Here is a 144,179-nt window from a genome sequence, read left to right as displayed (position 1 = left end):
AATTCTCACACGCCACTAAGTCGGGCATGGAAGGATATCAACAAGATCAAAGGGAAAAATGCTGCAGAGATCTCGTACCCTAATCCTCTGCACAGAGCAAATGAGCTTATTGGTGCTTGGGCCACGACTTCCAGCTTTGACAGTCTTCCTCTACCCTCACAGAATGAATTAAATGATAGATATACTGATAGGGCAAGGCTCCTTGACTTCATGCTTCATCAAGAGGATGACTGTGACATGCTTTTACTGAATACGAACTAGATTCTGCTCTACATAAAGGCAAAGCTACATCACCCGGGGAGGATGGAGTTACTGACGGCATACTGCATATGCTTCTGTTAGTTCCAGGGAATACCTTTCTTCAATTGTATAATATGAGCTATGTAACTGGGGAGCTTCCTAAGTCATGGACCAACAGTGTTATTATTCCCATTCCTAAACCTCACCAGCCGAGTGCTTTTCGCCCAATCTCCCTCACTAGTTGTCTCTATAAGTGTCTTGAGAGGATGGTTCTCAACCGTCTCCTTTACAAAATTATTAATATGTTGTCTCCCCAGATATATGGCTTTACGCATGGAAAGAGTGTACGTCACTGTATTACCACATTCCTCACCCTGCATACTGATAGGTCATACACCACTTTCCTAGATCTTAAGTCAGCCTTTGACATTGCTAACCCACACGTCATTCTGAGAGAACTTGCTAAAATAAATGTTGGAGGATGGCTTCTACGGTGGATAAGAGGCTATCTATCCAACAGGAAGTCATCTGTACTGTTCCATGGGCATAGGAGTGTAACGAGATTTTTTGAACTTGGCACTCCACAGGGAGGTGTCCTCAGTCCTACTCTGTTCAATGTGTTAATCAGTGCACTTTTAAACTTTGTAACTAGAAGGTCCAGCGAACACATCATTAGCTATGTGGATGATATACTGATCCACACCAATGGGTATACCAACACCCAAAATGTTCTGAACTCTGTATTGTCCACATGTCAGGAACTATGCTTAGTCATCTCAGTAGAGAAAACAAAGATCCTGAACCGACACCCACCCAGACGGGGTGGGGCCGATCGCAAAATGCAGTTGGATGATGGCTCTCTGCTCGACTAGTTACTAGATACAAATACCTTGGTCTTGAGGTTCTACTGTACCGCAATGTTTAGCCAGACTGGGTCGCCAATGTAGAGAGAGGCTCCGTGCTCTCAAGGCTGTGGCAGGCAAACACAACTGTACTGTACAGTGTTATATATTTATTTCAATTTGAACAATTTTTAACATTAAAGAATACCTGGTTGATGGGGTTCTGGGAGTTCTTCTACTCCCCAAGCCCGGCCCGAGGCCAGGCTTGACTTGTGAGAGTTTGGTCCACTAGGCTGTTGCTTGGAGCGGCCCGCAGGCCCACATACCCACCACAGCCCGGTTGGTCCGGCACTCCTTGGAGGAATAAATCTAGTTTCCTCTTGAAAATGTCCCCGGTTGTTCCGGCAATATTTCTTATGCTTGCTGGGAGGACGTTGAACAACCGCGGACCTCTGATGTTTATACAGTGTTCTCTGATTGTGCCTATGGCACCTCTGCTCTTCACTGGTTCTATTCTACATTTTCTTCCATATCGTTCACTCCAGTACGTTGTTATTTTACTGTGTAGATTTGGTACTTGGCCCTCCAGTATCTTCCAGGTGTATATTATTTGATATCTCTCTCGTCTTCTTTCTAGTGAGTACATTTGGAGGGCTTTGAGACGATCCCAATAATTTAGGTGCTTTATTGCGTCTATGCGTGCCGTATATGTTCTCTGTATTCCCTCTATTTCAGCAATCTCTCCTGCTCTGAAGGGGGAAGTGAGTACTGAGCAGTACTCAAGACGGGACAACACAAGTGACTTGAAGAGTACAACCATTGTGATGGGATCCCTGGATTTGAAAGTTCTCGTAATCTATCCTATCATTTTTCTGGCTGTCGCAATATTTGCTTGGTTATGCTCCTTAAACGTTAGGTCGTCAGACATTATTTTTCCCAAATCCTTTACATGCTGTTTTCCTACTATGGGTACATTTGATTGTGTTTTGTACTCTGTATTATGTTTAAGGTCCTCATTTTTACCGTACCTGAGTACCTGGAATTTATCACTGTTAAACATCATGTTATTTTCTGATGCCCAGTCGAAAACTTTATTAATATCAGCTTGAAGTTTTTCAATATCCTCAGCCGAGGTAATTTTCATACTGATTTTTGTGTCAAATCCTTTAATTAAATCCTTTAAAAAGGATAAATCCTTTAATTGGTTGAAATTGGTTTTAACATTCGAAATCTAATTTGTTGATGTTAAATAATATAATATGTTGATGTTGATAATATAAGGTTCAAATTTATTAAGATACATACTTTAAAAACTATTTCTATTTGATACCAACAGTATCACGTTAAGAGAAGCGTCTCGCCTTGCTAACCCAAGTATAAAATATATAAAGAAACGGTGCAACTGTACTGGTATCTGCAGTACAAATTTATGTCCCTATTTAAAAAAAAAAAATAAACTGAACCAATCACTGCCACTCCTCACACCAATGCAACAATAAGGAGAGTGATAACAGTGCTTCACATTCGACAATGTTAAATTATTTAACAAATGACGAGATAATGAACATTGGAACAAATGTACAGCTCTCTGACCTTCATATAAAATCTGCATGTGACCTCATCAAACAAACTGTGCCAAGCCTAGAAGGCCTTCATGATCCAGCGTGGTAGCGGGACCTCTCCTGGCCAGTTACAATTGGTGAATTTATTCAAATTATCCAAGTTGATGGTTGTCACTGGGCCACCGTTTCCAACATTGGAGTAACTGGACAAATTAACATATACGACACCAGGCATAAATTACCATCCAAATCTACTGAAGTTATCTTGTATGCTCTTGCTAATTGCCAGGATAAGCTGATATGCAATATAATGAATGTCAGCAGACACAAGGACTCAAGTATGAGTGGGGTATATGCTGTGGCGATTGCTGCATCACTTGCAAGTGGTGTAGATCCGGTGAACCTCGTATGATATGCAGAATGAGACAACATCTTCAAGAGAACTTTAAAGGAAAGTGTCTCATCTCATTCCCTGCAGCTCTGACACTGAGAAGAACACGAATCATCCGGTCATGCTCGATGGAAGTGTACTGCATTTGCAGAAAGCCAAATGATTTGAAGCTGATGGTATGCTGTGACCGTTGCAATATTTGGCACCATGGATCATGTGTAGGTGTTACAGAATGTAATGATGATTCGTGGATTTGTTTCTTGTGCGCTAGCAAGTTGTAAATTATAATTTAAAATACTTAATTAATACATTATTATTATTATTATTATTATTATTATTATTATTATTATTATAACCTTACCAAATGCTTTGCTGAATCAAATAATGTTATTACTTTCAATGTGTTACAATAGCATAATTAAGTGCTGCAACTATCAGGTCTTTTATATAGTCGGTATTTGTTATATTCTGTACTCTTTTAATGTTATTTAAATTTCAAATAGAAATAGTTTTTAAAGTATGTATCTTAATAAATTTGAACCTTATATTATTTAACATCAACAAATTAGATTTCGAATATTAAAACCAATTTCAACCAATTAAAGGATTTATCCTTTAATGTTAAAAATTGTTCAAACTGAAATAAATATATAACACTGTACGGTACAGTTGTGTTTAATTATGTTTTGCGATTCCTTTGGAAAAGGTATTTGTGCACCAAGTACTACTAGGTCAGTATGAGATATGCTGAATGTTGTCAATATACCATCTGAATACGCCTCACTTTGCGTTAATCATTGAACGTCCTAATGATTAAGGTCCCCAAAAGGACTTAATCAGACCTCAGTGGATATTTTTACTCTCCCTCTCTCTCTCTCTCTCAGAGCATCCCTTTATGTGTTGTATGTGGGTGCTGAAGTTCAGTCTCTTGTCTATGTACCCAAGCAAACCCAAGCAAACTACTGTGGAAATGTGCAGGACAAACATATCAATTGTGACACTAGCTCTCCACATATAGCATTTGCTTAATTTAGAAACTATACTTGTGGTCGATCTCGAACACATGTTGTTGATGTGACGATGTGTTATGAATTTTGTGGCTAGCTCCTCAAGATTGTAACTTGCTTAGATAAATAAATTGTGTGTTCAGTCCCTGAACCCATTATGTGATAAATTAACTAAACTAAAAACTATAGTATGGCGACGAAACCTGAACTGCATAATGTAAATAGGGATTAACAAGAAAAAGATATAGGTGAAGAATAACACCAGGTAACTGTAAAGCTGCCGCCCAGTTGGGTGGGTGTGGAGCACATGACTGTAAAGCTGCCGCCCAGTTGGGTGGGTGTGGAGCACATGACTGTAAAGCTGCCGCCCAGTTGGGTGGGTGTGGAGCACATGACTGTAAAGCTGCCGCCCAGTTGGGTGGGTGTGGAGCACATGACTGTAAAGCTGCCGCCCAGTTGGGTGGGTGTGGAGCTAGACTAGTAACTGTGCGACTCCTCATAGATGTAAAGTGCCTTGTATAGTGACTGTTGTGAGCCTCTTGTTGAATCACTTGTGACACAAAAAATTACTGATGTGTGTATTTGTGTGGGTGATTAAATATGTATGTGTATTTATATATGTATACGTATGTATATGTACATGTATGCATAAGTATGTGTGTACATTAATAATTTTGTAACTAGCGTCAAAAGATTGTTATTTGCTTAGCTAAACGAACTAGAGGGTTCAGTTCCTGAACCGATTATATGCCTCTGTAATCCTTTACACCACCGCCCACAGGATGGGTATTATGGGGTGCATAATAAAGAAAGAAAATGAATGGACCGAACCCCACAATTCATTTAGCTAAGCAAGATACAATCTTAATGAGCTAGTTACAAAATTCACTATAAGTCGTCAAATCATAAATGGGTTCGAGATCGACCACATGTAGTGCATTATATAATTTATCAGTATTGTGCAGCCTGTGATCCCCGCCTGGCTGGATACTGATACCTAGGTAATTTTCATGTGTCCGGACACCGGCGATAAGGTGGTATTATTTATTTAACTTAAGAGATATATATTTTTAAATGTTGTCACATTAACGACTACATCTTCCTTTCTTCTGACATAGATTTTTAAGATTAATTAAAATATATGGAAACTAATTATACAATTTATTGGCTGGTGTGCAGGGCTTCACACTCTCAGAGCAAGCCATCAAGCAACTATCAAAACGCATATATCTTCGTTTTCACTTCAGTTATATTTATGACAAAGGATTTTAAATGTATCCTATATTTCTACCTTTCTGATGACATAAATACTTCGTTAATTACAATATCTAGATCAAACTAATATTGATTTTCAAAAGGTTGTATATTTTCCATCAATGTGTAAGTTTGTTACAAATGGAGAGCCAAGAAACCTTCTTTAAAATATGAATATCTTTCCTCACCTAATAAGACCTAATCTCTGAATAAAACGCAAAAAAAAAAACTTGATTGTAACCTATCCACCCCTGCCCATTGGATGGGGGAGAGGGGGTTATGTGTAGGATAAACATATCAATTGTGACACTAGCCCTCCATATAAATCAGTTGCTTAAATTATAAACTGTACTTGTGGTCGGTCTCGAGCCCATTGTTGATGTGACAATGTGTATTGACTTTTGTAACTAGCTTATCAAGATTATAACTTGCTTGGCTATATGAATTGTGGGGCTCATTCCCTGAGCCCATTATGTGCCTCTGTAACACTCCACTATCGTCCATAGGATGGGTATGGAGTGCATAATAAATGAACTAAACTAAGCTCTGCCTTTTTGATAACATATACAATTATTAGCTTTATTTGTGAATCTCAATTAATTAAACAATATATCACAGAGCCTGTAGGGTTTGGTGAGATGAGCGAAGAGACATGGGAGATTTTACATAAGTACAGTACATGGTAGTTTAAGTAGCGAACGCATGTCAACGAATAACGAGTATATATAACAAAACCATTGTCCTATGAAGTCGATTTAACTTCCAAACATATATTTTTTAATTAATGTTAAATGTTTTCTGGCTAGTTATGTTAGATTTTATTAAAAATACGTATTCTACTTGTTAACATTATAATTTAAATTTGTGATAATTTGAGCAGAGAAGTGCGACAACTGGATATGCCAACAAACACTATCCAAACAACGATATATCTTGGATAAGTCGCTCCACAACATTGCTGCTTGGACCATCGACTTCCTTTGATGCTACTTATTTCATAATGAAATTATATTAGTTTGGAGTAAATATATGTTTTCTCATGTTCTGCATTCAGCACCCACATTATAGTGAGTAAATATACCATATTACTTCATTACTTAAATAATGCTAGGAGGGTTTGAGTAGCTTTGGGTATTTAGTGCACAGAATCTCCAATAGATGGGGCGAGAGTCACCCCATCTCTCTCACCCGAGAGAGAGTCAAAACTTAATTTAAAATTGATATATCTTTGTTCTCGAACATGATATATTTCATTTGGTGCAATTATAATAATGTTCATATATCGGTCTTTCTGGAGGCATATAAGATTTTAGGCTTTATTAGCGTATCTTTGTTAATTATACAATATATCGGCAAGTGCGTAGGCGTCTGCCCTCCATGCCCGACAAGCTACTGAGCGCTACTATAAAAACATATGTATCTTCACTTGAGCTATAAATATGTCTATTGTAATGTATTTAAAATGAAGCTCTTATTTCTATCTTGCTTAAGACTTATAAAACATTTGTGTTTATTAACGAATTTACGTGAAATAAACATTGATCTGAGAGAGAGTTGCTCTGTCGTTCAGTCTGCACGGGGTGGGAGCTCCGTAATTTTTAAAATACAATAATCTTCATTAGAAATTTAAATATGTCTATAGTAAAGTGTTTAAAGTGAAGCTTATATGTCTGTCTTTCTTGAGACATATAAAACATATATGTTTACTAACGAATTCACGTGAAATAAACATTGTTCTGAGAGAGAGTTGCTCGGTCGATCGATCTGTCCGGGGTCGGAGCTCGGCTATTATAAAAGTACACGTATCTTCGGTTTAAATTTAAATATGCCCATGGTAAGGTATTTAGAATGAAGCTTATATTTCTATCTTTCTTGTGACATATAAAACTTTTACGTTTATTAAGGAATCTGCGTGAAATAGGCATGGTTCTGAGATGAATGCTGCAGTTTTCGAACTCGACGCGCGGCAATGGACGCCATATACACATCCAGTGGGTGTTATTGGACACCCATACCCATTTTATGGGTGGTTGGAGCCCCATACCCATTCTATGGGTGGTTGGAGCCCCATACCCATTCTATGGGTGGTTGGAGCCCCATACCCATCCTGTGGGTTGTAGTGGACGCCATACTCATCCTGTGGGTGGTATTGGACCCCATACCCTTCCTGTGGGTGGATGTGATCCCCATACTCATCCTCTGGGTGGATGTGACCCTCATACCCATCCTGTAGGTGGTATTGCACCCCTTACTCACCTAACAGGTGGTAGTGGACAATATACCGATCCTGTAGTTGGTATAGTAGACACAATACTATCCTGTTTAGAGTAGTTTACCCCATAGACATTCCAATGAACCATCGTTTTCTGTTAGCGTTCCTACAAAACATCCTTTAAAGATTTGTAAAGCACCAACTATGGTATATAATATTGATTGGTGAAGGACTGTTATTCTATGTAATAATTTTTAGTGCTTATTATAATTTACTAAGAACAACTAATATTTCTCAAAACAAAACTACGAACCTTCAATAGGAAGTAGCTGATCTATAATATTCTAAGAGCATGGACAATAGTAGGTAAATTTCACAACCCATGTGGGACCTGAAAAGTACAATTTTCCTTATAATTGAACCAATCACGACTATTCTGCTATCTAGGTTGACGGACGGGTACTGTGAGACGCAAGTTGGTGCTGGACCTGTAGCTCCAGCCCCCCCCCCCTCTACTGGCAGGGGGTTGGTGCTGGACCTGTAGCTTCAGCCCCCTCTACTGGCAGGAGGTTGGTGCTAGACCTGTAGCTTCAGCCCCCCTCTACTGGCAGGGAGTTGGTGCTGGACCTGTAGCTCCAGCCCCGTTCTACTGGCAGGAAGTTGGTGCTGGACCAGTAGCTCCAGCCCCCCTCTAATGACAGGGGGTTGGTGCTGGATCAGTAGCTCCAGCGCCCTCCCTCTACTGGCAGGGGGTTGGTGCTGGACCTGTAGCTCCAGCCCCGTTCTACTGGCAGGAAGTTGGTGCTGGGCCTGTAGCTCCAGCCCCTCTACTGGCAGGGGGTTCTTTCAGGACCAGTCGCTCCAGCCTCCGTCTACTGGAAGGGCGTTGGTGCTGGGCCTGTAGCTCCAGCCCCCCCACTACTGGCATGGGGGGGTTGGTGCTGGACCTGTATCTCCAGCCCCCCCTCTACTGGCAGGGGGTTGGTGCTGGACCTATAGCTCCTGCCCCCGTCTACTGTCAAGGGGTTGGTGCTGGACCTGTAGCTCCAACCATCCCCTCTACTGGCAGGGGTTTGGTGCTGGACCTGTAGCTCCAGCCCCCCCTCTATTGGAAGGGGGTTGGTGCTGGACCTGTATCTCCAACCCCCCCTCTACTGGAAGGGGGTTGGTGCTGGACCTGTATCTCCAGCCACCCCCCCTCTACTGGCAGGTTATTGGTGCTGGACCTGTAGCTCCAGCCCCCCCTCTACTGGCAGGGGGTTGGTGCTGGACCTGTAGCTCCAGCCCCCCCCCCCTCTGCTGACAGGAGATTGGTGCTAGACCTATACCTCCAACCCCCTCTACTGGCAGGGAGTTGGTACTGGACCTGTAGCTCCAGCCCCCCTCTTCTGGCAGGGGGTTGGTGCTGGACCTGTAGCTCCAGCCCCCCCCCCCCCCTCTACTGGCAGGGGGTTGGTGTTGGACCTGTAGCTCTAGCCCCCCCTCTACTGCCAGGGGGTTGGTGCTGGACCCGTAGCTCCAGCCCCATCTACTGGCAGGGATTTGGTGCTGAAGCTCCAGCCCCCTCTACTGGCAGGGGGTTGGTGTTGGACCTGTAGGTCCAGTCTCCTTCTACTGGCAGGGGGGTTGGTGCTGGCCCTGTAGCTCCAGCCCCCCTCTACTGGCAGAGGGTTGGTGCTGGACCTATAGCTCCAGCCCCCTCTACTGGCAGGGGGTTGGTGCTGGACCTGTATGTCCAGCCCCCCACTACTGGCAGGAGGTTGGTGCTGGACCTGTAACTCAAGCCCCCCCTCTACTGGCAGGGGGTTGGTGCTGGACCTGTAGCTTCAGCCCCACTCTACTGGCAAGGAGTTGGTGCTGGACCTGTAGCTACAGCCCCCATCGACTGGCAAGGGGTTTGTGATGGACCTGTAGCTCCATCCACCCTCTACTGGCAGGGGGTTGGTGCTGGACCTGTAGCTTCAGCCCCCCTCCAATGGCAGGGGATTTGTGCTGGACCTGTAGCTACATCCACCCTCCACTGGCAGGGGGTTGATGCTGGACCTGTAGTTCCATCCCCTCTACAGGCATGGGGTTGGTGATGGACCTGTAGCTCCAGCCCCCTCTTCTGGCAGGAGTTGGTGCTGGACCTGTAGCTCCGTCTCCCTCAACTGGCAGGGGGTTGGTGCTGGACCTGTAGCTCCACCCCCTCTACTGGCAGGAGTTTGGTGCTGTAGCTCCAGCCCCCCCCAATGGCAGGGGGTTGGTGCTGGACCTGTAGCTTCAGCGCCTCCCCCCCCCCCTACTAGCAAGATGTTGGTGTTGGATATGTAGCTCCAGCCCTCTTCTACTGGCAGGGGGTTGGTGCTGGAACTGTAGCTCCAACCCCCCTCTACAGGGATGTGGGTTGGTGCTGGACCTGTAGCTCCCCCCCCCCCCACTCTACTGGCAGGGGGTTGGTGCTTTACCTGTAGCTCCAACCCCCCTCTACTGGCAAGGAATTGGTGCTGGACCTGTAGCTCCAGCCCCCTCTACTGGCAGGGGGTTGGTGCTGGACTTATAGGTCCAGCCCCCCCTCTACTGGCAGAGGGTTGCTGCTGGACCTGTAGCTCCAGCACCCTCTACTGGCAGGGGGTTGGTTCTGGACCTGTAGCTCCAGCCCCCCCTCTACTGGCAGGGGGGTTGGTGCTGGACCAGTAGCTTCAGCCCCCCTCTACTGGCAAGGATTTGGTGCTGGACCTATAGCTCCATCAATCCTCTAATGCCAAGGGGTTTGTGATGGACCTGTAGCTCCATCCACCCTCTACTGGCAGGGGGTTGATGCTGGACCTGTAGCTCCAGCCCCCCCCCCCTCCACTGGCATGGGGTTGGTGCTGGACCTGTAGCTCCAGCCCCCCCTCTACTGGCAGGGGGTTGGTGCTGGACCTGTAGCTCCAGCCTCCCCTCCACTGGCAGGGGGTTTGTGCTGAACCTGTAGCTCCAGCCCCCCTTCTACTGGCAGGGGGTTGGTGGTGGACCAGTAGCTCCAGCCCCCCCCCCCCTCTACCGTCAGTGGGGTTGGTGCTGGACCTGTAGCTCCAGGCCTCCCCCCTACAGGCAGGAGGTTGGTGCTGGACCTATAGCTCCATCCCTCCTCTAATGCCAATGGGTTTGTGATGGACCTGTAGCTCCAGCCTCCCCTCCACTGGCAGGGGGTTGGTACCTGGTTGATACCTGGTTGATGGGGTTCTGGGAGTTCTTCTACTCCCCAAGCCCGGCCCGAGGCCAGGCTCGACTTGTGAGAGTCTGGTCCACCAGGCTGTTGCTTGGAGCGGCCCGCAGGGCCACATACCCACCACAGCCCGGCTGACCTGGAATTTCTCTTAAAAAAAAACATCCAGTTTTCTCTTGAAGATGTCCACGGTTGTTCAGGCAATATTTATTATAGTCGCTGGGAGGACGTTGAACAACCGCTGACCTCTGATGTTTATACAGTGCTCTCTGATTGTGCCTATGGCACCTCTGTTCTTCACTGGTTCAATCTTGCATTTTCTTCCATGTCGTTCACTCCAGTACGTTGTTATTTTATTGTGTAGATTTGGGACCTGTCCCTCCAGTATTTTCCATGTGTATATTATTTGGTGTCTCTCTCGTCTCCTTTCTAGAGAGTACATTTGGAGAGCTTTGAGACGATCCCAATAATTTAGGTGTTTTATCTCGTCTATGCGTGCTGTATGTTTTTTGTATTCCCTCTATTTCAGCAATCTCTCCTGCTCTGAAGGGGGAAGTGAATACTGAGCAGTACTCGAGACGGGACAACACAAGTGACTTGAAGAGTACAACCATTGTGATGGGATCCCTGGATTTGAAAGTTCTCGTAATCCATCCGATCATTTTTCTGGCTGACGCGATATTTGCTTGGTTATGCTCCCTAAACGTCAGATCGTCGGACATCATTATTCCCAAATCCTTGACATGCTGTTTTTCTACTATGGGAAGATTCGATTGTGTTTTGTACCCTGTATTATGTTTCAGATCCTCATTTTTGCCGTACCTGAGTACCTGAAATTTATCACTGTTAAACATCATGTTATTTTCTGCTGCCCAATTGAAAACTTTGTTGACATCTGCTTGTAGTTTTTCAATGTCTTCATCAGAGGTAATTTTCATGCTGATTTTTGTGTCATCTGCAAAGGACGATACGAAGCTGTGACGTGTATTTTTGTCTATATCAGATATGAGAATAAGGAACAGTAGCGGTGCAAGGACCTTGAGGTACAGAGCTTTTAACATCGCTTGGACTCGATTTACTGCTACTCTTTGTGTTCTGTTCGACAGGAAATTGAGTATCCAGCGTCCTACTTTTCCAGTTATTCCCATTGACCTCATTTTGTGAGCTATCACCCCATGGTCACATTTGTCGAACGCCTTTGCAAAGTCTGTGTATACAACATCTGCATTTTGCTTTTCTTCTAGGGCTTCTGTGATTTTGTCATAGTGGTTGAGTAACTGTGACAGACAGGATCTTCCCGCTCTAAATCCATGTTGTCCTGGATTGTGCAATTCATTGTTTTCCATAAAACTAGAAATTTGATTCTTAATCACTCTTTCAAACACTTTTATTATGTGTGATGTTAGTGCAACTGGCCTATAATTTTTTGCCAAGGCTTTACTCCCCCCCTTGCGCAACGGAGCTATATCTGCAGATTTAAGTGCTGTTGGTATCTCCCCTGTATCCAGGCTCTTTCTCCATATTACGCTGGGTGCTCTCACTACTGGTACTTTACATTTCTTTATGAATATCGAATTCCATGAGTCAGGCCCAGGAGCTGAGTGCATAGGCATATTGTCAATTTCTCTTTCAAAGTCTTTCGAGTTTGTGGTAATATTCGTTATATTATTTGCAGCTTGAATGTCATTCATAAAGAAGCTGTCTGGGTCATCAACTTTCATGTTGTTTATTGGTGTGCTAAACATAGCCTCATACTGGCTTCTTAGAATTTCGCTAATCTCTTTGTTGTCCTCTGTGTACGTACCTTCATTTGTAATTAACGTTCCAATACTGGTCGAGGTTTTTGATTTTGATTTTGCGTATGTGAAAAAATATTTCGGATTTTTCCTTATCTCTTGTATAGCTTTCTGTTCCAATTCCATTTCCTCAGGCTCATATGATCACTTCAACGTTTGTTCTATTTCTTTGATCTCCCTGCTTAGGCTTGTTTTCCTTGCTTGTGATAGTTGTGTCTGCCGAAGCATTTCCGTTATTTTTCTCCTTCTCCTGTACAGTCGTCTGCGTTCTCTTTCTAGAGTGGTCCTCTTTCTGCCCCTCCTCACAGGTACGTGCTTCAAGCAGACCTTGTAAGCTTCAGCTGTCAGTTGAGCTATTTCCTGTGTGGAAGTTTTGTCGCTTAAGACCGTCTCCCATTGAATGGTTGCAAGGTCTACATTTATTTTTTCCCAGTCAATCCTCTTATTGTTGAAATTGAATTGATTGAATATTCCTTCTCGCTTGTTGGGTCTCTTAGATCTACTACCGTTATTTAGGCTAGTTCACACTTCAATGAGCTTATGGTCTGAGTATGAAGTATCTGAGATTGTGATATCCCTGATTAGTTCATCATTGTTTGTGAATAACAAGTCTAGTGTGTTTTCGTTCCTAGTTGGTTCTGTAATCTGTTGATTGAGCGAGAATTTGTCACAGAATCTCAAAAGTTCTCTGACCTGTGGTTGGTTACTTCCCGGGTCATTCCCTGCTATGATATTTGTGTTTGCCATTCTCCATCTTAGACTCGGTAAATTGAAATCTCCGAGGAAGATAATATCTGGAGCTGGGTTTGCTAGGTTATCAAGTATGTTCTCTATCTATTGGTGCTGGACCTGTAGCTCCAGCCCCCCCCCCCCACCACTGGCAGGGGGTTGGTGCTGGACCTGTAGCTCCAGCCCCCTCCTCTACTAGCAGGGGGTTGGTGCTGGACCTGTAGCTCCAGCCCTCACCCTCTACTGGCAGGGTGTTAGTGCTGGACCTGTAGCTCCAGCCCCCCCCCACCACTGGCAGGAGGTTGGTGCTGGACATGTAGCCCCATCTCCCCTCTATTGGCAGGGGGGGTTGGTGCTGGACCAGTAGCTCCAGCCTTCCTTTACTGGCAGGGAGTTGGTGCTGGACCTGTAGCTCCAGCCCCCCCTCTACTGGCAGGTGGTTGGTGCTCGACCTGTAGCTTCAGCCCCCCTCTACTGGCAGAGGGTTGGTGCTGTGTAATGGGGGGTGGGGGAAATAGCTCTCTCTTGTCCATTATTCCACCCCCCAGTTAACTAACAAGGCCGGGGGAAACAGCTCTCTCTAGTCCGTTATCCAGTCCTCAGTTAGCTAACTATTCTAGAGCACTCCCAGAGTTCCTACGGCAGCCTCTCTCATTCAACACCTTGTAACCTAGGTATTTGACTACCTAGGTGCTAAGACTACCAGGCGCCGCAACTTGACCCGAAACTCTAGAGAGAACTCTAGAATACATTTCTCTGCCACCAACGTATAAGAGAAAACGAAAGGAAAGAAATGAATAGTGAAGTAATTAGTGAGGGTTTGGGGTGAGAGGCAGAGAGGTGGGAGGAGCGAGGAGGGTCATTAGTTGAAAGTGAGAGTTTAGAGAGGGGTGGAGGGAGAGGTGTAGATAGGTAGAAGTAGAAGATAGATAGTAGAAGTAGAAGAGTAGATAGTAGAAGAAGAAATAAGAAATAGTCAAAGGAGAAATGCTGCCACCATCCATTCTAGACCATTACATACAAGACAAGGAATGGAACTTGTCTGTATCACAAAATTCTCAAAAGATGTTATCAAGTCATTATTAGTATGGTCCCATCTTTATCATGTACTCATTAAATCATGAAACCAGTAATCACAGAGGCTTTCTCACCTCAACTCAAAACTCTAGGGAACAGAGACAATTTAAATAATAAATTCAGAATTATATTTCATATGAGGTATCATACACTAAGCAATGTTCAAGATATATATATGTAAAGTGAGTCATCCTCCAAGAATCTGAGAACACTACAACTGACTGCCCCTGTTCATCACACAACACTTGTAAAACACGACCAAGGTGATTAATGTTCAACTCACCAAGTGTCTGCCTATAGCTGGATAGAGGGGGGGGGTCTGTAGTTGACAGAGACTGTCTCGCCCTGCCGGCCGATAGCCTCCCTGATAGGGCAGTCTTCTCTGCTCTGCTGACTGCCGTTCTGTCTGTCTTGTTAATGCTCTCGAATCGATAGCTCTCCGAGTATATATTGGAGAACCTAGTAACTAACTCCGCCCACAAGTAGATAGCCTGAGGCACTCTACCAAGCCACTCCGTAAACTTCGGCATTTTTGAAGGCTACCAGGCTCCAATTATAAGATTAGTAGAAGTAAGGTGAAATTCGCATGATCTGACCTCAGGTCACTTGGGGTCATTAACTCTTGGAGGTGTGAAACTCCGGCCAACAACTTGGCACCTTCTCAAATCCCTGTCTGTGACTCATGTACTCTAGGTATGTATTAAATACAACTAAACCAAACACTTTTACAGTGTTACAGCTGGACCTGAAGCTCCAGCCCCCCCCCCCACCCCCTCTACTGGCAGGGGGTTGGTGCTGGACCTGTAGCTCCAGCCCCCCCTCTACTAGCAGGGGGTTGGTGCTGGACCTGTAGCTCCAGCCCCCCTCTACTGGCAGGGGGTTGGTGGTGGACCTGAAGCTCCAGCCCCCCCCCCCCCTCAACTGGCAGGGGGTTGGTGCTGAACCTGTAGCTCCAGCCCCCTTCTACTGGCAGGGGGTTGGTCCTGTAGCTCCAGCCCCCTCTACTAACAGGGGGATTTTACTGTACCTGTAGCTCCAGCCCCCATCTACTGGCAAGGGATTGGTGCTGGACCTGTAACTCCAGCCCCCCCCCCCTACTGGCAGGAGGTTGGTGCTGGACCTGTAGCTCCAGCCCCCCCCCCTACTGGCAGGAGGTTTGTGATGGACCTGTAGCTCCAGCCCCCCCCCCCCCCCACTACTGACAAAAAGGTTGGTGCTGGACCTGTAGCTCCAGCCCCATCTACTGGCAGGGGGTTGGTGCTGGACCTGTGGCTCCAGCCTCCCTCTACTGGCAGGGGGTTGGTGCTGGACCTGCACTTCCAGCCCTCCCTCTACTGCCAGGGGTTGGTGTTGGACCTGTAGCTTCAGCCCCCCTCTACTGGCAGGAGTTGGTGCTGGACATGTAGCTCCGTCTCCCTCGACTGGCAGGGGGTTGGTGCTGGACCTGTAGCTCCACCCCCCTCTACTGGCAGGGGTTTGGTGCTGTAGCTTCAGCCCCCTCTACTGGCAGGGGGTTGGTGCTGGACCTGTAGCTCCAACGCCCCCCCCCCCTACTAGCAAGAGGTTGGTGCTGGACCTGTAGCTCCAGCCCTCTTTTACTGGCAAAGAGTTGGTGCTGGACCTGTAGCTACTCCCCCCTCCTCTCTACTGGCAGCGGGTTGGTGCTGGACCTGTAGCTCCAACCCCCCTCAACTGGCAAAGAGTTGGTGCTGGACCTGTAGCTCCATCCCTCCTCTAATGCCAAGGGGTTGGTGCTGGATGTGTAGGTCCAGGCCCCCCTCTACTGGCAGGGGGTTGGTGATGGACTTGTAGCTACAGCCCCTCCTCTACTGGCAGGGGTTGGTGCTGGACCAGTAGCTCCAGCCCTTCTATACTGGCAGGGGGTTGGTGCTGGACCAGTAACTCCAGCCCCCTTCTACTGGCAGGGGGTTGGTGCTGGACCTGTAGCTCCAGCCCACCCTCTACTGACAGAGGGTTGGTGCTGGACCTGTAGCTCCAGCCCTCTTCTACTGGCAGGGGGTTGGTGCTGGACCTGTATGTCCAACCCCCCTCTACTGGCAGGGGGTTGGTGCTGGACCTGTAGCTCCAGCCCGCCTCTACTGGCAGGGGGTTGGTGCTGGACCTGTAGCTCCAGTCTCCCTCTACTGGCAGGGGGTTGGTGTTGGACCTGTAGCTCCAGCCCCCCTCTACTGGCAGGGGGTTGGTGCTGGACCTGTAGCTCCAGTCTCCCTCTACTGGCAGGGGGTTGGTGTTGGACCTGTAGCTCCAGCCTCCCTCTACTGGCAGGGGGTTGGTGCTGGACCTGTAGCTCCAGCCCCCCTCTACTGCCAGGGGGGTTGGTGCTGGACCTGTAGCTCCAGCCCGCCTCTACTGGCAGGGGGTTGGTGCTGGACCTGTAGCTCCAGTCTCCCTCTACTGGCAGGGGGTTGGTGTTGGACCTGTAGCTCCAGCCCCCCTCTACTGGCAGCGGGTTGGTGCTGGACCTGTAGCTCCAGCCCTCTTCTATTGGCAGGGGGTTGGTGCTGGACCTGTAGCTCCAACCCCCCCCCCTCTACTGGCAGGGGGGGTTGGTGCTAGACCTGTAGCTTCAGCTTCCCTCTACTGGCAGGGGTTTGGTGCTGTAGCTTCAGCCCCCTCTACTGGCAGGGGGTTGGTGCTGGACCTGTAGCTCCAACGCCCCCCCCCCTACTAGCAAGAGGTTGGTGCTGGACCTGTAGCTCCAGCCCTCTTTTACTGGCAAAGAGTTGGTGCTGGACCTGTAGCTCCAGCCCTCTTTTACTGGGAAAGAGTTAGTGCTGGACCTGTAGCTACTCCCCACTCCTCTCTACTGGCAGCGGGTTGGTGCTGGACCTGTAGCTCCAACCCCCCTCAACTGGCAAAGAGTTGGTGCTGGACCTGTAGCTCCATCCCTCCTCTAATGCCAAGGGGTTGGTGCTGGACGTGTAGGTCCAGGCCCCCCTCTACTGGCAGGGGGTTCGTGATGGACTTGTAGCTACAGCCTACAACCTACAGCCTAGAGGGGGGTTGGAGCTACAGAACCTCTGGAGCTGAACCTCCCCTCTACTGGCAAGGGGTTAGTGCTGGACCTGTGCCTTCAACCCCCCTCTACTGGCAGGGGGTTGGTTCTGGACCTGTAGCTCTAGCCCCCCCTCTACTGGCAGGGGGTTGGTGCTGGACCTGTAGCTCCAGCCTCACTCTACTGGCAGGGGGAGGGTTGGTGCTGGACCTATTACCTTGAGGTTACCTTGAGGTGCTTCCGGGGCTTAGCGTCCCCGCGACCCGGTCGTCGACCAGGCCTCCTGGTTGCCGGACTGATCAACCAGGCTGTTGGACGCGGCTGCTCGCAGCCTGACGTACGAGTCACAGCCTGGTTGATCAGGTATCCTTTGGAGGTGCTTATCCAGTTCTCTCTTGAACACTGTGAGGGGTCGGCCAGTTATGCCCCTTATGTGTAGTGGAAGCGTGTTGAACAGTCTCGGACCTCTGATGTTGATAGAGTTCTCTCTCAGAGTACTAGTTGCACCTCTGTTTTTCAACGGGGGTATTCTGCACATCCTGCCATGTCTTCTGGTCTCATGTGATGTTATTTCTGTGTGCAGGTTTGGGACCAGCCCCTCTAATATTTTCCACGTGTAAATTATTATGTACCTCTCCCGCCTGCGCTCAAGGGAGTACAGTTTTAGGCTCTTTAGTAGGTCCCAATAGTTTAGATGTTTTACTGAGTGGATTCTAGCAGTAAAGGATCTCTGCACGCTCTCCAGTTCAGTAATTTCTCCAGCTTTGAAAGGTGCTGTCATTGTGCAGTAGTACTCCACTCTAGAGAGCACAAGCGTTTTGAAAAGTATCATCATCGGTATAGCATCTCTAGTGTGAAAAGTTCTTGTTATCCAACCTGTCATTTTTCTTGCAGTTGTGACGGCTACTTTATTGTGTTCTTTATAGGTAAGGTCTTCCGACATGAGTACACCCAGATCCTTTACATTGCCTTTTCGTTCTATGTTATGATTTGCCTGAGTTTTGTACGTGGTTTCCGTTTTTATATTTTCATTTTTTCCATAGCGCATGAGCTGGAACTTATCTTCGTTAAACACCATATTATTTTCTGTAGCCCATAGAAAGACCTGATCTACATTTGACTGGAGGTTCGCCGTGTCCTCTATGTTGCCTACTCTCATGAAGATCCTAGTGTCATCTGCAAAGGATGATACAGTGCTATAGGTTGTGTTCTTGTCTATGTCCGAAATGAGGATGAGAAAAAGTACTGGAGCAAGCACAGTACCCTGGGGGACTGAGCTCTTCACGGTTGATGGGCTGGATTTTATTTTGTTGACTATTACACATTGGGTTCTGTTGGTCAGGAAATTGTAGATCCATCTGCCTATTTTTCCGGTAATTCCTTTTGAACGCATTTTATGTGCAATAACACCATGGTCACATTTATCAAAAGCTTTTGCGAAATCTGTGTAAATTACATCTGCGTTATGTTTGTCTTCCATAGCATCTAATGCCATATCATAGTGGTCCGGCAACTGCGACAGGCAAGAGCGCCCTGTTCTGAAACCATGTTGTCCGGGGTTATGGAGTTGCTGTGATTCCATGTATTTTGTGATTTTGTGATAGCTACAGCCCCCCCTCTACTGGCAGGGGGTTGGTCCTGGACCTGTAGCTTCAGCGCCCCCTCTCCTGACAGGGGATTGGTGTTGGACCTGTAGCCCCAGCCCCCCCCCCTCTTCTGGCAGGGGGGATGGTGCTGGACCTGTAGTTCCAGCCCCCCTCAAGCGCCAGGAATTTGGTGCTAGACCTGTAGTTCCAGCCCCCACCCCCCCTCTAACGGCAGGGGGTTGGTTCTGGACCTGTAGCTCCAGCCCCCCTTTACTGGCTGGGGGGTTGGTGCTGGACCTGTAGTTCCAGTCCCCTCTCCTGGAATTCGGGATTGGTGCTGGACCTGTAACTCAAGTCCCTTTCTACTGGCAGGGGGGTTGGTGCTGGACCTATAGCTCCAGCCCCCCCCCCCCTCTACTGGCAGGGGATGGTGCTGGATCTGTAGCCCCAGCCCCTTTCTACTGGCAGAGGTTTGGTGCTGGACCTGTAGCTCCAACCTCCCCTCTACTGGCAAGGGGTTGGTGCTGGACCTGTGCCTTCAACCCCCCTCTACTGGCAGGGGGTTGGTTCTGGACCTGTAGCTCCAGCCCACCTCTACTGGCAGGGGGCTGGTGCTGGACCTAAAGCTCCAGCCCCTCTCTACTGGCAGGGGGTTGGTTCTGAATCTGTAGCTTTAGCCCACCTCTACTGCATGTCAAGGATTTGGGAATAATGATGTCCGACGATGTAACGTTTAGGGAGCATAACCAAGCAAATATCGCATCAGCCAGAAAAATGATCGGATGGATTACGAGAACTTTCAAATCCAGGGATCCCATCACAATGGTTGTACTCTTCAAGTCACTTGTGTTGTTCCGTCTCGAGTACTGTTCAGTACTCAGTCCCCCCCCTTTAGAGCAGGAGAGATTGCTGAAATAGAGGGAATACTGAGAACATATACGGCACGCATAGACGAGATAAAACACCTAAATTATTGGGATCGTCTCAAAGCTCTCCTAATGTATTCTCTTGAAAGGAGACGAGAGAGATACCAAATAATGTACACATTGAAAATACTGAAGGGTCAGGTCCAAAATGTACACAGTAAAATAACAACGTACTGGAGTGAACGATATGGAAGAAAATGCAAGATTGAACCAGTGAAGAGCAGGGGTGCCATAGGCACAATCAGAGAGCACTGTATAAACATCAGAGGTCAGCGCTTGTTCAACGTCCTCCCAGCGACTATAATAAATATTGCCGGAACAACTGTGGACATCATCAAGAGAAAACTGGACGGTTTTCTAAGAGAAGTTCCGGATCAGCCGGGCTGTGGTGGGTATGTGGCCCTGCGGGCCGCTCCAAGCAACAGCCTGGTGGACCAGACTCTCACAAGTCGAGCCTGGCCTCGGGCCGGGCTTGGGGAGTAGAAGAACTCCCAGAACCCCATCAACCAGGTACTGGCAGGGGTTGGTGCTGGACCTGTAGCTCCAGCCTCACTCTACTGGCAGGGGGGTTGGTGCTGGACCTGTAGCTCCAGCCTCACTCTACTGGCAGGGGGGTTGGTGCTGGACCTGTAGCTCCAACCCCCCCTCTACTGGCAGGGGGGGTTGGTGCTGGACCTGTAGCTTCAGCCCCCCTCTACTGGCAAGGAGTTGGTGCTGGACCTATAGCTCCATCCCTCCTCTAATGCCAAGGTGTTTGTGATGGACCTGTAGCTCCATCCACCCTCTACTGGCAGGGGGTTGATGTTGGACCTGTAGCTCCGTCTCCCTCAACTGGCAGGGGCTTGGTGCTGGACCTGTAGCTCCAGCCGCCCTCTACTAGCAGGAGTTGGTGCTGTACCTGTAGCTTCAGCCCCCCTCTACTGGCAGCAGGTTGGTGCTGGACCTGTAGTTCCAGCCTCCCTCTACTGCTAGGACGTTGGTGCTGGAACTGTAGCTCCAGCCCACCTCTACTGGCAGGGGGTTGGTGCTGGACCTGTAGCTCCAGCCCCCCTCTACTGGCAAGGAGTTGGTGCTGGACCTATAGCTCCATCCCTCCTCTAATGCCAAGGGGTTTGTGATGGACCTGTAGCTCCATCCACCCTCTACTGGCAGGGGGTTGGTGTTGGACCTGTAGCTCCGTCTCCCTCATTTGGCAGGGTGTTGGTGCTGGACCTGTAGCTCCAGCCGCCCTCTACTAGCAGGAGTTGGTGCTGTACCTGTAGCTTCAGCCCCCCTCTACTGGCAGCAGGTTGGTGCTGGACCTGTAGTTCCAGCCTCCCTCTACTGCCAGGACGTTGGTGCTGGACCTGTAGCTCCAGCCCACCTCTACTGGCAGGGGGTTGGTGCTGGACCTGTAGCTCCAGCCCCCCTCTACTGGCAGGGGGTTGGTGTTGGACCTGTAGCTCCAGCCCTTCTATACTGGCAGGGGGTTGGTGCTGGACCTGTAGCTCCAGCCCATCTCTACTGGCAGGGGGGTTGGTGCTGGACCTGTAGCTCCAGCACCCCTCTACTGGCAGGGGGTTGGTGCTGAACCTGTAGCTCCAGCCCCTCTCTACTGGCCGGGAAGGGGGGGGTTGGTGCTGGACCTGTAGCTCCAGCTCTCCTTCTACTGGCAGGGGGTTGGTCCTGTAGCTCCAGCCCCCTCTACTAACAGGGGGATTTTACTGTACCTGTAGCTCCAGCCCCCATCTACTGGCAAGGGATTGGTGCTGGACCTGTAACTCCAGCCCCCCCCCCCTACTGGCAGGAGGTTGGTGCTGGACCTGTAGCTCCAGCCCCCCCCCCCCCTACTGGCAGGAGGTTTGTGATGGACCTGTAGCTCCAGCCCCCCCCCCCCCACTACTGACAAAAAGGTTGGTGCTGGACCTGTAGCTCCAGCCCCATCTACTGGCAGGGGGTTGGTGCTGGACCTGTGGCTCCAGCCTCCCTCTACTGGCAGGGGGTTGGTGCTGGACCTGCACTTCCAGCCCTCCCTCTACTGCCAGGGGTTGGTGTTGGACCTGTAGCTTCAGCCCCCCTCTACTGGCAGGAGTTGGTGCTGGACATGTAGCTCCGTCTCCCTCGACTGGCAGGGGGTTGGTGCTGGACCTGTAGCTCCACCCCCTCTACTGGCAGGGGTTTGGTGCTGTAGCTTCAGCCCCCTCTACTGGCAGGGGGTTGGTGCTGGACCTGTAGCTCCAACGCCCCCCCCTACTAGCAAGAGGTTGGTGCTGGACCTGTAGCTCCAGCCCTCTTTTACTGGCAAAGAGTTGGTGCTGGACCTGTAGCTACTCCCCCCTCCTCTCTACTGGCAGCGGGTTGGTGCTGGACCTGTAGCTCCAACCCCCCTCAACTGGCAAAGAGTTGGTGCTGGACCTGTAGCTCCATCCCTCCTCTAATGCCAAGGGGTTGGTGCTGGATGTGTAGGTCCAGGCCCCCCTCTACTGGCAGGGGGTTGGTGATGGACTTGTAGCTACAGCCCCTCCTCTACTGGCAGGGGTTGGTGCTGGACCAGTAGCTCCAGCCCTTCTATACTGGCAGGGGGTTGGTGCTGGAACAGTAACTCCAGCCCCCTTCTACTGGCAGGGGGTTGGTGCTGGACCTGTAGCTCCAGCCCACCCTCTACTGACAGAGGGTTGGTGCTGGACCTGTAGCTCCAGCCCTCTTCTACTGGCAGGGGGTTGGTGCTGGACCTGTATGTCCAACCCCCCTCTACTGGCAGGGGGTTGGTGCTGGACCTGTAGCTCCAGCCCGCCTCTACTGGCAGGGGGTTGGTGCTGGACCTGTAGCTCCAGTCTCCCTCTACTGGCAGGGGGTTGGTGTTGGACCTGTAGCTCCAGCCCCCCTCTACTGGCAGGGGGTTGGTGCTGGACCTGTAGCTCCAGTCTCCCTCTACTGGCAGGGGGTTGGTGTTGGACCTGTAGCTCCAGCCTCCCTCTACTGGCAGGGGGTTGGTGCTGGACCTGTAGCTCCAGCCCCCCTCTACTGCCAGGGGGGTTGGTGCTGGACCTGTAGCTCCAGCCCGCCTCTACTGGCAGGGGGTTGGTGCTGGACCTGTAGCTCCAGTCTCCCTCTACTGGCAGGGGGTTGGTGTTGGACCTGTAGCTCCAGCCCCCCTCTACTGGCAGCGGGTTGGTGCTGGACCTGTAGCTCCAGCCCTCTTCTATTGGCAGGGGGTTGGTGCTGGACCTGTAGCTCCAACCCCCCCCTCTACTGGCAGGGGGGGTTGGTGCTAGACCTGTAGCTTCAGCTTCCCTCTACTGGCAGGGGTTTGGTGCTGTAGCTTCAGCCCCCTCTACTGGCAGGGGGTTGGTGCTGGACCTGTAGCTCCAACGCCCCCCCCCCCTACTAGCAAGAGGTTGGTGCTGGACCTTTAGCTCCAGCCCTCTTTTACTGGCAAAGAGTTGGTGCTGGACCTGTAGCTCCAGCCCTCTTTTACTGGGAAAGAGTTAGTGCTGGACCTGTAGCTACTCCCCACTCCTCTCTACTGGCAGCGGGTTGGTGCTGGACCTGTAGCTCCAACCCCCCTCAACTGGCAAAGAGTTGGTGCTGGACCTGTAGCTCCATCCCTCCTCTAATGCCAAGGGGTTGGTGCTGGACGTGTAGGTCCAGGCCCCCCTCTACTGGCAGGGGGTTGGTGATGGACTTGTAGCTACAGCCCCCCCTCTACTGGCAGGGGTTGGTGCTGGACCAGTAGCTCCAGCCCTTCTATACTGGCAGGGGGTTGGTGCTGGACCAGTAACTCCAGCCCCCTTCTACTGGCAAGGGGTTGGTGCTGGACCTGTAGCTCCAGCCCACCCTCTACTGACAGAGGGTTAGTGCTGGACCTGTAGCTCCAGCCCTCTTCTACTGGCAGGGGGTTGGTGCTGGACCAGTATGTCCAACCCCCCTCTACTGGCAGGGGGTTGGTGCTGGACCTGTAGCTCCAGCCCGCCTCTACTGGCAGGGGGTTGGTGCTGGACCTGTAGCTCCAGTCTCCCTCTACTGGCAGGGGGTTGGTGTTGGACCTGTAGCTCCAGCCCCCCTCTACTGGCAGGGGGTTGGTGCTGGACCTGTAGCTCCAGTCTCCCTCTACTGGCAGGGGGTTGGTGTTGGACAATTAGCTCCAGCCTCCCTCTACTGGCAGGGGGTTGGTGCTGGACCTGTAGCTAAAGCCCACCTCTACTGCCAGGGGGGTTGGTGCTGGACCTGTAGCTCCAGCCCGCCTCTACTGGCAGGGGGTTGGTGCTGGACCTGTAGCTCCAGTCTCCCTCTACTGACAGGGGGTTGGTGTTGGACCTGTAGCTCCAGCCCCCCTCTACTGGCAGCGGGTTGGTGCTGGACCTGTAGCTCCAGCCCTCTTCTATTGGCAGGGGGTTGGTGCTGGACCTGTAGCTCCAACCCCCCCTCTACTGGCAGGGGGGGTTGGTGCTGGACCTGTAGCTTCAGCTTCCCTCTACTGGCAAGGAGTTGGTGCTGGACCTATAGCTCCATCCCTCCTCTAATGCCAAGGGGTTTGTGATGGACCTGTAGCTCCATCCACCCTCTACTGGCAGGGGGTTGGTGTTGGACCTGTAGCTCCGTCTCCCTCATCTGGCAGGGGGTTAGTGCTGGACCTGTAGCTCCAGCCGCCCTCTACTAGCAGGAGTTGGTGCTGTACCTGTAGCTTCAGCCCCCCTCTACTGGCAGCAGGTTGGTGCTGGACCTGTAGTTCCAGCCTCCCTCTACTGCCAGGACGTTGGTGCTGGACCTGTAGCTCCAGCCCACCTCTACTGGCAGGGGGTTGGTGCTGAACCTGTAGCTCCAGCCCCTCTCTACTGGCCGGGGGCGGGGGGGAGGGGGTTGGTGCTGGACCTGTAGCTCCAGCTCTCCTTCTACTGGCAGGGGGTTGGTGCTGGACCTGTAGCTCCAGCCCCCTCTACTGGCAGGGGGTTGGTGCTGGACTTGTAGCTTCAGCCTCCCCTCTACTGGCTGGGGGTTGGTGCTGAACCTGTAGCTCCAGCCCCCCCCTCTACTGGCAGGGGATTGGTCCTGGACCTGTAGCTCCAGCCCCCCCTCTACTGGCAGGGAGTTGGTGCTGGACCTGTAGCTCCAACCCCCCCCCTCTCCTGGCAGGGGGTTGGTGCTGGACCTTTAGCTCCAGCCCCCCCCTCTACTGGCAGGGGATTGGTCCTGGACCTGTAGCTCCAGCCCCCTCTACTGGCATGGGGGTTGGTGCTGGACCTGTAGCTCCAGCCCCCCCCCCCTCTACTGGCAGGGGGATGTGCTGGACCTGTAGCTCCAGCCCCCTTCTACTGGCAGGAAGTTGGTGCTGGTCCTGTAGCTCCAGCCCCCCCCCCCTGTAATGACAGGGGGTTGGTTCTGGACCTGAAGCTCCAGCCCACCTCTACTGGCAGGGGGCTGGTGCTGGACCTAAAGCTCCAGCCCCCCCCCCCTCTACTGGCAGGGGGGGATGGTGCTGGATCTGTAGCCCCAGCCCCTTTCTACTGGCAGAGGTTTGGTGCTGGACCTGTAGCTCCAACCTCCCCTCTACTGGCAAGGGGTTAGTGCTGGACCTGTGCCTTCAATTAACCCCCCTCTACTGGCAGGGGGTTGGTTCTGGACCTGTAGCTCTAGCCCCCCCTCTACTGGCAGGGGGTTGGTGCTGGACCTGTAGCTCCAGCCTCACTCTACTGGCAGGGGGAGGGTTGGTGCTGGACCTATTACCTTGAGGTTACCTTGAGGTGCTTCCGGGGCTTAGCGTCCCCGCGACCCGGTCGTCGACCAGGCCTCCTGGTTGCCGGACTGATCAACCAGGCTGTTGGACGCGGCTGCTCGCAGCCTGACGTACGAGTCACAGCCTGGTTGATCAGGTATCCTTTGGAGGTGCTTATCCAGTTCTCTCTTGAACACTGTGAGGGGTCGGCCAGTTATGCCCCTTATGTGTAGTGGAAGTGTGTTGAACAGTCTCGGACCTCTGATGTTGATAGAGTTCTCTCTCAGAGTACTAGTTGCACCTCTGTTTTTCAACGGGGGTATTCTGCACATCCTGCCATGTCTTCTGGTCTCATGTGATGTTATTTCTGTGTGCAGGTTTGGGACCAGCCCCTCTAATATTTTCCACGTGTAAATTATTATGTACCTCTCCCGCCTGCGCTCAAGGGAGTACAGTTTTAGGCTCTTTAGTAGGTCCCAATAGTTTAGATGTTTTACTGAGTGGATTCTAGCAGTAAAGGATCTCTGCACGCTCTCCAGTTCAGTAATTTCTCCAGCTTTGAAAGGTGCTGTCATTGTGCAGTAGTACTCCACTCTAGAGAGCACAAGCGTTTTGAAAAGTATCATCATCGGTATAGCATCTCTAGTGTGAAAAGTTCTTGTTATCCAACCTGTCATTTTTCTTGCAGTTGTGACGGCTACTTTATTGTGTTCTTTATAGGTAAGGTCTTCCGACATGAGTACACCCAGATCCTTTACATTGCCTTTTCGTTCTATGTTATGATTTGCCTGAGTTTTGTACGTGGTTTCCGTTTTTATATTTTCATTTTTTCCATAGCGCATGAGCTGGAACTTATCTTCGTTAAACACCATATTATTTTCTGTAGCCCATAGAAAGACCTGATCTACATCTGACTGGAGGTTCGCCGTGTCCTCTATGTTGCCTACTCTCATGAAGATCCTAGTGTCATCTGCAAAGGATGATACAGTGCTATAGGTTGTGTTCTTGTCTATGTCCGAAATGAGGATGAGAAAAAGTACTGGAGCAAGCACAGTACCCTGGGGGACTGAGCTCTTCACGGTTGATGGGCTGGATTTTATTTTGTTGACTATTACACATTGGGTTCTGTTGGTCAGGAAATTGTAGATCCATCTGCCTATTTTTCCGGTAATTCCTTTTGAACGCATTTTATGTGCAATAACACCATGGTCACATTTATCAAAAGCTTTTGCGAAATCTGTGTAAATTACATCTGCGTTATGTTTGTCTTCCATAGCATCTAATGCCATATCATAGTGGTCCGGCAACTGCGACAGGCAAGAGCGCCCTGTTCTGAAACCATGTTGTCCGGGGTTATGGAGTTGCTGTGATTCCATGTATTTTGTGATTTTGTGATAGCTACAGCCCCCCTCTACTGGCAGGGGGTTGGTCCTGGACCTGTAGCTTCAGCGCCCCCTCTCCTGACAGGGGATTGGTGTTGGACCTGTAGCCCCAGCCCCCCCCCCCTCTTCTGGCAGGGGGGATGGTGCTGGACCTGTAGTTCCAGCCCCCCTCAAGTGCCAGGAATTTGGTGCTAGACCTGTAGTTCCAGCCCCCACCCCCCCCTCTAACGGCAGGGGGTTGGTTCTGGACCTGTAGCTCCAGCCCCCCTTTACTGGCTGGGGGGTTGGTGCTGGACCTGTAGTTCCAGTCCCCTCTCCTGGAATTCGGGATTGGTGCTGGACCTGTAACTCAAGTCCCTTTCTACTGGCAGGGGGGTTGGTGCTGGACCTATAGCTCCAGCCCCCCCCCCCCCCTCTACTGGCAGGGGATGGTGCTGGATCTGTAGCCCCAGCCCCTTTCTACTGGCAGAGGTTTGGTGCTGGACCTGTAGCTCCAACCTCCCCTCTACTGGCAAGGGGTTGGTGCTGGACCTGTGCCTTCAACCCCCCTCTACTGGCAGGGGGTTGGTTCTGGACCTGTAGCTCCAGCCCACCTCTACTGGCAGGGGGCTGGTGCTGGACCTAAAGCTCCAGCCCCTCTCTACTGGCAGGGGGTTGGTTCTGAATCTGTAGCTTTAGCCCACCTCTACTGCATGTCAAGGATTTGGGAATAATGATGTCCGACGATGTAACGTTTAGGGAGCATAACCAAGCAAATATCGCATCAGCCAGAAAAATGATCGGATGGATTACGAGAACTTTCAAATCCAGGGATCCCATCACAATGGTTGTACTCTTCAAGTCACTTGTGTTGTTCCGTCTCGAGTACTGTTCAGTACTCAGTCCCCCCCCCTTTAGAGCAGGAGAGATTGCTGAAATAGAGGGAATACTGAGAACATATACGGCACGCATAGACGAGATAAAACACCTAAATTATTGGGATCGTCTCAAAGCTCTCCTAATGTACTCTCTTGAAAGGAAACGAGAGAGATACCAAATAATGTACACATTGAAAATACTGAAGGGTCAGGTCCAAAATGTACACAGTAAAATAACAACGTACTGGAGTGAACGATACGGAAGAAAATGCAAGATTGAACCAGTGAAGAGCAGGGGTGCCATAGGCACAATCAGAGAGCACTGTATAAACATCAGAGGTCAGCGCTTGTTCAACGTCCTCCCAGCGACTATAATAAATATTGCCGGAACAACTGTGGACATCATCAAGAGAAAACTGGACGGTTTTCTAAGAGAAGTTCCGGATCAGCCGGGCTGTGGTGGGTATGTGGCCCTGCGGGCCGCTCCAAGCAACAGCCTGGTGGACCAGACTCTCACAAGTCGAGCCTGGCCTCGGGCCGGGCTTGGGGAGTAGAAAAACTCCCAGAACCCCATCAACCAGGTACTGGCAGGGGTTGGTGCTGGACCTGTAGCTCCAGCCTCACTCTACTGGCAGGGGGGTTGGTGCTGGACCTGTAGCTCCAGCCTCACTCTACTGGCAGGGGGGTTGGTGCTGGACCTGTAGCTCCAACCCCCCCTCTACTGGCAGGGGGGGTTGGTGCTGGACCTGTAGCTTCAGCCCCCCTCTACTGGCAAGGAGTTGGTGCTGGACCTATAGCTCCATCCCTCCTCTAATGCCAAGGTGTTTGTGATGGACCTGTAGCTCCATCCACCCTCTACTGGCAGGGGGTTGATGTTGGACCTGTAGCTCCGTCTCCCTCAACTGGCAGGGGCTTGGTGCTGGACCTGTAGCTCCAGCCGCCCTCTACTAGCAGGAGTTGGTGCTGTACCTGTAGCTTCAGCCCCCCTCTACTGGCAGCAGGTTGGTGCTGGACCTGTAGTTCCAGCCTCCCTCTACTGCCAGGACGTTGGTGCTGGAACTGTAGCTCCAGCCCACCTCTACTGGCAGGGGGTTGGTGCTGGACCTGTAGCTCCAGCCCCCCTCTACTGGCAAGGAGTTGGTGCTGGACCTATAGCTCCATCCCTCCTCTAATGCCAAGGGGTTTGTGATGGACCTGTAGCTCCATCCACCCTCTACTGGCAGGGGGTTGGTGTTGGACCTGTAGCTCCGTCTCCCTCATTTGGCAGGGTGTTGGTGCTGGACCTGTAGCTCCAGCCGCCCTCTACTAGCAGGAGTTGGTGCTGTACCTGTAGCTTCAGCCCCCCCTCTACTGGCAGCAGGTTGGTGCTGGACCTGTAGTTCCAGCCTCCCTCTACTGCCAGGACGTTGGTGCTGGACCTGTAGCTCCAGCCCACCTCTACTGGCAGGGGGTTGGTGCTGGACCTGTAGCTCCAGCCCCCCTCTACTGGCAGGGGGTTGGTGTTGGACCTGTAGCTCCAGCCCTTCTATACTGGCAGGGGGTTGGTGCTGGACCTGTAGCTCCAGCCCATCTCTACTGGCAGGGGGGTTGGTGCTGGACCTGTAGCTCCAGCACCCCTCTACTGGCAGGGGGTTGGTGCTGAACCTGTAGCTCCAGCCCCTCTCTACTGGCCGGGAAGGGGGGGGTTGGTGCTGGACCTGTAGCTCCAGCTCTCCTTCTACTGGCAGGGGGTTGGTGCTGGACCTGTAGCTCCAGCCCCCTCTACTGGCAGGGGGTTGGTGCTGGACTTGTAGCTTCAGCCTCCCCTCTACTGGCTGGGGGTTGGTGCTGAACCTGTAGCTCCAGCCCCCCCTCTACTGGCAGGGGATTGGTCCTGGACCTGTAGCTCCAGCCCCCCCTCTACTGGCAGGGGGTTGGTGCTGAACCTGTAGCTCCAACCCCCCCTCTCCTGGCAGGGGGTTGGTGCTGGACCTTTAGCTCCAGCCCCCCCTCTACTGACATGGGGGTTGGTGCTGGACCTGTAGCTCCAGCCCCCCCCCCTCCTCTACTGGCAGGGGGATGTGCTGGACCTGTAGCTCCAGCCCCCTTCTACTGGCAGGAAGTTGGTGCTGGACCTGTAGCTCCAGCCCCCCCCCCCCCTGTAATGACAGGGGGTTGGTTCTGGACCTGAAGCTCCAGCCCATCTATACTGGCAGGGGGCTGGTGCTGGACCTAAAGCTCCAGCCCCCCCCCCCCCTCTACTGGCAGGGGGGGATGGTGCTGGATCTGTAGCCCCAGCCCCTTTCTACTGGCAGAGGTTTGGTGCTGGACCTGTAGCTCCAACCTCCCCTCTACTGGCAAGGGGTTGGTGCTGGACCTGTGCCTTCAACCCCCCTCTACTGGCAGGGGGTTGGTTCTGGACCTGTAGCTCCAGCCTCACTCTACTGGCAGGGGGAGGGTTGGTGCTGGACCTGTTACCTTGAGGTTACCTTGAGGTGCTTCCGGGGCTTAGCGTCCCCGCGGCCCGGTCGTCGACCAGGCCTCCTGGTTGCCGGACTGATCAACCAGGCTGTTGGATGCGGCTGCTCGCAGCCTGACGTACGAGTCACAGCCTGGATGATCAGGTATCCTTTGGAGGTGCTTATCCAGTTCTCTCTTGAACACTGTGAGGGGTCGGCCTGTTATGCCCCTTATGTGTAGTGGAAGCGTGTTGAACAGTCTCGGACCTCTGATGTTGATAGAGTTCTCTCTCAGAGTACTAGTTGCACCTCTGTTTTTCAACGGGGGTATTCTGCACATCCTGCCATGTCTTCTGGGCTCATGTGATGTTATTTCTGTGTGCAGGTTTGGGACCAGCCCCTCTAATATTTTCCACGTGTAAATTATTATGTACCTCTCCCGCCTGCGCTCAAAGGAGTACAGTTTTAGGCTCTTTAGTCGGTCCCAATAGTTTAGATGTTTTACTGAGTGGATTCTAGCAGTAAAGGATCTCTGCAAGCTCTCCAGTTCAGTAATTTCTCCAGCTTTGAAAGGTGCTGTCATTGTGCAGCAGTACTCCACTCTAGAGAGCACAAGCGTTTTGAAAAGTATCATCATCGGTATAGCATCTCTAGTGTGAAAAGTTCTTGTTATCCAACCTGTCATTTTTCTTGCAGTTGTGACGGCTACTTTATTGTGTTCTTTATAGGTAAGGTCTTCCGACATGAGTACACCCAGATCCTTTACATTGCCTTTTCGTTCTATGTTATGATTTGCCTGAGTTTTGTACGTGGTTTCCGTTTTTATATTTTCATTTTTTCCATAGCGCATGAGCTGGAACTTATCTTCGTTAAACACCATATTATTTTCTGTAGCCCATAGAAAGACCTGATCTACATCTGACTGGAGGTTCGCCGTGTCCTCTATGTTGCCTACTCTCATGAAGATCCTAGTGTCATCTGCAAAGGATGATACAGTGCTATAGGTTGTGTTCTTGTCTATGTCCGAAATGAGGATGAGAAAAAGTACTGGAGCAAGCACAGTACCCTGGGGGACTGAGCTCTTCACAGATGATGGGCTGGATTTTATTTTGTTGACTATTACACATTGGGTTCTGTTGGTCAGGAAATTGTAGATCCATCTGCCTATTTTTCCGGTAATTCCTTTTGAACGCATTTTATGTGCAATAACACCATGGTCACATTTATCAAAAGCTTTTGCGAAATCTGTGTAAATTACATCTGCGTTATGTTTGTCTTCCATAGCATCTAATGCCATATCATAGTGGTCCGGCAACTGCGACAGGCAAGAGCGCCCTGTTCTGAAACCATGTTGTCCGGGGTTATGGAGTTGCTGTGATTCCATGTATTTTGTGATTTTGTGATAGCTACAGCCCCCCCTCTACTGGCAGGGGGTTGGTCCTGGACCTGTAGCTTCAGCGCCCCCTCTCCTGACAGGGGGTTGGTGTTGGACCTGTAGCCCCAGCCCCCCCCCCCCCTCTTCTGGCAGGGGGGATGGTGCTGGACCTGTAGTTCCAGCCCCCCTCAAGTGCCAGGAATTTGGTGCTAGACCTGTAGTTCCAGCCCCCACCCCCCTCTAACGGCAGGGGGTTGGTTCTGGACCTGTAGCTCCAGCCCCCCTTTACTGGCTGGGGGGTTGGTGCTGGACCTGTAGTTCCAGTCCCCTCTCCTGGAATTCGGGATTGGTGCTGGACCTGTAACTCAAGTCCCTTTCTACTGGCAGGGGGGTTGGTGCTGGACCTATAGCTCCAGCCCCCCCCCCCCTCTACTGGCAGGGGATGGTGCTGGATCTGTAGCCCCAGCCCCTTTCTACTGGCAGAGGTTTGGTGCTGGACCTGTAGCTCCAACCTCCCCTCTACTGGCAAGGGGTTGGTGCTGGACCTGTGCCTTCAACCCCCCTCTACTGGCAGGGGGTTGGTGCTGGACCTGTAGCTCCAGCCCACCTCTACTGGCAGGGGGCTGGTGCTGGACCTAAAGCTCCAGCCCCTCTCTACTGGCAGGGGGTTGGTTCTGAATCTGTAGCTTTAGCCCACCTCTACTGCATGTCAAGGATTTGGGAATAATGATGTCCGACGATGTAACGTTTAGGGAGCATAACCAAGCAAATATCGCATCAGCCAGAAAAATGATTGGATGGATTACGAGAACTTTCAAATCCAGGGATCCCAACACAATGGTTGTACTCTTCAAGTCACTTGTGTTGTTCCGTCTCGAGTACTGTTCAGTACTCAGTCCCCCCCTTTAGAGCAGGAGAGATTGCTGAAATAGAGGGAATACTGAGAACATATACGGCACGCATAGACGAGATAAAACACCTAAATTATTGGGATCGTCTCAAAGCTCTCCAAATGTACTCTCTTGAAAGGAGACGAGAGAGATACCACATAATATACACATTGAAAATACTGAAGGGTCAGGTCCAAAATGTACACAGTAAAATAACAACGTACTGGAGTGAACGATATGGAAGAAAATGCAAGATTGAACCAGTGAAGAGCAGGGGTGCCATAGGCACAATCAGAGAGCACTGTATAAACATCAGAGGTCAGCGCTTGTTCAACGTCCTCCCAGCGACTATAATAAATATTGCCGGAACAACTGTGGACATCATCAAGAGAAAACTGGACGGTTTTCTAAGAGAAGTTCCGGATCAGCCGGGCTGTGGTGGGTATGTGGCCCTGCGGGCCGCTCCAAGCAACAGCCTGGTGGACCAGACTCTCACAAGTCGAGCCTGGCCTCGGGCCGGGCTTGGGGAGTAGAAGAACTCCCAGAACCCCATCAACCAGGTACTGGCAGGGGTTGGTGCTGGACCTGTAGCTCCAGCCTCACTCTACTGGCAGGGGGGTTGGTGCTGGACCTGTAGCTCCAGCCCCCTCTCTACTGGCAGGGGGTTGGTGCTGGACCTGTAGCTCCAGCCCCCTTCTATTGGCAGGTGGTTGGTGTTGGACGTGTAGCTCCAGCCCCCCCCCCCCATCTACTGGCAGGGGCCTGGTCCTGGACCTGTACCTCAAGCCGCCCCCCTCTACTGGCAAGGGGTGGATTTTGGACCTGTAGCTCCAGCCCCACTCCTATACTGGCAGGGGGTTGGTGTGGGAAATGTAGCTCCAGCCTCACTCTACTGGTAAGGGGTTGGTGCTGGACCTGTAGCTCCAGCCCCCCTCTATTGGCAGGGGGTTGGTGTTGGACCTGTCGCTCCAGCTCCCCTTCTACTGGCAGGGGGGTTGGTGCTGGAGCTGTAGCTCCAGACCCCCCTCTACTGGCAGGGGGTTGATTCTGAACCTGTAGCTCCAGCCCACCTCTACTGGCATGGGGTTCGTGCTGAACCTGTAGCTCCACACCCCCCCCCCCCTCTACTGGCAGGGGGTTGGTGCTGGTCCTTTAGCTACAGCCCCTCTCTACTGGCAGGGGGTTGGTGCTGGAAATGTAGCTCCAGCTTCCCCCCCCCCCCAGCTACTGGCAGAGGGGTTGGTGCTGGACCTGTAGCTTCAGCCCCCTCTACTGGCAGGAGGTTGGTGCTGGACCTGTAGCTTCAGCCCCCACCTGCTGGCAGGGGGGTTGGTGCTGGACCTGTAACTTCAGCCCCCACCTACTGGCAGGAGGGTTGGTGCTGGACCTGTATCTCCAGCCCCTCCCCCTCTACTGGCAGGGGGTTGGTGTTGGACCTGTAATTCCAGCCCCCTGTACTGGCAGGGGTTTGGTGCTGGCATTGTCTGGGAGTTTGTTGGCAGTTCTAAGGCTTCAGTCTCTTCGAACCCAGCAGTGGTCTGTTTTGGTTCACTGTTTTCCTGAATGCTTTCCCGGTTGGTTAGTGTAGTGTCACCCACTCTTTGCGCCTCTGTGAGGGGAGCCAGGATCCCGGGTTCAATAGAGGATCACAGGTTCAATCACCATGCAGGACAGAAATGGTTCACATGCTTCCTTTCACCTGTTGGGTCTGTTCACCTACCAGAAAATATTTATCCCAGGGGTAGGAAACTATTGTAAATTGTAAGTTAAGGAAAGTCAGTAGTTGACCTTGGGGAACCTCGATAAACCTAAGAACAGGCTTCCTCTCCTCAAAACGCAACTCAATATCTTGTGATATGACCTAAGAGAGAAAATAAAAAACTTACTGTTAACTGCTTCTGGGGGATCTGTCCAGTGATTTCTTGAACTTTATTCATGATGCTGGAGGCTGAGTCTCCCAGGTGTACGGGGTCAGCTGTGGCACCTGTCTCTGTGGTCGTCATCTCCAGGGCCTCCCTGATGGTCTCCTGCACCTGTCATTACCAACACAAACATTAATGGTGGAGGCTGAGTCTCCCAGGTGTACGGGGTCAGCTGTGGCACCTGTCTCTGTGGTCATCATCTCCAGGGCCTCCCTGATGGTCTCCTGCACCTGTCATTACCAACACAAACATTAATGGTGGAGGCTGAGTCTCCCAGGTGTACGGGGTCAGCTGTGGCACCTGTCTCTGTGGCCATCATCTCCAGGGCCTCCCTGATGGTCTCCTGCACCTGTCATTACCAACACAAACATTAATGTGGAACCTGGACTATAATGAAGCATCAGGCTCTGAGTAAAGTAACTGGACTATAATGAAGCATCAGGCTCTGAATAAAGTAACTGGACTATAATGAAGCATCAGGCACTCAGTAAAGTAACTGGACTATAATGAAGCATCAGGCTCTGAGTAAAGTAACTGGACTATAATGAAGCATCAGGCTCTGAGTAAAGTAACTAGACTATAATGAAGCATCAGGCTCTGAGTAAAGTAACTGGACTATAATGAAGCATCAGGCTCTGAGTAAAGTAACTGGACTATAATGAAGCATCAGGCTCTGAGTAAAGTAACTGGACTATAATGAAGCATCAGGCACTCAGTAAAGTAACAGGACTATAATGAAGCATCAGGCTCTGAGTAAAGTAACTGGACTATAATGAAGCATCAGGCTCTGAGTAAAGTAACTGGACTATAATGAAGCATTAGGCTCTTAGTAGAGTAACTGGACTATAATGAGCATCAGGCTCTGAGCAAAATAATTTCACAATATAAGTAATGGTGTTTCTCTACACTGACCACAGTGTAGAGAAACACCAAGATGACAGTTGACTTTATTAATACAAATGTTTCCTATATATAAAGTCAACTCTTATCTTGATGTGTCTCCATGTCAAAAGTATTTATATAGAGGCAATACTACACTCAGTTGTGTGAGAACAATGTGACCTTCGGTAGTGTACCTTCACTGAGGTGTGGACAGTCTTGACATCTGGGAAGAGTTCCTGGCACTTCCAGAGCCAATCTTCTATCTTCATGCTGCACCCATCAGCTGTGTCTATGGTTGTGCCAACCTCCTGTGGGGTGTTGACTGTGTCGAGGATCCCCAACATGGCCTGCAGCTGAGCCTTCCCTTCCTCTCCTTGTGTTGTTATATCCACCACACTGGTATCCTCCAGTTCCAAGAGCTTCATTGCTGACTTATTCTGCTCTACCAGAGCATAGAGTCTGTCCTGGAGCTGGAGGTGGTGAGTCTTCCAGTCCCCCAGCTGCCCCCGGTACTCCCCCAGCTGGGACAGTACCTCTTCACAGCTAATAATGAGGCGGCTGATGCTGCTCATCTGCTCCTGCACCATGGAACGTAATGTCTTACTGATGCCTTTGGCAGGACCTTCATAAGGTTTTGCTGGCACTACTTCCTCAGTTGTTAGCTGGGTATTTTTTAGTTTCCTAACAAAAGCCTCCACAGCATAGTTAATTGGGAACTGAGTAGAGGCTGTGGCAGCGTGCTCGGCACGGCAGCTGGGGCAGGTCAGCTGACTATTCTTGATAGCATTGTCAATACACTGGGAGCAGAATGTGTGGCCACATGGCAGTGTACGAGGTCGTAGCCGATTTTCGGCATAATCGTTAAAACACACTGAACATTCCTCTGGCTTGTAATCCTGTGGAAAAGAATATTTAGTTTGCTAAATGTATTTACAACTAAAACTAATATTACAGTACTTTATTTACTAATACAAATTACATAATATATTTATACATTCTTTGCATTAGCTATTCTAGAGCAGAGTTAATATTACTGACAGATTAACACATTCACAGCAAGGGCCAATATTTTTTATAAACATATCCCGGAGTATGGGATAATATATTTTGGTAATATATTGCAACAGCAGGGCTGTTTGTAAGCCGTACCTGAGAGTACAGACTAACAAAACCCGTCCTTACTTTATTATGAATAATGGCAGGAAATGTATGTATCGTATGTGATAATGGGGGAAGGATCAAGTATTCTTAGTCTAAGTTGGACAATAAGTACACTGAGGGTTACATCTTAACACATGGGTTTTATTGAATAACTCTGGATTATTTTACACTTACTATGGGAACACAAAATTACGTTACAGGACTGTTGAGATTGAGTGATACTCTTCACCAAACATAACCATGATGGATAAATTGACTATTGGTCTCACACAAATCTGGGCTTAGTTGATTTGGTGGTGATAAGACCACCAAATCTTATCTATTTGATTTATAAAGTACAGTATATATATATATATATATATATATATATATATATATATATATATATATATATATATATATATATGTCATACCTAGTAGCCAGAATGCACTTCTCAGCCTACTATGCAAGGCCCGATTTGCCTAATAAGCCAAGTTTTCCTGAATTAATATATTTTCTCTAATTTTTTTCTTATGAAATGATAAAGCTACCCATTTCATTATGTATGAGGTCAATTTTTTTTTATTGGAGTTAAAATTAACGTAGATATATGACCGAACCTAACCAACCCTACCTAACCTAACCTATCTTTTTAGGTTAGGTAGCCGAAAAAGTTAGGTTAGGTTAGGTAGGTTAGGTAGTCGAAAAACAATTAATTCATGAAAACTTGGCTTATTAGGCAAATCGGGCCTTGCATAGTAGGCTGAGAAGTGCGTTCTGGCTACTAGGTACGACATATATATATATATATATATATATACATATATATATATATAAACACACAATGGGGCCTCGACTTCCGATGCTAATCCGTTCCCAGAGATGGATCGTAAGTCGAAGCGATTTTTCCCATAAGAAATAAAGGGAATTGAATTAATCCGTTCCCCACCTTCCAAAATATTAACATACAAATACATTTTATACTGAATACAATGTTTTTTTCTAACTACAATACAGTACCAAAGTGTCTCTTACCTTTATGAAGGGCTCTTGATGGCGTATGGAAGATGGTGATGAGGGGGGAGGAAGAGTGTTGTTCCTGTTTGGAAGGGGAGTCCCCTTCCATTATCACATCAGGCAGTGATGTTTTCTCTAGGGTACTCTCTTTCCTACGTTTTGCCTGAATACCACTAGAACCTGGTTATGATTCAGTGCTTGTTTGTCTCACTACAAATTTGTCAAGAGGCATTTGTTGTTCCCTTAATTTTAACATTTGTCTGTAATGATGCATCAGTGTCATTGAATAGGTTAAGGCAACGGCCTACTGCAGCTTGATTTGGGCGAGTCGTTTCAGCAAAGGTTTGCAATTCTTCCCATGCTGCACACATTTTCTTAATTGTTGAGGAAGAGACATTCTGTACTCTTGTATCTGCTATATGCTCATCCTTACATGGGTTTTCATATGTTGAGCCTTACCACTGACTTTCCTGGGACTCATGGCAAGGTATATAATAATTACTTTAATGTTCAAAATGCAAAAAATCACCACAAAAGTGGAATTTCTTATAGGCGCGATCACCACTAAGCGGGCAGCTGTAGTAAACTGAGGCAGGTCGGCCACGTGACTGGGAACCACTCGCTCGGTCGACCTGAACGTGTACCAACAAATATCGTAAGTCGACGACACCATCGGATGTCGAGTTGCATTTTTCGATGAAATTTACATCGTAACTCGAAATTATCGCAAGTAGGGGCAATCGTATGTTGAGGTGCCACTGTATATTATATATATATATATATATATATATATATATATATATATATATATATATATATATATATATATATACATATATATAAATATATATATAGATAGCGGGCAGAGTGTATCGTGATCTGGCCTGTACTCCTCTTGACATACCAGAAAACATTCTAAGGAAAAAACTCCAAGGTTGTACTAAAGAGGCACCCTTCTTGAGCCTGGATGGGCACATGTATAAGCAAGTAGATGGGGTCGCTATGGGTTCTCCCCTAGGTGTTCTGTTTGCAAACTTCTACATGGGTACCATCGAACAAAAGGTCTTAGTCGACATGAACTTGAAACCGGCCATATACTGCAGGTATGTTGACGACATTTTTACTCAGGTACCTGAGGTTAGACATCTGCAGGAGCTGAAGGAGGCATTTGAGCGAAATTCTGTGTTGCGTTTCACCTACGAGATGGAGAAGGATGGGAAGCTGCCCTTTCTAGATGTAACATTCATGGAAAGGAGCGGAGGTTTCCACACTGCAGTCTACACTAGAGAAACAAACATAGGAATGTGCCTCAATGCCAATAGTGACTGCCCAGACAGGTACAAAAGGAATGTTGTTAACGCTTATGTCGACCGTGCTCTCAGCCACAGCTCAGGATGGAAGCAGGTCGATGAAGAACTTTGTAGGGTAAGGCAGGTCCTAGTCAACAACGGCTTCTCCAATGGTTTCGTTGAAGACATCATAAGAAGGAAGGTGAAACGCCATGCAACCTCTGAAGAGACAACTAACACAACACCTGTACCCCCTATTAGACTATTTTACAGGAACTTCTTTTCCACAGCTCATAAAACGCAGGAAAGGGTCCTGAAAGATATTGTTAATAGAAACGTTATCCCTACAGACAAAAATCAGAAGATACAATTAACGATTTACTATAAAACCAAGAAAACTGCCATCCTACTCATGAGAAACTCTCCAGACACAAAGCAGAACGGTTTGAAAGAGACCAATGTCGTCTATGCCTTCAAATGCCCACTTGGGGACTGTAAGCCTCAAAGAACTCAGTATATAGGCAAGACAACAACATCTCTTTCCAGGCGATTAACGATACATAAGCAACATGGCTCCATTAAGGAACATATAATCTCTTCCCACAACCATACCATCACCAGAAAAGTCTTAACAAAAAACACGGAAATCATCGATAGATACACCGATAGCAGGCGGCTTGATATCTGCGAGGCACTACACATTAAGAAGTCAACACCAGCAATCAACAGCCAATTAATGCACAACTATATTCTACCCACTTCAAGACTCCACACCAATATATAGAAGCATCAAGAAATATGGGCCAATAGGCCCTTTGCATTTACTTCCATTCTTCCCCTTTAACTTTACCCAATATTTCGTGTTCTATCTTGTGTTGAAAGTTTGTTTTCACCTCATCCAAAACTGTTGTAACATATCACCTCACCCAAATGCAGGTATATAAAATGAAAAGCCATTTGAATTATAGCATAGTAAGAAATCTGTTTAGTGTTTGCAGGTTATAGTTGTGTGTGTGTAAACTAAAGTCTTTGAAAATGTAATACGTTATTACGAAACGCGTTCAAGTGTGGCGTCAGACTAGAAATAAAAATGAATTTTGGAGAACTGATTTTTCAATTACCATCGACAGTGAAAAGAAACATAAGAAATATTGAGAAAATTCGTGTTAGAATTATTAATCTTACTTTTTCGGTCATATTTAATAATATATGTCTACAGGAAAGAATGCTACCAAAATATACTAATATATATATATATATATATATATATATATATATATATATATATATATATATATATATATATATTTATATATATATATATATATATATATATATATATATATATATATGTCGTACCTAGTAGCCAGAACTCACTTATCAGCCTACTATTCAAGGCCCGATTTGCCTAATAAGCCAAGTTTTCCTGAATTAATTTATTTACTATAATTTTTTTCTTATGAAATGATAAAGCTACCCTTTTCACTATGTATGAGGTCAATTTTTTTTTATTGGAGTTAAAATTAACGTAGATATATGACCGAACCTAACCAACCCTACCTAACCTAACCTAACCTATATATATAGGTAAGGTTAGGTTAGGTAGCCAAAAAAAGCTAGGTTAGGTTAGGTTAGGTAGGTTAGGTAGACGAAAAAACATTAATTCATGAAAACTTGGCTTATTAGGCAAATCGGGCCTTGCATAGTAGGCTGAGAAGTGAGTTCTGGCTACTAGGTACGACATATATATATATATATATATATATTAGTATATTTTGGTAGCATTCTTTCCTGTAGACATATATTATTAAATATGACCGAAAAAGTAAGATTAATAATTCTAACACGAATTTTCTCAATATTTCTTATATTTCTTTTCACTGTTGATGGTAATTGAAAAATCAATTCTCCAAAATTCATTTTTATTTCTAGTCTGACGCGACACTTGAACGCGTTTCGTAATAACTTATTACATTTTCAAAGACTTTAGTTTACACACACACAACTATAACTTGCAAACACTAAACAGAGTTTAACCCTTAAACTGCGCATGGTGTATATATACGCCCTGAGTAACATGTCCCACGGTGCGCATGGCGTATATATACGCCATAGGGTGCCAGGCCCGATTCAAATGGCCCGCGGCTACACCGGGTTCACAGAAGCTTCCTCAGGGCTCTTGTAAACAGACGCCATTTTTTTTTTAAATCGTGGGCAATATTCTCAAGTGTAAGAGGCACAGTACTGTTGGAGCAACCAAGGCTGGCGCACGCAGCATGAGCGAACAGCTTTGCTGTTCAGCTTGTGACCACAGCATCGCCGAAAAATGTCAAAATATATATATAATTGTTATTGTTTAGCGATGACAATATTACAGATGACCCACGACTGTGATATAAATAACCAGGGTTGTGATAATAACAGGATTGTTGTAATAATTAGCGCTGTGGGAGGAGTGATGCTGAGAGACGGAGGGAGACAGCATCGTTTACTGACTGTGTGGCCACCTGTTATTGTTTGCATTCACCATACCAGGTCAGTGGTTCTCTATGGTGAACACAAATGTAGATACTTATATATAATGTGTGTATTAGTGTAATAACAGCATAAGGATTATGCTGGGAGGAGCCATTTGGGTGACGGAGGTGACGTCGTCTGCACGATTTGTCTAGCTGTTTAGAGGGTGGCCACTATGCTCTCTGGGCGCACTACAAGCTTAGGTGTACAGTTACGGTGCATAAAACATGTAGATACTTATATATAATATGTGTATATAGGGTAATAACACTGCAAACAGTATTGTTGGGGGAGAAAGTTTAGTGCGTGTGACCTTGAATGAGTGAGGGAGCCGCCAGCCGCCATCTGTGTATAGCGACGACTCTTAGTGCCTGAACTAACTATATCAGCTTAGCTGTACAGTTGTGAACAAAATATATACATACTTATATATAACATCTGTATATAGTGTAATAACACCACAAATGGTATTGTTGGGGGAAGAAAGTTTAGTGCCTGTGTTGAGGGAGTGGCAGCGAGTGGCTGGCTGGTGTGTGGTGGTAACTCTTCGTTGCTTTTCGACTCTCAATACCAACTTAGTGGTTCGTTATGGTGACCAAAACATGCAGATACTTATATATAACCTGTGTATAGAGTGTAATAGCAGCAAAACTATTTGTTTATTGTTTTATAAACATAATAATTGAATCACTAATATGCACATCATACTTTTGAGTATAGCGATTATTCACCACTTTTATTATATAAATATATTACAATACACACTATTGAATAATATTACTGCAAAAAAACTAAGAAAAAATCAATTGAAGACATTGAAACAATTAGGTAATAATATCTTTGTGGCAACTCCCACCTGTCAGCGCGGGTGACACTGACCGGGTCTGACGACCGCTCTGTCAACGCCCACTTTTTGCCAGACTTCCTCGGTCAATTGCGCCCAAAATATGCCACCTACGATTTTTTTTTATTTTTTCCGTGCTCAGGGGACACAAATTAACATGTCTAGAAGACGAAAAAAAAATTTTGAATTTTTTTTTTTCTTGCGCACAGGGGTGTAAATGTCCCCAGGGCCCCTGAGCAGTGTAAGGGTTAAACAGCTTTGATTTTATACCTGCATTTGGGTGAGGTGATATGTTACAACAGTTTTGGATGAGGTGAAAACAAATTTTCAACACAAGACAGAACACGAAACAATGGGTATAATATTTTGTAAGTTAAAAGGAAGAATGTAAGTAACTGCAATGGGCATATTGGCCCATATTTCTTGATGCTTCTATATTGGTGCGGAGTCTTGAAGTGGGTAGAAAATAGTTGTGCATTAATTGGCTGTTGATTGCTGGTATCGACTTCTTAATGTGTAGTGCCTCGCAGATATCAAGTCACCTGCTTTCGCTGTCTATCGATGATTTCCGTGTTTTTTTATAAGACTTCTCTGGTGATGGTCTGGTTGTAGAAAGAGATTATATGTTCCTTAATGGAGCCCTGTTGCTTATGCATCGTTAATGATGCATAAGCCATTCTATAGGCCATTGCTCCCCTTGCCTCTCTGAGGGGGCCAGGTTCTGGCCGTGGTCCCCGGTAGGCCCTTGAACTCCATACACATGACTGATGCCAAAGTCTGACATTAGCATATCAGCCTGGTAAAGCTCCGGGGAGCCTCCGGGTCTCACCCAGAAAATGGCGTTTCATTACATTCAACGCTGGTTTTTTCCAAAATTTTCACTATAACACTTGTCAATGATACAGGTCTATATTTGATGGGATCTTCCCTGCTGCCACTGTTGTAGATTGCTGCTGCCTCTAATATCAACAGGGAATCTGAAATAGGTAGTACAGTGAATATCAACCTTGTAGTGCAAACATTTGTTCTGTGTTAGCCTTTTTCCACACATCTGCTAGGACTCCTGTTCACGGGGATGCCTGAAAAAATCTGTTAAGTGGAATGCTGAGCTCAAGTGCACATTCTCTCAAAACCCATGGTGAAACTCCATCTGGACCAAATGCTTTGTTCTTACTTAGCTCCTTCGGCATTTTTTTCACTTTATATTCAGACACCTCTATGAAATGTGAGAAATCTTTAAAGAATTCGGATAAAGAAAGAGATCTAGAAGTGGTTCTAGATAAAAAGCTATCACCTGAGGACCACATAAAGAACATTGTGTGAAGAGCCAATGCTACACTTTCTAACTTTAGAATTGCTTTTAAATACATGGATGGCAAAATACTAAAGAAATTATTCACAACTATTGTCAGACCAAAACTGGAATATGCAGTGGTTGTATGGTGCCCATATCTTAAGCAGCACATCAACAAACTGGAAAAGGTGCAGAGACATGCAACTACTGTAATTTACTCGTGGAAAATAGTAGAGGGGCTGGTCCCAAATCTGCACACAGAAATAATATCATTTGAGACCGGAAGGTATGGCAGCATGTGCAGAATACCCCCGTTGAAGAGCAGAGGTTCAATAAGTACTCTGAGAGAACTCTGTCAACATCAGAGGCCTGATACTGTTCAACACGCTTCCACTAAATATAAGAGGCATAACTGGCCGACCCCTCACAATGTTCAAGAGAGAACTCAATAAGCACCTCCAAATGATAGCTGATTAACCAGGCTGTGATTCATACGTCAGGCTGCGAGTAGCCGCATTCAACAGCCTGGTTGACCAATCCAGCAACGAGGAGGCCTGGTCGACGACCGGGCAGCAAAGACGCTAAGCCCAGAAAACACCTCAAGGTAGCCTTAAGGCAAGGCTAAAAGTTTTGTGAAGAAATGTTTGCACTGCAAGGTTGATATTCACTATGTCACCTATTTCAAACTCCCAGTTGATATTAGAGGCAGCAGCAATACAGTTGCTTTTACAAGTTTCATTGTGTAGCCTAAGGCTTATCTTCATTGTATCTAGAGGCGGTTTACCTGCTTGATGGGGTTCTGGGAGTTGTTCTACTCCTACTTCTACTCTACTGGAAGTACTTGAGGAGTACTCTCTACTCCTCAAACTCTGACTTGTGAGAGTTTGGTCCACCAGGCTGTTGCTTGGAGCGGCCCACATACCCACCACAGCCAGGTTGGTCCAGCACTCCTTGGAGAAACCTATCTAGTTTTCTCTTGAAGATGTCCACGGTTGTCCCAGCAATATTTCTTATGCTTGCCGGGAGAATGTTGAACAACCGCGGACCACTGATGTTTATACAGTGTTCTCTGTGCCTATGGCACCCCTGCTCTTCACTGGTTTTATTGTGCATTTTCTTTCGTATCATTCACTCCAGTATGTTGTTATTTTACAGTGTAGATTTGGAACCTGGCCCTCTAGTATTTTCCATATGTATATTATTTGATATCTCTCTCGTCGACTTTCTAGTGAGTACATTTGGAGGGCTTTGAGACGATCCCAATAATTTAGGTGCTTTATCGGGTCTATGTATGCCGTATATGTTCTCTATACTCCCTCTATTTCTGCAATCTCTCCTGCTCTGAAGGGTAAAGTGAGTACTGAGCAGTACTCATGATGCAACAACACAAGTGATTTGAAGAGCACAACCATTGTGATGGGATCCCTGGATTTGAAAGTTCTCGTAATCCATCATTTTTCTGGCTGACGCAATATTTGCTTGGTTATGCTCCCTAAACATTAGGTCGTTAGACATCATTATTCCCAAATTCTTTACATGGTGCTTACCTACTATGGGCAAATTTGATTGTGTTATGTACCCTGTATTATGTTTAACCCCTTGTGTGGCTCCAAGCTATTTAGCATTTGTCACCCACAGGCGCATACAAAAAAAAATTATTTCTTCTTTTAAACCTGTTAATTTGTGTTCTCTGATCATGGGAAAAATAATAAAAAAATCGTAAGTGGCATATATTGCCCGCTATAGGGCGGGGAAGTCTGGCAAAAAACAGGCGCTGACTCAGCGTGCGTCCTAAGCGGTCTGTTGCTCGCCAGCTGTCAGGCAGGAGTGGCCACAAAGAGATAATTACCTAATTATTTCAATGTCTCTGATTGATTTTTCATAGTATTTTTGCTGTAATATTATTCAATAGTGTGTAGTGTGATATATTTATATAATAAAATGAGTGAATCATCGCTGTACTCAAAAATATAATGTGCATATTGTTGATTCAATTATTATGTTCATCAAACAGTGAACAAATACTTTGTCGATTATTACACTATAAACACAGGTTATATATAAATATCTGCATGTTTTGTTCACCATAACGTACCATTAAGTCGCTAATATGAGTCAAAAAGCAACGAGGAGTGACCGCCACACACCAGCCAGCCACTCACTCGCCCACATTCTCCTCCCACCACACTGTTTTTGCTTTTATTCACTATATACAGACGTTACATATAAGTATCTACATTCGTGTTCACCATAACGAACCACTAAGTTGGCATGCTGAGTGGCAGTGGCAACCAGTGGCAGCCCGCCTCTGGCTGCTACTTCCTCCCTCCCTCACCCACATTCTCCTCCCACAATACTGTTTTTGCTTTTATTCACTATATACAGATGTTATATGTAAGTATCTACATGTTTTGTTCACCACAACTGTACAACTAAGTTGATATAGTTAGTTCAGGCACTAAGAGACGTCGCTACACACAGTCAGGTGGCAGCTGCTTCCTTCACACATTCAAGGTCAGACGCACTAAAGTTTCACCCCCAACAATACTGTTTGTGGTGTTATTACCTTATATACAAACGTTTTAAACACTTTTATTATGTGTGATGTTAGTGCAACTGGCCTATAATTTTTTGCCAAAGCTTTACTCCCCCCCTTGTGCAACGGAGCTATATCTGCAGATTTAAGTGCTGCTGGTATCTCCGCTGTATCCAGGCTCTTTCTCCAAATTACGCTGAGTGCTCTCGCTACTGGTACTTTACATTTCTTTATGAATATTGAATTCCATGAGTCAGGCCCAGGAGCTGAGTGCATAGGCATATTGTCAATTTCTCTTTCAAAGTTTTCCGAGTTTGTGGTAATATCCGTTATATTATCTGCAGCTTGAATGTCATTCATAAAGAAGCTGTCTGGGTCATCAACTTTCATGTTGTTTATTGGTGTGTTACACATAGCCTCATACTGGCGTCTTAGAATTTCACTAATCTCTTTGTTGTCCTCTGTGTACGTACCTTCATTTGTAATTAACGGTCCAATACTGGTAGAGGTTTTTGATTTTGATTTTGCGTATGTGAAAAAATATTTCGGATTTTTCCTTATCTCTTGTATAGCTTTCTGTTCCAATTCCATTTCCTCAGACTCATATGATCGCTTCAACGTTTGTTCTATTTCTTCGATCTCCCTGCTTAGGCTTATTTTTTTTGCTTGTGATAGTTGTGTCTGCCGAAGCATTTCCATTATTTTTTTCCTTCTCCTGTACAGTTGTCTGTGTTCTCTTTCTTGAGTGGTCCTCTTTCTGCCCCTCCTCACAGGCACATGCTTCAAGCAGACCTTCAGCTGTCAGTTGAGCTATTCCCTGTGTGGGAGTTTTGTCGTTTATGACTGTCTCCCATTGAATGGTTGCAAGGTCTACATTTATTTTTTCCCAGTCAATCCTCTTATTGTTGAAATTGAATTGATTGAATATTCGTTCTCGCTTGTTGGGTCTCTTAGACCTACTACCATTATTTATGCTAGTTCACACTTCAATGAGCTTATGGTCTGAGTATGAAGTATCTGAGATTGTGATGTCTCTGATTAGTTCATCATTGTTTGTGAACTAATGATGAACTAGAAAACAAGTCTAGAAAACTAGAAAACAACAAAAACACACTAGAAAACAAGTCTAGTGTGTTTTCTCTTCGTTCCTAGTTGGTTCTGTAATCTGTTGATTGAGCGAGAATTTGTCACAGAATCGCAAAAGTTCTCTGACCTGTGGTTGGTTATTCTCTGCTATGATATTTGTGTTTGCCATTCTCCATCTTAGACTCGGTAAATTGAAATCTCCAAGGAAGATTAACTCTTTTGCTGGCCTGGCAAGCGACCTGGCACACACTGCAACGAAGGCTGAGCATTGGCCATGAGCGCACAAACCACACTCAAATGTTTATACAGTGTGACCTCACTCAAACGAGGCGTAGGCGTTATATGAGGCGAGGCCGATTCGTTTCACTGCGGAATTCGTTCTACCCGTCAGCCCCAGGCTGTCCCTCCCCTTCATGTGAAAATAACAAAGGTCCTACATCCACTATCAACAAAACAAAAAATCACAGAAAATCTATTTATTATGTATTTATCATTTTGAACATGGCACATGATAGAACAATCAATTGTAAACAATTCCATATTAAAATCAAAACTATGTGACTGTTATTGGTGGCCGCAAATATGATGTAATGGCCAGGATTTCCATAAGCCAACTGTATCAGTCTACATAAATATTCATAAACAATTCATTTATTATGAAGTCTTCATTTTCACTATGGCATTTGATAGAACAATCACTTACAAACAATTTGGATTAAAAATTCTACATATATGAGCATTATTGAATCCAAAAAAGCAAAATCACATAATTTTCTCAACAAACTGAAGAGGACGGGTGGTTGGTGGGCCACCGGTGGTAGGGGAAGGAGGGTCAGGGCCGGCCGCTGGTAGTCAGGTGCGGGAGGGGAGGGGGGGGTTGTAGCATGTTGGCAGTATAGGAGTGAGGGGGGGAGGGTGGCAGCCAGACTGACAGGCTTTGGGCCAGACCAGGCCTCAGGCCAGGCCTCAGACCAGGCCTCAGACCAGGCCTCAGACCAGGCCTCAGACCAGGCCTCAGGCCAGACCTCAGACCAGGCCTTGAACCCAGACCTCGACGAAACTCGACCCAATGTTGACTGCATAGAGGCTAGCCGCCTCCTTACCCCTCCCTCCCCCCCCCCCCAATACATCCCCTCACCACTGACCCCACACTTTATTATGAATTCTTCATTTTGACTATGGAATATGGTAGAGTGATGCATTACAAGCCACTGAAATGGTAAAATTTTCTCTCCTAATTTTGTCAAAAGCAGCAAGTGAGCTTAGTATCGAGGCAGGCACGTGCTGCAGCAGTCAGCCGGCGTCTCTACTCACCCTCCTCCTCTGACGCCTTTCCACCCCCTAATACATTCTCTCACCATTGACACCACAATTTATTATAAATTGTTCATTTTGACTATGGAATATGATAGAGCTTTGTGTTGCAAACAACTGAAATGGTAACATTTTCTCAGCTAATTTGGTGAAAAGCAGACAGTGAGTGAACTATCGAGGTGGAGCATGGAGGCGCCAGCCACGTGTTGCCATTTACATGATAACTCGAGCCAGAGCTCTCCACTGACACAACCTGCCTCCCCTGACACTACTGTTACTCCATATTCCCTGACAACTTCCACCACTGACACAACCAGCCTCCCCTGACACCACTATTACTCCAGCTTCCCTGACAACTTACACCACTGACAACCTGCCTTCCATGAGAATAACTTACACCACCTGCCTCCCCCCTAACAATAAACCCTAACTACTGACACCACTTGCCCCCATTGACAACAACTCTCACCAATGACCCTTGATACCATTTTATCATCCTTCAACCATTTATCCCTAGAAACAATGGGTAAGCATAATAAAACACTGTATAACTGTTTACACTTTGGCGAATCATAGATGATGACAGCCACCTCCGACGCTCGGTCTCGGTGACTGCTTGGATGAACAATCCTCGCTTAATCAAACATTTGTATGTTCCACTGAACATTTAGTACCTAATTCAATTTGCTCGGATCTTCTGGGAATTCGCTAGAACAGGGTTCGTTAGTGAGGATGAACTGTACTCTTTTCAGCTTTCTAACCTCAATTTTCATGCTACGTCATTCATTTTGCTATCAAACTGTTCACAATATAAAGGGGCACATTTAAAACCAGTCCCATAATATTCGGACAATAAATGGGATTTTTAAAAATGCATTAATTGATGATGGCATTACCTTCATCAGGGACTCAGCGTGTTTTGGTTTTATGATGTCGATACCCTCATCAGGCCGCAAAACCCCTGATATTATTAGTTGGTTTTTGTTAACCCTTGGGCTGCTCTCTTGCGATTTTAGCCTGCAACACGTCCTATAAAAGTGTTCATTTGTGTTTTCTGATCATGGGAAAAATAGAAAATAATTTGTGACATATTTTGACCACAATAGGGTGAGGAAGTCTGGCAAACGTGAGGCGTTGACAGAGTAATCATCGGAGGCAGTCAGATCCACCCGAGCTGTCAGGCGGTAGTTGCCACAAAAATATTATTACTTAATTATTTCAATGTCTTTGATTTTTTTTTCTGTTTTTTTTTTCGAGTAATATTATTCAATAGTGTGTAGTGTGATATATTTATATAATAAAATGTGATCCATCGCTATACTCAAAAAGTATTGTGAGCATATTAGTGATTCAATTACAGTGCATCCTCACTCTAACGAACCCTACTCTAAAGCATTCCCGGATAATCCGAACAAATTGCATTTGGCGCTAAATGTTCAGTAGAACATACAAAAATTCATTTGTGTTGTTCCACTGATGGTGATGACCTAGGCCGGTATGGCAGGGCTGTGAGAGCTGTGTACTGTACATACTCTCCACATCGTTCACTTCAATATCCGTATCACTAGTATCAGACACCTGTCTTAGGTCTTTTTCCAGATTTGAGTTATCAAAATCACTGGCATGCTCATCTTCAAGGAATATGCCCTGTATTTCAACATCAGAGAGTGTTTTCTCAAAAACATGGCCAACTAGAGACTGGGAGCTCAATATGGATACATACAAAATGGTTGCTACCTTGAATATGAGCCTGCCCACAACCGTGGGGAATGCTGGGAATTTTTTTCAAGCTGGCAAACACCTCAGGAATCCATCTTGTACCCAAGTTTTGAACCCTACAATATACCTACGAGTGCCTTAACCACTGAGATGCGCCGAGTTTATTGTGACATTCCCCGTGCACATGAAATCAAGTGTTCCCCAAAAAATGTTTTTTTAACCCTGAACATGTCTATGTAAAAATAAATACAAAATTCCACTTACTTTGGCTGTGGGGACGTGGACAAGGTGCGCTGTGACGTCATCATGGCTGATCGCCCGTACCAGAAACTCCCAGAAACAAGCGTGCAGGCCATTCAAGCATTGTGAGTTGCCACAAATATATTTTCAATTATTTGTTCTATGTATTTCCAATGCGGTTTTATTAGTTTTTTTATTTTATATGATGCATATTTTTGTTATTTACAATATGTATACAACAGAACGTTCATGTTCCATGGAACTGTGATACTGTGTGTCAGTAATGTATCCACAATGTTTATTGTTGCAATATTACTTGCTAAAAATTCACTAAGATTACAATATGTATAGTTTTACACACTATTTACACACTAACACACTGTATTACACAATCAGTACTTCGGAAGTGAGTAATAATCAATGAAGTAGTCCATGGTAAAAAACGCGACTTCGCTCTCGTTGCACCAGGTACAGATAGATTTTCGCTGTTTCTTTGTTCTGTGTGCTTGCAAATAATGCACTCACGTACACCCTTGGCTTTAGTACTTGTAAGTGGTATGTAGCCAAGCTCGTGATGCGTAAGGTAGTCTTGAAAATATCGCTTTGTAAGGTTCCTGACTGGAAGATTCAGTCATTTATAGCAAGTGTCAGTCAATCTAGAAGAGATTCAGCCATTCTGGAAGAGATTCAGCTAATCTTGAAAATATCTATGGAAAACACCACCATGGAAACTGCTAACACTGTTCATCTATGCTACTTGTATCAGATGCATCATCACTGAACCCAGAAAACGATTCATCTATGTATCACCTATATAAATTGGAGATGGCATAAGTGGGCATGGGTGGCGTTCACAGCTACAACTGGATACGCTCGCTGTATCATCCTAATAGGTGCGGTATCACTTGCATCCAACCTTTGTGTTAGGTCCTTATTGCGCCTAGCTTCATCAATATCATGACCCTTATGTTCTTCAAGCTATAAGGTCTGAATTTCACCGACAGAGAGCGATCTTTCAACACTGCGTCGAACAGGTGTTTGGGAGCCAGAGGCGCGTGCACCACCCCATGGTTACTCACTCAATACTAACCCAGCCAGCAGCCCTAGGGCATTCTGGGAATTTTTTTTCAAAGGAAGCTGCCTCTCACTGGAGGTCCCAAGAGTTCATTTTGTATCCAACCTACCGTGAGCGTGTTTTGACCGTGTACGAAAAAAAAAACTTTTGTCGGTGGGGACAGTTATTGGCAAAAAACATTTGTCGTTTGGCACAGTGCAGTGGTTAAGGTGTTATGCGCACCCCTTGATCGAGCGAAATTAGGCACTAATGCATTTCAGAGGGTTAATACACTCAACAAAACTGGTTAATAATACCATGACTAGTACAATCAACATCACTGGGTAATGCCAATATGATGAATACACTCACCATTACTGGGTGATGAAAACACCAAGATTAACTCTTGTGTGGCTCCAGGCTATTTAGCATTTGTCACCCACAGGCGCATACCAAAATAAAAAAAAAAATTATTTTTCTTCCTAACCTGTTAAGTCATGTTCCCTGGCCACGAGAAAAAAAAATTCAATTGAACTTACCGACGATGTAATTGAGCCGACAAGATGAACGATGACATCACACCCTGCAAGATCGCTCATGCACGGTGTGTCCCAGAGGCGTCGCGCGCTCTTCAAGCAGGCAGAGTTGCCACGAATTTATTTTCGCGTCATTATTTACAGTGTCTAGGCCTATTTTATTAGCAATATTAGTCACAAATTGTGTTGCACATAATGTTACATCACAGTCATTGTCAATAAATGTTACATACATCGAGTATACACATGTGCACACAAATGTTTTCCATTATGTCATTATATTATGTATTCACAATGTTCATTATTATATGTACATACAAGCACGCACCATGTACAGGTTTTTGCACTATTATTGCACATTTAGAATTCTTGGAGAGAGTGGTAGTCGTTGAAGCAGTTGACAGAACACAATGGCACTGCACACGCTTCACACCATGTTTGCACCACTTTACGTTTCTGTACTCTCCTTTTTGTTGTTTTATATACTAGGCATTCACGTTGGCCTATTGCACGCTTTCCAGCTGGTGGCAAATGTTTTAGTCTGTGTTGCTGAAAGGCATCCATGTGAGCAAGCCTGGGTGTTGCAGCATGCTGCAACACTGGGTTCATGATTGGTCTTTGCATGCCAGGGACATCTTTACCAAACTTTGCTAATAACTGTGTTGCAAGTGTAAAAGCAAACGCACGGAAACTAGGTTTACGTCCAGTTTTCACCAGATACATATTATAGCAGGTCAACATGCTCATGTCAACATGATGGAAAAACACTTTTTTCGTCCATTTCAATGTTTTCCGCACACACTCGATAGTGCCAACCATCATGTTAGCCTTATCAATCAAACGCATGTTGATATTATAGTCAAGAACACAATCTGGCTTATATACTGGTTCTTTCGTTACATGGTTCACCTTGCCACTGTTCACCATTGTACCCTCATGAATGGTTGTCAGCATGTTCACTTCTCTCTTGTCTTTCCATCGAACCGAGAGTATTTGATCACATTTCCGTAACTGGCACTCACCAACTGCAAGTCTACCATCAAACACTGGCATTTCCCTCCTTCGTGCCTTTACTGTGCCAACCAATCCAGTTTTATTTTCAGCCAAAAACTTTGTTAGCAATGGACTTGTATAGTAATTATCTGTGTATAAGATGTGGCCCTTGTTCATCCATGGTGCCATCAGTGACTTCACCACACTACCCGAGAAACCATGTTCGTCGTTACCGGGAATGTCTACATCGCTAGCTGAATACAGAATCATGTGTAACACGTATCCTGTTTCACAGTCACACAGTACAAAGAATTTCAATCCAAATCTGTTTCGTTTGGAGGGAATATACTGCTTGAATGAAACATATCCATTGAAAAGCACAAAGGATTCGTCAATCACCAGCTTCTGTGCTGGTACGTAAAAATCTCTGAAATTATCAATCACTTCATTCATATAGTGCATCACTCGCCAAAGTCTATCATCCTCTGTCCGGTCCTCATTACTTACAAAATGCAGACACCTGAGGAGTATCTGAAACCTATCTCGGGATATATATTTCCCTAAGAAAGGTGTTGAAATAGTCAGATCTTTGCTCCAGCAATCTGTGATAGCGTGTTTGACACAGTGCTTCATCAACATACATATTGCTAAAAACACATACATTTCACCTACATTGGTGGTTTTCAAATGTTGCAATCGTGAAAATTCTGTTATCTCTCTTCTAATGAGATGAGCCGCATGAAGGTTCGTTTGGTGTACAATATATTCCATGAGCGGCTCATCATAGAATGCTGTAAAATAAAATAGGATATGAGTGTAAAATTCACTCATATCCTCTCCATTATCAGGGAAAAGCTCGGTAATCCCATCTTTATTGTCAAAGGCAGGAATTCGAGGAATAAAACCAGCACCATCACTCCACACTAGTACACCTGGTGTCCTGCAAGACGCAACAGGGGCACAACAACGAGGAAGTGATGTACACAGTGGACCAGGAGCTGAAGCCCGTCTACGCACAGTACGGCCGCTACGTGCACATAAGGTGGAAGCACGTGAACATCACCACACTACACAGTACCCCATAAAAGGTTGATGCATAAGCTGGAGAAACAGGCAGGAGTAACTGGTAGGGCGCTCCAGTGGATAAGGGAGTACCTAAACAATAGGAAGCAGAGAGTTACAGTGAGGGGTGAGACCTCAGACTGGCGTGAAGTCACCAGTGGAGTCCCACAGGGCTCTGTACTTGGACCTATCCTGTTTCTGATATACGTAAATGATCTCCCAGAGGGTAGACTCATTCCTCTCAATGTTTGCTGACGACGCCAAAATTATGAGAAGGATTAAGACAGAGGAGGACAGCTTGAGGCTTCAAGAAGACCTGGACAAGCTGCAGGAATGGTCGAACAAATGGCTGTTAGAGTTTAACCCAACCAAATGTAATGTAATGAAGATAGGGGTAGGAAGCAGGAGACCAGATACAAGGTACCATTTGGGAGATGAAATACTTCAAGAGTCAGAGAGAAAGACCAGGGGTTGATATCACACCAGACCTGTCCCCTGAAGCTCATATCAAGAGGATAACATCAGCAGCATATGCCAAGTTGGCCAACATAAGAACGGCCTTTAGAAACTTGTGTAAGGAATCTTTCAGAACATTATATACCACTTATGTCAGACCAATCCTGGAGTATGCGGCTCCAGCATGGAATCCATATCTAGTCAAGCATAAGACTAAAATGGAAAAGGTTCAAAGGTTTGCCACCAGACTAGTACCCGAGCTGAGAGGTATGAGCTACAAGGAGAGACTACGGGAATTAAACCTCACTTCGTTGGAAGACAGAAGAGTTACGGGGGACATGATCACCACATTCAAGATTGTCAAGGGAATCGACAGGGTTGATAAAGACAGGCTGTTTGACACAAGGGACACACGCACTAGGGGACACAGGTGGACATTGAGTGCCCAAATGAGCCACAGATATATTAGAAAGAACTTTTTTAGTGTCAAAGTGGTTGACAAATGGAATGCATTAGGAAGTGATGTGGTGGAGGCTGACTCCATACACAGTTTCAAGTGTAGATATGATAGAGCCCAATAGGCTCAGGAACCTGTACACCTGTTGATTGACAGTTGAGAGGCGGGACCAAAGAGCCAGAGCTCAACCCCCGCAAGCACAACTAGGTGAGTACAACTAGGTGAGTACACTACCCGAGAACATCACCATCACTACACTACTCTTGGTGTCTTGTGTTGTTCCATGCGGTGGCGCTTGGCTGGGCGAGACGCTGCTGACGCGACAAAATCTCGCCCAGTAACACCACTGGTACTGGCACCAGGCTCGGTAACACTATGTTCTGATTCCACTTCACTAAAACCAGAAAAAGAGTCACCTTCCTCTGACTCGTCACCGAAAATATCCTCAGACTCTAAATAAGCACATGAACTGTGTGGTCGAGGGTGAATTGGGGTCAACACTGGGCGAGGTGGTATGGGTGAGCATAAAGGCCTCGCCATGGGAGGAGGCTGTATCTCATTTTCACTGTCAGTGCTACTATCATCGGTCAATTGTGTGTAGTCTTTATCAATATCAGTTATCAAAATCACTTTCCTCACCATCAGAAAATAATTCACTGGTTATTTGCTCTTGGGCAAGTGATTGCGTGGTGCGCGCCCGGGAAGTGTTCGGCCGTGCGCTCGACATGGTGGCTGCTGGGTAACTGATGCCTCCCACGCGATGGTAGCGTGAGCTGGATTTTTTTTTACAAAATGGCGTCTGTTTACTATAGCCCCTAAGCAGCGTATGGGAGCCCGCTCTACCCCGCGAGGCCTTTTAAATCTTGCGCGGTACTCCAATGCATCATATGATGTGGAGCGCAAGTTACTGCAAGTCACTCAACCCATCATATGATGTGTTGTGCACATAAAGGGTTAATACACTCAGCATCACTAGTTAATGACAACATAATAAATATACTTACCATCACTAGTTAATGACAATATCATGATACACACACACACACACTGGTAGTACAGTAAGAATAAAATTGTCCTTACCATCATTAATAGGCAGAAGTTGGGTTTGCTATCGTCCTTGGTAGCCGAGCAGAGATGGAAGCAGTATTACCTATTAGGCAAAATAAAACAAATTTAAGGTTCCTATGACTAAATTTTTCCCACCAATACATAGTAAATTTTTAGACAAATTTAATAATTTTTTTTAGGTATTGTGCTTTGAACAAAAGTAAGGAGGGTAGGCCGGAGAAAGGAGGGTGGGCAGGAGTAAGGAGGGTGGGCAGGAGTAAGGAGGGTGGGCAGGAGTAAGGAGGGGTGGGCAGGACTAAAGAAGGTGGGCAGGAGTAAGGAGGGTGGGGCAGGAGTAAGAAAGGTGGGCAGGAATAAGGAGGGTGGGCAGGAGTAAGGAGGGTGGGCAGGAGTAAGGAGGGTGGGCAGGAGTAAGGAGGGTAGGCAGGAGTAAGGAGGGTGGGCATGAGTAAGGAGGGTGAGCAGGAGTAAGGAGGGTGGGCATGAGTAAGGAGGGTGAGCAGGAGTAAGGATGGTCAGGAGTATGGAGGGTGGGCAGGAGTAAGGAGGGTGGGCAGAAGTAAGGAGGGTATGCAGGAGTAAGGAGGGTGGGCAGGAGTAAGGAGGGTAGGCAGGAGTAAGGAGGGTGGGCATGAGTAAGGAGGGTGAGCAGGAGTAAGGAGGGTGGGCATGAGTAAGGAGGGTGAGCAGGAGTAAGGATGGTCAGGAGTATGGAAGGTGGGCAGGAGTAAGGAGGGTGGGCAGAAGTAAGGAGGGTATGCAGGAGTAAGGAGGGTGGGTAGGAGTAAGGAGGGTGGGCAGGAGTAAGGAGGGTGGGCAGGAGTAAGGAGGGTGGGGCAGGAATGGGGAAGGGGGTATGGGAGGGTTCTCGGTTGCCTCCCCTCTCTCTCTGACAGCCTAGGTAATACAAACCACGTGCATTAACCATTAAGCTGCTACAGCCTGGGATGTAAAAGCTGGGGCTGGGCAATGAAATATTTGAATTAAGTAAAAATTAATATTAAATGTTAAACAAATCTCCAACTTATTGGCATAAGCATCATGCAAGTTTCATCCCAATATTTTCAAAAATGTATTTTAGACAATTTTTTTAAAAAAGTAGTACATTTTGTTGATAAGAACAGCTCCTATTAACTGGAACTGAGGGAAAATGCAGTAATAAAGAGATCCAAGCACCTGTCCAATGTACAATGAAGAAGAATAGTAGCAAGAAGTATCCACAAAGTGGATATGCAGCTGGTGCCTGTATAGCATTGCTGAGTAATAGATAATAATACCAATAATAATGAGTATGTTATCATGCTCTATTTTGTTATATATCATAAAAATGTATTGCCTAATGTTAATATCTGTTACTGTCACCAATATCCAAAAAATATATATATTTTTTTTTGTCTCCTTTGTTTATTATCTCATTTTGTTGTAACCTCTACATCCTGGAGAGTGCATACCCATCCCCTAACTATGTCAAGATAGAATGAAATTGGTCACCCAATAAATCAGTCACAACTGGCAGAACTTGGGACTTTGAATTTTTTTTGACTGAGTTTTTCACAGATTTCAAATTCTATTTTCTTTGTCTCTTTGGGCGGTTTTGATGATCAGGGCTTTATCACTTTTATAAAGTACAGTAGCACCTCGATTAACGAGCGGCTGTATCTAAGATCATTTCGAGTAATGAGTGAGCCACTCACAGCAAATTTGTCTCTATTGACGAGCTTCACCTCTATTAACGAGCAAAACCACATGGTGCTTCCTAGCGTCTCGCGGGTTCTTGCAAATTCTCGGACGCCTCCGACACCAGTGTTGTTGTTGTATCGTGCACGACAAGCATCCCTCTGCATATATTTGCGCTTTTCTTTCGGTATTTTGTGGTTTTGTGACTACAATTTGTAACGCAAGATGTCGCCAAAGAAGCTGCTTGCTAAAGATTGTGTTGTCAAGAGGAAGAAAGACACAATTACTGTGGATTTGAAGAAGAAAATAATAGCAAAGCATGAGTGTGGTGTCTGTATGACTGATCTCACAAGGAAGTATGGCAGGTCCTCATCAACAATTTGCACCATTAGTAAGGAGATGAGGAGGTAAGGGAGGATGCTGCCTCTTCCAGTTAGATCAGGGAAGTGTTGGGAATGTTTGAAAAGGTGACTGCATTCTTGGAAAAGCTGCCCTGATAAAGCAGTGACATAAATTCAGTTTCTGACCGATTCTCACCATTTTTACAAATAATGTGCACAGTTGTCTCTTCTACAATCCTATTAGAATGGATTTTTCACAAACCCTGAACATTTGTAGTTATCAATTTTTTTTCTAAATTTGGCACATAATTCAAATGCCACATTGATGATATTTTTTACAGTAAACTAAACTGAAAACATATATTCTAAATCAATGAAAATGAAGATCATATACTATTCTGAGAGCATAATAACACCAAATGAACAATTGGTGATAGTAAATATTTTTGCAGCTGATCTCAATATCTGAAGTTTTCAATATTCAATTTTATAATTATTTTTTTTTTTCTTACTTTACAAGTTACGTTTGTGATCATTTAGACAAAGTTGCAGGATTTGCTAGTATGCACAAAAAACTGGAAAGCATTAGAGCAAATTTGAGAAATTGAACTTTGCCATCAGGTCCTGTCGTATATGTATGCCATGCACAGCTTAAGGGTTAATACAGAACTGTACTGTATAAAATGCATAAAACTTCACACTAACAATATTTCTCTAATTATAACAATAATAATATTTTAAATAAAACAATTTGTAACAGTCAATATGTACATTAAATTTTGAGTATGCCTATAAAATAAGCACAGGTCATGTCAACGCGTTGGGCCTGGATGAGATGGCTGGCACCATGTGCTTCTCCTCTTCCTGGGGTAAAAACATCGGGTTCACGTGCGAAGGATTTTTGTGATAAATTTTAACAATTTTACTGTTTGAACTCATTTAATCTGTCAAGATGTCTCAGAGCAGCATTCATGGTATTGAAGGTATAAAACAAAAGAGAAAACATTTGTCAATTGATCAGACAGTTGACTTCAGAGAGAAAGTAGAGCGTGGATATTCTGTCACTCGACTCACCCAAGAATTCAACATCGGTAAAACTACAATTTGTGATATAAAAAAGCAGAGGATAATATTAAGAAATTCTTTGCTCAAACTCATGCAATAGGCAACAGGAAAACATTGAAGCCTGTTGAGTATACGGATTTGGACTCGTATGTACTGTATTTAAATGATTTACACATCATCGTGCGAAATGAATTGCTGTTTCAGTTGATTCTATTAGAAATGCAGCTGAAAGACTTACTGTAAAGTTAAACATGGACAATTTCAAGGCTAGCATTGAATGGGTATGTCGATTTAAAAAGAGGTATGGCATCATTAACAAGAAAATTTGTGGTGAGGCATTAAGTGCAGGTGTTGGAAGTGCTAATGCATATAAGCATAAACTTTCTCAGCACATTATATCTAATAATCTAAGCTGGTTTTAAGTGTACAATGCAGATATAACAGGCTTTAACTGGAAATGCCTTCAAAGAAACACTTTGGCCTTCAGGCTTGAGAAGGGTATTCCTGCTTGCAAGGTAAAGAAGGAAAGATTTTCAGCATTATTGTGCTCTAACGCAGATGGCAGTCACCGAACAACGTATGCAATTGTTGGGAAATCTGCCAACCCCAGAGCATTGAAAAACTGCATGATCATACTACCTGTAATCTACAACAACACAAAAAATGCCTGGTTCACACAGATTATTTTTGAGGATTGGTTCCAATATCACTTTTGTATAGAAGTAAAAAACCAGCATTGAATGTAATGACATGCTATTTTCTGGGTGAGACCCAGAGGCTCCCTGGAGCTTACTAGGCTGATATGCTAATGTCAGATTTTGGCATCAGTCATGTGTGTAGAGTTCTGTGGGCCTACCGGGGACCACGAGCCAGAACCTGGCCATAGGGACCATAACAGGGAAAACACAAGGGGCGCAGAAGGAACAAAACCGAAGCATCCCACACCCCCAAGTCCCATTACACCAACCAAAACGGGGCAGCCCCAGGGCTCCCAGGGACGTAGTGCGTTGCATCACCAAAATTTGCAACGCCAGTGCTGCCTGCACCCACATAGTTAGCATAAGACTGGGTAATCAAGCGAAAAACAAGCAACAAAACTCACAGGGCTCCGGGCCGAAGGTGCCACCACAGGCAGCAGACAGAGGCAAAACAGTGAGAGTCACCCTGAGACAAGGGGACAGAGCAACCCTCAAGCGAGGGGGGATTCGGCTCACATCCACTGAACTGTCGCGCCCCCATGGGGATTCCCAGGGTCCTGAGCATTTACCAACAGGGACTCAAACCCAGGTAATACCAGGCAGGGTACTGCTAACCGGCACCAACAAATACCAAACAACCTTCTAAGAACTGAACCCCCGGGACGTGTACACTCACAGGGACCTAGCAGGGGAAACCACCGGAAGAAGGAAGTACACAGGGGGCCAGAACCAAGGCAGATCCCCGCACCAGGCAGACAAACAAAAAGAAAAAGAAAACCCCGCACGAGGACAACGTACCCAGGCAGAACAGATCCGGCCGCTATGATTGGTGAAAATAAGCTGCACAGCACCCTGCGCCCCTACCAGTGCAAACTGCCCCCTACCCTAAGGCGAACAAGGGAGACAGAACACCCTAGCACACAAAGGGTGGCCGAAAACCAAGTAGTAAACGGCCAAGCAGGGGCAGAAACCCAAGGAATTTGTGGAAGGTGGCCCTAAGCCCCAAGGGCAGTACTTACAGGGCACCTAGGGAAGGAAACCCTAGGCACATGCAGCCCGAGTACTGGAGAATCACTCCCGGCTCACGCACCACCCAGAAGACAGTCACCACACACTAGGTACAGTGCTGAAACAACCATCAGAACCAGAGCACACGACCTCAGCCTCTAGCATCAGCCTTAGAATTGACGGGTGGAAAGCCGGCGAGAGGGGTCTGGGGCTTCCCCTTCCCCCTCCCGGGGAGGGGGGAGCTGCGCAGACAGCGGCGCGGTGATGTGTGACATCATGATCGTTTGCTTGTTTGTTTTCGGGGAGTTCTATCCACTCGTCTGGCATCTTTAGACGCCTAAAATGGCGTCTAAACAGACACCATTTAAAAAAAAAAATCATGGGCAACATTCTCGGGTGTGAGAGCCTCAGTACTGAGTGAGCAACCAAGGCTGGCGCACGCAGCAAGAGCTCACAGCACTGCTGTTCAGCTTGTGACCACAGCATCCCCGAATAATGTCAAAATATATATGTAACTGGTATTATTTAGCCATAATAGTATTACAGAAGAGCCTGAGTGTGATAATGACTGTGGACAATGTTCAAATGTCAGTGAATCAATGCTGTTAACCCCTGCACTGCTCACCCATTTTCGGCAAAAATGTCTTGGTGCAATTCTCAAGGATATATTTTTGTTATTTTTATAATTGTTCAGGTAAAGTTAATGTCAAAATGTTTCCAAAGTCAACTATTTCCATTTCAAAACACAAAGAGTAATGAAAACATTTAAAAGTATTAAAATATAGCCTAATTAAAAAACAAAAAGCACAAATCTCAGAGCACCTAAAGGCGCTTTGCGCAGTGCAGTGGTTAAAGATGTTCACAGCACTAGCCACAGCACCACAGCATTATTTCGTCCATCTATGAATCTTCAAACGACTTCTTATGTTCCTTTACAAAATAAAATTGCAGTCGATTATTCATTTACAGGATTTAGTGACCAGGATTATGATAATAGCAGGAGTGTGGTGATATTAGTGCTGTGAGTTGTATTGTGGGAGGAGGAATTTTGGTGAGCGAGGGAGGGAATCGAGGTAGCGTCACTGTGTGTGTGTGGCAGCCACTCCTGTTTTGCTCACCATACTAGCTTAGTTGTTCACTATGGTGAACATAAATGTAGATAATTATATATAACATATGTATATAGTGTAATAACAGCAACAGCAGTATGTTGGGAGGAGCCATTTTGGTGAGGGAGGTGGCGTCGTACTCGTAGCGTCGTCGTATGCTGTGTGACTTGTCATGCAGTATTTGGTGGCCACTGTGCTGTTTGGATATAATACCAGCTTACAGTATCCACTGGATTTAACGGACTATATGGGGCTGTACCCTGGTCGTTATTTCTGGAGCTCCGGTATTTCCGAAGTTAAGTGTTGTTGTTTTTTTCAAGTAACATTCAGATAAGATATATTTTGTACAGACTGCCACTTGGTCCACCATTCTAGTATCTTCTACCCTATGATGTCACAAATTCACGGCACATTGTTTTGATTTGTCAAGAGGCTGCAGTGTTCATTCCGTGACTTTGTTGGACATATCTGCACAATCAAGAAACATCCGTGCACCATGTTGGCTCCAAATGCACTCATTGTGTCAGTGATGGCTGACTGGTGGGTGGATGGGCAGGTAGGCAGGGATGGAGAGGCTGAAATGTAGGCAGGCAGGAAGAGGGTGGGAGGTATGCAGGGAGGGAGAGGCAGGCAGGCAGAGCTTGGGAGGGAAACAGGGAGGGAGGCAGGCAGGCAGAGGCAGGGAGGGAGAGAATGGAGATAGATGGAGGGATGGATGGATAGATTGATGGAGGGATGAAGGGAGGGAGGGATATAAGGAGGGAGGGAGGGAGGGAGGGAGGGAGGGATGGAAGGAGGTAGGGAGGAATGGAAGGAGGGAGGCAGAGATGGAGGGAGGAAGAGATAGAGGGATGGAAGGAGGTAGGGAGGAATGGAAGGAGGGAGGAAGAGATAGAGGGATGGAAGGGGGGAGGGAGGGAGAGATGGTGGGAGGGAGGGATGGAAGGAGGGAGGGAGGGAGGGATGAAAGGAGGGAGGGATGAAAGGAGGGAGGGAGGGAGGGAGGGATGGAGGGAGGGAGGGATGAAGGGAGGGAGGGATGAAGGGAGGGAGGGATGAAGGGAGGGAGGGATGGAAGGAGGGAGGGAGGGAGAGGGGAGGGATGGAAGGATGGAGGGAGGGAGGGATGGAAGGAGGGAGGGAGGGATGGAAGGATGATGGGAGAGATGGAAGGAGGGAGGGAGGGAGGGAGGGAGGGATGGAGGGAGGGAGGGATGGAGGGAGGGATGGAGGGAGGGAGGGATGGAGGGAGGGAGGGATGGAGAGAGGGAGGGATGGAGAGAGGGAGGGAGGGATGGAAGGAGGGAGAGAGGGAGAGATAAAGGGAGGGATGGAAGGGGGAGGGAGGGAGAGATGGTGGGAGGGAGGGAGAGATGGAAGGAGGGAAAGAGAGATGGAAGGAGGGAGAGAGAGATGGAGGGAGGGAGGGAGAGATGGAAGGAGGGAGAGAGAGATGGAGGGAGGGAGGGAGAGATGGGTGTTGAGTTGAGCAGAGAGAGAGAGAGAGTGAGTGTATGGGTGTAGGGGGGGGGGCAGGTGGGGGAGGTGTGTCGGTGGTGGGGAAGAGACCGGCTCACTGCTAAGCCAAATACTTGACCCAGTTAACCAGATGTTTCTTAAATAAATTCAGGATATACATCATCATTTATATTTTGGGTTGCAGATTTTGTTTAGTAATATTATTAGGATAATTAAAAGTTATATAATACTTGTTTCATGAATGCTTTATTGTATTAGATGGAGATTCTCCAGGCTGTTTGTGGCTGGCTGGCAGTCTACTGAGCCAATTCCCAGAACGGTCTTGGGGGGGAGGGGGGTGAGGCAGGAAGTGAGGCTGTGGGGGAGAGCAGGAGTGAGGGAGTGGGGGAGAGGTTCAGTGAGGGTGAGGGAGGGGATGATAGAAGAAGGCAGCCTGCTTGCCATGTGAAGACCCCCTGATGCCAAAACAAACCCAATACCGACCTTCGGTAATATCGACCGCCAGACCTTTATATGAGGCTCTAAATCTATATGAGGCTCCCAAACCGGTTGTTATTACCAGCAGATCGGTATAAAAGAGGCTGTTAAATTGAGTGGATACTGTAGTTGTATAGTTATGGTGAATAAAACATGTAGATATTTATACATAACGTGTGTAAATAGTGTAATAAAAACAATAACAGTATGGGTGGAAGGAGGAATGTTGCCAAGTAAGGTGTTGGAGGAGTGAGGGAGGGCTGGCTGGCTGGGTGTGGCAGCTCAATCTTGTTTTTGGGCTCACCATACCAATTTAGTGGTTCGTTATGGTGAACACATATATAGATGGGTACATACAATGTGTGTATATAGTGTAATAACAGCAAAAACACTGTTTGACTGATCGTAGAATATAATATATATGTCACATACAGGGGTACCTCAGTGTAAGAGTTTAATCCATTCCTGGAGATGGCTCATAACCCGAAAACTCGTAAACCGAACCTAATTTCCCCATAATAAATAATGGGAAATGAATCAATCCGTTCCTGACTACCAAAAAACCTCACTTCAAACTAAATTTTATACCTAATTTATCAAAATCTACACTACAAATGTATGTTCAAGTTATTACTTACCCTTGCTGATGACTGCTGTTGGCGTATGTAAGATGGTGAGGAGGGGGAAGGAGGAGAGGTGTTACTGTTTGGAAAGGGAGTTCCCTTCCATTATAACATCAGGCTGTGAGGACATCTCTGGAGTGCATTCTCTGGCATGTTTTCCCTGCATACCACTAGGTCCTGGTAGTGACTCACTGCTCGATTTTCTCACAACAAAGTGGTCCATTGATGACTGCTTTTCCCTTCTTCGCAAGATGTGTCTGTAGTGAGGCATCACATTGTCATTGAAAAGATTAATGCAACGGCCTACTATAGCTTTCTCTGGGTGAGTTGTTTCAATAAAAGTTTGCATTTCTTCCCACATCTGACACCACTTCTTAATGGTTGCGGAAAGGACATTCGCTGCTGCCTCATCCTCCTCCACTGGAGAAACATCCTCAGCTGTGTCTTCTTGCTGTTCCTTTTCAAGGGCTTGGAGTTCTTCAGTGGTCAGTTCTTTGTTGTGTTCTTCCACCAACTCCTCCACATCAGCACCATCCAATTCCAAGTCCATTTGCCGGCCCAGAGTAACAATTTCCTCAACAATAGGCACATCATATACAGGCTCAAACTCCTCAAAGTCTAGTTCTGTCACACATTCAGGCCACAATTTTCTCCAGCCAGAAATCAGGGCTCTCTGAGTCACTTCTTGCCAGGCTTTGTCAACAAGTTTTAAAGCACTACAATTTTTTTTTTTTTTTTTAGGTTTTAGGTTTTTAAGTTTTTTCCTCCTTTGTTTTATGTTCAAATTTGTTGTAACCTTTACATCCTGGATAATGCATACCCTGTCCCTAACTATGTGAAGACTGAAATAAACTGATAAATAAATCAGTCACAACTCTCACAACTTGGGACTTTTAATTTTTTGGGGCTGATTTTTTAACAGATTTCAAACTCTATTTCCCTTGTTTCTTTAAGTTGTTTTGATGATTAGAGACCAGATTACTTTGACTCACTACAGTCATTACAGTTACAGTTACAGTCTGTAATGACAGTCATTACAGACCAGACTCACTTTGTTTTCTTAGGTTCATACTAATTATAGGATTTAACTAACCATTACTAAGCTAATTATCTTTAAGATCATTTTACTTTATGATTATTATTTTTTATTTTACATTTATATTGCCAGTCTTCACGGATTTTTTGTTTTTCTTCTTTTATCTAACTTCTGTGTCCTTCCTGGCTATCTATTGGATCTTTATTTTACTTCTAATTTGTTACTATTTTATGTGTATTTGCTAATATTCTTGTGTTTTTCTATAATTACTTTGTTTTTACAGCAGATTTAGTATTTATCTGTTTCTGTAATTGCTTGTCTTATTGTTTCGTGATCCCTCTGCATTTCCATGCACACTGATATTGATCCTGATCTAAATCTTGTCTCATATCTACACCAACCAGCACATTGATCATCATTATTGCAAGTATTACACAGCACACCAGGCAAAAAACAAACTCCAAAATAGCACCTGTTTATCAGTTTACAACCAAAATGTTAGATCACTTGGTAAACATTTTGACCATATAAATGCATTACTCACAGCACAAGGTACTAACTTATTGTTCATTATTTTAACAGAAACTTGGCTAAATAAAGACTAGACCCAACTCTCAACTTAGCTGGTTATAAAGCCATTAACAACTGTAGGCCTAATAAAAAAAGGTGGCGGCACAGCTATACATTACCGAGATACATTTATCTGTAACAGTGTCAATAGTAATAGATATGACTACTGTGAATATACTTTTGCTCAGTTTACAATTAAATCCCTTAAATCCTCCTTGACTATTGGAGCCATCTATAGATTTCCCAATACTAACATAGCTTCATTCTCAGATAACCTAAGGAATCTCATTATAAACAACAATCTCAAAAAAAAAAAAACATCATTCTGGGAGGAGACTTCAATATTGACCTGGGTCAACAAAATTGCTTTCAAGTTGACTATTTCCTTAACAGCATGAACTCCTGTATGCTAATCCCCACAATCACCAAAAATACCCGAATCACTCAAACATCAGCCACTACCTTGGATCACATATGGACAAACATAACAGCTCCCCTTGTATCTGGTATAATCTACGACAGAACAACTGACCTACTTTTCTCATAGCGAACATGGACATAACACCACCAAAAAGCAAGAAACTTACATTCAGGTTACACAGTGAATCAGCTTTAGGCAATCTCTCTAATGCACTTCACAATATTAACTGGGATTCTGAATTCAATAATTCTCAGGATATAAATTCATTAGCTAACCTCTTCCTCTCCACATCTCTAAGCCTCTACAACCTTCATTGCGCCCTTCTTACCAAGCAAGTAACTGACAAAAGATTAAACAATCCATGGCTCACAAGTGGCATTCTCAACTCAATCAACAAGAAACATGAATATGAAAAGAAACTCAGGATTGGCCTAGTTACAAAGGAAGTAGTTAAAAGGTACTCATCAATGCTTACCAGTATCATAAGAAAGGCAAAACTTTCTTATTATGTGAATAGATTCAATGACGCAAAAGGCAACATGAAAAGCACATGGAAAACCATTTCTAGTATCCTAGGAACTAAACAGCACTCACATAACCAAATAAAACTCTATAAGGATGGGTATACACCGTCAACTGATTTAGAAATGGCAAATGAATTTAATAGCTTCTTTTCATCGCTTGGTGCTAATCTTGCCAGAAAAATCCCACAGACTCGGACACATATTAACACATATCTGTCAGGCAGCTATCCAAACTATCTTCTCCTTTCATCAGTCAGCCCGGCAGATGTTGTGTCCATCATACACTCTCTAAAAACCAAGCCAGGGAACACCAGTGAAATTCCGTCCATTGTATACAAGAGCACCTCCCATGCCCTTGTGCCACCCATAGATCTACTGTTCAACAAATCTAAAGAGTGTCACACCTTCCCTGATATGGTGCAAGCTTGCTATATGTCCACAGGTATTATACCTGTATTAATCTAGTCAGTTTGGACCAAATAATTGTACATATACATTTGTAGCAGTTACTAGATGTCGCAATTTAACCCTCAAACCGCGCATATCATATATAAATGATATCAGTGACAAAACCAAAACCTCGCACATCATTTATATATGATTTCGTGTCTAGCGCTATAATTTAAACGCCCCGCCTGGGATAGGGGCAGCTATAGTACAGCCACGACCGATAGTTGCCAGATGCCACCTAGAAAAAAAATCCAAGCCAACATTCTTGGGTGTTACAGCGTCAGTATTGAGCAAGCCACCAAGGCTGGCGCACGCAGCACGAGCTCACAGCACCGCTGTTCAGCTTGTGACCACAGCATCGCCTACAAATACCATAATATAAATGATACTGCTATTATTTAGCAGTGATTGCCCCCTGAAGCCCCCTGACTGTGATAAAACTGACCAGGATTCTGATAATAGCAGGATTGTGGTGATATTTAGCGCTGTGCTCCATGGAGGGAGGAGTAAGGCTGTGGGAGGGAGGGTTGTGGCGTCGTTTTCTGACTGTGTGTGGCCACCATTTATTGACTGCACTCACCATACCAGCTTAGTGGTTCGATATGGTGAACACAAATGTAGATACTTATATATAACGTGTGTATAGTGTGAGATAACAGCGAGAGGAGTAGGTTGGGAGCCGCCATTTTGGTGAGGGAGGAGCGTCGTCTGCACGACTTGGCATGTTGTTTACTGATGGCCACTATGGTCTTTGGGCACCATACCAGCTTATTTGTTCAGGTATGGTGAATAAAACAGGTAGATACTTATATATAATGTGTGTATATAGCGTAATAACACCACAAACAATATTGTTGAAGGACAAATATTAGTGTGTCTGGCCTTGAGGGCGGCCGCCGATCAGCTGACTGTGTGAGTAGCTACGTCTTATGGCCTTTACTCACCATACAAGCTTAGATGTACAGTTATGGTGAACAAAACATGTAAATACGTATATATAACGTCTGTGTATAGTGAATAAATACAGAAAGAGTATTGTGGGAGGTGAATGAGGGTGAGTGAGGTGGTGTTGAGGGAGGGAGTGGCAGTGAGTGGCTGGCTGGTGTTTGGCGGTCACTCCTCGTTGCTTTTTGACTCACAAGACCAACTTAGTAGTTCGTTATGGTGTACAAAACATGCAAATACTTATATATAACCTGTGTATATAGTGTAACAACAGCAAAACTATTTGTTTATTGTTTTATGAACATAATAATTGAATCACTAATATGAACACCATAATTTTGAGTACAGCAATGATTCACACATTTTATAATATAAATATACAGAGCACCACTTGGTTTCCGAACTTTAGTTATCCGAAACTTCCAGTTTCCCGATTGGGGTTGGGAAGTCATGCTACCCGAACAAAGTTCGGGTAGGAAGGGGTCCGCCAAGCGTCACGCCGGCTTGTGGTGGTGGGTGGGAGATGGTCCAGGGTGCCCACTGTGACTTCACAGATTCACGGCCTATTATTCCTATTACAGTATTTTGAATTGCCTTAAGGCTGGAATGTTCATTCTGTGCTTTTGTTTTACATATCTGCACAATCAAGAAACATCTGTGCACCATGTTGGCTCCAAATAGACGCATTGCGTCATTGATGGCTGACTGGTGGGTGGATGGACGATGGAGCTTAGGTGGGAGGCAGTATGAGAGGGGGAGGGAGAATCAGTGAGAGAGGGGGATAATTAGTCAGAAAGGGAGGGAGAGAGAGATGCTAGGAGGGAGGGGGAGGTAGGGAGAGATGTTAGGAGGTAGGGAGAGATGCTAAGAGGGAGGGGGAGGTAGGGAGAGATGTTAGGAGGTAGGGAGAGATGCTAAGAGGGAGGGGGAGGTAGGGAGAGATGCTAAGAGGGAGGGGGAGGTAGGGAGAGATGTTAGGAGGTAGGGAGAGATGCTAAGAGGGAGGGGGAGGTAGGGAGAGATGCTAGGAGGTAGGCAGGAAGGGACGGAAGTAGTGAGAATTAGGGAGGGAAAGGCAAGCTGGCAGGCACAGGCAGATAGGCACAGGCAGACAGGCAGGCTCGGGTAAGGAAGCGGTCAGCCAAGCGTCGTGCCGGCCCATGGTGGTGGGTGGGTGGGTGGGTGATGGTTTAGTTTGCTCACTGACCGTGTCGGGCACCGCCGGCTACCCTGTGACGTCACAGACTCACGGCCTATTGTTCCCATTGTTTGAATTTGTCACGAGACTGGAGTGTTCATTCCATGACTTTGTTTTACATATCAGCACAATCAAAGAACATCCGTGCACCATGTCGGCTCCAAATGCACGCATTGTGTCAGTGAAAGCATCTACAAGCGGGTTACGTAAAAGAAAGAGGTCAGCGATGACATTTGAAAAGAAAGTTGAAATAATTAAGAAGGTGGAAAGCGGTGTCCCGAGAAGTGTCGTGTGCGCTGAGTATGGCATTAGTAAAAGTACTGTTTTTGATCTTAAGGCTAAACCTATCATTTTTTACTATTTCTCTAGAAGTGAAAGTGATAAAGCAATACGTAATAGAAAGGCAGTAAGTAAAGCAAAAGTGGAGTGTTGATAACGCAGTGTGGGAGTGGTACAAACAGAGACGTGAAGTGACGAAGAAGCCAGTGGCAGGCTGGCTCCTCGTGGAAAAGGCGCGTGAATTTCACCAAGCAATGAAAATTACTCAAAAGTGTGTATACAGTGATGGTTGGCTCAGAAGTTTTAAAACCTGTCATGGCATTAGGTTTATTAAAGTGCATGGTGAAAGACAATCTGCTGATATTGTTGGTGCTGATGAGTATGTGAGTAAAATTTGCGGAGATGGTGCAGGAACAAAATTTATCTCCAGAGCAAATTTATAATGCTGATGAGACAGGTTTGTACTGGCGTATGCTTCCCACAGAAACGATGGCTCATAGTGGTAAGGACGATCCTTCAGGTGGTTATAAACAGAACAAACAGAGAATTTCTTTGTTGTGCTGTGCAAATGCAGCTGGCACGCACAAATTAAAGTTACTTGTGATTGGAATTAGTAAAAACCCCAGGGCTTTAAAGTCAGCCAGGTGCCTCCCTGTGATTTATAAGGACCAGCCAAGTGTGTGGATGTCTCGAGTAATATTTGTCGAGTGGTTTAATAAGAACTTTGTACCCGAGGTGAAGGAGCACCTGAAAAGTGTTGGTCTCCCCGCAAAACAGCAAAGTTGTGCTGCTGCTAGATAACAGTTCAACGCATCCACGAGGTGATGAGCTTATAAATGGCAATATTATTGGAACGTTCTTGCCACCCAATACAACCTCAGTGATCCAACCCATGGATCAAGGAATAATTAAGAACCTTAAACACCACTACAAGAGGATGTTTGCCAGACGTCTTAACAATCAGCTTGGAACACTTAAGGACTTTTATAAAGTCTTCACAATAAAGTCAGCTATCTGGACTATTGCTAGTGCGTGGGATGAGGTAAAGCAGACAACACTAAGAAATGGTTGGAAAAAACTTTGGCCCGCGTCAAGTCTGTTTCCTGAGGAAGATGACGAGGCAGATTTTGAAGGATTTGCAGTGAAGAAAGTTAGCGAGAAGAAAAAATTAAGAGAGGAACTCCTAGCCTATGTCAAGGGGATTAAGTCCCCTGAGATTAGAGCAGAACTGGTAACTGAAACAATCGAAAATGACATAGATAGATTTTGATGAAGAAGCCCCAAACAATCGAAACATGACTAATGATGAAATTATAGAATTAGTATGTACAGCAAAAAAGCCAGACGAGTGCAATGAAGAAGATGGAGAGGAAGAGGAAGAGGATGAAGAAACGTTAAAGGAAAAATATGATATGGAAAAAGTTCAGCAAAATTTTGAATACATTCTGGCATTTATGGACACGAGTTACAGCGAGTTTGAAACTAAGGACATGATGAGTCTGTACAATATGTATATGAAGTTTTTAAAAACAAGAGCCAGGGGAATGAAACAAATGTCAATTACAGAGTCTTTTGCAATGGCTTCCAAGAAAGCTCGCATTGCATCACCTGCACCTGACTCATCGCATGTTGACCCAGTCAACCCAACAACTTCAGTCAATCCAACACCATCAACATCCACCACCACCTCTTCCATGTAAATAACTATGCTTCATCAACATCGATCATCAACATAAGCGGATCAGGACTTCAATTATTGGTGAGTACAAACAAAATACAGTCACGCATTTACGCTATGAACCTGTCGATTTTTTCCCCTAGATTTTGTTCACATTATTTTATTATTTTTTCCTCCATTTCTCGTATACGAACTTACATGTTAACCGACGGGTCTCGTCCCCAAGGGGTTCGGAAACCAAGTGGTGCTCTGTACCACAATTCACTGTATGGAATAATATTACTGCAAAAAAACTAAGAAAAAATCAATCAGAGACATTGAAATAATTAGGTAATAATATATTTGTGGCAACTGCCGTCTGACAGCTCGGGCGGAGTAGACCTCGTCTGGTAAAGGCTCTGCTAATGCCCCTTTTTTGCCACACTTCCCTACCCTATTGCGGCTAAAATATGCCACCTACGATTTTTGTGTTATTTTTTCCGTGATCAGGGAACAAAAATGAACACTTCTATAAGACAAAAGAATTTTTTTTTTTTTTTTTTTTTTTTTTGCGCCTGTGGGTGTGAATTCCATTTGGGCCCCTAGCGGTTTGAGGGTTAATATTCATATTATTATTATTTTCCTTTTATTACGCATGTGACATTGTAACTTATATTATTTACATATTGCAGTTACATTTTAGTTTGTATTCATATCCAGGTGAGAACGATTGCTTTTTCATTTGATTTAAAGTAAAATTACTTGTTTATCATCCCTTATCCTGGATGGAGGCAGAAGCAGGGAATTGTGGGTAGAGAGTCGGGGAAGACCTCAGTTTGCTGGAGTTACTCAGTCGGGGAACATCATGTCTGATAAGTCTGTTAACACTTAACCCTTAAACTGCGCAACGTGCCTGCAGGCTCACGTCTGGTTTGCGCAACGCGCCTCCGGGTATTTGTATTTTTCACTTTCCATTCAAAACTCCCGCGGCTACATGGGGTTCACATCAGCTTCCTCAGGGCTCTTGTAAACAGACGCCATCTTTAAAAAAAATTGTGGTCCACATTCCCGGGTGTGGGGGCCTCAAGCAACCAAGGCTGGCGCTCGCAGCATGAGCGCACAGCACTGCTGTTCAGCGTGTGACCACAGCATCACCTAATAATGTCATAATATATATATAACTTATATTATTTAGCCATGATAGTGTTATAGAAGAGCCTGAGTGTGATAATGACTGGGGTACAATGTTCAAATATCAGTGAATCAATGCTGTTCACGATGTTCACAGGGGTAGCCACAGCACCACAGCATTATTTCGTCCATCTAGGAATCTTCAAATGATTTCTTAGGTTCCTTTTCAAAATAAACATGTGGTCTATTATTCATTTACAGGAATTAGTGACCAGGATTGTGGTTATAATTAGCATTGTGCATAGTATTGTGGAAGGAGGAATTTTGGTGAGGGAGGGAGGGAGAGAATTGAGGTAGCCTCTGTGTGTGTGTGTGGCAGCCACTCTTGTTTTGCTCACCATACTAGCTTAGTGGTTCGCTATGGGCAAACACATATGTACATGTGTATATATACAGTGTGTATATAGTGTAATAACAGCAACAGGAGAATGTTGAGAGGAGCTATTTTGGTGAGGGAGGTTAAGTAGTAATCGTAGCGCTGTCTGCTGTGTGATTTTTCATGCAGTGTATGGTGGCAACTATACTGTTTGGACACAATACCGGCTTACTTGCATAGTTCTGGTAAATAAAACATGTAGATAGGTATATATAACATGTGTTATCTTGAGATGATTTCGGGACTTTTTAGTGTCCCCGCGGCCCGGTCCTTGACCACGCCTCCACCCCCAGGAAGCAGCCTGTGACAGCTGGCTAACACCCAGGTACCTATTTTACTGCTAGGTAACAGGGGCATAGGGTGAAAGAAACTCTGCCCATTGTTTCTCGCCGGCGCCCGGGATCGAACCTGGGACCACAGGATCACAAGTCCAGTGTGCTGTCCGCTCGGCCGACCGGCTCCCTAACCGACTGGCGGTGTAATAAGAACAATAACAGAATGGTGGGAAGAGCAATGTTGGCGAGTAAGATGTTGGAGTGAGGGAGACTGGCTGGGTATGGCTGCTCTCACTCGAAGTGTTCTGAGTGTGTTGATGGTGAATGTATATAGTGTGTGACAGTGTATAGTGTGTAAATAGATTGTATATATACATAAATTAGCATGATACTGTACATAGTAAATATGTGCAGCATATGTGTACACAAGTGTCATGCACGTAACACAGTGTCTTCGGACAGTACGGATGTTTTACTGCCATAATATAGTGTACGTGTTCATTATACATAGGATTAGCATGTAAAAACAAATAAAATGTATTTGGAACTGTGCGCAAAAAATTAACAAAAATATATTTGTGGCAACTCGCACACCCCACCCCAGGCACTTTACTGGCCCCGGGAGTGTACGTCACAGGCGAATGGGGAATGATGACGTCACACGCCAACTTATAGACCCCATAGCAGCCAAAGTAAGTACAATTTCAATTTTTTTTTTACATACCCATACTGAGGGAAGGGTTTTTGACATTTTAACCCTTAAATGGTGCATGGCTATATACCATTTGACACCCACAAGCGCATACAAAAAAAAAAAATATATATTTTTTCTTCCTAACCTGTTAATTTGTGCTCACTGATCATGGGAAAAATAATAAAAAAATCGTAAGTGGCATATATTGCCCGCTATAGGGCGGGGAAGTCTGGCAAAAAACAGGCGATGACTCAGCGTGCGTCCCAGGCGGTCTGTTGCTTGCCAGCTGTCAGGCCGGAGTTGCCACAAAGAGATAATTACTTAATTATTTAAATGTCTCTGATTTCTTTTTCGTAGTTTTTGTTTGCTGTAATATTATTCTATAGTGTGTAGTGTGATATATTTATATAATAAAATGACTGAATCATCGGTGTACTCAAAAATATGGTGTGCATATTGTTGATTCAATTATGTTCATCAAACAGTGAACGAATACTTTGTCGGTTATTACACTATATACACAGGTTATATATAAGTATCTGCATGTTTTGTTCACCATAACGAACCACTAAGTTGCTACTATGAGTCAAAAAGTAACGAGGAGTGACCGCCACACACTCCCTCCTTCAACACCTCACTCGCCCAAATTCTCCTCCCACCATACTGTTTTTGCTTTTATTCAATATATACAGACGTTATATATAAGCATCTACATTCGTGTTCACCATAACGAACCACTAAGTTGGCATGCTGAGTGGCAGTGGTAGCCCGCCACTGGCTGCTACTTCCTTCCTCCCTCAAGTCACCTGATTCACCCACATTCTCCTCCCACAATACTGTTTTTGCTTTTATTCACTATATAAAAACGCTATATATAAGTATCTACATTCGTGTTCACCATAACGAACCACTAAGTTGGTATGCTGAGTGACAGTAGCAGCCAGTGGCAGCCCGCCACTGCCACTCCCTCCTTACCTCACCTCACCTGACTCGCCACCATTCTCCACCCACCATACTGTTTTTGCTTTTATATACAGACGTTATATATAAGTATTTACATGTTTTGTTCACCATAACTGTACATCTAAGCTTGTATGGTGAGTAAAGGCACAAAGACGTAGGACCTCACACAGTCAGCTGGCTGCCTCCCTCAAGGCCAGATGCACTAATATTTCTCCTCCAACAATACTGTTTGTGGTGTTATTACGCTATATACACACATTATATATAAATATCTACCTGTTTTATTCACCATACTTGTACAAGTAAACTGGTATGGTGCCCAAAGACCATAGTGGTCACCAGTAAACAACATGATAAATCGTGCAGACGACGCCACCGCCCTCACCAAAATGGTAGCTCCCAACCTACTCCTCTTGCTGTTTATACCCTCTATACACACATTATATATAAGTATCTACATTTGTGTTCACCATAGCGAACCACTAAGCTGGTATGGTGAGTGCAGTCAATAAAAGGTGGCCACACACAGTCAGAAGACAACGCCACCACCCTCCCTCCCACAGCATTACTCCTCCCGCCATGGAGCACAGCGCTAAATATCACCACAATCCTGCTATTATCAGAACCCTGGTCAGTTTTATCACAGTCAGGGGTCTTCTGTAATAATATCATCGCTACATAGCATGAACAAGTATATTATGGCATTTTTAGGCGATGCTTGTGGTCACAAGCTGAACAGCAGTGCTGTGAGCCCATGCTGCATGCGTCAGGCTTGGTAGCTCACTCAATACTGAGGCTCCTAACAGCCGGGAATTTGGCCCACGATTTTTTGTTTAAATGGCGTCTGTTTACAAGAGCCCTGATGAAGGTGTGGTGAACCCCGTGTATCCGCGGGCCGTTTAAATCTTGCGTAGTACTCCAAAGCATCATATGATGCGATGAGCAATTTACTGCAAGTTCGTCAAAGCATCATATGATGCGATGCGCAATTTACGGGTTAAAAAATCAAAATAATTTTTTCTAGAGAATTTATTTCCTGCGCACTGTGGGGGGTGTCATATTTGGAGGCAACGCAGTTAAGGGGTTAATCTAGTTTCGTTGTAGTAGATTACTTTATCTGGAGACAACTGATACATATTATTGTGTTGATTTGCCATCTGATTATATTGTGATACATTTAAGAATATTCTTGAGTTTATATTATATTACATATATTTTATGTGCATGTTTCTATATCCTAGTATTGCATTTCTTTTGTTTCGTACTGACTCCTCACGAGGCACTCTGGTAAAGCATACTTAGAGACAGTGAATAACCCTAGACAATGCTTATCACTATACCTTAACTCTACGAGCTGTGTGAATGAGCAGTAACACCAGACTCCCAAAAAAATTTACTTGAAAGTAAATTTTATACCTAATTCACCCAAATCTTAAGTTCAAAAGAATGTACAAGTTATTACTTACCTTTACTGATGACTCCTGTAGGAGTATGGAAAATAGTGAGACAGAGGGGGGGGGGAGGAGGAGAGGTGTTACTCTTTGGAAGGGGAGTCCCCCTTCCATTATAACATCAGACAGTGATGACTTCTCTTGGGCATTTTACCTACATACCACTTGCGACCTGCTTGCGGCTCACTGATTGATTTTCTCACTAGAAATCGTTCCATTGAAGATTGTTTTTCTCTTCTTTGTAACACTTGTCTGTAGTGAGGCATTGCATTGTCATTGAAAAGGTTAATGCAACAGCCTACTACAGCCTTCTCTGGGTGAGTTGTTTCCACAAAAGTTTGCATTTCTTCCCACAGCCTACACCACTTCCTAATTGTTGAGGATGGGACATTCTTTACTGCCTCCTCCTCCCCTGAAGACATTTCCTCAACTGCCTCTTATTGATGCTCCTTTTGAAGGGCTAGGAGTTCTTCAGTGGTCAGTTCTTCGCCGTGTTCCTCCACCAACTCCTCCACATCCGCATCATCCAACTCCAAGCCCATTTTCCGACCCAGAGTAACAATTTCCTCAACAATAGGCACCTCAGTTCCAGGCTCAAACCTCTCAAAGTCTAGTTCTGAAACACTTTCAGGCCACAATTTTCTCGGGTTAGAGGTCAGGGTTCCTTGAGTCACTTCTTGCCAGGCTTTGTCAACGAGTTTTACAGCACTACAACTGTTAAAATGGTTTTTCCAGAATTCTTTGAGGGTGAGGTTTGTGACATCAGTCACTTCGAAACATTTCCGTAAAAGTGCCATTTCATAAAGTTTCTAAAAACAGGCAATGATTTTCTGGTCCATAGGCTGAATTAGGAGAGGTGTTAGGAGGAAGAAACTTTATAGTAGCAAAATTAAATTTGTCTAACAATGCATCTTCCAAACCTGGAGGAGCATTGTCAAGGAGAAGCATTGCCTTGAGTAGCAAACTTTTCTTCTGCAGATATTTTTGTATGGAAGGGCAAACCACCTCATTTACCCACTCCATAATAAATAGCCTAGTCACCCCATGCCTTACTATAAGCCCTCCACATCATATACATTTGATTTTTCTGCAATTATATTTTTTGAAAACCCTTAGATTTTCAGAATGATACACAAGCAAGGGTTTAATTTTCAAATCTTCACTTGCATTACCACACAGCACAAGAGTAAACCTATCTTTCACAGGCTTGTGTCCAGGCAATGACTTCCCCTCCTGGGTAATGCATGTCCTCTTAGGCAATCTTTTCCAGAATAGTCCTGTCTCATCACAATTAAACACTTGTTGTGGAAGGTATCCCGCATTCTCTACAAAATCTACAAATTCATCAATATATCTTTCAGCCGCTGGTTTGTCTGAGCTGGCAGCCTTCCCATGCCTCACAACACTATGAATACCACTTCTTTTTCTAAATTTCTCAAACCATCTCCTGCTTGCCTAAAACTCTTTCGTATCACTCGTTCCAGGGGTTTTCTTTACAAGGTCTTCATGCAATACCCTTGCTATCTCACAAATGAAGGCCTCTGAAATGCTATCACCTGCTAACTCCTTGTTGTGTATCCAAAATAATAACAACTTTTCAACATCCTCAAGTGTTTGTGTTCTTTGTTTCGTAATTGTTGATACGCTTTTTGTCAATTTAGCACTCAAAATGTCCTTTTTCTTAGCAATTACAGTGCATATTGTTGACATAGATTTGTTGTATTGCCTAGCTAGTTGAACAAACACACGTACCATTTTCATGTTAACAAAAATGATCTCTTTGTATTTCCTCTCTGGTCATTCTCACATGTGTTTTCTTGGCTTGAACATTACCACTGGCTTTCTTTGGACCCATGGCAAGATATACTCAGGTAATAACAAATTTTATGTTCAAATAGCCAAAAATAAAAAAAAACTGTAAATCTTTGCAAAGAATTCAGGCACAATAGCCACTAGGCAGGAGGCACTGGTAACTGAGGCAGGATCGCCGTGCCACCACGCGCTAGGTTGGCCCATACGCGTATCAACTCGTTTCCCCGAGACAAAGTTCGTAACCCGATTCAAATTTTCCGAAGAAATTGGGCTCGTAACCTGAAAAGTTCGTAAAGAGGGGCATTCGTATGCTGAGATGTTACTGTACTTATATATAACGTTTGTTTATCGTGAATAAAAGCAAAAACAGTATGGTGGGAGGAGAATGTTGGCGTGTGAGGTGAGGGAGGGAATGGCGGCCAGTGGTGGGCTGGCTGGTGTGCCGGCCACTCCTTGCTCCTTTTTGACTTAGCATACCAACTTAGTGGTTCATTATGGTGAAGACAAATGTAGATACTTATATATAACGTGTGTATAAAGTGTAATAACAGCAAAGGGAGTGTTAGGAGAAGAGATTTTGGTGAGGGACGTGGCAAACATCTGCATGACTTGTCATGCTCTGTAAGGGTGGCCACTATGCTCTTTGAGCACTATACCAGCTTGGTTGAACAGTTATGGTGAATAAAACATGTAGATACTTATATATAACTAGCTGTAACCGTCACGCGTTGCTGTGGCTCAGTCTAGTTAAATGGAAAAGAAAGAAAGAAAAGAGAAAGAGCACGTTTCAAATATGTTTAATTTCACAATGCTTGTGGGTATACAATATGTTTTGTTGTTCCATTGTCTGTGGAGATATAGAGATTGTCTGGTTTGCCGACTCTAGAACACGCAACATATAATTGTCCCTATGATAAGTATTTTGTGTCTAGATATAAACTGCACAATTCTAAAGATTGGCCCTGAGCTTTGTTGATGGTGATTGCAAACGCCAATCAAATTGGAAATTACAAAATCTTAAATTGAAATGGCATATCTGTTGGAATCATAAGAATGCGAGGAATGAGGACATCTTCACCACTGAAAGGTCCTGTAAAGATTGTTGTTTCTACGACGTTGCTGATTAATTTTTTTACTGCAAGGTGCATGGCGTTGCAAAGCTTTAGCCGATTGATATTTCGCAACATGATAATTGGCACACAGATTTTCAATTGCCGTACGTGTGATAGTATCCCTGGCAGAGCGAGAGAATTCAAAAATTCTGTTGGATAACTAACTGCTTCATCTGCTTTCTAAACAGTGTCGACGGACTTGTATCGAGGAATTACAGGTAATGTTTGCCTGAAATCTCCTGCAAGCAACATTAATGCATTCCCAAATGGTCTGATGTTTCCACGCAAATCTTACAATGATCGATCAAGAGCCTTGAGCGATTTTTTGTGGGCCATTGTGCATTCAACCCAAACAATAAGTTTACATTTCTGCAATACTTTTCCCATGCAGGATCCTTTGGAAATGTTGCATGTGGGAGTTTCAATGAATTGCATGTTCAGTGGTAATTTCAAAGCCGAAGTAGCAGTTCTTCCACCTGGTAACAATGTCGCAGCTATTACGGATGATGCAAGAGCTAAGGTTATGCCATTTTGGGATCGAAATGCTGCCAGAATCAATCTAATTAGGAAGGATTTACAGTTACTCCTGGCACATCTAAGAAGATTTCTCCAAACCTGTTATTGACAATTTGAATTACTGTCTCCATTCGATCATCCAGACTATATGGGAAGGATCCCCAGCTGGATTATCACATTTTTCGGATAATAGTACTTTTTCACCTACGAGTCTAAAAGTGACCATTTCCAACTATTTTTATACTACAAACAACATAATTTGAATTGCCTTGCCACACATAATTATTAAATATTCAACTAGAAACCTCAACTTACCTTGTTGGTGTTCGTCTTCTTGATTGATGCCACACATCTTGAAGTTAAGAATTCTTAACAATTTACGTAACCTATACTAACACAACACTAAAATTAACACTTAAAATTACTGTACAGTTCATTAACTCTCAAACCGCGCATATCATATATAAATGATATCAGTGACTAAACCGAAACCGCGCACATCATTTATATATGATTTCGTGTCTAGCGCTATAATTTAAACGCCCCGCCTGGGATAGGGGCAGCTATAGTACAGCCACGACCGATAGTTGCCAGATGCCACCTAGAAAAAAATCCAGGCCAACATTCTTGGGTGTTACAGCGTCAGCATTGAGCAAGCCACCAAGGCTGGCGCACGCAGTACGAGCTCACAGCACCGCTGTTCAGCTTGTGACCACAGCATCGCCTACAAATACCATAATATAAATGATACTGCTATTATTTAGCAGTGATTGCCCCCTGAAGCCCCCTGACTGTGATAAAACTGACCAGGATTCTGATAATAGCAGGATTGTGGTGATATTTAGCACTGTGCTCCATGGAGGAAGGAGTAAGGCTGTGGGAGGGAGGGTTGTGGCGTCGTCTTCTGACTGTGTGTGGCCACCATTTATTGACGGCACTCACCATACCAGCTTAGTGGTTCGCTATGGTGAACACAAATGTAGATACTTATATATAACGTGTGTATAGTGTGAGATAACAGCGAGAGGAGAAGGTTGGGAGCCGCCATTTTGGTGAGGGAGGAGCGTCGTCTGCACGACTTGACATGGTGTTTACTGATGGCCACTATGGTCTTTGGGCACCATACCAGCTTATTTGTACAGGTATGGTGAATAAAACAGGTAGATACTTATATATAATGTGTGTATATAGCGTAATAACACCACAAACAATATTGTTGGAGGACAAATATTAGTGCGTCTGGCCTTGAGGGCGGCCGCCGATCAGCTGTGTGAGTAGCTACGACTTTGTGCCTTTACTCGCCATACAAGCTTAGATGTACAGTTATGGTGAACAAAGCATGTAAATACGTATATATAACGTCTGTATATAGTGAATAAATACAAAAACAGTATTGTGGGAGGTGAATGAGGGTGAGTGAGGTGGTGTTGAGGGAGGCAGTGAGTGCCAGTGAGGGTGGCAGTGAGTAGCTCGCTGGTGTTTGGCGGTCACTCCTCGTTGCTTTTTGACTCACAAGACCAACTTAGTAGTTTGTTATGGTGTACAAAATATGCAGATACTTATACATAACCTGTGTATACAGTGTAACAACAGCAAAACTATTTGTTTATTGTTTTATGAACATAATAATTGAATCACTAATATGCACACCATAATTTTGAATACAGAGATGGTTCACACATTTTATAATATAAATATACCACAATTCACTGTATGGAATAATATTACTGCAAAAAACTAAGAAAAAATCAATCAGAGACATTGAAATAATTAGGTAATAATATATTTGTGGCAACTGCCGTCTGACAGCTTGAGCGGAGTAGACTTCGTCTGGCAAAGGCTCTGCCAACGCCCCTTTTTTGCCACACTTCCCTACCCTATTGCGGCTAAAATATGCCACCTACGATTTTTTTGTTATTTTTTCTGTGATCAGATAACAAAAATGAACACTTCTATAAGACGAAAGAATTTTTTGGATTTTTTTTTTTTTGTTGCGCCTGTGGGTGTGAATTCCATTTGGGCCCCTAGCAGTTTAAGGGTTAAGCAAAGTTAGTTTTGACTGCCAGCTGCTGAAGCCTCACTGGTTGAAGGCATTTGGGTTGCCTGTGAGGCCTCACTTGTTGAAGGCACTTGCTTGCCCCTCACTTGTTGAAGGCGCTTGGCTTGCCTGTGAAGCCTCACTTGTTGAAGGCATTTGGCTTGCCTGTGACGCCTCACTTGTTGAAGGCGCTTGCTTGCCTCACTTGTTGAAGGCGCTTGGCTTGCCTGTGGCGCCTCACTTGTTGAAGGCGCTTGGCTTGCCTGTGACGCCTCTCTTGTTGAAGGCACTTGGCTCGCCTGTGGCGCCTCACTTGTTGAAGGCGCTTGGCTCGCCTGTGGTGCCTCACTTGTTGAAGGCGCTTGGCTCGCCTGTGGCGCCTCACTTGTTGAAGGCGCTTGGCTTGCCTGTGACGCCTCACTTGTTGATGGCGCTTGCTTGCGCCTCACTTGTTGAAGGCGCTTGGCTTGCCTGTGGCGCCTCACTTGTTGAACAACCCGTAACTTGTCTTTAATTGCTAGGACAACCTTCTTCCGCTTAACACCTCCAGAACGATTGATGCTGCTACCAGACATAGTCTTGGCCAAAAATGTTTAAAGTTACTATGAAAATAGAAAAGTTATTTAAAAAAATATTTCACTAATGGCGCAGCACTGTGACGCCGCACTGGTTGAGGTGTATAACAGTAACTTGTCTTTAATTGTTAGGACAACTTTCTTCCTCTTAACACCTCCAGAACGATTGATGCTGCTACCAGACATAGTCTTGGCCAAAAATGTTCAAAGTTACTATGAAAATAGAAAAGTTATTTAAAAAAATATTTCACTAATGGCACAGCACTGTGGTATAACACGAGGGACGGGAGCACATGGGTTGACCAGTGTTGGACGGGTCCACTTGGGGCAGTTATAGTACGTTACGTAGGCCACCAGGAGGAAAAAAACTCAATATTTTTTAAGGAAACTTCAGCCTGTGCACATTGCTTTTAGGAAACTTATTTATTTTGTTATTACATAATTACAAGTACTTATTTCATTTGTTTTTGGCTATGATTAATTTTTCTAAAATTAATGGTAATTCCTGTACCCAGGTGGTCCCTCCCGACGCTCCCTTCCCACCCTCCCGACACCACCCACCCACCCCACCCCCTCCTCCACCATGCGTCTAGAGCCACAGGCAGACGGGATTAATACGGTACGACCGAATTTTCATCTGGTCAAACCAACTTTTATCCGGTTCCTGTAGCCATTTTGGCTGGATATTGAGAACTTTATCCGGCCACGATTTTGGCCGTATAAGGGCATTTTCCGGATGTTCGAATCTCGGATAAGCGCGGGGTTACAGTATTCGATTGTAAATGCCTTTTCGCTCAAGCGTTTAGCTTAGGAATATTTGATTGCACATACGACAACAGATCACTCATGTTGTAATTTTGTTCACGACGCAATTCTACATCGAACGAAGCAGCAGCAGATCGATTCGGTGATTAAATTTCCAATTGATTTAGAACTTTGTTCGTGAATTCTAAGCACAAATCTTCAATCATTATCAACGCTTTGTTGTAGATTTCCGCTGTGAAATCCAAGTTCATATTTGAATTTTCCTTCATATTCAACAGATAATATCTTCAACCATGTGCAATTTATATTTCTCCCATAACTCTGTTGGAGATGAAGGAGAGCAGGCGGTCAATATGATTGCAAACTGCATAAATTTGATTTGGATGTGACGTGTTGGACGCGTCATTAATGCATACATCCCAGTGTCGGTCGTTCTCCAATAAACTTCCAGCTTGACATGCATTACGGAATGTGGCATGTGTTACGCCGTTGACAAATCTCAGTGGCTGAAAAGACGTTGGACCGGGCACATTTACCAACAGCATGCGAAGAAAGAAGCCTTCATCTTGATTGGGATGCATGGTGTATAGTCTGCCTATCGTAGTTTATTTGAATATGCCAGGTTGTCCGTCGACTCGGTCTCCTCGTTTGCGTCGTTCAAATGATTTTCTACTGGCATTCCATGTGTAATACGTATGCACTTCCGAATACAGCAGTGTTTTCGCAAACTCGTCATTTTGACATAACGTGAAGAAAGCAGTTAACGTTGTAGCCGATGGATTCATAGCTGTTTGTTGTACATTTGCAGTTTTGAAATAAACGTGTTGTCCATTTTCTTGTTTTCAAAACAAAAACAAAAAATACTAAAGAAATATTTCAATTCAAACACAGATCAATCGACACAGCTCGATTTCACCATCAATTGCACTGAAAACTAATAACAGTTAAAAATATGAAATGAAAAACAATGAAAAAAGAAAAAAATAAGCTACTGTATACCCACGAAATAAACGGTATGGTAAACAACACAGCTCAATTCCAATGCAACGTCACACAAAATAATTAAATCAAAATGAAAATAAATAAAAATCTATGAAAATTCAATTTATCAATGCAATCGGAAACATTGAAATGTCATCGTAACATATTTTGTATATCGTGTGTTGCTCTTGCATGCAACTGATGGCGCTGCTTTTCAAAAAACGCACGTTTTTACCTGTCACAGGTGCGGCACCTAAACAGTAGGTACATAAAAACACGCATGTATTCGAATGGAACATTGTGCTAAAATTTCAAAGCAATTAGCATAGAACTTTCAGAGATTACAGCTTGTGTTGCTCTTACGTCCTACAGATGGCGCTGTTTTTCAAAAAAAGCATGTTTTTCTCTGTTACAGTTGAGGCATGTATATAGTAGGTATGTAAAAACACTCGCCTATTCGAATGCAATGTTGTGTCAAAATTTCAAAGCAATCAATAAAGAGGTTTCGAAGATTTCCCTCATATGAAAAACACCCGAAAAACACTGCTTTTCAAAAAAAGCATGTTTTTTCCTGTCACAGATGTGACATCTATATAGTATGTATATAAAAACCCGCTCGGATGCGAAGGAAACGTTGTGTGAAAATTTCAAGGCAATCGGTGAAGAACTCTTGGAGATTAGCGATTTTGAACAAACGAACATTTCCATTTTTATTTATATAGATGTGTGTATATAGTGTAATAACACCACAAACAGTATACTGTACTTGAAGGAGAAATGCTAGTGTGTCTGGCATTGAACCACTGAGAGAGGGAGGGGAACATCAGTTGTGTGGCGCCACTTGTTACTGTCTGCCATCACCAACAAGCTTAGTGGCTCGCTATGGTAACACCCTTGGGAAAGAGTGATCATGTCATGTTAGACATTAAATATGCCTTAAGATATCACCTAGAAGAAAATGGGGACATTGAAACAGTCGATAAACTTGATTTCAAGAGAGGACACTATGGAGAACTTCAAAAAAAATGTTAATGAGTGTAATTGGACAGACTTGTTGCTAGCCAGGTTAAGTAAATGAGATGTATGCCAAATTTTGTAAAATATAGGATGAAGGCACACAAACATTCATACCTAAACAGAGATGCAGGGGCCAGAAAACAGGATTGGTTCAACAGAAATTGCGAGAGGGCCAAAGACCAAAAGACATAAAAATGGAATCAATATAGGAAGAGGCCTGACCCTCAAATATACCAGTGAAACAAAGGTACGAGAAACAATTACACAGCAACTACAAGGAGAGAAGCAGAAAGAAATTTAGAAAAAGGGATAGAGGACAAATGAAAAACATAACTAGGCCTATTCTACAAATTCATAAACAACAAATTGCAGGTAAAGGATAATATCCAGAGGTTGAAAATGGGAAACAGATTCACGGAAAATGATAAGGAAATGTGTGAAACATTAAACGAAAAGTTCCAAAGTGTGTTTATACAAAATGAAATCTTCAGAGAACCAGACATAAATAAGACTTCCAGAGAACAACATAGAGCATATAGAGTTGTCTAGAGACCAAGTGTAAAATATTCTCAAGGAGCTAAGTAAGAACAGAGCAGTTGGCCCAGATGGAGTTTCATCATGGGGTTCTGAGAGAATGTGCATCTGAGCTCAACATTCCACTTCACCTGATTTTCAGGCATCCCTGTGTACAGGAGTCGTAGCAGATGCGTGGAAAAAGGCCAACATAGTTCCAATCTACAAAAGTGGCGGCAGGGAACACCCCCTCAATTATAGACCCGTATCGTTGACAAGTGTAATAGTCAAAACACCTGGCGACAAACGATATAAAATCAGACCGTCAGTATGGTTTTCAGTCTGGAAGATCCTGTGTAACAAATTTACTCAGTTTCTATGATCGAGCAACAGAGATTTTACAGGAAAGAGATGGTTGGGTTGACTGCATCTATCTGGACCTAAAAAAAGGCTTTCAGCATAGTTCCACATAAGAAATTGTTCTGGAAACTGGAACACATTGGAGGGGTGACAGGTAAGCTGCTAACATGGATGAAAAAAAATTTGATAGAAAAATGAGGGCAGTAATAAGAGGAAGTGCATCGGACTGGAGAAATGTCACAAGCGGAGTACCACAGGGTTCAGTTCATGCACCGGTAATGTTCATTGTCTACATTAACGCTCTACCAGATAGAATACAGAATTATATGAACATGTTTGCTGATGATGCTAAGATAATAGGGAAGATAAGTAACTTAGACGAGTGCCATATCCTTCATGAAGACCTGGACAGAATAAGTATATGGAGCACCGCTTGGCAAATGGAATTTAATGTAAATAAATGACATGTTATGGAATGTGGAATAGGAGAACATAGACCCCCCCCCCCCCACACACACACAACTTATAAATTATGTGAGAAATCTTTAAAGAAGTCTGATAAAGAAAGAAATCCAGGGGTACTTCTAGATACAAACTATCACCTGAGAATCACATTAAGAATATTGTGCCTATGCTACACTTTCTAACTTCAGAATTGCTTTTAAATACATAGATGGTGAAATATTAAAGAAATTGTTCACAACCTGTTAGACCAAAGCTGGAATATACAGCGATTGTATGGTGCCCATATCTTAAGAAGCACATCAACAAACTGGAAAAGGTGCAAAGACATGGCACTGAGTGGCTCCCAGAACTGAAGGACAAGAACTATGAGGAGAGGGTTAGAGGCATTAAATATGCCAAAACTAGAGGACAGAAGGAGAAGAGGTGATATGATCACTACGTACAAAATAATAACAGGAATTGATAAAATTGATAGGGAAGATTTCCTGAGACCTGGAACCTCAATAACAAGAGGTCATAGATTTAAACTAACTGAACACAGATGCTGAAGAAATATAAGAAAATTTACTTTTGCAAACTTAGTGGTAGACGGTTGGAACAAGTTAGGCAAGAAGGTGGTGGAGATCAGGACCGTCAGTAGTTTCAAAGCGTTATATGACAAAGAGTGCTGGGAAGAGGGGACACCACGAGCATAGCTCTTATCCTTTAACTACACTAAGGCAATTATACTTAGATAATTACAAATGTAGATACTTATATATAACATATATATATTGTGTAATAACAGCAAAAGGAGTGTTGGGAGAAGCCATTTTGGTGAGGGAGGTGGCGTCATCTTCCTGACTTGTCATGCTGTGTAAGGGTGGCCACTATGCTCTTTGTGCACTATGCCAGCTTAGATGAACGCGTGAGGAGTTTTTGAGTGAGTCAGTGACGAGTGGCTGGTGTGTGGTGGCCACTTCTCGTGGCTTTTTGACTCACCATATCAACTTTGTGGTTCATTACGGTGAACAAAACATGCAGATACTTATATATAACCTGTGTGTATATAGTGTAATAACTGCAAAAGTATTTGTTCATTGTTTTATGAACATAATTATTGAATCAATAATATGCACACCATAATTTTGAATGCAGCAATGATTCACACATTTTATTATATAAATATATCACACTACACACTATTGAATAATATTACTGCAAAAAAACTAAGAAAAAATCAGAGACATTGAAATAATTAGGTAATAATATCTTTGTGGCAACTCCTACCTGACAGCTGGGGCGAAGCAGACTGCCTCCGACACTTGCTTTGTCAACACCTCTTTTTTTTGCCAGACTTTTCCCCCACCCTATTGCGGCCAAAATATGCCACTTACAATTTTTTTTATTATTTTTCCCGTGCTCAGGTAACACAAATGAACACTTTTTTAAGACAAAATAATTGTTATTTTTGTTGTTGTGCCTGTGGGTGTTGTAAGCCAAATAGCCCAAAGCAGCTTAGGGGTTAAAGAATGCATGGAATAAAATTCTGAGTCCGGTACCTGGTTAGAATGAAGATGACTGTGCTTTTGAGGGCTTTGATAATGCAATTTTTGAGGCATTCATAGATGCAAGTGAGGAAGATTTACAACTTTCTGATGAGAATGAGTGGTTAGATAATGATACTGATGATCCAGGTTATAGTGAATTAACTGATGATGAGATTATTCAGTGTGTTACTGGTAATAATGATGAGGATGTGGAAGAGAAAGATGATAGTGCATTACCTATTCCATATGCTGCATCATTGCAAAAGGTTAATGATCTGCTTGATTTGGTTGCTGTAACTGATAATGAAGAGCTGACAGATTATTACCTGCACCTAAAGGACATGAAAGATATTATAATGAAGCTCACAACAAAGAAACAAACTAAGATTCAAAAGTTTTTGGTACGGTTTCACAGTAGGCCTACAGGGCCAGCACCCAGCACTAGCAAGGACTCACCTTCTGAGGATGTCCAGGCAACTGGACCAGCACCCAGCACTAGCAAGGACTCACCTTCCAAGGATGCTCAGGCAACTGGACCAGCACCCAGCACTAGCAAGGACTCACCTTCCGAGGATGCCCAGGCAACTGGACCAGCACCCAGCACTAGCCATAACTTACCTGGGAGTACCAATTGAGCTGTACAGCACAGTTTTAATGACATTAAATGTACAAAGTGTAGTTTAAGTGATATACGTGTACTGCAGTAGTGTGATTCTAGTGGTCTGTACTTCATGTACAGACTGTAGTGTATAATGTACATTTGTTAGAAAAGTTACTGTTCTTTAAACAATTTTATATTCATATCATATGTGTGGCACTCTCAGGATATTGAGGCTAACAAAGTTTGCACTACACAACTCAACTGGTAAGGACACACCTTACCAGCACTCATTGCAATACAAATTCTTTGTTATTTAAATTTTTCATAAGGCAAATGTGCACTGGCATATGTATTAATGTGATTGTATTTTTGGGGGGGAAGGGGGTTGCTGGGGCTGGATGGATGGAATGAATTCCACACTGGAACGAATTGGCTATGCCTCATATAGTTCGTTCAAGCGAGGACACACTGTATTACTCATTTAATTTCTACATTTACTGTCTACATTTAATGTCATCTAATTTCATGCATTTCTTTGATAAAGTGTTTACTCGTGTCCTTTACGATCTTGGTTATTTGTAAGTGTTGGCCCCATTAACCTAAAATTATAGTATGTTACTCTATGTTCTGATATGTTCCAAAAAAATGTTATGAGGAGCAGTTCACTTACTTTTCTGAATTAGACCTTGTATTTCCATCCTGTAATTAATGTAAATAAACTACTGTACTGTTGCTAGAACTACTGACTCCATAATGTAATAGTCTATGCTTGTCATCCTTAAGTGTCACCTTTGCATTAATTTATAATTTTCCTTGAACATTCTCATTTTGTTAACTTACTTCTCTAATAGTATTAAGTGTTTTACCCTGTCACAACATTAATTAATAAATTTCTATATTATTATTAATTTTGCCCGAAACGCTTTGCATAATAGTGGCTTCATTAGTATGTGTAACTCCTGTCCCTTCAATTGAACAATACTCTTATGTTCATAGTACACACAATCTTTTGAATAAATAATAATAATAATATTATTATTATTATTATTATTTACACACAGAAAATCACACTAACATGATATATGTACACTACATCAATGAGAAAATTCACTCGAGCAGTGAGGCAATGCGAACCTGCAATGTTTGCGTTACCTCACAGCCCCAGTGGAATGTTCATTGATGTATATCACCTTAGTGTGATTTTCTGTGTATCTGAAGTTGGGCATAGGGTTTTCAACTACAATACTTTACCCCTTTACCTGAGTGCTTAGGGGTCTTACGTAAAACTTGGACTGGCTTCAGGACTTCCTGTGATTTCAGGATATCACACACTTCTGTGATATCAGTTGAAATCTGATTGTAAGACTTTTAGGAAGTCAGTGGTGGTACAGTGGTAGAGTATGCAGCTGGCAATGCCTTGGTCATGGGTTTGCAACACCACACAGTCCCAGTGGATTTTCTCATTATTATTATTGTTATTATAACAATTATCATTATTCGATAGGACAATGTCCACACCCCTAACAATGCCAGGCATATAATTTACCCAGATTCAGATTCAGATGTTTATTCAGGTAAGGTATATACATACAAGTGATGTTACATTAATGGATTGATATATAGATAGAGCTAGTACATACAATGCCTAAAGCCACTATTACGCAATGCGTTTCGGGCAAGAAAAACATTAATATCTAGAACTTAATACTAATTGAGCATAAAGAATAAAAAGTGTTGAGAACAAATACAAATAAAGATAAAAAAAGGGGGAACATGACTGAAAAAGCAGCACAAATACAATAGGTTGACAAAGAGTGTTGATTAAAAAAAAAAGAAAATAACAGACATGGGTTGACAATAGAGGAGTGAGGTAGATTACAGGGAATTTATTAGATAGTGTTTAGTTTTTATCTTAAACTGGTTGAGAGAGGTACAGTCTTTAACATGGTTGGGAAGGTCATTCCACATTCTGGGCCCCTTGATTTGCAGAGCATTTCTAGTTAGATTAAGACGTACTCTAGGAATATCAAAACTGTATTTATTTCTGGTGTGGTGCTCATGGGTTCTGTTACAACCTTCTATGAAGCTTTTAAGATCAGGATTGGCATTATAGTTTAGCGTTTTATATATGTATAATACACATGAGAGAATGTGCAGTGACTTAATATCTAACATATTCAGAGATTTGAGTAGGGGTACCGAGTGATGTCTGGGGCCAGAGTTGGATATTGTTCTAATAGAAGCTTTGTGTTGGGTAATTAGAGGACGTAAGTGATTTTGGGTAGTAGAACCCCAAGCACATATACCATAGTTGAGATAAGGATAGATAAGGGAGTAATAGAGAGTCACCAGGGCAGGGCGTGGTACATAATATCTGATCTTAGAAAGAATGCCCACAGTTTTTGAAACTTTTTTTGATATATTTAGAATGTGTCCCTGGAAATTCAGCTTGTGGTCAATGAGAATGCCAAGGAATTTGCCATCTAATTTGTTACAAATTTGGGTATTGTTTATTTTGAGATTTATATGACTAGAGGATTTATTGCCAAACAGAATATAGAAAGTTTTGTCAATGTTAAGGGTGAGTTTGTTGGCAGTTAGCCAAAGATGGACTTTATTTAGCTCAGTATTTACTGTGGCATTTAGAGCAAGAGGGTCAGGACTGGAGTAAATGAAGGTTGTGTCGTCAGCAAATAGAATTGGTTTGAGGTGTTGGGAGGCATTTGGAAGGTCATTAATGTAGATGAGAAAGAGGAGAGGGCCAAGTATGCTGCCCTGAGGAACACCAATGTTGATGGGTAGGGTGGGAGAAATTGTATTATTCACAGAAACATATTGGAGCCTGTTAGTAAGGTAGGACTCGAGGTATTGTAGGGAGTGTCCTCTGACTCCATAATGATGTAATTTAAGAAGAAGGTTATGGTGGTTGACAGTATCAAAAGCTTTACGCAGGTCCACAAATAACCCAACAGGGAACTCCTTTTTATCAAGAGCTGTATGAATCGAGTTAAGCATACTAATAAGTGCATCGTTAGTGCTTTTTTTGGGTCTGAAGCCATATTGGCAAGGGCTAAGTATATTGAGTTTGGCTAGATATGAATAAAGCTGCTTATATATAAGTTTTTCAAAAATTTTTGACAAGTTTGGCAGGATTGATATAGGTCTGTAGTTGTTAACATCTGTGGGGTCACCACATTTGTGGACAGGCGTTACTCTCGCTTTTTTTAGAATATCTGGAAAGGTTTGGAGTTCAAGTGACTTGTTGAAGAGCAAAGCAATAGCAGGGGCTAAAGATCTGGAGGCTTTTTTGTAAATTAAAGTTGGTATCTCCTCAAGGGCACCAGACTTGGTTTTAAGGGAAAGGATTATCTCATTGACGTCAGTGGAGTTAATAGGCTTTAGGTACAGAGACTGTGGATAGTTACCTGTAAGATAGTCCTTAATGTCAGTACTGGAAGTTGGAATATCATTTGCAAGGGATGAACCAATGGAAGAGAAGAACCTATTGAACTCAATAGCAGAATCAGAGGCTGAAAGCTGACCATCGTTATTAGACAGGAGAGTCGGTTTGTTATTTAAAGATTTCTTTGATCCCAATATTTGTGAAATTGTGCTCCAAGTTTGTTTAATGTTGCTCTTTATTTGAGTAAATTTATCTTCGTAGTATTTAGTTTTGGCTCGTCTAATTATCTTAGATAGCAATAATGAGTAATTCTTTGAGAATTCTTTGGAGACAATTCCTAACCTATACTTCTTCTCAAGGTCGTGTTTTTTGTTAATGGATTTCATTATTCCCTTTGTAAGCCAAGGATTGTTAAGCCTTTTGCTTGTGACTTGTTTTGTAAGCCTAGGACAGTGGGTGTTATAAAGGCTAAGAGTTGTTTGTAGAAAAGATTGCACTGCTAGGTTGATGTCCCCTATGTTACCTAACTCGGAATCCCAGTTGACATTATCAGCAGCAGTTATAAAATTGTTTATAGCAGTTTCATTGTGCAGCCTAAAGCTTAACTCCCTTGTTTCTAGAGGTGGTTTGCTAATGTTAGTTAAGAGAAATGTGGGGTAGTGGTCTGTAGTGCTATCGGTGATTATACCTGAAGTAAGCGGAGAGGTTATGTTGGTCCAGATGTGATCTAGAGTCGTGGCAGTGCTATCAGTGATTCTAGTAGGTCTAGTGATTAAGGGTATGAGGAAGCAGGAATTCATACAGTTGAGGAAGCTAACAGCAGTAGGGTGTTCTGGCTCGCAGAGGTCAATATTAAAGTCCCCTGCGATAATTAGGTGGTTTTTGTTCAGTCTGTTGTCAAGTATTAGATTTCTAAGGTTTGAGTTGAATACAGACACATCAGTGTTGGGAATTCTATAGACTGCACCCACAGACAGGACAGACTCGGCACCCTTGACTCTGAAGCTGGCGAAGATATACTCCCCATAGCAGTCTCTAGTTCTAATTTCTTTTAAGCATGTTAGTTCTTGGTGGTAGTAAAGAGCAGTGCCACCACCTCTCTGAAGTTGACGACAGTTGTGAATTGCTGAGTAGTTAGGCATGTTAAAGAGTTGAGTAGTATCCTCTTTCAACCATGTTTCAGTAAGTATAATAAAAGAGAATTTGTTGCCAATAGTTTCAATCAAGGCACTAACATCATCGAAGTGTTTACCTAGGGATCTAACGTTCAAATTGATTACAGAGATATTGTGATTATGAGTTAATACATTGTTTACATCATGTGCTGCAAAATATCTGCAATTTAGATCATTAAAGTGATTATTGTCATAGATAGTGGATAAGAGGTTAAGTTCTGGGTCTATACTTGACTGCATAAAAAAAGCTGATTGTAGAATCAGAAATAAGTAGAAATAAGCTATAAAATAGGGAAAAATATATACACAATACTGTACAAAACAAACACAAAAGGGGCTTACAGGGGTACAATGGAGTAAGGGAGTATGGCTAGGCTAGGCAACCTAGGCAATTAATGAGATTAAAGAAAAAACATGTAAACATGGACTATACAAAACACAAGATATAGAAATACAAAACAAAAAATATAAGCAAGACTAAGCAATACAAAAAAAAACAAATTGAGCAAAACTGAAAAAAAAAGAAAAAATGAGGTAGATTGCTTACGAGTACTCTCAGGTACACTGTAAGTAACAATTTGCAATTTGAGATGCAGGCAAAGCCAGGGGTACAATGGAGTAAGGGAGCATGGCGAGGCTAGGCAACCTAGGTAATAAATGAAATCAAAGAAAAGTTGAATAATAAACATAGGCAAATTTAAGCTAATGATTAATAACTATAGATAGTTCAGTAATGACTGTATAATTAAAAAGACCTGAAGAACTACTTAATAACTCAATTAAATAATTTCGGTAAATGACTAGGTAAGAGTAAGTTAAAAATTAAGTCAGAAAATGAACCAAGGAGACTTAGGATACCTAGCCTCACTAGTTGACAGGGGGTTAATTAATTAATTAATTACCCCAACAATTCCATTGGCCTACGTCCACACCCCAACAATTCCATAGGCCTATTTCCACACCTCAACAATTGAATGTTGGGGTGTAAGACAATGGTGGAGTAGAAAGTACTCCAGTACTTACGGAGGATGATGAGAGTGCGAGGAACAAGGTGGTCAGGTGGAGCCAGTGACTCCTTCCTTCAACAGTTTTGTCTCTCCCTCGTGGTATATCCTCAATGTCTTCAGTGGTGTGGCCTCACCACACACTTACACTGCCATAAGTGTCCTGAGAGTACTGTGGGAGGGACAATTTGGCGGGTATTGTGGACACAGGTCTTTAAGACAGGCGAACTTCACGAGTCGTGGAGACGTCGCATAGCAACCTTTGTTGTGATGACGTCACTCGCTCGCTTACCCGCCACGGTGCTCTTCCCAGTTTCTTATTTATTTATTTATTTATTTATTTATTTATTTATTTATTTATTTATTTATGCATATACAAGAATGTACATAAGGAATGTGAGGATACAAATATGGTAATTACAGTCTTGTAAAGCCACTAGCACGCGCAGCGTTTCGGGCAGGTCCTTAATCTAAGAAAATTTTAAGGAGGTAAATACTTGCAAAATTTATAGACAAAAAAATTCAGATTCAGATTCAGATGTTTATTCAGGTAAGGTATATACATACAAGTGATGTTACATTAATGGATTGATATATAGATAGAGCTAGTACATACAATGCCTAAAGCCACTATTACGCAATGCGTTTCGGGCAAGAAAAACATTAATATCTAGAACTTAATACTAATTGAGCATAAAGAATAAAAGGTGTTGAGAACAAATACAAATAAAGATAAAAAAAAGGGGGAACATGACTGAAAAAGCAGCACAAATACAATAGGTTGACAAACAGTGTTGATTAAAAAAAAAAAAAAAAAAAAATAACAGACATGGGTTGACAATAGAGGAGTGAGGTAGATTACAGGGAATTTATTAGGTAGTGTTTAGTTTTTATCTTAAACTGGTTGAGAGAGGTACAGTCTTTAACATGGTTGGGAAGGTCATTCCACATTCTGGGCCCCTTGATTTGCAGAGCATTTCTAGTTTGATTAAGACGTTTGATTAAGAAATGATAACAGATTACATGAAATGAAAAAAAAAGAGATGAGAGAAAATTGTAGGTACAGTATATTAAAGCACATAGGTAGCTAAGATTGATTACAATGACAGCTTGAATGGTAGTTGACAACAAATTGGTAGGCACAATACAGCAGAAACAATATAAGATTGATTGCAATGATTGCAATTTCTTTGGTTACTGATTTGTTTTTCGACATATAATTTACCTGAAATTACCTAAAAGCTATTAATACTAGTGACTTTGACGAGGACAGGAAGCTGTTGGCTTCTCAAAAGTCCTTCCCTTTTGCCCGAATGATCTTTTCTATCTGTATTTTAAAAACCAGTAGAGTTTTGGCGTTTACCTTATCTACTCCTTGGCTGGTAGGCTGTTCCACGGGTTTACAACCATACGGGTGAAAAAGCCTCTCCTGTTTTCTGTCCTACATTGTGGCTTGTTGAGCTTGAACCCGTCGCTCCTCGTTCGTGTTACATCTATAATAATAATAATAATAATATTTTATTTAGGTAAGGTACATACATACAATAAATTTTTACAAAGATTGGTTGACTTATAGGTAGAGCTAGTACATACAATGCCTAAAGCCACTACTACGCAAAGCGTTTCGGGCATGATAAACTTATCTGACCTTGTGAAGAAAGTGTCCGGATCAACATCGTCCAAATTAGTATTTTAAGTGTTTCGATGAGCTCCGCCCTGTCTGTCATGCCTGGTTTGCAGTGTTGTTTGGCCAGTGGCCCTCAACCCTTCCTGATACGAGAGATGACTAATCTCTGGTATGATTTTTGTTGCCCGGTGTTGCATCTTCTCCAGATCAGCTATGTCTTTCTGAAGATAAGGTCACTTTGCCTGTATGCAATAATCCAGGTGGGGACGCACCAGAGACTTATACAATTAAAGGACTACTATAGTTTCCTTGAAGGTAAAGGCATGCTTGATTATTCCCAAGGTTTGGTTCACTTGTTTTACTGCCGCTCCCACTTGTTGTGCAACTTTTAGTGAATGATGGATTCTGACTCCAATGTCGCATTCTTCATCTATCTGTTGTAAGGTAAAGCTGGCAATTTGGTAGTTGTGACGTGGAATGTTATGCCCTACAGGCAAGGTCTTGCATTTATCGACATTAAAGAGCATTTGCCAGTCATCTGACCATTGGTGAAGTTCATGTAGATCTCTTTGTAAGGTCTCAATATCACTTTCACTTCCTTCTTTATCATAGATCTTAGTGTCATCTGCAAATGTGTCATCTGCCCAACATTCCATCTCCCAGGATGAACAGGACCAGCAAAAGCTGCTTGACTATGTTATTGTCCTTACCCTACCCCTACTCAAATCTCTGAATATGTTAGACATTAAGTCACTGCACATTCTCTCATGTGTATTATACATATATAAAACGCTAAACTATAATGCCAATCCTGATCTCAAAAGCTTCATAGAAGGTTGTAACAGAACCCATGAGCACCACACCAGAAATAAATACAGTTTTGATATTCCTAGAGTACGACTTAATCAAACTAGAAATGCTCTACAAATCAACGGGCCCAGAATGTGGAATGACCTTCCCAACCATGTTAAAGACTGTACCTCTCTCAACCAGTTTAAGTTAAAAGCGAAGCTATACCTAATAAATTCCCTGTAACCTACCTTACCCTTCTATTGTCAACCAATGTCTGTTTTTTCTTTAAAGAGCGCTGTTTGTCGACATAATTGTATTTGTGCTGCTTTTTATCTATGTTTTCATTTCTTATTTTCATTCTACTCATTATGCTCAATTAGTATTAAGCTTGTCATTTAAGTTTATCATGCCCGAAACGCTTTGCGTAATAGTGGCTTTAGGCATTGTATGTACTAGCTCTACCTATAAGTCAACCAATCCTTGTAAAAATTTATTGTATGTATGTACCTTACCTAAATAAAATTGTATTGTTGTATTGTATTGTATTGTATTGTGTCGTCCCAAAATATTCCTGTGGAACGTGAAGGTGAAAAGTGTATTGAAATAGTTCATGCTCTCATAAAAGACGAATTGCGTGTCACTCTAAATAAAACCGACATTATTGCTGCCTACAGAGTAGGCAAAAAGAATCCATTAGATCTAAACCAGCGAAAAATTCGCTTCAAGCTAGCTTCCCAGTCCATAAAATCGCACCTTGTCCGGACAGCTGCATCCCAACGAAAGGGAATCTACATCAACGAGTGCTTGACTAGAAAAAGACAGCAACTCCTCCACCGCCTGTGTCAAATCCATAAACAAAACCCAGCTGCGATTCATCAGTGCTTCGTTAGAGATGACATGATTAAAGTGAGAAAGACCTCAGGAGGCAAAATGTTTATGCCCGAAACGCTTTGCGTAATAGCGGCTTTAGGCATTGTATGTACTTTTTTACTAGCTCTACCTATAAGTCAACCAATCTTTGTAAAAATTTATTGTATGTATGTACCTTACCTAAATAAAAAAAAAATTATTATTATTATTATTATTATAATTGCTAATGAGGATAACCTCAACACTTTCCTCACCCAATGTGGTTTGTCTCACCTTATTATCCCTCTCATTGAGTCAACATAATTAACCCCCTTGTCACCTAGTGCGGGCTACGTATCCAAAGTCTCTTTGTTACACTTTTTTAAGTAAATTTTAATTTAATGTATATTAGTCATTTATTGGACTTAATTATTTGAGTGCATTAATATTTTCTTTGATTCTTATTAATTATAGGATCATAACTAAACAATTTATAGTTAATAATCATTAGATTAAACTTGCCTATGTTTATTATTCAACTTTATTCTTTGCTTTCATTTATTACCTAGGTTGCCTAGCCTCGCCATACTCCCTTACTCCATTGTACCCCTGGCTTTGCCTGTGTCTCAAAATGCTAATTATTACTTACAGTGTACCTGAGAGTACTTGTAAGCAATCTACCTCAATTTTCTTTTTTTTTTGTTCATTTTGTGTTTGTCTTGTATAGGTCTTGTTTATATTTTAATTTTCCCCCTTTTATATCAAAATTTTGTTTTTTAATTGCTATTCTTGCCTTGTTTTCCTACAATCAGCCTTCTTATGCAAACAAGTATAGACCCTGAACTAAACCTCTTATCCACTATCTATGACAATCATCACTTTAATGATCAAAATTGCAGATATTTTACAGCACATGATGTAAACAATGTATTAACACATAGTCACAATATCTCTGTAATTAACTTGAATGTAAGATCACTTAGCAAACACTTCGATGATGTTAGTGCCTTGATTGAAACTATTGACAACAAATTCACTTTTATTATACTTACTGAAACGTGGTTAAAAGAGGATACTACTCAACTCTTTAACATGCCAAACTACTCAGCAATTCACAACTGTCGACCAATTCTGAGAAGTGATGGTACTGCTTTTTACTACCACCAAGAACTAACATGCTTAAAAGTAATTAGAACTAGAGACTACTGTGGGGGAGTATATCATCGCCAGTTTCAGAATCAAGGGTGCTGAGTCTGTCCTGACTGTGGGAGCAGTCTATAGAATTCCTAACACTGATGTGTCCGAATTCAACTCTAACCTTAGAAATCTAATACTAGATAACACACTGGACAAAAACCATCTAATTATCGCAGGGGACTTTAATATTGACCTCTGCGAGCCTGAAAACCCTACTTCTGCTAGCTTCTTCAACTGTATGAATTCCTGCTTCTTCATACCCTTAATCACTAGTCCTACTAGAATCACTGATAGTACTGCCATGACTCTAGATCACATCTGGACCAACATAACCTCACCACTTACTTCAGGGATAATCATCGATAGCACAACAGACCATTACCCCACATTTCTCCTAACCAACATTAACAAACCACCTCTAGAGACAAGGGAGATAAGCTTTCGTCTGCACAATGAAACTGCCATAGGCAATTTTATAGCTGCTGCTGCAAATGTCAACTGGGAGTCCGAATTAGGTAACATAGGGGACATCAATCTAGCAGTGCAATCTTTTCTTCAAAAAACTCTCAGCCATTATAACACCCACTGTCCCATGCTAACGAAACAAGTCACAACTAAAAGGCTAAACAATCCTTGGCTTACAAAGGGGATACTTAAATCCATTAATAAAAACATGACCTTGAGAAAAGTATAGGTTAGGACTCGTCTCCAAAGAATTTTCAAAGAATTACTCATCATTGCTATCTAAAATAATTAGGAGAGCCAAAATTAGATACTACGAAGATAAATTTACCCACACAAAGGCCAACATTAAGAAAACATGGAGCACAATTTCACAAATATTGGGATCAAAGAAGATTTTAAAAAACAAACCAATATTCCTGTCGAATAATGATGGTCTGCTTTCAGCCTCTGACACTGCTCTTGAGTTCAATAGGTTCTTCTCTTCCATTGGGTCATCCCTTGCAAATGATATTCCATCTTCCAAATACAAATACAAATACACATATTTATTCACGTAAAATACATACATACAAGGTGAGATACAAAAGTTGATGGATTTACAGATAGAGCTAGTACATACAATGCCTAAAGCCACTATTACGCAAAGCGTTTCGGGCAGGAAAAACACAAAGACTAAAACTTAATACTAATTGAGATTAAAGCATAAACTGTGTTGAGAAAAAATAAGAAAAAAATGAAAAAAGGCGGGAGGGGTAAACATGAAAGAAAAAAGCAAAAATACAATTTGGTCAACAAACAGCATTGTTTCAAGTAGTAGACATGGGTTGACATTTTGGGGGTGAGGTAGGTTACATGGAGTTAATAAGGTAGTACTTTGTTTTTATCTTAAACTGGTTGGGAGAGGTACAGTCTTTAAGTCCAGTCCAGTTAAGTCCAAATCAGTACAGTCCAGTACTAATATTCAGGACTATCTTACAGGTAACTATTCACAGTCTTTGTACCTAATGCCTACTAATTCCACTGATGTTACTGACATAATCCTTTCCCTTAAAACCAAGTCTAGTGCCCTTGAGGAGATATCATTTCTTATTTACAAAAATGCCTCCAGATTTTTAGCTCCTGCCATTGCATTGCTCTTCAACAAGTCACTTGAACTCCAAACCTTTCCAGAAATTCTAAAAACAAAGCGAGAGTAACGCCTGTCCACAAATGTGGTGATCGCACTGATGTTAACAACTTCAGACCTATCAGTTCTGCCAAACTTGTCTAAAATATTTGAAAAACTTATCTACAAGCACCTTTACTCCTATCTATCTAAACACAATATACTTAGCTCTTGCCAATATGGCTTCAGACCCCAAAAAAGCACTAACGATGCACTTATTAGTATGATTAACTTGATACATGCAGCTCTTGATAAAAATGAGTTCCCTGTTGAGTTATTTGTGGACCTGCGTAAGGCTTTTGACACTGTCGACCACCAAAACCTTCTTCTTAAATTACAACATAATGGAGTCAGAGGTCACTCCCTGCAGTACCTTAAGTCTTACCTTACTGACAGGCTCCAATATGTTCTGTGAATAATTCAATTTCTCCCACCCTACCCATCAACATTGGTGTTCCCCAGGGCAGCATACTTGGCCCTCTCCTCTTTCTCATCTACATTAATGACCTTCCAAATGCCTCCCAACACCTCAAACCAATTCTATTTGCTGACGATACGACCTTCATTTACTCCAGTCCTGACCCCCTTGCTCTAAATGTCACAGTGAATACTGAGCTAAATGAAGTCCATCACTGGCTAACTGCTAACAAACTCACCCTCAATATTGACAAAACTTTCTATATTTTGTTTGGCAATAAGTCCTCAAATCAAATAAATCTCAGGATTAACAATACCCAAATTTGTAACAAAGTAGATGGCAAATTCCTTGGCGTTCTCATTGACCACAAGCTGAATTTCCAGCGACACGTTCTAAATATATATATAAAAAAAAAATAAAAAACTGTTGGCATTCTTCCTAAGATCAGTTATTATGTACCTCACCCTGCCCTGGTGACACTCTATTACTCTCTCATCTATCCTTATCTCAAATATGGTATTTGTGCTTGGGGTTCTACTACCCAAAATCATTTACGTCCTCTAATTACTCAACACAAAGCTGCTATTAGGACAATATCTAACTCTGGCCCCTGACATCACTCGGTACCCTTACTCAAATCTCTGAATATGTTAGATATTAAGTCACTGCACATCCTCTCATGTGTATTTTATATATATAAAACGCTGAACTGTGAATGTCAATCCTGACCTTAAAAGCTTCCTAGAAGGTTGTAACAGATCCCATGAGCACCACAACAGAAACAATTACCTATTTGATATTCCAAGAGTACGATTTAATCAAACTAGAAATGCTCTACAAATCAAGGGACCTCGAATGTGGAATGACCTTCCCAATTATGTTAAATAAATAAATATGAATAAATATGTTTATTCAGGTAAGGTATATACATACAAGTGATGATACATTAATGGATTGATATATAGATAGAGCTAGTACATACAATGCCTAAAGCCACTATTACGCAATGCGTTTCGGGCAAGAAAAACATTAATATCTAGAACTTAATACTAATTGAGCATAAAGAATAAAAAGTGTTGAGAACAAATACAAATAAAGATAAAAAAAACGGGGAACATGACTGAAAAAGCAGCACAAATACAATAGGTTGACAAACAGTGTTGATTAAAAAAAAAGAAAATAACAGACATGGGTTGACAATAGAGGAGTGAAGTAGGTTACAGGGAATTTATTAGGTAGTGTTTAGTTTTTATCTTAAACTGGTTGAGAGAGGTACAGTCTTTAACATGGTTGGGAAGGTCATTCCACATTCTGGGCCCCTTGATTTGTAGAGCATTTTTAGTTTGATTAAGTCGTACTCTAGGAATATCAAAACTGTATTTATTTCTGGTGTGGTGCTCATGGGTTCTGTTACAACCTTCTATGAAGCTTTTGAGATCAGGATTGGCATTATAGTTTAGCGTTTTATATATGTATAATACACATGAGAGAATGTGCAGTGACTTAATGTCTAACATATTCAGAGATTTGAGTTGGGGTACCGAGTGATGTTAAAGACTGTACCTCTCCCAACCAGTTTAAGATAAAAACTAAGTACCACTTAATTAACTCGATGTAACCTGCCTCACCCCTGAATGTCAACCCATGTCTACGATTTTAAACAATGCTGTTTGTTGACCAAATTGTTTTTTTGCTTTTTTTTGCTATGTTTCCCTCCACCCCTTTTTTTATTGTTTTTCTGATTTTTTCTCAACACAATTTATACTTTAATCTAAGTTAGTGTTAGGTTTTAGTCTTAGTGTTTTTCCTGCCCGAAACGCTTTGCGTAATAGTGGCTTTAGGCATTGTATGTACTAGCTCTATCTATAAATCCATCAACTTTTGTATCTCACCTTGTATGTATGTACTCTACCTGAATAAATATTTGTATTTGTATTTTTGTAATTGTCAAAATGATGTACCTTGCATACATCAGATCTTTAGTGGATTATGCTGCACCTCTGCTTGTTTTGATGCCTGAAAGAAAGCTTGAGGGGCTTGAAAAACTGCAGAACGAAGCCTTGAAGATTATCCTTGGGTGCCCTCGTACCACAAAGATACTTAACATGAGAAAGGAACTTAATATTCTGAGCGATGTTGATTGTGTTACTGAAATAAACTGTCAAATTGGTGTAAAAATGCTTAGGCTAACTCATCCTAACCCTTGCACAGAAGCCCTCCAGAATTTCTTTATTGAAGGTCAACATTGTTCCAAATGGATGACTAAAACTGGAACTCAACTCAAAATGTATCAGGCTTATGATTTGTACCAAGAGAGACAACTACGGCACTTTCCTGCATATTGATGCTCTGTCCACAGAGCATTCTCTCTCTCAAATTATATACACTGATGGTTCCCTACACCGCACCACGGGTGCAGCTGGAAGTGCAGTTGTCCTGACAATGGGCGATGGCTTATACTTTGAGTGGGAAGTCCGTATAAACATCTGGGCCTCTACCCTTCAGACCGAACTATTTGCCTTTATCCTTGCACTGAAATGTGTACAAGTCTCCAAACTTGATACATTAATTGTAAGTGACTCTTCATCATCCTTAATTGCTCTCAACTCTTTAAGACATAACTGTAACATTCTCGTGTCCGAAGCTAGACACAAATACAACAAAATTATTAATGATGGCAACAGAGTCCATTTCATGTGGTCTCCATCTCATGTTGGCCTCCGAATGCATGATAGAGCTGATGAGTTACTCAAAGAATCTGCCTTTAAAGGAGCCGTTGAGTGTAACCTTGGATTGTCAATGAGCAATCTGAGAGCAGCAGTACACCGAGAACTTCAACAAAATCTTGAAGATCTGAGGCAAAGTGAAATCGACACCAGTAATTCCATCTATCATCATACTATCGTGCAAGAGGAGCCACACATGTGAAAGTGAAAGCAAAAAAACAGTGAAAGAACAGGTATTGAAACTTAGAACAGGCGAGGACAGGTATACGGAGAATAACAGAGAGGTGTGTGAAGAACTCAACAAGAGGTTCCAGGAGGTCTTCACAATAGAACAAGGTGAGGTCACTGTGCTAGGAGAAAGGGAGGTAAACCAGGCGGCCTTGGAAGAGTTCGAAATAACGAGAGAGGAGGTCAAGAGACACCTGCTGGATCTGGATGTTAGAAAGGCTGTTGGTCCAGACGGGATCTCACCATGGATACTGAAAGAGTGTGCAGAGGCACTTTGCTTGCCACTCTCCATAGTGTATAGTAAGTCACTGGAGACGGGAGACCTACCAGAAATATGGAAGACGGCGAATGTGGTCCCAATATACAAAAAGGGCGACAGGCAAGAGGCACTGAACTACAGGCCAGTGTCCTTGACTTGTATACCATGCAAGGTGATGGAGAAGATCGTGAGAAAAAAACTGGTAACACATCTGGAGAGAAGGGACTTCGTGACAAATCGCCAACATAAAAAAATAAAAAATAAAATAAAATGTTTATTTAGGTAAGGTACATACATACAATAAATTTTGACAAGGATTGGTTGACTTATAGGTAGAGCTAGTACATACAATGCCTAAAGCCACTATTACGCAAAGCGTTTCGGGCATGATAAACTTAAATGACAAGCTTAATACTAATTGAGCATAATGAGTAGAATGAAAACAAGAAATGAAAACATAGATGAAAAAGCAGCACAAATACAATTATGTCGACAAACAGCGCTCTTTAAAAAAAAACAGACATTGGTTGACAATAGAAGGGTAAGGTAGGTTACAGGGAATTTATTAGGTATAGCTTCGTTTTTAACTTAAACTGGTTGAGAGAGGTGCAGTCTTTAACATGGTTGGGAAGGTCATTCCACATTCTGGGCCCCTTGATTTGTAGAGCATTTCTAGTTTGATTAAGTCGTACTCTAGGAATATCAAAACTGTATTTATTTCTGGTGTGGTGCTCATGGGTTCTGTTTCAACCTTCTATGAAACTTTTGAGATCAGGATTGGCATTATAGTTTAGCGTTTTATATATGTATAATACACATGAGAGAATGTGCAGTGACTTAATATCTAACATATTCAGAGATTTGAGTAGGGGTACCGAGTGATGTCTGGGGCCAGAGTTGGATATTGTCCTAATAGCAGCTTTGTGTTGAGTAATTAGAGGACGTAAGTGATTTTGGGTAGTAGAGCCCCAAGCACAAATACCATAGTTGAGATATGGATATGCTATACCTAATAAATTCCCTGTAACCTACCTTACCCCTCTGTTGTCAACCCATGAATGTTTTTTTTTTTTTTTTTTTCAAATCAACGCTGTTTGAATGTAATTTTCTGTAATAATTTGTAATTGTATTTGTGCTGCTTTTTCAACAATGTTCCCCCCTCTTTTACCTCTATTTTTATTTGTACTCAACACATCTTATTCTTTTTACCCATTAGTTTTAAGCTTTAGTCATTAATGTTTTTCCTGCCCGAAACGCTTTGCGTAATAGTGGCTTTAGGCATTGTGTGTACTAGCCCTTTCTATAAAGCCAACAAACTTTGTAAAACCTCTTTATGTATGTACCTTACCTAAATAAAAATTTTTATTATTATTATTATTATAAGGGAGTAATAGAGAGTCACCAGGGCAGGGCGTTGTACATAATATCTGATCTTAGAAAGAATGCCCACAGTTTTTGAAACTTTTTTTTGATATATTTAGAATGTGTCCCTGGAAATTCAGCTTGTGGTCGGTGAGAATGCCAAGGAATTTGCCATCTAATTTGTTACAAATTTGGGTATTGTTTATTTTGAGATTTATTTGATTAGAGGATTTATTGCCAAACAGAATATAGAAAGTTTTGTCAATGTTAAGGGTGAGTTTGTTGGCAGTTAGCCAAAGATGGACTTTATTTAGCTCAGTATTTACTGTGGCATTTAGAGCAAGGGGGTCAGGACTGGAGTAAATGAAGGTTTGTCGCCAGCAAATAGAATTGGTTTGAGGTGTTGGGAGGCATTTGGAAGGTCATTAATGTAGATGAGAAAGAGGAGAGGGCCAAGTATGCTGCCCTGAGGAACACCAGTGTTGATGGGTAGGGTGGGAGAAATTGTATTATTCAGAGAAACATATTGGAGCCTGTCAGTATGGTAGGATTTGAGGTATTGTAGGGAGTGTCCTCTGACTCCATAATGATGTAATTTAAGAAGAAGGTTTTGGTGGTTGACAGTATCAAAAGCTTTACACAGGTCCACAAATAACCCAACAGGGAACTCATTTTTATCAAGAGCTGTATGAATCGAGTTAAGCATACTAATAAGTGCATCGTTAGTGCTTTTTTTGGGTCTGAAGCCATATTGGCAAGGGCTAAGTATATTGAGTTTGGCTAGATATGAGTAAAGCTGCTTATAGATTAGTTTTTCAAAATTTTTTGACAAGTTTGGCAGGATTAATATAGGTCTGTAGTTGTTAACATCTGTGAGATCACCACATTTGTGGACAGGTGTTACTCTCGCTTTTTTTTAGAATATCTGGAAAGGTTTGGAGTTCAAGTGACTTGTTGAAGAGCAAAGCAATAGCAGGGGCTAAAGATCTGGAGGCTTTTTTGTAAATTAAAGTTGGTATCTCCTCAAGGGCACCAGACTTGGTTTTAAGGGAAAGGATTATCTCATTGATGTCAGTGGAATTAATAGGCTTTAGGTACAGAGACTGTGGATAGTTACCTGTAAGATAGTCCTTAATGTCAGTACTGGAAGATGGAATATCATTTGCAAGGGATGAACCAATGGAAGAGAAGAACCTATTGAACTCAATAGCAGAATCAGAGGCTGAAAGCTGACCATCGTTATTAGACAGGAGAGTCGGTTTGTTATTTAAAGACTTCTTTGATCCCAATATTTGTGAAATTGTGCTCCAAGTTTGTTTAATGTTGCTCTTTATTTGGGTAAATTTATCTTCGTAGTATTTAGTTTTGGCTCGTCTAATTATCTTAGATAACAATAATGAGTAATTCTTTGAGAATTCTTTGGAGACAATTCCTAACCTATACTTCTTCTCAAGGTCATGTTTTTTATTAATAGATTTAAGTATTCCCTTTGTAAGCCAGGGATTGTTAAGCCTTTTGGTTGTGACTTGTTTTGTAAGCATAGAACAGTGGGTATTATAAAGGCTAAGAGTTTTTTGAAGAAAAGATTGCACTGCTAGGTTGATGTCCTCTATGTTACCTAACTCGGACTCCCAGTTGACATTATCAGCAGCAGTTATAAAATTGTCTATAGCAGTTTCATTGTGCAGTCTAAAACGTATCTCTCTTGACTCAAGAGGTGGTTTGCTAATGTTAGTTAAGAGAAATGTGGGGTAATGGTCTGTAGTGCTATCGGTGATTATACCTGAAGTAAGCGGAGAGGTTATGTTTGTCCAGATGTGATCTAGAGTCGTGGCAGTGCTATCAGTGATTCTAGTAGGTCTAGTGATTAAGGGTATGAGGAAGCAGGAATTCATACAGTTGAGGAAGCTAACAGCAGTAGGGTGTTCTGGCTTGCAGAGGTCAATATTAAAGTCCCCTGCGATAATTAGGTGGTTTTTGTTCAGTCTGTTATCAAGTATTAGATTTCTAAGGTTTGAGTTGAATTCGGACACATCAGTGGTAGGAATTCTATGAACTGCACCCACAGACAGGACAGACTCGGCACCCTTGACTCTGAAGCTGGCGATGATATACTCCCCACAGCAGTCTCTAGTTCTAATTTCTTTTAAGCATGTTAGTTCTTGGTGGTAGTAAAGAGCAGTGCCACCACCTCTCTGAAGTTGTCGACAGTTGTGAATTGCTGAGTAGTTAGGCATGTTAAAGAGTTGAGTAGTATCCTCTTTCAACCATGTTTCAGTAAGTATAATAAAAGAGAATTTGTTGTCAATAGTTTCAATCAAGGCACTAACATCATCGAAGTGTTTACCTAAGGATCTAACGTTCAAATTGATTACAGATATATTGTGATTATGAGTTAATACATTGTTTACATCATGTGCTGCAAAATATCTGCAATTTAGGTCATTAAAGTGATTATTGTCATAGATAGTGGATAAGAGGTTAAGTTCTGGGTCTATACTTGTCTGCATAAAAAAAGCTGATTGCAGGAAAAACAAGGAAAGAAAGGCAAATTACAAGGTAGAAATAAGCTATAAAATAGGGAAAAATATGTACACAATACTGTACAAAACAAACACAAAATGAATAACAAAAAACAAAAACAAAAAAAGTAGCTTACAAGGGGCTTACAGGGGTACAATGGAGTAAGGGAGTATGGCTAGGCTAGGCAACCTAGGTAATAAATGAGATTAAAGAAAAAACATATAAACATGGACTATACAAAACAAAAGATATAGAAATACAAAACAAAAATATAAACAAGACTAAGCAATACAAAAACAAATTGAGCAAAAATGAAAAATGAGGTAGATTGCTTACAAGTACTCTCAGGTACACTGTAAGTAACAATTTGCAATTTGAGATGCAGGCAAAGCCAGGGGTACAATGGAGTAAGGGAGCATGGCGAGGCTAGGCAACCTAGGTAATAAATGAAATCCAAGAAAAGTTGAATAATAAACATAGGCAAATTTAAGCTAATGATTATTAACTATAAATAGTTCAGTTATGACTGTATAATTAATAAGACCTGAAGAACTATTAATGCACTCAATTAAATAATTTCAGTAAATGACTAGTTAAGAGTAAGTTAAAAATTAAGTCAGAAAATGAAACAAGAAGACATAGGATACCTAGCCCCACTAGTTGACAGGGAGTTAATTAAGTTAATTCACTGGGAGTGATAATAAGGTGAGACAAACCACATTGGGAGAGGAAAGTGTTGAGGTTCTCTTCATTAGTAATTGTAAACATTTTGCCCTCTGCGGTTTTTCTCACCTTTATCAGTCCATCTCTAACGAAGCACTGATGAATCGCATCTGGGTTTTGTTGGCGGATTTGACGCAGGCGGCAGAAGAGTTGCTGTCTGTTCCTAGTCAAGCACTCGTTGATGTATAATCCCTTCCGTTGGGATGCAGCTGTCCGAACTAGATGGGATTTCGTGAACTGGGAAGACAGCTTCAGGCGAATTTTCCGCTGGTTTTGACCTGATTGATTCTTTTTGCCTACTCTGTAGGTAGCAATAACATCAGTTTTGTTTAGAATGAGCTGCAATTTGTTTTTTAAGAGATCCTGAGCTATTTCGACACAATTTTCACCTGCATGTTCCACAGGTATATCTTGGGACGACACAATAACAGAGTCTAGCAGCTTTTGCTGGTCTTGTTCATCCTGGGAGACGGAACGTTGGGCTGAAAATGTACTGATACATGCAGTCATTTTGCTGAGAGCTTCCTCCTGTTTTTTTATGGCTTCATCAGTTTTCAGAAGGTTGTTTTCCTCACGGAGATCATTCAAACATGCTGTAGTTGGTCTTGGCTAGCCTCGCAGTTTCTAATATCCTCGCGGAGGAGGGTTATTTCTTGTTGTTGTTGGAGATTAGCGCGGTTCGCTAGATTCTCATTTAGAAGACTCAAGATGATAGTATTTTGAGACTCGAGGACTAGGCACAACTTTTTGAACCACTGATTCTCGGTCCAGTTAGTGAATTCCGGTGAGGGACCGGAAGCTCGCTTGAGTTGCTTAAACTGGGATGTTAGCGTGTTCATAGGAAAGGGTTGAGAGGACTCTGCTCCGTTGCTCAATGGGGTGGATGGGAGGGCAGCACCGCCGCCCCGGACCCCAGAGCTTCCAGACGGAGAAACACAAATATTGTTCGAGTTGGCCGGGATGGATGCCTTGTTAAGGGGTTTGTTGTCCTTATTTCCCTGCACAGTCACATTTTTAGGAGACATGATTGGTTAGAATGGACTGGGGGTATATATTGTGAAGAAACTTGCGTCAGGCAGCGCGGTGGCGGCAGCATGCACTGGTACTCACAGCCGTAGAGGATTGTTTTGAAACTTATTTGAGATGGAATGAGTTGATTTTGGTCGGTTACTTTGGTTTTGCTATAACATGCTTGGACTCCATGTACTTAGCTGCCTGTGGGTGGCGGTCTACATCATCTGGCGATAGTTTAAGGGCTGATATACAGCTTAGAGTTCATGGGTTCAGGGAGGGTAAATCTTGCCTTACAGGCTTGATAGAATTCTACGATCAGGTGACAAAGATTAAGCAAGAAAGAGAGGGCTGGGCGGACTGCATTTTCTTGGATTGTCGGAAAGCCTTTGACACAGTACCGCATAAGAGGCTGGTACATAAGCTGGAGAGACAGGCAGGTGTAGCTGGTAAGGTGCTCCAGTGGATAAGAGAGTACCTAAGCAATAGGAAGCAGAGAGTTACGGTGAGGGGTGAGACCTCCGATTGGCGTGAAGTCACCAGTGGAGTCCAACAGGGCTCTGTACTTGGTCCTATCTTGTTTCTGATATATGTAAATGATCTCCCGGAGGGTATCGATTCATTTCTATCAATGTTTGCGGACGATGCTAATATTATGAGAAGGATTAAAACAGAAGAAGACTGTTTGAGGCTTCAAGAAGACCTAGACAAGCTGAAGGAATGGTCGAACAAATGGTTGTTAGAGTTTAACCCAACCAAATGTAATGTAATGAAGATAGGTGTAGGGAGCAGGAGGCCAGATACAAGGTATCATCTGGGAGAGGAAATTCTTCAGGAGTCAGAGAAAGAAAAAGACTTGAGGGTTGATATCACGCCAGACCTGTCTCCTGCAGCACATATCAAGAGGATAACATCAGCGGCATATGCCAGGCTGGCCAACATACGAACGGCATTCAGAAACTTGCGTAAAGAATCATTCAGAACTTTGTATACCACATATGTCAGGCCAATCCTGGAGTATGCAGCCCCAGCATGGAGTCCATATCTAGTCAAGGATAAGACTAAACTGGAAAAGGTTCAAAGGTTTGCCACCAGACTAGTACCCGAGCTGAGAGGTATGAGCTACGAGGAGAGACTACGGGAATTAAACCTCACTTCGCTGGAAGACAGAAGAGTTAGCGGGGACATGATCACCACATTCAAGATTCTGAAGGGAATTGATAGGGTAGATAAAGACAGGCTATTTAACACAAGGGGCACACGCACAAGGGGACACAGGTGGAAACTGAGTGCCCAAATGAGCCACAGAGATATTAGAAAGAACTTTTTTAGTGTCAGAGTGGTTGACAAATGGAATACATTAGGAATTGATGTGGTGGAGGCTGACTCCATACACAGTTTCCAGTGTAGATATGATAGAGCCCAATAGGCTCAGGAATCTGTACACCTGTTGATTGACGGTTGAGAGGCGGGACCAAAGAGCCAGAGCTCAACCCATGCAAACACAACTAGGTGAGTACAACTAGATGAGTACACATCTATGGTTCATCCAATAAAATCAGCAGACTTCTAGATGTTACTACTGCTCGGCTGAGACTCGGTTACAAGTATCTCTGGGAATTCTCATTATCTGCTGATGTAGACCTGACCAAATGTAAACTGTGTCAACAAAATTATTCGCACACCCTCCGTCACTATGTGATGGAGTGCGAAAAGATACGTGAATTCAGAGACAATTCTTTAACAAATGTTCCAGAGATGTGTAAATATTTCATTCAAAATGATCTGCTACCAGAAATTTTAGCCAAATATTCCCAGTTTGCTAACTGTAGGTAGTAACTGAGTGATTGTAGCCTATCCACTGCTGCCCACTGGATGGGGGGCGGTGTGCAGGACAAACATATTGTAGCGAGTAGATTATCCCAATAATATACTCGCTCCAAATGCATTGTTAATATTCCTGTCAACCTTTGGAGATGAATGAGGTGAGGCGTTGCCCGGGCAACACGGTGAGGTGTTGCCCGAGCATATAAGCAGCAGAATAGCAAACATTAACCAGAGTCTACTTTCAAGTGTGGTCTAGAGCAGACACTTGCGAGATACTGTACCGACGCTCAGTGCGCTCAACTCACACCAAAGTATCACCTGTGTACTTCTGTATATTCGACCAAATATATATATAGTATCTTAGTGTCTGTGTTTATTTATCACCATACTTTACGTAACAATAGAACCGTTACATTGGTGACCCCAGAGAGTTTCGACGATACCCAGCCACGATGGACTACAACATGGACTCTCACTGGACCTCCACTGCTGCTGCTTGCTGTGGACCGCAGCCACCTGTCATGGAACGTTGCCAACACCCTTGCTACAGCTATGATTTTCATCGCGATCGTCTCTGCATTTTCATCTACTACGGCTTGCTGCTCCACGATCACTACTCACTCATCTGGCAGCTTCATCAGTAACTACATAATGTGGGATCTACAGCCTGTCCTGCCGACTCTCCGTCGCTGCCAGGGCACTGCTTGTTCTACAGGGGCGCCCACGATAGCTGCTCTTTCGTCAGATTCATCTACACGTTCACTGCATTCTGATACTCTGCCGACTCAAGCACTTTGCGCAGTACAGGACTTACAGCTTGCGTTTCCGACTCTTCGTCGCCTCCAGGACAATTCAGCTCTAGCAGTGATTACCTCGTTGTCCTAACTACGTTCCACATTACCTCCTAATGTCCTGGTGCCCGAGCCCATCCGCCCCGGATCTAAATGCTCCACCAGCGACCCAAGGACGCAACAATTATGCACATTCTTCTCTCCTGCTACACCGAGCTTGTCCACACACTGCCTACATCTTTTGGTACCAGACTACAATTTCCACAGTCAGCAATGTAGTACTCGGCGTGTACAGTCCTAATCAACCCAAGACGCTACAGCTTCGACACAGAGCAGACAGCAGACTACGACCGCATCGAGCCGCCACGCTCTCGCTCCCCGAGTTCAGACACTCACAATTCTCAATCGAGCCGCCACGCTCTCCCACATAGAGCTCCACGACTCCGGCCTCACTCAGCTCTCTGCTCTGCTCCAGGCTTCGTCTCAACGTCTGCGACACTGCTAAATCCAGAGACACAACCGCCAACTACGCAGTTCACTTTTCGACCACAGTTACCAGCAGCACCGCCACCTACGATAACGGACGATCCTGTACGACCTCCCACCCTACAACCCCAGTTACCAGCCGCACCACAACCTGATCCTACGACGACGGACGATCCTGTGCGACCTCCCACCCTACGACCCCAGTTAGATGACATCAGCGAAGAGGAGGAAGTTAACTTTGATGGTTATGTAACGCGAGCAGGGCGTACAATTCACCGACCAGCTAAGTTCCTTGATCAAGTATTTTTCCTTTCATCTCCTGGGAGGGGGAGTTCTGTAGCGAGTAGATTATCCCAATAATATACTCGCTCCAAATGCATTGTTAATATTCCTGTCAACCTTTGGAGATGAATGAGGTGAGGCGTTGCCCGGGCAACACGGTGAGGTGTTGCCCAAGCATATAAGCAGCAGAATAGCAAACATTAACCAGAGTCTACTTTCAAGTGTGGTCTAGAGCAGACACTTGCGAGATACTGTACCGACGCTCAGTGCGCTCAACTCACACCAAAGTATCACCTGTGTACTTCTGTATATTCGACCAAATATATATATAGTATCTTAGTGTCTGTGTTTATTTGTCACCATACTTTACGTAACAATAGAACCGTTACAATATCAATTGTGACACTAGCTTTCCACATATGTCAGTTGCTTAATTTAGAACCTGTACTTGAGGTCGATCTCGAACCCATTGTTCATGTGACGACTTATAATGAATTTTGTAACCTAGCTTATCAAGATTGTAACTTGCTTAGCTAAATGAATTATGGGGTTCAGTCCCTGAGCCCATTATGTGCCTCTGTAACCCCTTCCACTACCGCCCACAAGATGGGTATGGGGTGCATAATAAATGAACTAAACTAACTAACTTCCGGCCTAAACATAACACTGGGAATGTTGTAACATCTCTGACTGCCCTGTTATCAATGATTTCAGACCAAAAGGTACGAGGTATTTTGAGCTCTGTAACTACTTGTATTATTATTATTATTATTTATATATGGACGAGTTCATACATGGTTGTAAAGCCACTAGCACGCATAGCGTTTCGGGCAGGTCCTTAGTCCTATGTTCCCTGGAATACCAACCAGGTACCCATTTTACTGTAGGGGTAAACAAAGGCTATAGTTAAGGATTGGCGGCGTCCAGTAAATCCTCCCCGGCCAGGATACGAACTCAGGACAAAGCGCAAGCTAAACGCCAGGCGAGTCTTAACCACTACACCACCGGGACTACTTCATACACTTACGTGTATTGGAAGATATTCTTGTGCTAGTGTACTGGTGGATCAGCCTGGCATTCCATATTCTCTCCTGATTCCGTGTATGACTGGCCTTCCTGTGAGGCGGGGAGGTTAGATGAACTTGTGGCTAGTTTTTTATCTACACTTTGTAATCCATCATATAGAATAGCGAAGCAGCATATTGCTGTGTAGACCTAAGCTTATTAATACAAGATTTTCTGAATATTAATTTCAGTGGGAGACACAGTTCATCTGCCAGTTCTTTTATACCTTGTGATTTAATTTTGTTTACACCTGGGACTTTTGAGTCGTTGACCCAATGTACCTTCTTGTATATATAAAATATATATATAAATAAATTTACGATGCTTACAGTTTGAGACATTTATTTTTGCTATATTTCGTATATTACAAGTGAAAACAGTTCCTTGTTAATGTGAACACCAAAAATAATTTCCCAACTACTCTGCATTCAATTTGGGTATTGTTAATTGTTAGTGTAATATGATCCATAGCAAGTCATTGAGTGCTCCTCGTACAACAGGTGTTAAGGTCACTAACCAGCAGTGACCCCATAAATGTATCTCGTTTTCTGTCAAACAAGAATCACAGAGAATGTTGAAATTTGTCAATTACATAAACTTTTATTTATTTATTTATTTATGCATATACAAGAATGTACATAAGGAATGTGAGGATACAAATATGGTAATTACAGTCTTGTAAAGCCACTAGCACGCGCAGCGTTTCGGGCAGGTCCTTAATCTAAGAAAATTTTAAGGAGGTAAATACTTGCAAAAATTATAGACAAAAAAATGCTAACAGATTACATGAAATGAAAAAAAAGATGAGAGAAAATTGTAGGTACAGTATATTAAAGCACATAGGTAGCTGAGATTGATTGCAATGACAGCTTGAATGGTAGTTGACAAACAATTGGTAGGCACAATACAGCAGAAACAATATAAGATTGGTTGCAATGACAGCTTGAATGGTAGTTGACAAAAATTGGTAGTCACAATACAGCATATGGCTAGCACATAGAAGAAGACAGCAATGAACACAATGATAAGGTTGTTTGATATTACATAAAAATTAGGAGATTGGGTAACACTAGGTACAGAGCAAATTTAAAGCTCAGTGTAGGAAACTAAGAAGATGAAGTTAGGTACTTTTTGGTTTTGCTTTTAAATAAGGCAAAAGTTTTACAGTTTTTCAATTCACTAGGGAGTGAGTTCCATAGACTAGGTCCCTTAATTTGCATAGAGTGTTTACACAGATTAAGTTTGACCCTGGGGATATCAAAGAGATATTTATTTCTGGTGTGGTGATAATGGGTCCTATTACATCTGTCCAGGGAGAGTTTCAGAGCATGGTTTGCATTTGAGAACAGGGTTTTGTAAATGTAGTTGACACAAGAGAATGTGTGGAGGGAGTTAATATTTAGCAAGTTTAGGGATTTAAACAATGGAGCTGAGTGTTGTCTGAAAGCAGAGTTAGTTATTATTCTGATAGCAGATTTTTGCTGTGTGATGTTGGGCTTAAGGTGGTTTGCAGTGGTAGACCCCCATGCACAGATACCATAATTAAGATAGGGGTAGATTAGTGCATAATATAGTGAGAGGAGAGCAGAGTTAGGAACATAATATCTGATTTTGGAGAGTATACCAACTGTCTTAGAGACTTTCTTAGTTATGTGTTGAATGTGGGTGCTGAAGTTGAGTCTCTTGTCTAGGAATAGGCCAAGAAATTTGCCATCATTTTTATTACTGATGTTGATGTTGTCTATCTGTAGCTGAATTGCATTTGATGATTTGCTTCCAAATAAGATGTAGTAAGTCTTTTCGATGTTTAATGTTAGTTTGTTCGTTGACATCCATAAGTGGACTTTTTTTAATTCATTATTCACAACATTATTTAGTGTATGTGGGTTGAGGTTTGAATAGATAAGAGTAGTGTCGTCAGCAAACAGTATAGGTTTGAGAATATTAGAGACATTAGGCAGATCGTTTATATATATAAGAAATAGAAGAGGTCCTAAGATGCTGCCCTGTGGCACTCCAACGGTAATTGGTAGAGTGGAAGAAGTTGTATCATTGATGGTTACATATTGGTGTCTGTCACTAAGATAGGATCGGATGTAGTCAAGGGCAAGGCCTCGGATTCCATAATGCTGGAGTTTAAGTAAGAGGTAGTTGTGATTAACAGTATCAAAGGCTTTTCTTAGGTCAATGAAGAGTCCAATCGGAAACTCATTTTTGTCAAGGGCTGAGTAGATAATGTCAAGGAGACTAATGATTGCATCGTTGGTGCTCTTTTGGGACCGGAAGCCAAACTGGCAGGGGCTGAGTACGTCGAATTTTACGAGGTAGGAATAGAGCTGTTTGTAAATAATTTTTTCAAATATTTTTGATAGAATGGGTAGATTTGATATTGGTCAATAATTGTTTATGTCCGCCGGATTGCCTCCTTTATGGACTGGCGTTACTCTTGCTTTTTTGAGGATATCAGGGAAGGTGTGACACTCTATAGATTTGTTGAACTGTGAAACTTCAGAGATATCTAAGTCAATATGTGGATTTATTCCGTGATAGCGTGACAATTATAGAACAAGTAACATAAATAAGCTAAAATACAAGAATAAGGGACATGTGGGAGCACTGGATAAAACTGGGTTAAAATGTTTATCATAAAATGTATAAAATTATCGATTATATCATTTATTTATTATTTATTTATTTATTACAGTCTCCGTGGTGTAGTGGTAAGACACTCGCCTGGCGTTCCGCGAGCGCTATGTCATGGGTTCGTATCCTGGCCGGGGAGGATTTACTGGGCGCAATTCCTTAACTGTAGCCTCTGTTTAACGCAACAGTAAAATGTGTACTTGGATGAAAAAACGATTCTTCGCGGCAGGGGATCGTATTCCAGGGACCTGCCCGAAACGCTACGCGTACTAGTGGCTGTACAAGAATGTAACAACTCTTGTATATATCTCAAAATATCTCATTTATTTACTAGCAGTATCCGGCCACGCAACATGCGTTGCTGAGCCACAGCAACGCGTGGCCGCAACACAGAATTCCGCTCAAATACCTCCTTCAGCTCCTGCAGATGTCTGACATCAGGTACCTGTGTAAAAATATCGTCAACATACCTGCAGTATATGGCCGGTTTCAAGTTTATGTCGACTAAGATCTTTTGTTCGATGGTACCCATGTAGAAGTTCGCAAACAGGACACCTAGGGGAGAACCCATGGCGACCCCATCTACTTGCTTATACATGTGCCCATCTGGGCTCAAGAAGGGTGCCTCTTTAGTACAAGCTATATACTGCAGGTATGTTGACGACATTTTTACACAGGTACCTGATGTCAGACATCTGCAGGAGCTGAAGGAGGCATTTGAGCGGAATTCTGTGTTGCGTTTCACTTACGAGATGGAGAAGGATGGGAAGCTGCCCTTTCTAGATGTAACAGTCATGGAAAGGAGCGGAGGTTTCCACACTGCAGTCTACAGGAAGGAAACAAACATAGGAATGTGCCTCAGTGCCAACAGTGAGTGCCCAGACAGGTACAAGAGGAGTGTTGTTAACGCTTATGTCGACCGTGCTCTCAGCCACAGCTCAGGATGGAAGCAAGTTATTTATTTATTTATTTATTTATGCATATACAATAATGTACATAAGGAATGTGAGGATACAAATATGGTAATTACAGTCTTGTAAAGCCACTAGCACGCGCAGCATTTCGGGTAGGTCCTTAATCTAAGAAAATTTTATGGAGGTAAATACTTGCAAAATTTATAGACAAAAAAATGATAACAGATTACATGAAATGAAAAAAAAAGATGAGAGAAAATTGTAGGTACAGTATTTTAAAGCACATAGGTAGCTAAGATTGATTGCAATGACAGCTTGAATGGTAGTTGACAAAAAATAGGTAGGCACAATACAGCAGAAACAATATAAGATTGATTGCAATGACAGCTTGAATGGTAGTTGACAAAAATTGGTAATCACAATACAGCATATGGCTAGCACATAAAAGAAGACAGCAATGAACACAATGAAAAGGTTGTTTGATATTACATAAAAATTAGGAGATTGGGTAACACTAGGTACAGAGCAAATTTAAAGCTCAGTGTAGGAAACTAAGAAGATGAAGTTAGGTACTTTTTGGTTTTGCTTTTAAATAAGGCAAAAGTTTTGCAGTTTTTCAATTCACTAGGGAGTGAGTTCCATAGACTAGGTCCCTTAATTTGCATAGTGTTTACACAGATTAAGTTTGACCCTGGGGATATCAAAGAGATATTTATTTCTGGTGTGGTGATAATGGGTCCTATTACATCTGTCCAGGGAGAGTTTCAGAGCATGGTTTGCATTTAAGAACAGGGTTTTGTAAATGTAGTTGACACAAGAGAATGTGTGGAGGGAGTTAATATTTAGCAAGTTTAGAGATTTAAACAAGGGAGCTGAGTGTTGTCTGAAAGCAGAGTTAGTTATTATTCTGATAGCAGATTTTTGCTGTGTGATGATGAGCTAAAGGTGGTTTGCAGTGGTAGATCCCCATGCACAGATACCATAATTAAGATAGGGGTAGATTAGTGCATACTATAGTGAGAGGAGAGCAGAGTTAGGAACATAATATCTGATTTTGGAGAGTATACCAACTGTCTTAGAGACTTTCTTAGTTATGTGTTGAATGTGGGTGCTGAAGTTGAGTCTCTTGTCTAGGAATAGGCCAAGAAACTTGCCATCATTTTTATTACTGATGTTAATGTTGTCTATCTGTAGCTGAATTGCATTTGATGATTTGCTTCCAAATAAGATGTAGTAAGTCTTTTCGATGTTTAATGTTAGTTTGTTCGTTGACATCCATAAGTGGACTTTTTTTAATTCATTATTCACAACATTATTTAGTGTATGTGGGTTGAGGTTTGAATAGATAAGGGTAGTATCGTCAGCAAACAATATAGGATTGAGAATATTAAAGACATTAGGCAGATCGTTTATATATATAAGAAATAGAAGAGGTCCTAAGATGCTGCCCTGTGGCACTCCAACGGCAATTGGTAGAGTGGAAGAAGTTGTATCATTGATGGTTACATATTGGTGTCTGTCACTAAGATAGGATCGGATGTAGTCAAGGGCAAGGCCTCGGATTCCATAATGCTGGAGTTTAAGTAAGAGGTAGTTGTGATTAACAGTATCAAAGGCTTTTCTTAGGTCAATGAAGAGTCCAATCGGAAACTCATTTTTGTCAAGGGCTGAGTAGATAACGTCAAGGAGACTAATGATTGCATCGTTGGTGCTCTTTTGTGACCGTCGAATTTTACGAGGTAGGAATAGAGCTGTTTGTAAATAATTTTTTCAAATATTTTTTATAGAATGGGTAGATTTGATATTGGTCTATAATTGTTTATGTCCGCCGGATTGCCTCCTTTATGGACTGGCGTTACTCTTGCTTTTTTGAGGATATCAGGGAAGGTGTGACACTCTATAGATTTGTTGAACAGTAGTGCTATGGGTGGGGCAAGGGAGGCTCTCTCGTACACAATGGACGGAATTTCACTGGTGTTCCCTGCCTTGGTTTTTAGAGAGTGTATGATGGACACAACATCTGCCGGGCTGATTGGTGAAAGGAGAAGAGAGTTTGGATAGCTGCCTGAGAGATATGTGTTAATATGTGTCTGAGTCTGTGGGATTTTACTGGCAAGATTAGCACCAACCGATGAAAAGAAACTATTAAATTCATTTGCCATTTCTAAATCAGTTGACGGTATATCCCCATCCTTGTAGAGTTTTATTTGGTTATGTGAGTGTTCTTTAGTTCCTAGGATACTAGAGATAGTTTTCCAAGTGCTCTTCATGTTCCCTTTTGCTTCATTGAATCTATTCACATAATATGCAAGTTTTGCCTTTCTTATGATACTGGTAAGCATTGATGAGTACCTTTTAGCTACTTCCTTTGAAACTAGGCCAATCCTAACTTTTTTTTCATATTCATGTTTCTTGTTGATTGAGTTGAGAATGCCACTGTTACGGCCCTCTCGGGACGCAACGGGGTTCTTACTCTGATGTCGTTAGAGGAAGATATATATCCGGCCCCAAGCCAGTAGAGGCTATCAAGGGATGCGATCCGTGACGCAAGTAACTCAAAGGGAGTAGGGAAAGAAAGGTAAGAACTTAATATAATATAATATAACCTTCACCATTTAAATATATAAAAGTAAAACGTACACAAGGGGGAGGGGTATTAACACTTTACAAAGGGGATCAACACTGTAGTCTTCTGCTGGAGACTATGGATCCTCGAAGCTAGGTGCTGAGTCCGCGGTGCTTCCTTCGTGGCCTCAAGACGTGTCCTCTTAGAACGCCGAGCCTACCCTGGCCACAGGTCAGCCACAACACAGGTCCACTGGGGGCACCGTCGTGGTGGCCGTCAACCACACGTCCAGCAGGTCTGCTGGCAGGTACTGAGCCACCAAGGCTGGTACGGCCACTCCACGAACGATAAAAGGGGTACGCCCTAGACAGGAGTCTCGTGTGATATCACCAATCACCCTCCTGTCCTCAATACCCCAGTGGATTATCGTCTCCAACCGTCGGTCCCGGGTAAATCCTTCCACTGCCACTCCACTGGCAGGCTTAACACACCACAGTGTTCTTCCGGGGGGACGACGTCACAACAGCTGCAGCAAACTTCACAGTATGGAGACTGGCTGCCTCGGGTAGACTGACTTCACCTTCAACACAGTGGTCCCAGGTCGGCTCTGTAAGCAGACACGTCATCAATAATGGACACTAATACACCACACTCACAGGCTCAGATACTAACACCTGACGCATCCAGTCCATAGATGGCGCTGTCGTCGGAGCACCACCTCACCAGAGGTCAGGAGCGGCGGTGTTGAGTGCTGAACCAGACTGGAAACTGGTCCTCGAGGCCAGTACACGCTGTCCTCACTAGGTGTCGTCGTTTGTTTGGCGGGGGTTTCGGGAGCTGACCCACAGATGGCGTGTTTGTCACTGCTCCAGGCTCGGACGCTGAATCCGGGTCCGTAACACCTCCCCACCAAAAAGAATTTGGTTTGGGGTTCTATAAAAAGAAACAAACCAAATTAGTACGGCGACACAACTCCAAATGGACTTACTTATACTATGAACTGGAGTGATGAGGTTGTCTTGTCCATAGAACTTTTCTACTAGCCATTTCCGGCACAACGGGAGCTTGCAGATAGAAGGCAATGATCTGCCTGACGTAATCTTCCACGTCTCCACTGCGATGTCAAGCAGGGGCTTCATCTCACCTCTCTCGAGTACGGATTGGTTTCGACACGATCTGGGGTAACTCGACACTTCCTTATGTCGTGGCACCGATGATGGCTGACCACAGACGGCATTTCTGGTGCCAGTCTGATGGTCCTTCAGGGAGACAGGAACCTGGAATACAGGGGTCTGATAATTCAGAGTGATAGCGACAATGGGCAAGTCAGTACTTACAGCATACCCTACTAGGTTCACACCTAGTCCCAACAGGGCTGCTTGTACGTCGCAGATGGCATTCACTCTGCCACCGTCAGGTCGACCAACGTTCCGCATAACGCTGTGTTGAGGCTCAGCAGTCACGCGGGGGGTGTCAACCTGTCGGAAACAGTCACTCACATTATCACATGTCGTACCTCCTGTATCATCTATTACCTCCCAGGTCCCTTCTTCAACTGCAACACTTGCAGTACAACTCTCCAATCCCTGGGACCTCTTCTCGATGTTCACGGGAGCCATCATCCTTCGGGTCGTCCACTGATCCTTACTGAGAACACAGAGAACATATAGGAGAACAAAACAAAATACCGATAGGAAACATTTGGTAAGTCGAGGGATAAGTTTCCTGAGCTTGTCATGTCCATAGCCGGCACCATCCACTAGCCTGGCTTGGACCAAAGAGGGCACTAGACCTTTAGAACATACCTCACATACCTCTGACGTCTGGGGAATCTCTGGCTGGTCCACTACACGCTGTAACTTGCCATACCGCAAGCACACCTCAGCCTTCGCTCCAGACTCGTTGGTATCCGTGGGTGTCTGCACACGAGGCCTCTTTTCTAGCTCAGGTACTTCTGCCATCGTAACCTCATGTTCCTTGTCGAGCGAATCAGGAGACACTGCTAGATCATTCTTAATCTGTAGGCGAGAGGACAAATTAAATATGTTCAAATCCGGGTCTGTCTTTACCTGGACATTACCATTGCCTGTTACCTCAGACCGTGCTGTTCTGGTAGACTCGTCCGCAACCTTGGGATGATTGGTGCTCCAATCGGTCACCAAGTCGTTGGCTAGTACCACGTCAATCCCAGCCACAGGGAGGGTATCGACTACTGCCAACGCACATGTGCCGCTGAAATAAGGCGAATCAAGATGTACTGGCACTAAGGGGGCGATGTACTGCGTCCTAGGAAACCCAACCAGGATCACCTCTGGTCTCCCATCCACACTTACCCCCTCGGGTAACGAGCTCTTCACGATCAGGGACTGGGCTGCTCCACTATCTCTGAGCACTACAATTGATCTACCAGTATGATCACTCGTTACATACCCGGTTGAAGTGTGAGGGGCCAACAAACTTGGTCCTTCCTGCGTCGTCGTCGACTGGGTTCCTACTGGTGGTGTAACACAGCTCATCAACATCACCTCCCTTCGTGCGCTGCCACCTCTTCTGCCTCGGCACCTAGCAGCTATATGCCCTTTCTGCCCACAAGTCCAGCACACCATATTCCTCCTCGGGCTCCGGTGTTTCGGACTGCTAGGACTTGTTCTTCGAGGGCTACTTGGGGGCGTCTTCTTAGCACTTTGTGGGACGGGTCTTTCTTCTTCATCATGAGGTCTGTCGCACCGGCGCTGGTAATTCCTTGGGACGTACTTAGCAGACGGCCTATGAGTCAGGATGTACTCTTCAGCCATGGTGGCTGCTGCACTCAAGGTATCTACCTGCTGTTCCTCCAAGTACGTCTTGAGGTCTCCAGACAAACAATCCTTGAAGTCCTCGAGCAGAATCAGCTGTTCGAGGTCTTCCCTGGTCTCCACTTTCCGAGAGGCACACCATTCTTGAAAAAGTCGCTCCTTGATCGTGGCGAACTCTGTGAAAGTGTGCTCTGAGGTCTTCTTCAGGTTTCTGAACTTTTGCCTATATGCCTCAGGTACCAATTGGTACGCCATGAGCACTACTTTCTTCACCTTGTCGTAATCGCTGGAGTCGTCAAGGGATAACGTAGAGTAGGCGATTTGGGCCTTCCCAGTCAAGACTGACTGTATCATGATGGCCCAATTCTCCCTTGGCCACTCCAAAGAGGCAGCGACTTTCTCGAAGGCTGCAAAGAACTTCGAAACTTCTCTCTCGTTGAATTTGGGGACCATTTTGATATTCCTTACTGGATCGAAACCGCTTACTCCAGTTTGTCTCTGTCCAGCGCCTAATCTTAATACTTCTAGTTCATGTTGTCTCTGTCTTTCTTCTCTCTCTCTTTCTCGTTCTTCTCTCTCTCTTTCTCGTTCCTCTCTCTCTTCTCTCTTCTCTTTCTCGTTCTTCTCTCTCTCTTTCTCGTTCTTCTCTCTCTCTTTCTCGTTCTTCTCTTCTTTCTTCTCTTTCTAATTCTAGACGCCTCATCGCCAATTCCTTTTCTTTCATCTCCATTTCTTTATTTTTCATCTCCACTTCTTTATCTTTTAATTCTCGTTCTACTTCTAACTTCTTCCACTCTATCTCGCGATTGATCTCTAGGGCACGCATTTTGACTGTTAGGAAGCTGATATTAAGCTCACCTGCATCACTGTCAATGTCACTGCCCTTATCTTCCTTTCCTGTGGAAGCTATTTCCTCACCTTCCCTTGTACTAGGAGTCTCGCCTTCCTGTTTCTCTTCTGCCTTCAGGTGCCGGTGAACCTTGGACAAGATCTCCACACGGGAATCACTGGCACGGATCTTGATCTCCAGGTAGGCGCTCACTAGTACAAGCTCTGGTTTGCTCAGATACTTTAATCTGGCAAGACAGTCCACTCTGTTCAGAAAAGCCTGAACATCGTCCAGATCATCGATGGTAGCTTTGTCTGCCATTGTCACAGATGGAACACTTTGCACTTAACACTGCTTACACGTTAGCACTTAACACACCGAGCACTGTTCTACGCCAATATTGCACCAAACACTGCACTTGCCAATATTGCACGTAATCACTCCGGGCACCGCACTACCCAATATTGCACCGAGTCCAAGCGAACACTTCGCTCTATAATATTGCACTAAATCACTGAGCACCGCACTAGTCAATATTGCACTTAATCGCTTAATCACAGCGAGCACCGCACTGCACAATATCGCACTTAGTCACTCTGAGCACCGCACAGGACGTATAACGTCACAATCGTCACACACAGGGGGAATTATATACAGGGATTACGCCACTTCACCACCCCTGTCAAACATACTTAACAAGGGGACGGATCCCGCTGGGGATGCCAATTATGTTACGGCCCTCTCGGGACGCAACGGGGTTCTTACTCTGATGTCGTTAGAGGAAGATATATATCCGGCCCCAAGCCAGTAGAGGCTATCAAGGGATGCGATCCGTGACGCAAGTAACTTAAAGGGAGTAGGGAAAGAAAGGTAAGAACTTAATATAATATAATATAACCTTCACCATTTAAATATATAAAAGTAAAACGTACACAAGGGGGAGGGGTATTAACACTTTACAAAGGGGATCAACACTGTAGTCTTCTGCTGGAGACTATGGATCCTCGAAGCTAGGTGCTGAGTCCGCGGTGCTTCCTTCGTGGCCTCAAGACGTGTCCTCTTAGAACGCCGAGCCTACCCTGGCCACAGGTCAGCCACAACACAGGTCCACTGGGGGCACCGTCGTGGTGGCCGTCAACCACACGTCCAGCAGGTCTGCTGGCAGGTACTGAGCCACCAAGGCTGGTACGGCCACTCCACGAACGATAAAAGGGGTACGCTCTAGACAGGAGTCTCGTGTGATATCACCAATCACCCTCCTGTCCTCAATACCCCAGTGGATTATCGTCTCCAACCGTCGGTCCCGGGTAAATCCTTCCACTGCCACTCCACTGGCAGGCTTAACACACCACAGTGTTCTTCCGGGGGGACGACGTCACAACAGCTGCAGCAAACTTCACAGTATGGAGACTGGCTGCCTCGGGTAGACTGACTTCACCTTCAACACAGTGGTCCCAGGTCGGCTCTGTAAGCAGACACGTCATCAATAATGGACACTAATACACCACACTCACAGGCTCAGATACTAACACCTGACGCATCCAGTCCATAGATGGCGCTGTCGTCGGAGCACCACCTCACCAGAGGTCAGGAGCGGCGGTGTTGAGTGCTGAACCAGACTGGAAACTGGTCCTCGAGGCCAGTACACGCTGTCCTCACTAGGTGTCGTCGTTCGTTTGGCGGGGGTTTCGGGAGCTGACCCACAGATGGCGTGTTTGTCACTGCTCCAGGCTCGGACGCTGAATCCGGGTCCGTAACACACTTGTGAGCCATGGATTGTTTAATCTTTTGTCAGTTACTTGCTTGGTAAGAAGGGGACAATGAAGGTTGTAGAGGCTTAGAGTTTTGGAGAGGAAGAGGTTAGCTAATGAATTTATATCATGGGTATTATTGAATTCAGAATCCCAGTTAATATTGTGAAGTGCCTCTGTAAGATTGTCTAAAGCTGATTCACTGTGTAGCCTAAATGAAAGTTTCTTGCTTTTTGGTGGTGTTATGTCCATGTTCGCTATGAGAAAGGTAGGATAGTGGTCAGTTGTTCTGTCGTAGATTATACCAGATAGAAGGGGAGCTGTTATGTTTGTCCATATGTGGTCCAAGGTAGTGGCTGATGTTTGAGTGACTCGGGTAGGTTTGGTGATTGTGGGGATTAGCATACAGGAGTTCATGCTGTTAAGGAAATAGTCAACTTGAGAGCAATTTTGTTGACCCAGGTCAATATTAAAGTCTCCTCCGAGAATGATGTGGTTTTTGTTGAGATTGTTGTTTATAATAAGATTCCTTAGGTTGTCTGAGAAAGAAGCTATGTTAGTATTGGGAAATCTATAGATGGCTCCAATAGTCAAAGAGGATTTAAGGGATTTAATTGTAAACTGAGCAAAAGTATATTCACAGTAGTCATCTCTGTCACTAAGAACACTGTTGCAGATAAATGTATCTCGGTAATATATAGCTGTGACACCACCTTTTTTATTAGGCCTACAGTTATGAATGGCTTTATAACCAGCTAAGTTGTAGAGTTGGGTATAGTCTTTATTTAGCCAAGTTTCTGTTAAAATAATGAACGATAGGTTAGTACCTAGTGCTGTGAGTAATGCATTTAAATCGTCAAAATGTTTACCAAGTGATCTAACATTTTCGATGAAGTCGATGAAGAACTCTGTAGGGTAAGGCAGGTCCTAGTCAACAACGGCTTCTCCAATGGTTTCGTTGAAGACATCATAAGAAGGAAAGTGAAACGCCATGCAACCTCTGAAGAGACAACTAACACAACACCTGTACCCCCTATTAGACTATTTTATAGGAACTTCTTTTCCACAGCTCATAAAACGGAGGAAAGGGTCCTGAAAGATATTGTTAATAGAAATGTTATCCCTACAGACAAAAATCAGAAGATACAATTGACGATTTACTATAAAACCAAGAAAACTGCCAACCTTCTCATGAGAAACTCTCCAGACACAAAGCAGAACGCTTTGAAAGAGACCAATGTCGTCTATGCCTGCAAATGCCCACTTGGGGACTGTAAGCCTCAAAGAACTCAGTATATAGGCAAGACAACAACATCTCTATCCAGGCAATTAACGATGCATAAGCAACAGGGCTCCATTAAGGAACATAATCTCTTCCCACAACCAGACCATCACCAGAGAAGTCTTAATAAAAAACACGAAAATCATCGATAGATACAGTGATAGCAGGCGGCTTGATATCTGCGAGGCACTACACATTAAGAAGTCAACACCAGCAATCAACAGCCAATTAATGCACAACTATATTCTACCCACTTCAAGACTCCGCACCAATATAGAAGCATCAAGAAATATGGGTCAATAGGCCCTTTGCATTTACTTCCATTCTTCCCCTTTAACTTTACCCAATATTACCCCATATTTCGTGTTCTATCTTGTGTTGAAAGTTTGTTTTCACCTCATCCAAAACTGTTGTAACATATCACCTCACCCAAATGCAGATATATAATATGAAAAGCCGTTTGAATTATAGCATAGTAAGAAATCTGTTTTAGTGTTTGTAGGTTATAGTTGTGTTTGTGTGTAAACTAAAGTCTTTGAAAATGTAATAAGTTATTACGAAATGCGTTCAAGTGTCGCGTCAGACTAGAAATAAAAATGAATTTTGGAGAACTGATTTTTCAATTACCATCGACAGTGAAAAGAACCATAAGAAATATTGGGAAAATTCGTGTTAGAATTATTAATCCTACTTTTTTGGTCATATTTAATAATATATGTCTACAGGAAAGACTGCTACCAATATATATATATATATATATATATATATATATATATATATATATATATATATATATATATATATATATATATATATATATATATATATATATATATATATATATATTGGGTACATAGGAGTAATATATGTAACCAATCATCAGTATTACTCTGCACAATGTAGATATTACCCGTGGATATTTATTTATTAAAAACCTAATTAATAATAACCCGTACTGTGGCTCAAAGGTAATACACTCGCCTCGTGATTCGCCAGCGATTTGGCCTGGGTTCGTATCCTGGGAGGATTGACGAGGCGCCAGTCCTGAATTACACGCCCATGTTCACCTAGCAGTTAATGGGTGCAAATAGCAGTTGGTTGCTAAACGATTTGGCAGGTCGTACTCCACAGGAAACTGAGATTAACGACCCGTCAGAAATGCGTGTTAATGGCTGTACAAAAACGAACTCATTTACTTACAAATAAAAAATTTCAATTTGAGAGCAATTTTCGTGAATAAAAATTGTCATAAAATGTTTTTGCAACTCAGTAATTTAATGATTTTGGTTGTTATTGGCAACTTATTATTTATAGGTTTAAATAAGGTTAATTGACTTGTGGGAAGACTGAATTATTTGACGTTATTGAAGGAGTATTTTTTATGTTAGGAACATGTCCAGGTTGAAGTCTTTTATGCTTTTGATAAATTACAAAAAAGAGAGGAGCTAGTATAATAAAAAGTTTTTATGGAAATATTTTAGTAATATTTCATGAAAATAGGTCCTTTTTGACGGGTACGATAGCAAGGACTCCACGCCGGGGCGGCAACACACACAACAAAACCCAAAAGCCAAACTGCATGCAACAAACAAAAGATTTTTCCCTTAATGCCGGTGTTACGACCCTGGGTTCTCCAGTGGAAACCAGAGGTCAAAATTGAGCTATTAAACTTTCTGGTAGTACAGTTAGGTGCATCACTAGCGGCAATTGTTTGTATCTTCCCTGCCAGACGTAAGACTATTGTTGTTTCTCAAAGAGCATTTAAAGACTGAGCTGGGGGTTGATTATTAAATAATAACATAGGCACCAACTTGGCTTACTAATACTTTCTAATCATTCATAAAGTAACAATACGTTGCATAGGGGAAGATCTTTAATGTGCTTAGCTGCACGATCAATTAGGCTCCTTCCGGCACCACGACATGAGGGAGGCCAGGTGGTCGCGAGGAGCTCTCTCTTCTCTGGCTGGTGTTCGGCGGATAAGACCTACTCTGTGGCTGCACCCCTACTCTTCTCCCTTCTCCTCTTACTTATTTCCCTTACCTGAAGTTCCTGGATCCTTAAGTTAAGTACGGGGCATTATTAAGTGTACCTACTCTGGTAGTAAATATTGGTGAGACCTGGGGTTAGTATTTGCCAGTGTTTTGTTTACCCCTAAGTGTTGTGTTTTGTATTAGGGTACCACATGGTCTCACTACCCTAAGCTGCATCCAGCTTCAGTGCTTATCCAGTAGTACTTTACCCTAGCTTGTTATTAGTGTAACCTTGTATCCTGCCTATGTGGACCAAGGCTTTTAACGTAAGATAGTGTGGAAAAGTTATTATTATTATTGTTATTGGTGTGAGTGTATATGGGGGGTTGTTAAGGGGTTAATAAATAAGTACATGAATTACAGAGTATCCCTTCTTCCAGTGTGGGAGCGCATTGATCAACCCTTAGACTAACATATATGGTCTAGTAGCAAGTTATTACTGCTGTGGATAGTTTATTTTGGGGGCCGGGCCTTTTAGCTCTCCCATATTTGATACTCTTGTCTTCTAACTACCCTTACCCCTTAATAGTACCAGTACCCCATAGCCAACACATCTGTTATTTGTAACAGCCGGGTAAGAATTACTACAAAAGTTCGATTTTTAGAGCTTGTTGGAACAAAGAAAGAATTTTAGAGCTGTTGTTTTGCGACCTTTGAAGAAACGGGTTGTCTGGAAGAACTGACGGAGAACACTGCCCTAACTTTCTCACTCTCAGCCACAGCAATGTCTCGTGGTTAAGAATGTTGCAGGTCACTGCTCTTGTTGGCCCTGGTGAGTTTCTGTATTTACTACTAGCTGTACCCGGCCATGCATTGCTGTTGCTCAGCAACCCTTTCCTGTTCCCTTGTCCTCTCCACCATCCCCACTCCCTCGTCCCTTGTCCTCCCCACCATCTCCAACTCCCCCATCCCCTTGTCCTCCCTGCCATTCCCCACTCCCTCGTCCCTTGTTCTCCCCACCATCCCCACTCCCTCGTCCCTTGTCCTCCCCACCATCCCCACTCCCTCGTCCCTTGTCCTCCCCACCATCCCCACTCCCTCGTCCCTTGTCCTCCCCACCATCTCCTTGTCCTCTCTGCCATTCCCCACTCCCTCGTCCTCCCTGCCATTCCCCACTCCCTCGTCTTTCGTCCTCCCCACCATCCCCGCTCCCTCGTCCCTTGTCCTCCCCACCATCTCCTTGTCCTCTCTGCCATTCCCCACTCCCTCGTCCTCCCTGCCATTCCCCACTCCCTCGTCTTTCGTCCTCCCCACCATCCCCGCTCCCTCGTCCCTTGTCCTCCGCACCATCCCCTACTCTACTCCCTTCGTCCTCCTCTCCATTCCCCACCCCCTCATCCGATACATTCCCAAATGATCTGATGAGCACCCATTGGACGCCGCTTACCTCACCACCGTAGGGGCGAGTACCATATTGTTCCTTCCTTCTGCTTAGCTGTGGCTTCATAAACTCCTTTGCAATCACCTGGGAGAGAGCCTACCTCACTTTTGTGACCCAGAAGCACAACGCGCGCTGCCTCCTCCACGTCCCACTGCGCTGTCCCACCCGAGTACGCTAAGAGGTTAGGACGGCCGGAAATTCTCCCAAAGTTTCAAAACGTCATGAAAAACGTTAATTGAAAGTTTCCTCTCCTAACCTAACTGAATAAGCGGAATAGTCAAACAGAAAACAGGACAGTACGTCACTTTCGTGAGAAAGTGACGTACTGTCTACTGTCTGAGGAATATTTTTATTTTTTTTATTTTTTTTGAGATATATACAAGAGTTGTTACATTCTTGTACAGCCACTAGTACACGTAGCGTTTCGGGCAGGTCCCTGGAATACGATCCCCTACCGCGAAGAATCGTCTTTTCATCCAAGTACACATTTTACTGTTGCGTTAAACAGAGGCTACAGTTAAGGAATTGCGCCCAGTAAATCCTCCCCGGCCAGGATACGAACCCATGACATAGCGTTCGCGGAACGCCAGGCGAGTGTCTTACCACTACACCACGGACCCTAATTCCAACAGACCACGGAAGACATTCCAACACTAGCTACTAGAGATTCTAACACTGGCTACTAGAGGTTCCAACACTGGCTACTAGAAGTTCCAACACTGGCTACTAGAAGTTCAAACACTGGCTATTTGAGGTTCCAACACTGGCTACAAGAGGTTCCAACACTGGCTACTAGAGGTTCCAACACTGGCTACTAGAGGTTCCAACACTGGCTACTAGAGGGGCCTCGTAGCCTGGTGGATAGCGCGCAGGACTCGTAATTCTGTGGCGCGGGTTCGATTCCCGCACGAGGCAGAAACAAATGGGCAAAGTTTCTTTCACCCTGAATGCCCCTGTTACCTAGCAGTAAATAGGTACCTGGGTGTTAGTCAGCTGTCACGGGCTGCTTCCTGGGGGTGGAGGCCTGGTCGAGGACCGGGCCGCGGGGACACTAAAGCCCCGAAATCATCTCAAGATAACCTCATGATAGAGGTTCCAACACTGGCTACTAGAGGTTCCAACACTGGCTACTAGAGGTCCCAACACTAGCTACTAGAAGTTCCAACACTGGCTTCAAGAGGTCCCAACACTGGCTACTAGAAGTTCCAAAACTGCTACTAGAGGTTCCAACACTGGCTACTTGAGGTTCCAACACTGGCTACTAGAAGTTCCAACACTGGCTACTAGAGGTTCCAACACTGGCGACTAGAGGTTCCAACACTGGCTACCAGAGGTTGCAACACTGGCAACTAGAGGTTCCAACACTGGCTACCAGTGGTTCCAACACTGGCTACTAGAAGTTCTAACACTGGTTATTTGAGGTTCCAACACGGACTACTAGTGGTTCCAACACTGGTTATTTGAGGTTCCAACACTGGCTACTAGAAGTTCCAACACTGGCTTTTAGAGGTTCCAACACTGGCTACTAGTGGTTCCAACACTAGCTACTAACGGTTCCAACACTGGTTATTTGATTTCCAACACTGGCTACTAGAGGTTGCAAAACTAGCTACTTGAGGTTCCAACACCAGCTACTAGAGGTTCCAACACTGGCTTCTAGAGGTTCCAACACTGGCTTCTAGAGGTTCCAACACTGGCCTCTAGAGGTTCCAACACTTGCCTCTTGAGGTTCCAACACTGGCTACTAGTGGTTCCATCACTAATTATTTGATTTTCCAACACTGGCTACTAGAAGTTCTAACACTGGCTTCCAGAGGTTCCAACACAGGCTACTAGATGTTCCACCACTGGCTACTAGAGGTTCCAACACTGGGTACTAGAGGTTCCAACACTGCTATTAGAGGTTCCAACACTGGCTACAAGAGGTTCCAACACTGGCTACTAGAGGTTCCATCACAGCCTACTAGAAGTTCCAACACTGGCTACTAGAGGTTCCAACACTGGCTACTAGAAGTTCCAACACTGGCTATTAGAGGTTCCAACACTGGCTATTTGAGGTTCCAACACGGGCTACTAAAATTTCCAACACTGCTACTAGAGGTTCCAACACTGCTTCTAGAGGTTCCAAAACTGCTTCTAGAGGTTCCAACACTGGCTACTAGAGGTTCCAACACTGCTACTTGAGGTTCCAACACTGCTACTAGAGGTTCCAACACTGCTAATAGAGGTTCCAACACTGCTACTTGAGGTTCCAACACTGCTACTAGAGGTTCCAACACTGGCTACTAGAAGTCCCAACACTGGCTACTAGAGGTTCCAACACTGCTACTAAAGGTTCCAACACTGCTACTAGAGGTTCCAACACTGGCTACTAGAGGTTCCAAAACTGCTTCTAGAGGTTCCAACACTGCTACTAGAGGTTCCAACACTGCTTCTAGAGGTTCCAACACTGCTACTAGAGGTTCCAACACTGCTACTAGAAGTCCCAACACTGGCTACTAGAGGTTCCAACACGGCTAATAGAGGTTCCAACACTGGCTACTAGAGGTTCCAAAACTGCTTCTAGAGGTTCCAACACTGGCTACTAGAGGTTCCAACACGGCTAATAGAAGTTCCAACACTGGCTACTAGAGGTTCCAACACTGCTACTAGAGGTTCCAACACTGGCTACTAGAGGTTCCAACACTGGCTAATAGTGGTTCCAACACTGGTTATTTGATTTTCCAACACTGGCTACTAGAAGTTCCAACACTGGCTTCTAGAGGTTCCAACACTTGCTACTAGAGGTTCCAACACTGCTACTAGAGGTTCCAACACTGGCTACTAGAGGTTCCAACACTGGCTACTAGAGGTTCCAACACTGGCTTCTAGAGGTTCCAACACTGGCTACTTGTGGTTCTAACACTGGTTATTTGATTTTCCAACACTGGCTACTAGAAGTTCCAACACTGGCTTCTCGGAGTTCCAACACTGGCTACTAGAAGTTCCAACACTGGCTTCTCGGAGTTTCAACACTGGCTACTAGATGTTCAAACACTGGCTACTAGAGGTTATAACACTGGTTACTAGAGGTTCCAACACTGGCTACTAGAGGTTCCAACACTGGCTACTAGAGGTTCCAACACTGGCTACTACAGGTTCCAACACTGGCTACTACAGGTTCCAATACTGGCTACTAGAGGTCCCAACACTGGCTACTAGAAGTTCCAACACTGGCTACATGAGGTTCCAACAATGGCTACTAGAACTTCCAACACTGGCTACTAGAGGTTCAAACACTGGCTACTAGAGGTTCCAACACTGGCTACCAGAGGTTGCAACACTGGCTACTAGAGGTTCCAACACTGGCTACCAGTGGTTCAAACACTGGGTACTAGTGGTTCCAACACTGGTTTTTGAGGTTCCAACAGTGGCTACTAGAAGTTCCAACACTAGCTACTAGTGGTTCCAACACTGGTTATTTGATTTCCAACACTGGCAACTAGAGGTTCCAACACTGGCTACTAGAGGTTCCAACACTGGCTATTAGAGGTTCCAACACTGCTACTAGAGGTTCCAACATAGCCTACTAGAGGTTCCAACACTGGCTACTAGAGGTTCCAACACTGCTACTAGAGGTTCCAACACTGGCTACTAGAGGTTCCAACACTGGCTACTAGAAGTTCCAACACTGGCTACTAGAGGTTCCAACACCGGATATTTGAGGTTCCAACACTGGCTATTTGAGGTTCCAACACTGGCTACTAGAGGTTCCAATACTGGCTACTAGAGGTCCCAACACTGGCTACTAGAAGTTCCAACACTGGCTTCATGAGGTTCCAACAATGGCTACCAGAACTTCCAACACTGGCTACTAGAGGTTCAAACACTGGCTTCTAGAGGTTCCAACACTGGCCTCTAGAAGTTCCAACACTGGCCTCTTGAGGTTCCAACAGGCTACTAGTGGTTCCAACACTGGCTACTAGTGGTTCCAACACTGGCTACTAGTGGTTCCAACACTGGTTAATTGATTTTCCAACACTGGCAACTAGAAGTTCCAACACTGGCTACTAGTGGTTCCAACACTGGTTAATTGATTTTCCAACACTGGCAACTAGAGGTTCCAACACTGGCTACTAGAGGTTCAAACACTGGCTTCTAGAGGTTCCAACACTGGCCTCTAGAAGTTCCAACACTGGCCTCTTGAGGTTCCAACAGGCTACTAGTGGTTCCAACACTAGCTACTAGTGGTTCCAACACTGGTTAATTGATTTTCCAACACTGGCAACTAGAAGTTCCAACACTGGCTACTAGTGGTTCCAACACTGGTTAATTGATTTTCCAACACTGGCAACTAGAGGTTCCAACACTGCTACTAGAGGTTCCAACATAGCCTACTAGAGGTTCCAACACTGGCTACTAGAGGTTCCAACACTGCTACTAGAGGTTCCAACACTGGCTACTAGAGGTTCCAACACTGGCTACTAGAAGTTCCAACACTGGCTACTAGAGGTTCCAACACTGGATATTTGAGGTTCCAACACTGGCTATTTGAGGTTCCAACACTGGCTACTAGAGGTTCCAATACTGCTACTAGAAGTTCCAACACTGCTACTAGAGGTTCCAACACTGCTACTAGAGGTTCCAACACTGCTACTAGAGGTTCCAACACTAGCTACTAGAAGTTCCAACACTGGCTACTAGAGGTTCCAACACTGGCAACTAGAAGTCCCAACAGTGGCTACTAGAAGTTCCAACACTGGCTATTTGAGGTCCCAACACTGGCTACTAGAGGTTCCAACACTGGCTACTAGAGGTTCCAAAACTGGCTTCAAGAGGTTCCAACACTGGCTACTAAAAGTTCCAACACTGTCTATTTGAGGTTCCAACACTGGCTACTAGAGGTTCCAACACTGGTTACTAGAGGTTCCAACACTGGCTTCAAGAGGTTCCAACACTGGCTATTAGAAGTTCCAACACTGGCTATTTGAGGTTCCAACACTGGCTGCTAAAGGTTACAACACTGGTTACTAGAGGTTCCAACACTGGCTTCAAGAGGTTCCAACACTGTCTATTTGAGGTTCCAACACTGGCTACTAGAGGTTCCAACACTGGTTACTAGAGGTTCCAACACTGGCTTCAAGAGGTTCCAACACTGGCTATTACAAGTTCCAACACTGGCTATTTGAGGTTCCAACACTGGCTACTAAAGGTTCCAACACTGGCTACTAGAGGTTCCAACACTGGCTTCAAGAGGTTCCAACACTTGCTACTAGAGGTTCCAACATTGGCTACTTGAGGTTCCAACACTGGCTACTAGAAGTTCCAACACTGTCTACTAGAGGTTCCAACACTGACGACTAGAGGTTCCAACACTGGCTACCAGAGGTTGCAACACTGGCTACTAGAGGTTCCAACACTGGCTACCAGTGGTTCCAACACTGGTTACTAGAGGTTCTAACGCTGGTTATTTGAGGTGCCAACACTGACTACTAGTGGTTCCAACACTGGTTATTTGAGGTTCCAACACTGGCTACTAGAGGTTCCAACATTGGTTATTTGAGGTTCCAACACTGACTACTAGTGGTTCCAACACTGGATATTTGAGGTTCCAACACTGGCTACTAGAGGTTCCAACACTGGCTACTAGAGGTTCCAACACTGGCTACTAGAGGTCCCAACACTGGCTACCAGTGGTTCCAACACTGCTAATAGAGGATCAAACACTGCTAATAGAGGTTCCAACACTGCTACTAGAGGTTCCAACACTGGCTACTAGAGGTTCCAACACTGGCTACTAGAGGTTCCAACACTGGCTATTAGAAGTTCCAACACTGGCTACTAGAGGTTCCAACACTGGCTACTAGAGGTTCCAACACTGGCTACTAGAGGTTCCAACACTGGCTACTAGAGGTTCCAACACTGGCTACTAGAGGTCCCAACACTGGCTACTAGAAGTTCCAACACTGCCTTCAAGAGGTTCCAACACTGGCTACTAGAAGTTCCAACACTGCTACTAAACTAGTCACTGATATTTGAATGAATGTTTTAGCTGCCAAAGAAAACAGATTTGAGATTAAATTCCTATGGATACCATCACATGTTGGCATCTCAAGGCATGACACTGTTGACATGCTTGCTAAGTCAGCCTGCAGAAAACCAGTGGTAGAAATTAATATGTGTGTTTCATTAGCAGTGACAAAGAGAATACTTAAACAAATATCTAATGAAAATCTCACCGACCTAACAAATTCACAAAGACCTGAAAGTTGTAGCATTAAATATTATGATAGATATCGTGAAGAGACATTCACATATGGGACTAATAGAACAAGAACCCGGCAATGTGATGTTATAGTGGCCAGATTTCGCCTGGGATATAGACGTATCTGGCAGCTTTCTCAAAACCCAAATATCGAGTACACAATGCGTCAACTTTGTGAAAGAGAAAACATGCACTCTCTTGAACATTATATTGTAGAATGTCCCATACTGACTGACTTTCGCCCTCCTGGGCTAAGGTATGCTGAACTCTGTAATTACTATATGAGTACTGGAACACTTGATGATATATTGGACTTGTATCCAAGATTGACCATGTAATATATCAATCATACAATGTATATATATGATGTAACTATATAACCTGAGCTTGTAAAAGCACCTTCATCACCTTCAGTGATTAAGGGCTCAATTGCACACTAGTTTCTTTATCAGCTATCTCACCCTGTCAGAGTAAATGAGACAAATGTATGTGAATGCATGTGTGTGTGTGTATATGTGTATGTATATGTATGTGTGTGTATGTATATGTATGGGTATAAAGTATATATGGAAGCTGATCAGAATTACATTTCACCTTTGTGAATGTACATTAATGACACTATGTAAAAGTAAGTAAGTAAGTAATTATCAAAAGAAGGCACCAAACCGGGAAGGCTATGTACCACCATCAAATGCGCAAAATAATCAGAGGGGGCTAAATATCACCAAGGATGCCAATACGAGAACAAAAACGCATAAGGCGAACGATATCAAAAGTATCCGAGTCACCAAGAATTCTATTGAGGGACAGGTGACCGCGAGGGGCGGTCGGAAAGCAAGACACACGCTCGTCCTGGAAGTCAGGACATTCAAGAAGGACATACACGACCGTAAGAGGGACAATGCAACTAGGGCAATAAGGAGCAGGGCGGCGCTCCATCAAGTGACCATGGGTTAAGCGAGTATGGCCAATACGCAACCTCGCCAGAGCCGTTTCCCAACGCCGGTTACGGTGGTAGGAGGACGGCCACGAGGAAACACAACATTTCAGAGTACGTAGTTTGTTACCAGTAACAGACGACCAAGAAGCCTGCCAACGAGTAAGGACGGAGGAATGCATAACCGGGTAAAAGTCGGAATATGGAATACCTTTACGAGAGATGGGACAAGAGCGGACAGCTTCCTTGGCGGCAGCATCCGCACGCTCATTTAAAGACACACCAATATGGCTGGGAACCCAACAAAACTCAACCGACTTAAATTTACTGTGAACAAGAAACAGCCAATGCTGGATCTCGACAACTACTGGATGAACCGGATTAAAGGACCCGAGAGCCATGAGGGCACTACGAGAGTCAACAACAACTACAAAGGAAGACTGACAACGAGAAAGCAGGACACGAAGAGCATAGAGAATAGCATAAAGCTCTGCTGTAAAGATGCTAGTCTCCGGAGGTAAGCGACACATATAAGTGCGATCAGGAAAAACAACAGAGTAGCCAACACCATCCGCAGACTTAGACCCATCGGTGAAGACAGAAACGGAGCGAGAGAGAAGAAAAGTGCTCGAGGAAAAGGCGTTTTAGAACCGTAGGAGGGGTAAAAGCTTTAGTGATACGGGTCAAGGATGTACAAAACCGCGGAAGAGGGACTCTCCACGGAGGCAAAGAAGGAACAACATGAGGAGAAACATCAGAAATACTAACGGAAAGAGAATCCTGTAGGCGAGATAACTGGACAGAAAGAGGGAGGTGGTGAAGAGGAACAGGAACCGCAGGAGGGGTAAAAGTTAAAGCACGACAGAGGCGAGAGGAAAGATGTTGCAAGGACCGCGCAAGATAGCGAAGAGAGTAGCGATCACGGCGGTCCTGGAGAGACAGGAAGCCAGTATCAACATACAAGCTAAGGATGGGAGTCGAACGAAAGGCACCAGAACTGAGGCGCAACCCAGTATGGTGCAAAGCATCAAGACGGCGAAGAGTAGAAGGAGAAGCAGACGAGTAAGCAGGGCAACCATAATCGAGCTTAGACAGGACGAGAGAGGAATGTAAAGCAAGGAGAGTGCGCCTATCTGCCCCACAAGAAGTATGGGACAAGACCCGAAGGAGGGTAAGGGCCTTAGAGCACTCAACACGGAGGTAAGAGATATGGGGAGACTAAGACAAACGAGTGTCAAGGAATAACCCCAAAAGCTTCGCGGAATCTTTGTATTCAATGGGATGACCATAAAGTGACAAAGAGGAACGAAGAACGACCCGTTTCCGCGTAAAAGTCATGGCACAAGTCTTAGAAGTAGAGAACTTGAAGCCATGATCGGTGGCCCAAGAGGACACGGCGTCAATTGCAAGTTGAAGCCGGCGCTGAAGGAGAGGCGAATCATCACCCTGACAGCAAAGGGTAAGATCATCGACATAGAGAGCGGAGAAGACACCAGAAGGAAGAGAGGAAAGAAGACCATTGAGGGCAACCAGAAAAAGAATAGTGCTCAGAACACTACCCTGGGGCACACCTTCGTATTGCTGAAAAGAGGCAGAGAGAGCGGTACCAAGGCGCACCCGAAAGGAACGACGTGAGAGGAAGCTGCGGAGAAAGAGAGGGAGATGACCACGAAGGCCAAAAGAATGAAGTTGAGATAGAATATGATATCGCCAAGTGGTGTCGTAAGCCTTTTCCAGGTCAAAAAGGACGGCAACAACGGAGGTCTTCGCAGCAAAAGCAGTACGAATATAGACCTCCAAGTTCACCAGGACATCTGTCGTGCTGCGGCACTTGCGGAAACCAAATTGAGAAGGGGAGAGGAGGTGATGGTGTTCCAGGAACCACATCAGACGAACGTTAACATACGTTCAAAGAGTTTGCAGACACAACTTGTGAGAGCAATAGGGCGAAAGTCCTTAGGGGAAGTTTAATTACTCAACACAAAGCTGCTATTAGGACAATATCCAACTCTGGCCCCAGGCATCACTCGGTACCCCTACTCAAATCTCTGAATATGTTAGACATTAAGTCACTGCACATTCTCTCATGTGTATTATACATATATAAAACGCTAAACTATAATGCCAATCCTGATCTCAAAAGCTTCATAGAAGGATGTAACAGAACCCATGAGCACCACACCAGAAATAAATACAGTTTTGATATTCCTAGAGTACGACTTAATCAAACTAGAAATGCTCTACAAATCAAGGGGCCCAGAATGTGGAATGACTTTCCCAACCATGTTAAAGACTGTACCTCTCTCAACCAGTTTAAGTTAAAAACGAAGCTATACCTAATAAATTACCTGTAACCTACCTTACCCTTCTATTGTCAACCAATGTCTGTTTTTTTTTAAAGAGCGCTGTTTGTCGACATAATTGTATTTGTGCTGCTTTTTCATCTATGCTTTCATTTCTTGTTTTCATTCTACTCATTATGCTCAATTAGTATTAAGCTTGTCATTTAAGTTTATCATGCCCGAAACGCTTTGCGTAATAGTGGCTTTAGGCATTGTATGTACTAGCTCTACCTATAAGTCAACCAATCTTTGTAAAAATTTATTGTATGTATGTACCTTACCTAAATAAACATTTTATTTTATTTTATTTATTTATTTTAAGTACCCAGAGACCCCGGTTTGCGAACAGGGAGGACAACGGCATCGAGCCAGTCCTCAGGGACTGACGACGACTCCCAGATCCGATTATACAGACTCAGTAAATACCGAGACGTGCACGGAGGGAGATGGCGAAGCATCTCATAATGAATACCATCGGAGCCCGCCGCCGTAGAACCGCAGAGGGCCAGGGCAGAACGCAGTTCAGAGAGAGAAAAGGGATCATTATAGGGAAGCTGAAGATGAGTGCAGAAATCTAAAGGACGAGACTCAAGGACAGGTTTACGAAGAAGGAAAGATTGGGGAAGATGAAGACCAGAGCTAACAGAAGAAAAGTGGGAACCCAGTTCGGAAGCGACCTGCAACGGGTCCGCCACAAGAGTATCATGGAGGTGAAGGACCGGTGAAACATCGGGAACGAACTTACCCGCTATCTTGAAGATACGCTTCCAGATCTGGGCCAGAGGGGTTTCGGACGTAATTGTTCAGACATAAGATGCCCAACATTCACGTTTAGCCGTACTGATGGCCTTACGGGCCACCGCACTCGCTTTCCGAAAGAAAAGAAAAGAATCGGTCGTCTGCCTACGGCGGTGCCTCTTCCAGGCTGCACGCTTACAGCGGACAGCCCGAGCACAGTCCGCATTCCACCAGGGAACGCACTTCCGTGGACCCCGAGAGGAAGAGCGAGGAATAGAGCGGAGGGCAGCGTTGAAGACAGTGTCATGAAAAAGGAGGAGAGCGCGAGAGAGAGGCAGAAGGGAGAGGTCAGAGAGAGCAGCACTGAGGGTAAATAGGGTCCAGTCCGCCTTAGCAAACTGCCACCTAGGGAAAGAGAGGGAAGGGCGAAAAGAGAAAAAGGAAACAAGGATGGGGAAATGATCACTTCCATGGAGGTCATCAAGAACCTGCCACGTGAAATCTAAGTAAAGAGAAGAAGAGCAGAGAGAAAGATCAAGACAAGAAAGGGTGCGAGTCCGAGAGTTCAAATGAGTGGGCTCACCAGAATTCAGAAGAGACAGGGAAGAAGAGAGGAGAAACGCCTCAAGAAGGCGACCCCGGGTATTCGTTAGAACGTCACCCCAAAGAGAATGACGACAATTGAAGTCACCCAGCAGGAGCACAGGCTTCGGCAAGGAGTCTAGGAGGTGTTTCAAATCAGGAAGAGAGAGCGGGACACTCGGGGGGAGATAAATGGAATAAACTGTGTACCATTTCCCCACAAAGATACGAGCAGCAGAACAATGGAGAGGCGAAGGAAAAAGTAAAGGAACAAAGGGAACATCAGAACGAATCAAGAGAGCAGAAGAATTAGAAGCCCCAGCAACGGCTGGGGGGGGGGGGGGAGAGAAAGGAATAGCCACGAAAACAACCAGGACGAGCACCAAGCATCGGCTCCTGGAGACAGACACAAAGGGGCGAAAACCGCGAAATCAGAAGTTGGAGTTCGAGGAAATTAGCGTAATAACCTCGAACGTTCCATTAAAGAATGGACAACGACGAGAAGAGAAAGGACAAAAACAGAGAACAAGGAAGAAACAAAGGCGAAAGAGCAACAGAGCACGTTAAAGAATATCAGGGTCGGGATCAGGGTCAGCAAAGTCAGGGTTAGGGGGCTTGGGTAAACTGAGCAAAGACGGAGGGAAGGAAACGGGAGAACAGATCAGAGGTGGGCGGGCGGGGTCCGGAGGAGGAGGAGGAGGAGGAAGAGGAGGAGACAACGGAGAGGAGCAGTCAAGGACAGCAGCAGGAAGAGGGGAAGTAGAAAGAGGGGAGTGCACCCCAGCAAGAGCAGCAACCGAAAGGGAAGCAGGGGCCAAAGAAACCTCCATAGCAAGAACAGGGGGTGCAATCACTGAAACGGGAGGGGAAGGAGCAACAGACCCAGAAGTAGGAGCTGAGGAAGAAAGCGTAGCCTTCTTACCCGCCGGAGAGGAGGAAGGAGAGGAGCCTGGCTTACGCTTCTGACTTAAAGAGACTGGTGTCCTAGCAACTACGTACCGGGCAACAGATTCCAGTGTCTCAACAGGAGAAGCTGAACGAGAGCACACACGACGGCCGTTAGGAGAGCGATGGACATCCGCCTGCACCGACAGGCGGCGGGGAAAGCCGATAGATGGAGGAAGATGATGGGAAAGAGGATCGGAGGGAGACGAGGAAGAAGACACAGTAGACACGACAGACCGGGTAGAAAGAAGGGGAACCCCAGACAGAGGACCAGGAGGGGGACCCCTCGGGACAGAACACAAAGGGACAGAGGAGGGGGCAGTTGGCGTATCAGGGTCCAAGGCCCAGAAACGGTTGTGAGTCTGAGGAAGGGGGGAAGGACGAGGAGAGGAAGAGCGCAACACGCGAGCATAAGAGATGTTAGTATAAGGCAGGAGCAGCGAACCTGGCGCCTCACCTCAGGAAAAGATAAACGCTCCCGGCGCTTCAGGTTGAGGACGGCTGTCTCAAGCTTGTAATGGACACAGGCACGGGAGAAGGTAGGATGGGCCTCACCGCAGTTGAGGCAGCGAGCTTGGGGAGAAGTGCACTCCGACTTAGAGTGACCTTCACCTCGACACAAAGGACAGAGAGAGACAGTCCCGGAGCAGAGGAGGGCACCATGCCCAAACCTCCAGCACTTGTTACAAAGTCGAGGAGAAGGAATATACTCCTGGACAGAGCACCAGCAAGAATGACCGAGGATGGAAGGGTCGTACCATCAAAGATGATCTTCACAACGCGAAGGGGTTGACGGCGACGACCACGAGGGGGACGAGTAAACGAATCAACCTGGAGGACAGAATGGCCTTGGGCATCAAGGATATGCCGAATATCATCGTGGCAATCCTGCAGATTCCGAACACCGGTTACAACATGGGGTGGGAGGAGAATAGTGCCAACACTGGCATTCATCTGAACGTTCTTGGAGACCCAAACAGGGATCTCGCCAAGGCAAGATAAGGCAGCCAATCGGGAAGCTGCATCCTGAGAAGGAGCAGCAACAACACGTGTACCGAGACGAGTGGGGTTGAAAGTAACAGACGCATCCACGGAATCTACAAGATGCCAATGGAGGGAGAAATCGTCAGGAGGCGCAGAATCAAGAGGGAGGAGATAAAAGTATTTGGCCCATGAAGCAGGACCAAACAAGGCCTGATACCCATCAGCACGGGAAGGAATCGAGCGAGTGCGGCTGGGGCGCGAACGGCGTTGAGAACCCCTAGAGAGAGAGGGGTCAAAAGGCGCAGTAGTCACAACGAGAGACATAGCCGCACCAGGGGACGAAGAGGACACCACCGGGGGCTGGAGGCTCGACCCAACCACAGAGGAGGGAGGGGAGCTGGGGGAAGAAGTCAGGACGGGCAAAGGAGGAGCAAGGTCGGGGCCCAACGCAGCGGGAGCTACAGAGCCTGGTCTTCCAATACAGGCCGACTCGGGGGCTTGGTCGCCCACCCCACGAGCCTGAGAGGGTACAACAGAAACATTCAACGACATAGAAACAAAGAGAAAATTTCATCCACGAATGTGCCCCCATACCCACCATGGAGCCACAATTAGAGGCAGGACACCCAACAGGAAGCTATCGCCGATCATGCCGGGGCCCCCTAGGGGTGTGTCGTGAGTATACGCCCCACAAACGCCACCTTAAGAACCGTCAGTCCATCGAGATCGGGTTCAGTGACGAAAGGGGGATTGACAATAAAAGGTTCCCCTCGCTCGAGACGTTGGGTACTACAGTTCTACGGGTGCAAGAGTATGCCTCCACAAGCACCCGGGCGCTAAAATAGAAGAAGTCAAAAGAAATAATCCAAAACAAGCAAAAGGTCGGCAGGAAACGACAAGCAGATAGGAGAAGAGGGGGGAGAAAAACGAAACATAAGGAAAAGGAAAAGCGATCCGGCACAATTAGAGAAGACAGCAGCAGGAGTGCAAGGCCAGAAAAGGACAGAGGACTGCCCCACGGAGCATCACACTCCGGCAGCCGTCCACCAAGCCCCCTCACGACGCCAACGGGCCGGATGGGGAGGGGGGACACTATGTAAAAGACACATCTAACACTTTATGTAGGGCATACGTATATCTGTGTATCTATGTATT

General features: G+C 44.1%; 1 protein-coding gene across 1 annotated transcript; it reads right to left on the bottom strand.

Annotated features, from left to right (window-relative positions):
* Positions 1-33,891: 33,891 nt before the first annotated feature.
* On the bottom strand, positions 33,892-94,528 carry LOC138365154 (uncharacterized). The gene is made up of 4 exons (XM_069325231.1): positions 94,282-94,528; positions 55,902-55,971; positions 35,461-36,162; positions 33,892-34,495 (listed from the first exon to the last, which is right to left on the bottom strand). The coding sequence occupies exons 2-4, from the start codon at positions 55,905-55,907 to the stop codon at positions 34,304-34,306; spliced, it is 900 nt and encodes a 299-aa protein (XP_069181332.1). The 5' UTR covers positions 55,908-55,971; positions 94,282-94,528; the 3' UTR covers positions 33,892-34,303.
* Between the last annotated feature and the right edge of the window lie 49,651 nt (positions 94,529-144,179).

This window comes from Procambarus clarkii, chromosome 15 (genome assembly GCF_040958095.1).
Source record: "Procambarus clarkii isolate CNS0578487 chromosome 15, FALCON_Pclarkii_2.0, whole genome shotgun sequence".
Taxonomy (NCBI): domain Eukaryota; kingdom Metazoa; phylum Arthropoda; class Malacostraca; order Decapoda; family Cambaridae; genus Procambarus; species Procambarus clarkii.
This window is presented reverse-complemented; position numbering and strand designations above follow the sequence as displayed.

Excerpts from the sequence above, each read along its gene's own strand:
- LOC138365154 (XM_069325231.1), bottom strand. Across the intron at positions 34,496-35,460 it reads CTGTCCACACCTCAGTGAAG|GTGCAGGAGACCATCAGGGA; the intron begins GTACACTACCGA and ends TGGTAATGACAG.